The sequence below is a fragment of the Urocitellus parryii genome, chromosome 11 (assembly GCF_045843805.1).
Source record: "Urocitellus parryii isolate mUroPar1 chromosome 11, mUroPar1.hap1, whole genome shotgun sequence".
In the NCBI taxonomy this organism is placed as follows: domain Eukaryota; kingdom Metazoa; phylum Chordata; class Mammalia; order Rodentia; family Sciuridae; genus Urocitellus; species Urocitellus parryii.
In genome coordinates this window covers 44,596,109-44,740,287 of record NC_135541.1, presented here as the reverse complement: position 1 = coordinate 44,740,287, position 144,179 = coordinate 44,596,109, and the positions used below count along the sequence as shown (strand labels likewise).

The 144,179-nt window shown below is 42.9% G+C and overlaps 1 protein-coding gene across 1 annotated transcript; it reads left to right on the top strand.

Annotated features, from left to right (window-relative positions):
• The first annotated feature begins 51,824 nt into the window (after nucleotides 1–51,824).
• On the top strand, nucleotides 51,825–117,873 carry LOC144249260 (KN motif and ankyrin repeat domain-containing protein 4-like). Its single transcript, XM_077791549.1, has 4 exons — nucleotides 51,825–52,007; nucleotides 91,466–91,690; nucleotides 116,812–117,012; nucleotides 117,814–117,873. Exons 1-4 carry the CDS (start codon nucleotides 51,825–51,827, stop codon nucleotides 117,871–117,873), a joined length of 669 nt encoding a protein of 222 aa, XP_077647675.1.
• The last annotated feature ends 26,306 nt before the right edge of the window (nucleotides 117,874–144,179 follow it).

Below are 144,179 nucleotides of genomic sequence, written 5' to 3'. Positions count from 1 at the left end.
GCCGAGAACTAAAAAATAAATATTAAAATTATCTCTCTCTCTCTCTCTCTCTCTCTCTCTCTGTCTCTCTCTCTCTCTCTCCCCTCACTCTCTCTAGAAAAAAAAAAAGACACAGTACATTTGGATCTCTGTTGAGTTGGACAAATGTCCTCAGCCCCCTGTGGCAATCTCAAGGGTCTAATGTTATACCATAAGTGGACTTCAGCATAGAAAAGCTTAAGAAAGCCTTTTGAAGGGAGCATCACAGCAAAGCTAGGTACAGTGGATATCTCCTCCTGGTACCATCCCCTGTTCATGCTCACAGTGGAAGCACTCAGCCCAAAGACCTGCAAAAAGGGGTCACCCAGCAGATGCCTGAATACAACCTGGGTCCCCTAAGGCAGCCAGTCCTTAAACTAATCAGTGATTTTGAAATGACCTGGTGTGGAAATCTGTGCAAAGCCATTGAATTATCTGAGCATTTCAAATACAAAAACATGTAGAGTTTCAGGCAATAGTGGTGGATTATTGTCAGAGACTGCAACCACAGAGTGCAAGAGACATGAGGACAGAAGCTGAATTTGCATGAGTAGAAGTCAAGACAAATTGAAGGTAGGAGCAACAAGGAACTAGGAGTGGGGATCAGATCAAGAGCAAAGAATAAGCTTATGGAGTAGCTGCCTCCTGGACTACCTACCAAGTTCCCCTGGCCTGGAAACCTCCCTTCCTAGACCCATCCCTCATCCCAGGACTGCACCAGTAAGCTGCCATGTTCCTGCAAGAGAACTAACTTAGTCTCTGGCCCTCAGAAAACAGGTATGAGACACTACCTGTGCCAATCAGAAACTTAGGAGCTGGGATTTAGAAGAGGGCTTCAGCCCCCTTATGGTGTCCAGGTTGTAACAGGTGGATTTCTGAAAGAAAAGTGACCACAACACTCAGAGCAACCAAGAGATCTTTATTGCAGCAGTGCAACAGAGGAGAAAAGCGAGAAAGAGAAGAGACAGAGAGAGAGAGCAAGAGAGAGAGACAGAGAAAGCAAGAGAAATAGCAAGAGAGATAGAGAAAGTAAGAGAGAGAGGTGCCCAGCAGGGGGGAGTTTTTATAGCCCAAATCTAATGAGGTCTCTGGGTCTGCAAGCTGCCTTGTTGGCACAAGGTGGGTTATGTTTTCGGCCTTGAGCAGGGGGCTGAGTGTTCAGCCTTGAGCAGGGGGGCGAAGCGCTCAGCCTTGAGCGGGGGCTTGGGCATTTGGGCTTGAAGCAAACAGGTGATAAAGAGCCAGACAGAGGGTTTGAGTGACCAGGTCACCCTGCAGCTAACTTTGTTTGGCATGCCCTGCAGACAGCTTACTCAGCCTGTCCTGCACCTAACATTCCTCCCTTTTTGTTTTTCTATGTGACATGGGGGATGACATAAAGTCCTCTGGCTACTTCCTGATTAATGATGGGTGGTGTTGGGCCTAGAAGGGGAAGTGGAGGAATGTTCAGGGGACAGGTCTGAGAACATCAGGGCAGCCAAACATAACACTCAGTGGCTACAGACAACAACTTCGGTAGTCCATAAATGTTCCTTGAAGCCACAGTCGTCGATGGCATCAAAACAATCCTGGATGGAGGAGATTTTTGTTATCAGCCACTGGTCCTGTAGCAGGGACTCTAGGAAGTATTAGAGGTGACTTGGTTGAATCCAGTAATGTTAAAGGTGACAGCCCAATTGCAGCCAATGGAAGGGCAATCGCCTTGACCCATAAACTGAGAGTGGGTGGTATCATCCTGGTGCCATGTCACTAGGATGTTAAAGCGCCATCTGTTGTTGGGATAGAAACTTGAGAGAGATTAATGATTAGTAAAAGAAGAAGAGGATTGGTGAGAAATTTTGAGTTTGGTGGTCATGGTGGAAATCCAGGACTGGACATTTGGAACAGGTGCCTTTTTAAGGCAGGAGACATAGTTCCAGGGAGAGTGTCTAAAATCTTGGTCACCATTGGGGTAGTAAGTATGATTGTATGGGGTCCCGTCCATTGAGGTTCCAATGATTGAGAATGCAGTTCTTGAAATAAGACTGAGTCACCGAGTTGAAGAGAGTTCAATTCAGTTTGTGGTTGTGCTGGGATTGAGACAATAAATGGCACAGGAAGGCATCGGTCTGCATGTTCCCTTAGGAGTTTGTTAGAAGTGTGAGATAGGGCAGGTAGGGCACAGAAGAGGAGGAGTGACTGTAAAGCTTTGGGTGGTTAAGAAAGGGCATCCATAGAATTGCTCAAAGGGGCTAAGGCCTGAAGGAGCTCTGTGGGGCTGCCTGAAATCAGGTGAGGGCCAACTGCAGGAGATTGGGTCAGGAGAGCCTAAGTTCAATAGCAAGTTTAGTGAGATGATCTTTGAGAATGCCATTAGGCTTCTCAACTTTACCCAAGGATTGGGGTTGGTGGGAGATGTGGAGCCTCCAAGTGATGTTGAGGCCTTTGGAGACTAGTTGAACAACCTGAGAAGTGAGAGCTGGACCATTGTCTCACTGGATGGAGGTGGGAAGTTCGAACCTGGGAATGATCCCCTCAATGAGGATGGAGGCAATGGTGTCAGCAATTTCCCTGGATGTAGGGAAGGCATCTATCCAACCTGAAAAGTATCAACCAAAGTAAGTAGGTAGTGAAGCTTTTTGTGCCTAGGCATGTGAGTGAAGTTGATTTACTAGTCTTTGCCTGGCTAGTGGCTCCTCATCTGATGTGTGGGGAGTTTAGGTTTGATGCTTCCTTGTGGGGATACTGTAGAGCAGACTGAACAAGCAGAGTGGACCTGCTGGAGAGTAGTTCTCATTTCTAGGAAGTGAAAGAAAGGTTGTAAAACGTGGAAAAGGGGTTAGGAAGGGTTTTAGGTGGGAGCAGAGTCTCTGGAGCCAGAGGAGTTGGTCATGAGTCATAGGTCTCTGTCTTGGGCATCAGGGGCTGGTAGTCTTAAAGTAGTAGTTGATTGACCAGCTTGTTGGTGAATTTGTGTATCTGATCTTGCAGGAACTTCTGTAGGCAATTTAATAGACATGGTCCTATTAGGAGAAACATAAAGAGGACTAATAGGGGTCCTGCGAGGGGGAGAAGCCAAGGCCATACTTGAGTGAACATTCCCCATGGAGCCTGTTGGCCTAGTTGCTGTCTCCTCTTTTCTAGCTGTTCTTTGTCCTTCATTACCCCCAGGAATGACTGTGTTTTGGCTTAACTGGTTTTGGTAGGTGTTTAAGATCAAGCTGGTCAAAATTGACTTTGTTTCTATCTATTGTTAAGAGTCAGCTGAGTTCCCATAGGGGTCACTTGTGGGGAACTTGAGAGCAGCTTCTTAGTTCTGCTAGTGCCATTTGTGCTAGGATGGGTCCAGGTCTTGCTTGACCATGTGGCTTCCCTTGGAAGCATCAGGGATGTCTCCCTTCTCCAATGACCCTCCTATACACAGCAAGTACACTGATTGGCTTTTTATTCTCCAGTGGTCTCATTAATCTCCCTGATCAGGAGATTATGTGGCCCAGAGTTGCAAAGTGCTTTAGAGAAGTTCCCTGTTCCCTGGATTCAGACTGTCTCAGAGGGCCAGAGCCAAATATTGTTTTTTTGGCCATTTTAATTTAAGACTTGATCTTAAACATCCAGCAAAGTCAGTTTCACCTTAAATTAAGAGTACTGGGCTTTAGCCAAAGTCTGGCCTACTTTGGAGTCATTCTGACATGTAGTAAGATGGGAGGCACAGCCTTATCTCAGGTAAGGCAGGGGTCTTTTTAAATCTTAGGTAAAGTGTTCTAGTATTGAAGCTGATCTTTGTTTTTAAATATCATTTTATAAAATTTACATATATTGTTGTTCGAGGTCACATGAATACTAGCTAACACAATATGATATTACATTTAAATTGTACCTAGTGTATAAAACTTTATGTTAATCTTATTGATAACAGGTCCAGTTATAGAACATTAAATGATATAAATAAATCTCTAATATGTTATTTTTATAAGCCTAAAATTACCATACAACCTTTTGGAGAACATCAGCTTGATATAATTTTTTTTTAAAGCTTCTATCTTAAAGACTTATATACCTGGAAAATATGAACACATTTAATACACAAAGAAAAGTAATAGTACCACAATTACATTGATGTTTTTATATTAATCAAGTTTAGCTCTTAAAGAAATAACATATTACCAATATTGCAAAATAACAGTTGTTGTTTAACCATAGTTATATAATGCTTAATTCCTTCAAGATTACTTGTTCAAAAAAATTACATACATAACCAACGTACATAGACCTTCGTTATCACTTACTTAAACCTATATAGCCAACATACATAGACCTTCTTTATAGACTCTCTTATCCAGAAACACCTTTTCCTTCTATTAAATCCATACTTAGAACCTTCTAATTTCTCTTTCCTATCTGTTAACTCCTTCTTTATTTACACTTTGAAACAATCCTTGTAAATTTCTGAATTTAGGCAAGTTATTCCATTTTGATAAGAGATATTTTGTTATTTTAGTATACAATTAATCACATCTGTTTACCATTTCATGAAAACATAAACAATGTTTAAGTGTATAGAATTATGCTGTTGTAGGGACAGACAAGGCAAGGCACCTAAGATAGCACCAAAGACAGGGAAACAGTTTTATTTGGTTGCAGCCAGATTTGGAGGGCACATCTTCTGCTGTAATCAATTAATCCCCTGAACTCCAAGTTTAGGTAGTTTCATAATTTTGCACCCAGCATATAAGGGAAGGGGCTCAGAAGTTCACAGTCTGCAGAAGTTCATAAAAAGCAGTTTTTTTTTTCTATGTTCTGGGCAAGTTAACCCTTCAAGGACATCTGAGAAGGGGAGGGCTTTTTTTTCCTCCCCCTGCCAGCTGTTACCACGGAGCCCAGTTGGTAACTCCCTTATCTTAGAAATGTAGTCATCTCTGTGAAGCCCAGTTCAAGGACAGAGGCCTTGTTTACATATTTTGTGAAAAACTAGTAAAGGGGTGTCCAGCACCTGGAGTGCTGATTTTTCCCAGACAGTAGCCACATAAAATAGGGCAACATGAAAATAGGAAGTTTATCTACACTGAACTCTTTTGTAGAGATTCTTTTGCTGAAAGTCCTAAAATCAGCCATGGTGAATATTCTGGAGAAGGTCAGTTAAGACTTTTCTGTGGGCCTGGGTAGGGAGGGGGAAGACCGGAAGGCGGGGCTGAGAGCAGCTCCAGTGGATCTGAGAATAAAGAAGGAGATGTAAAAGAATAATGGGAAATGGTTTGGGATTTTCCTAGCAAGGAAACTTGAGCAGCAGAACAGGTAGAGCAGAGGGGAAGACGGGAATGAATATCCTAAAAAGCCTATGAGGGACTTTAATTCTTAGTAACTTGTTTTCAGTGATAACAAAGCAACTTTAAAGGCCATTTTCACCAGATCTTGGATAGGGGTCTGAGGGCTCTCCTCAGCTCTTTTGAGCTTTCTTTTTTTTTTTTTTAATTGGTCGTTCATAACATTACATAGTTCTTTTTTTTTTTTTTTTTAAAGCTGTGTCAAAACTCCTTTTTTTCTTATACACACCTTAATAAAGAATTCCTCTCTCACTTTTATAAGTTGGAGAGCAGACTAACTTTCCAAAGCAGCAGTTAATAACCTAGATGTGTTTTTTTTTTAAGAGAGAGTGAGAGAGGAGAGAGAGAGAGAGAGAATTTTTAATATTTATTTTTTAGTTCTCGGCAGACACAACATCTTTGTTGGTATGTGGTGCTGAGGATCGAACCCGGGCCGCACGCATGCCAGGCAAGCACGCTACCACTTGAGCCACATCCCCAGCCCCCATTACATAGTTCTTAATACATCATATTACACGGTTTGATTCAAGTGGGTTATGAACTCCCGCTTTTACCCCGTATACAGATTGCTGTTTGAGCTTTCGGTTAGCTGATAAAAGGATCTGGTGAGACCCCGTGTGGGTGCTAACAGTAGAAGAGAGGAATGAGTGGGTAGAGGGATTCCTTCAGTAACTGCTACCTCAGCAAGGGGGCAACAGTCTGAGGAAGGGTGGTGGTGTAGGTTTTTGATCTAGTAATTGGAGGGGAGAAAGCAAGTTACTGAGGTGGGAGTGACGGCTGGAGAGTCTGGGGCAGAAGGCTGAGGGTGAGGACCTATTCGAGCCAGGCGATGGGATGGAGGTTCATTAGCAGGTCAAAAGAAGTGGATGAGTCTGGAGGAGGAGAAGATCGGGGATCGGTGGTTAGGGGAGTTGGTTTGCAAACTAGAAGAATTTGTAGAGATTTGCAAGAGGTGCAGAGAGTAGGATTGGATTGGAGCAAGAAGAAAGTGATCTTTACCCATTTTTTCGAATGCTCACAGTACTTGTAGAGATCCCTCAGAATGGAGGGATCCAGGGACCCAAAAGGGGACCATCTGCTTTGGTTGTCTAAGGGATAAGTGGGCCAGGCCTGGGTGCTGTATTTGATCAATTTTGGGGGTTTGATGTCTGGTGTCAAGGAGAGGGTTTTGAGGTTATCCAAGAGGCATTGTAGGGGAGAGCCGACCAGCAGAGAGGACACATTACCCATGTCGCAAACGTAGTAAGTATAAGGAGGAGGGAAGAGGATGCAAACGTAGTATAGGGGAGAAGGAAGGAGACACAAAGATAGTATAAGGGAGAGGGAAGGAGACGCAAAAATAGTATGAGAGAAGGAGGAAACTGATATATTGGCAAAAGGGGTGTCCCCCCTAGAGCCAAAAATCAGGAGTGCCTTAGTGGCAGGTTCGAGCTGCAGAGATTGGTCATCACCAAATCCTGAGAGTCAAAGCTCTCGTCCTGCATGGAGCCGGAGCCATGGGAGACCTTGGCCAAGGATTTTTGGGACCCCTCCTGGAGAGGCTGGATACTCCCAGGGCCGGAAAGAGGGGAAAGAGAGAGACAGGGGAAGAGAGAGGAAGGGGAGCGTAAGCGTCTCTCTAGCGGCTGAGTCTTGGAGGTGAGGACTAGGACTATATGAGAGCCACCGAGACCATAAAGATTTGGGTGGGGTGTGATATTCAGTTTTCTGTTGTGTGTCCCAGAGGTTACACAGTCCTTTGAGGGAGGCCTAGAAAGCCTATGCTGGTAAACTATCAGCTGGGAAAGGAAGGGGAATAATTTTGAACCCAGGAGTCTATTCTGCCCTAGGAAGGAGTTCCTGAGGGCCACCTTAGCCTTAAAGGCTGTGGTAGGGTGTTTTCCTCCCCGCAGGTGGGCAAAGAGGTTTGCGGAACAATCAACTGTCAAATCCTCCTGACACCACCATTGGGTTTAGGAATCCAGGAAGGGGAAATGGAGTGGTGGATGGAGTTCTGGCAATCCAGAAAATGGGTTCAGGTCATCCGGTGAGTGGCACTTGCAAAGGAAGAGGGACCCCAAAGTGGGTTTTAACCCTCTCCTGGGTTTCGGCACCAAATGAAAGAAAAGTGACCACAACACTCAGAGCAACCAAGAGATCTTTATTGCAGCAGTGCAACAAAGGAGAAAAGAGAGAAAGAGAAGAGAAGAGAGAGAGAGAGAGAGAGAGAGAGAGCAAGAGAGAGAAAGCAAGAGAGATAGAGAAAGCAAGAGAGAGAGGGGCCCAGCAGGGGGGAGTTTTTATAGCCCAAATCTAATGAGGTCTCTGGGTCTGCAAGCTGCCTTGTTGGCACAAGGTGGGTTGCGTGTTCAGCCTTGAGCAGGGGGCTTGGGCATTTGGGCTTGAAACAAACAGGTGACAAAGAGCCAGACAGAGGGTTTGAGTGACCAGGTCACCCTGAAGCTAACTTTGTTTGGCATGCCCTGCAGACAGCTTAGTCAGCCTGTCCTGCACCTAACAATCTCAGAGTCTACTGGTGCCAGGGTCTGTCATGTGTGCTGAGGGCCACAGTAATTCTTCAGATGGAAAGACAGGGGCAGATGCTGAGAGCAGAGCAGCTGTGAGAGACTACTTCCTGATGTGACCTGGGCAACCCTTGCTCCATGAAGGCTCCAATGCATACCTCCCTTGCCTTCAGTAACTGCCCTAGGTGAGTGTCTTTCCCATGCCTCCTCTTGGTATGCAGCCTGTGGAAGCCAAAGAAGGCCTGGTGTCTACTCAGACTTCTCAGGGGTTGGATCCCAGGGGACAACTTGGCAATTCAGGCTCTTGATCTAAAAACTGGGATGGCAGTTCCTCCTCTGTTCATGCAATCATTTAATTGGCTAGAGCACTCAGCACAGTGCTTGGCTTAGAGCAGAGCTCCACAGAGCACTTTCCCTACCCCTAGACGTGGCCATCTGCTTAGCAGCTTGACTTCTCCGGGTCCACCCACCCTCCACATCTAAGGGCTTCACCATGTGGATTCAACTGTGAATTGAAAGATGTATTTTATGTGTACTAATCAAATAGGCTACTTTTCTTTTCATGAGTCCCTCTGTTATAGTTAAAGCTTTGTCCTGGGGTTTCATAAACTGACTTCCAGACCACTCATGTATAATCAAATCAAGCGTTTATTGAAGCACACCGATGGCGACTGACCAGAACATAAAGCTGTTCCCTGATCAGCCCCAAACAATTGCAAGGGTGTTCCTTATAAGCCTGAAAACTGCAAAAGTGATGTTGGGGAGGGGGTGGTCTAGCTAATGCAAGAAAGCCAGGTTACAGAAGCAGGAGAATCCAGTCAAGTGGTAGAAAGCCAACGAAATCACAGTTAGCCCAGTCACCCCACTTACAGAAACAGAGCCCCATTACCTTAGTTACAGAAACAATGTCCCATTAGGTAACGTGTTCTTAAAGGTTTCTAAAGCAAAAGAAAAAGCACATCTTGCCCCAGTCAAGAGCCTTCTACTTGTCATAGTTGTTTTACAGAATGGAGTCACAAAACAAAACGGAGTCACATTTGCTTTTACTGTCACATTTCACACTGGTGTTAATAGGTTTGATGTCAATCTTGCACATCATTAGGCCTCAGTTTCTTTTCCATCCTTCTTTGTCTAAGGGACCATACTGGGCTCACAAGACCATAAGTCGGACCTCACCTACATTCTTGTGTATATGGTTTAGGAGGCTTTTTTAAGAGGCAGGGTCCTGTAGTAATCTCAATGAGGAGAAGGACTAGGGGCCCAACTGTGGCTGAAATGATGATATTCAACAAAGGGGACCATGAGAATATGTTTTGGAACCAATTGATGTTGGTTTGGGACATGCTGCGTTTGACATTCCCATGGGAACCAATTGCCTGAAGTTTCTTGTGCTTTCTCTCCTTCCTTTAACCTGTTTCTCACTAGTGCCAAACTGTCCTTTATTATCCCAGAATTATTTTCATAGAAACAACAAGTTTCTCCTGGAGCCATACAAAGTCCTCCTTGTTTTAGAAAGAGACGATCTAGACTTCATCTGTTTTGTAAGACTGTTTCTGTCAGAGAGTCTAGTGAAACCTCTAGTTTGGAGATTGACCTTTCTAGTTTTCCTAAATCTGTATCTGTTTGACAGCTGAGGGACTTAAAATTTTTAGAGCCTGTGATAAGAGCTGCAGTTCCCAAAGTAGTAGATCCAGCTATTCCCATACCAGCCAAGAGGGGAACTAAATGGGGGCAGCCAATCCATGTTGATAAGTCAGTGGGCCCTGGCCTTTTAATAAGTCCAGATGTTCTTTTCCTTTTACTCCATCAAAATAGTAGGTTACATAGTTCATAGTTAATGACAGTGTGGAGATTTAGGCAAGGAGTTCGAAGTGGGATCCAGGAAGCACAATTTTTTGGTGAATGGGAGTTGTCTCACTTATAAGTTGGGTTGTGGAAGCAAGTGTCTCCTTATGGGAGATCACCCAGGGTGATCTTGGGAGTAGTTTCCCAGATACATATTCCTGAGCTAGACATATTGGTGAACACTAAGAAGGATGGAAAGTTTGAGGCCAGCCTCAAATACTTAGGGAGATACTGCCTCAAAATAAAAAGGACTGGAGATGTCAGTTCAGTGGTAGAGTACCCCTGAGGTTAATCCCCAAGAACAGATGTTTGAACCCCACATTTCCTCAATTGCCCCTAAGGAAGAAATTTCCTACACTGTAGTTTATATCAGTTTCTTTAATACCATCCCCAATCCTGGAAAGAGATAGACCTGAAGCCCCAGGGAGCCCAGCTGGTGTTCCAGGGGGTCCCTGACATCCTCTCTGTCTCTACCTTTGGCCTCCATCCCCATTCCACATTGGGGAAGGCTGGAAACAGGTCCTAGGCCTCTGCTCCAGGAAAGTTCACTGTCTTGTTGGGTAGAGGGGTGACTGGGAAGCACCACATACCCTGTGAGACCCACACCATCAGAATCCCTTCAGCCCTGGCCAGGGCTCAGTGATGCAGGAGACTGAGGCAAGAGGATAGTGATTCAAGTTTAGCCTCATCAATTTAGCAAGATCCTATCTCAAAATAAAGAATGGAAAAAAGGACTGAGAATGTAGCTCAGTGGTGTAGCACTTGATTCAATCCCCACTACCCCACCCCTTGAGTGCCTCCAGGCTGCCGAACGTAGGCCAGGGAGAAGGGAGGGAGGTCCATGGTGATGGCACCCACCTTCATAGGAAGTCCAGAAAAGTGTTAGTTGGCTCTCCAAAGCATGGGCCAGTTTTGTGCTAGGTCCTCAGATTGAGGGCTCTCACCAATTCCAAGGTATATGAAAAGCCCCACTCAATGCCATTCCCCCTGTATTAATTCTCCCCATAACCCTATAAGGCTCAAAGCTATATGGCCTATATGTGCTGGAACCAGGATTGACAGAGATTGACATTCACACCTGGATAAAAGGCCATGAATCTACCACACCACCCCTGTTCAGCCTCACTTCCATGTGGACCCTTCCCTCTGACTAGCCCACGGGAAAGTCATAGGCAGCATGTCCCAAACCAACATCAAGAGCTCAACACAGGGGACCCTTGAAACCAACCCCTCCTCCAGTATTTCCTCTCCCAAGAGTGAATTCAAAACCTGCACAGTCAAAGAGCACTCTGATGTGCAGAAGTCATTCACCTGCCCACCAAGCAATTCTCCAGGAGCTACAATTGGTGCACCATCTACCTGGAGTTGAGTCAGATCCCACAGGTTAAGGGCTCAGTTTCAAAGGCCTACAATCTGTGGACTTCTCTGATGTCTGATTTTCATTTTATTTTCCTATAAAATGGGTTGACAGTGGGTTGAATGGTGGTCTTTAAAAAGATGTGTCCACATCTTATTTCACATTCACTGTGAATGTGATCTCATTTGAAAAAGGGTCTTTGCAGATGAAATTAAGGATCCCGGAATGAATGACCCTTGATTATCCAGATGTAGTTAAGTCCAATGACAAATTCATATAAAAGACTTTCAGGGGAGAGACACTTGGAGACCATCTGAAGATAGAGGCAGAATTGGAACAAAGCAGCCACAATGCAGGGGAAACCTGGAGCCAGAAACTGCTGGAAACAAAGAACTAGAACTATGAAAGTAACTTTTGTGGAAACTCATGCCTCACACCCACAACACGGTGATGCCTTTGAATTCATGTTCCATCATGGGTTAGGAGAGTTACTAAAGATCTGAATAGACTTTTATCTGCTAGAATCCACCATGGTTTGGATGAGTGGTTTTTGGAGGACAAGTCACATTTGATGACACAATGACCTTTTCCACATGCCTCCTGGACTATGCGCAGTCCGGAAGAAAGAGGACTGTCCTGTAGCTTCCAAAGTGATTACCCAGTTGCAAACAGACAAAGTGAGCCAGGCACCCTGGAGCATGCCTGGAATCCTGAAAGCTGAGGCAGGAGGATCACAAGTTCAAAACCAGCCTCAGCAACTTAGGGAGGCCCTAAGCAACTCGGTGAGACCCTGTCTCTCAAAAAAATATAAAAAAGGGTTGGAAATATGGCTCAGTGAACAAGTGCCTGTGGGTTCAAACCCTAACCCTGATACCAAAAAAAAAAAAAAAAAAAGGATACAAAGAAGAGAGCAGGCTTATCAGAAGTAAATGCTGATCAAACCAGGGTGGTAAGCACATGGCCTGGAGGTGGAAGAGAAGCAGATATGTCTGGCTCCCAGGTGCATACTTGATCTCCTTTCTAATCAGGAATAACCTTCCTCCCTAGGGTGGAACACTGAGCCTGATTTACCTAGAAAGTACTTAGAGTGGAAGGTGGGGTACTACCATTTATTGAGAGCCCACAGGTATTTGTTAGACCTAAGTTGCATGGAAAACATGCCCACAATCTGTGTAAATCAAATATTCCCAATACCTTTCCAGAGAACTCTGTTTAGAGAAAATGTGAAGCAAATCTCTAACATGAAGGAAATACTCCTTGGTTTTGATTGTTTTAATCTAGTTGGCTTCTCTTTTACTGCAGTCTGGCTGGGCACACATCACGAGCCACTCAAGCAGGAACAAACTTTATTTTCCGAACTCCCGCAAACGCCACCCACGTGGCCCTCCTAGGCACACCACACACACTAACTGGAACTCTCTCCCCCAGAACTCCCCCCACCAATGCAAACTCTCCAGGAATCCCTGCAGAGCTCAACCGGAACTCAATGGGAACTCCCAGAGAACTCAAAAGTCATCTTAATGGCTCGCTAGTATCACCTCTCAACCACTACTTCTGGCAAAATGATCATTCCAACTTGGCTGTGGCCCTCAACACTCTTTGACAAAATTAATTATTTAAAAGAAAGCACCAGGGGATGCGGCCATAGCTCAGTTGGTACAGTGCTTGCTTAGCATGCACAAGACCCTGGGTTCAATCCCCAGCACAATTTAAAAAAAAAAAAAAAGAAAGCACTGGTCAATGTTTTCAACAAGTATGTGCTATCCAGCCAGACAATGATAATCTGACCTCCCCAAAACAGTAAAAACCCCTTCTTTCTAGAACCTTCTTCCCATCAATGCTTCCATTTTGCTCATTAACAGGTTTGGTGCCAGAAAGAGGGAGCCCTCTACTGGAAACAGTCTCTCCCATTCTCTCTTTCTCTGTTTTGTCACTCCTCTACCATGTGCAATGCTAAGCAGTGACTTCCTGAGGTTAGTGTTGCTCTGTCCTGGGCTTCTGCCATGCTGCTCTCCCTGGCTCTCCCCCCACCCCCAGGGCTCCATCTCAGATCCTCTCTCCTCCTACCCATTGAAAAGTTTTCATTCTCTTTTCTTCTCTTCCCTCCTTTCCCTTAGGGACCCAGAGCCTCTCCAAATACTTTCATCCCAGGGACATCTATACCTAGGACTCTTCCAAAGTGCTCCTGAGTTCTAGCACACCCTGACTTTGAGAACTGACCTGGCAGGAGTGCCCAACACCCAGCTGTCCACTGCATCTGCTGAACCCCTCTCAGCTCATGGCATCCTGCCCTCAATAGACCCATCAAAAGCTCCCGCTGCCTACAGAAGTTCTCTGAACTAAAGCCTTGGATTCACACTCCAGTGTGGTCTGGCCCAGCTGCCCCACTTCCAAACACCCACCAAGCCCAAGTAGGTCACTCCCTCCTGCTAGACTGTGAGGCTCCTTTTCCCCTCCTCTAAGAATTTCCTGTATGGTGTCTTCTGCCTCCTTGATGTCTCCATGCCCAGTATCTGCATGTTCCCATCTTGCTCAGGATTCTTTAGTCTTTTGAACATAGGTTCCAAAATACCTTGAAAAGTAGTCAAGTTTCAAAAGGTCATCTCCAGTGGGCATGCTGTCCCAGAAGGTCAACAGATGGTGCAGTAGAGCCCACAGCCACTACCCCAAAGAAAGTCACCAACTGCCACTAGAAAATAACAAAAGTGGAAAACAAATAAACAAACAAACAAACAAAAAAACCAAGAATCTCTACCCAAACCCTTACCCCCCAAGAGAAAAGAAAAGAAAAGGTAATTTACCTATTTGAAGAAGTTTAAAAAAAAAAGAAAGGAAACAGCTGGGGGAGGTAGTGCACATCTGTAATCCCATCAGATCAGGACTCTGAGGAGCAAGGATCATGAGTTCAAGGTGAGCCTCAGAAACTTAGGTCCTACGGGACCCTGGCTCTAAATAAAATATTAAAAAGGGCTGGAGATGTGGCTTGGTGGTCAAGAGCCCCTAAGTTCTATCCCCAGTACCACAACAGAAAAAGCAAAGAAAGAAACAAAGAAAAACACACAATAAATTATGAGCCATGCTTGTTGGTGAATGCCTGTAATGCCAGCAACTCCAGAGGCTTAGGCAGGAGGATCACCAGTGGAGGCCAGTCTCAGCAAGTGAGTGAGACCCTAAGCAATTTAGCAACATCCTGTCTCAAAATGTTTTTAAAAAGGGCTGGGGATATGTTTCAGGGGTTAAGTGCCTCTGGGTTCAATCAATCCCCAGTACCACAAAATAAATAAATAATTAAATCCCCCCAATAGCAGAAGAAAGAGTGCAATAGTGTTATAGGTCAGAAGTTAATGATTAAGAAAATATGAAAATTTAATTAGTAAATATAAAATCTGCATCACTGAACAAGATGGGGATTGATAACTAGCTTAAGAAAGAAAGGGGAAGAAGGAAAAGGACAGAGCAAAAACACAAAATTAGAAATAATAAAGGGAAAATTTCTTCATATGTAGAGAATATACAAATAGACTCGAGACTGTTATGTATTACTTTAATAAATTTGACAGCCCACGCATGCATGATCTTGTATAAATACGTGTATTAATAAAATTAGATTAGAAAAAAATGTAAAGCCTGAGGAATATGAAAGAAAATGTTAAATTCTCCTCAAAAAACCTAATCTGATATAATTTCACATGCAACTCTTTAAATAGTCAAAGAATAGATATTTTGCTGCATTTTAAACTATTCAAAACAATACAACAATAAAGGAACTATCTGAATGCATTTTACAAAATCAACATGTCACTCATCTGAGAAGCTAGTAAACACAACTACAGACCAATTTTACTTGTAATTAGATATGAAAACATTTTAAAGTAAAAATTTAAAAAAAGATGGGCGTGAAACACATCTGACCTGCACAGACACAGCTGCCTTCCCACCTCTGGCTCCCCTGGGCTCTCTTCAGTGTGTCCTCTCTTCCTCTTCTATCTAAGGACTCTAATCACATCATGAGGGTCCACACTCATGACCTGATCTAAACCTAATTACCTCCCAAACCCAGCCTCCAAATATGACCATGTTACAGCTTCAACACATGAATTTTGACGAAACACATTCTGTTCACAACAACATATTATTAAATAACAAAATATTTTAAATTGATAAATTGTCCTTATGAATTCCAATGTGATACCATTGAAGATCAACAGGTGGTGCAGGTTAGCCCACAGGAAATAATTCTCTAAATCCAAGGCAGGATGAGTTTAATGTTAAAGTGCAACATTTCTGATAATATCAGGTGTAAGATGATGCCTGACATTAGAAAAATTATTGAACCTTCTTCTAGAAATTTTTCCAAGTCACTCTTGGCAAGGACTGAATGAAAATTATAATTAGTAGGTGGCTGCAAAACTGTCATTACTAGCCAGGTGTGGCAGTGCAGGCCTGAATCACAGAGACTGGACACTCAGAATGATGGCAAGTTTGAGGCCAGCCTCAAATACTTAGTGAGATCCTGCCTCAAAATAAAAAGAACTGGAGATGTCAGTTCAGTGGTAGAGCCCCCCTGAGGTTAACCCCCAAGAACAGGAAACCAACCAAGCAAACCAAACCCTCTGTCATTACTTACAGAGTATATAATCTTAAAACAGAAATGCTGCAGGCTGCTAGGCCCCGGGTCGAGCGGGCTGGCTGAGCTCCGCTCCTGCCGCTGTGCTGCTGTCGCCGAGCACTGCCTGCCGCACTCCTGCTGGGCGCTTCCCTACTGGGCTGTCAGTGCACACCGGCTTGCAATCTTGCAACCCGGTTGGGCACAAAAACACAAGCCAGTCAAACTGAAACAAAGTTTTATTTTGTGAGAGGCCGTGTGCGTCCCCTAACAAGTGGGTCCATCCACGTGTGTGTCCTGAGGGGGGGGGGGGCTCCACTTCCCCCGGAACACCCTCCTACCATCCTTTCCCAACCAATGGGAACAATCCCATTACAAGAGTGACATGAGTAACCTGAGTCCCGAAACGGGCCCAGGTAAACAGCAGGAGTCCAATTAGCATATGAATGTAACTTAACATAATCATAATTTGAATGTCTGGCTGGCAGTCACTAAACCCAAAGGTGCCTGTATCAATATTTTTGCTGTGGCTCCTAGCACAGAAACAGCTTAATGCACTAGAAAAGAAGGAGATATTCTTTGGTTATTAATTAATTAATTAATTAATTTATTTATTTATTATTGTTCTCCTTTTTCTTCCTGCTTGGTATGGAGGATTGAACCCCCCTGGACTACATAAGTCACTTGAGAAACCTCTGCAGCAAGAATTACATCATACTTGAAGAAGTCCATCGCCTTTTGCCCACAATCTATGTACCAAATGAGAGAACCTATGCCTGGAAAAGAAATCTATTAGTGCAATCTGAAAAATATATTGAAATATATTTAAGATATTCAGATAAATGAAGGAAAACAGAAGGAAGAGGTGACTCTGCCAGCTTGTCCTGGGCCAATGAGGCACATAGCTTTAGCCACATATGGTGTTTGGGGTTCCCTCCATAGCCCCAACGCTCAACTACTCAATGAGACTTCCCCTTTGGGATCCTTGGGTGTCAAGGCACCATAGCCCATTCCTACAGCATTCCCTGAATATGGATTTCTAATAGGAGAGGTTGTGAGGCCTCAATCCATTTCTACTAAGAAGGTTCCATGTTCCTTTAGGCTGTTCTGCCACTTCATCCAGAACTCAGTATAGCAAGGAATGTGGGAAGGGGTAGTGACCTTGACAGAGACAGAAAACATCCTCTTCTTTTCTTCCTCAAGTGGCTCAGGGCCACTCCCATGGTATCCTGCTTCTCGCTTTCTTTTTTCTTTTAATTTTTTTTTTTGGTTGATGGACATGATATATTTGTCTACTTATTTATTTTTATGTAGTGCTGAGGATTGAACCCATTCTGACACTGAGCCACAATCACAGCCCACTTTTTTTTCCTTTTTAAAATTTTCATCATTTTGGTGGTACTGGGGATTGAACTCAGTGGGCCTATACCACTAATCTACACCCCCAACCCGTTTTTATTCTTTATTTTGACACAGCATCTCTCCAAGTTGCTTAAGGCCTCTCTAATTTGCTGAGGCTGGCCTCTAACTTGCTATCTTCCTACCTCAGCCTCCTGCATCTCTGGGATTACAAAGATGCACCACTGTGCCCAGCACTTGTCTATTTCTTGTTAAATCCAACTCAGGGACATCCCTTATATTTTGTACATGAATACAAACATCACTCAGTATGAATAATTTGCATACATGGTGAGCTGGGCTCTCTCCAAAACACCTTATACATTTAGTTTTTTTTTTTCCATGTGGAATGTAGAGAAATCAGATTGGGAATACAGGAAAGAGTTTGGATTTTCTAATTTCAAAGATCAACTTTTAAAATTGCTTTTCAAGAAAAATTGAAAAAGCTCCATCCAGTATTCTGCTGTCCCTAAGAGACTATCAATCTTCCAGCCTTATCAATGTGACTCTACAGTGTAGCTAATTTTTTTTTTTTGTGGGGGAGAGATGTACCAGGAATTGAACTCAGGGGTTCTCAACCACTGAGCCACATCCCTAGCCCTATTTTGTATTTATTTAAAGCGAGGATCTCACTGAGTTGCTTAGCACCTCACTTTTACTGAGGCTGGCTTTGACTCCTGATACTCCAGTCTCAGCCTCCAAGCCACTGGGATTACAGACATACACCACTATGCCTGGAAATGTAGCTGATTTTAAAGAGAATGAAAAAATAATAAATAAATAAAGAGAATGAAAGGACTATTTTATCTTAAACTTGGGGGGGGTGGCAGAGATAACCTCCTGGTGGAGGCAACAGCTGAGAAGTGGAAAGAATTCCCAGATGAGGATGGGAAGAAGGGCTTTGCAAATGTGGGACCCAAGGAGAATCAGGTAGAAGGAAGGACATAGTTCACTCAGAACAGCTAGTACAGAGTGGTTGGGGGGGGCATGGAATGAAAGATGGGAAAAATTGCTTAGTGTCTTTAGAAATATTTCTTGCCTTGTAGCACAAACCTGCAATGCCAACTGCTTGAGGGAAGTTGAGGCAGTAGGACTTCAAGTCAGAACCCAGCTTGGACAATTCAGGGAGACCTTGTCCCAAATAAAAAAGGGCTGGAGATGTAGCTCAGGGCTAGAGTGCCCCTGGCTTCACCCCTTGCCTGGACTTAATTTTGAAACTTGCTTTAACTGTCTTTTGAATATATACACCTTTTAAAATTCAAATTTCCTGAATTAGAACACAAATTCTAGAATAACAGAGTATGACATTTGCCTTTCTTTACAGCAGAGTCTATTCTTAGTCTGGAGAGACCTACTGTAGGGCAGCCATATCCAAATTTGGAATTAAATTACAAACAGATTACAATTGAAACTCATTAGTATTCTGCCCCTGGTGCACCTGGGCTGTACTCTAAACAAAGAGGCCTTCCTTTTTTTTTTTTTTTTCTTTACTGGGGGATTGAACCCAGAGAGGCTTAACCACTGAGCCATATCCCTAGTCATTTCTAAAATATTTCCTTTAGAAACAGGATCTCACCGAGTTACTTAGGGCCTCACTAAACTGTTCCCCAATGATTTACATGTATGAATTGCCAAGATCATTGTAATGTCATGTGTAGCTAATAAAAAAAAATAAATTGTAAAAAAGACAAAAAAAGAATTGAATAAGCAAAATAATAATAATAATAATAATAATAAAAACCCACGAAGTTGAAATTTCTGGCGAGTGGGAGGGAAGTTGTGTTTAACAGGCAGAGTTTCAAATTGGCAAAATGAAAACTCTGTGGCTCTGGACATCATGGTACATGCCTATAATCTACCAATTCAGGATGCTGAGGCAGGAGGATTGCAAGTTTGAGGCCAGCTTCTTTATCAAAGAGGCAATTTAATGAGACCCTATCTTAAAAAAAAAAAAAAGCTAAAGCTGTGCCAGCTCAGTGGTATAGCACTTACCTCGCATGCAGAATCTTATATTCCATACCCAGCACCACAAAAATGAATAAAATAATAAGTACTTGGAGAAATTATACAGAAATGCAAATAGCATATGTGTGGAAAGGATGGACCATTTGGAATTTTAGATAATTCATATTGCTATCTACTTCTGTAAATTTGGGCAAGTAATTTGCATGATTTTTTATTTCCTCACCTATAACATGGCAGATAATGGCACAGAAGACTTTAGTGAGGGTGAAATGATGTGTGTATAAAAAGCACCCCAGTGTTTACCATGAAGGGAAGGCTCAGCTGACACCACCTTCTCACTTCCTGGGTCCTCTCCAGGCTGTCTCCAATGAAGAAACAGCCCACGTGTCCAATAGTAGCAGATTGGCTTACAAATAATATACAATGGCATTTAAAATCATGCTTTTTAGTCTATTAGGCCAGTAAGCAAAAATTATGTATGGCTGGGCTCAGGGGTGCATACCTGTAATCCCAGCAGCTTGGAAGGCTGAGGCATGAGGATCACAGGCAGGCCTCAGTGACTTAGCAAGACCCTAAGCATCTTAGTGAGATTGTCTCAAAATAAAAAAGTAAAAAGCGCTGGGTGTCACTCAGTGGTAAAGCACCCCTAGGTTCAATTCCCAGTAACTTACCCCCCCAAATAAATTGTGGATGAGAAAAGGAAAGTTTGGCTTTTACCTAATGTCCCAGGGTGGAGCCATTTGCATGTGTGCAGGCTAAGCAGTTGTTCTAACACTGTAACTCCCCCAGCAACATTTTTTTAAAAGAAGGGCATTGTAATTAAACCCATAATTTGCTAAGCTCTGAAGGTAACAGTAAGCATGAGTCTCCACACACTTCACCCCACACCTTCACAGAGAGGTTGGGATACCCAGTTGCCTGACTGTTCAGCCTGGAGGGAGGTCAGGGTACTTGCTTATAGATCATGCTCACAGAGTAACACAAGAATCTTTCCTTGCCCTTTAGCTTTTGCTGGTTGCTGGGCATACAGGGTGTCCCTGGGCTAGTGGAGCTATCACTCCAAGCTACCCCATCTTGACATACTCTTGTGTATCTTTCAAGGACACCAGTGATTGGCTTAAGGACAATTAATCTAGTATGACCTCATCTCAATTAACTGAATCACACCACTTTTCAATGTCACATTGAAGTTCCAAGGGACTTAAACGTGGGAGGAGGGATGCTATTGAATCTTTAACCACCCACCCCTTGAGCTTTTACAGGATGATTACAGATATGTGAAGGGTGGCTTTGTCAACATTTTATCACCTCCCACAGCCTGTAGGGACCCAAGCCATACTCTTCTTCAAAACACCCATCAGGGAGACTGAGGCAGGAGGCTCACAAACTGAGGACTTAGAAGATAAACTCAGCAACTTAGAAGACCCTGTCTTAAAATAAAAAAGAGCTGGAGGTGTAGATCAGTGCAGAGATTCCTATAGTTCAATCCATAGTATTGGAGGGAGAGGAATCCAGCCCCCATTTTGAGACCCTGGACATCAAACCTATGTGGCAAAAGGGACTTTGCAAATTTGACCAAATGGCGTTTTGGACATGAGAAGATGTTCCTGGATCATCTGCATAGATCCTAAATGCAATTGCAAGTATCCTTATTAAAGGGACAAAGTTCCTGCCTCTGAGAAAGAATAACCTTGGATGACAAGGGCAAACAACAGTAACTTGGCACCTGACCAAAAGCCAAGGGATGCCAACAGCCACCAGAAGCTGGAAGAGTAAGAACACATTCTCCCTGAAGCCTGTAATACTGATTTCAGTCAAATGATAGTGATGCTGCATTTCTGGTCCCCAAATCTGAGATTCAAGTTCTATTTTCAATTTTATTAATTTCTTATAGTGGCCATAGGAACCTAAACATCTAGTTAGCAATGTCACACTCATTCCATGGGAAGCAGACTGAGTATTATGTGAGACAGTTGTTTTTTAAAACTTCCCATAAGAAGTCTTTTAAAAGTGTGGGAATTCTGTAAAGCTGTCCAGGCAAAGTTGCGAGAGTACAAAGATAATGGGGCAACTCTGACTAAGGGGCCCATCTTCCCAACTGTCTTCCCAGACCAAATGCTGTAACCCTCTGTGGTTTCTTATTTTTTAAGATCTGCATCAGGAGTAGGGTGCAACTCAATGGTAGAGGGCTTTTCTCGCATGGGCAAGATCCTGATTCAACCACCAATACTGCAAGAAATAAAAGCACAAGTATTGAAAACACAGAGAAGAGAGTTGATCTGTAGAGGTAGGCAGTAAAATTAAAAACTATTCAACTACATACAGTAATGACAAAGTACATTGGGAAAGGTAAAACTTTTAATAGCAAAATGAGTATATTCAAATGGAAAAGGCAGATTCACTGATACATGATAAAATTATGAAATATCCTTCCCCATACATTCAGCATTTGCATTTTCTCTTCTCTATTTTATCCTACCACCTTTACCCTGTACATTTCTATTACTTTCCCCATCTGTTCCTTCTTCCCCGCTCAGTAATAAAGAAACTTCCCTAAGCAAACTATGATGACTACCATTACATTTTTAAACAGTTGCATCCACCTAGGTTGTTTTCACCAATAATTCTTTCAAAGTGGGTACACAAGAAATAAACATCCTAAATTCTTCCATATCAAAAAATATCTTTGTTTTACCCTGGAAATCAAATGCCAGTTTGGCTGGATACAGGATTCTAGGGCGAAAGCCTGTCTAATGAAGCACTTTTATGATGTTGCTCCATTGAATTCTTGCATCCAGGGTGCCCAGTGATAAGTCGGCTGACAGTCAGATTCTTGTGCCTCTATAGGTGATTTCTTTTTTCTCTCTAGAAGCCTTTAAAATTTTCTCTTTATCACTACAATTCAAGAACTTCACCAACATGTGCCTAGGAATGAGTCTGTTTTTTTGTCAATCATGACGGGGATTCAATGCATACTCACTATAGCAAGACCAGAATTCCGAAGGTCTAGAAAATCTTCTTCAATTACTTCCTGCAGTATGTCCTCTGCTTCATTCACTTCACTGTCTTTTTCTGGGATTCCTATCAAATGGATGTTGGCCCTTCTAAATCTGTCCTCCCTCTCCCTTATAGTTTCTTTATTAATTATCTGTTTGGCCATCTGTATGGTATCCTTAGACAATTCTTCCATCTCATCATCTAGATTACAAAATCTTTCTTCAAGGATGTCTATTCTACTTCTCAGACCATCTATTGAATTCTTAGATATCTGGAAGGCATTTTTTCATTTTTCCAATCTCTTCTCCCATCTCTCTGAAGATACTGATCATAGTTCTATAGTTTGTTTTCTGGATTAGGTCTGCGACTCTGGATGTGTGTGTTTGAACAGTCTTCCACGTAAAAAAACCCTCCTTCCTTTCTCCTTAGTCAGAATTTCATTCCCAATTGAAAGTAATAATCTTTTCATAATCTCCCTCCATTTCCATTACAGTTGTTTCAGGAACATGTCCTTTCTCACATATTGGGAAATATCTGCTCTCCTCCCCATCCTCCCATCACTCACACTCCCACCACTCTTCTTCCCCAGAGGTATTAAATGTCACCTGCAAGGCCTCTTGTCCTTCCTCTTCTAGGGCACAGGTCCCTTCTTCCTCTTCTGCCCTCATGTAAAAGATGTTGTCCTCCTGGGTCTCTGAGTCTTCTCCTGTCACCTCAAAGGTAGGGATTCCTTTATCCTTCCCCTCCAATAACTCTTCCTCCAGAGTCTCTAAGCTCTTCACTTCTGGCCTAGAGACTTTCACCTCTTTGATGAATAAGGAATTGAAGCTATCACTTGCTGTTCCTCCAGCCTCCTGTTTTGAATTTACTATATCGTTACCCTGAAAGTCAAAAGAAGTTTTGTAAATTGTATGGCTCTTTCAGAATTAAAATTTTCACTTCACTCTCTAAATTTACTATGATTACCACTTTGACAATGAGCAAGTACTGGGAGAACTGCTTCAACCTTTCTTCCTTTATTGTGGTGCTGAGGATCAAACCCAGGGCCTTGTAAAAATGACATCTTTGTGAAGGCCTAATCCCCAAGCAAGGCAAGTTTGTCTATGATTATTCCAAAATTCATACCTGCTTTAGTAGTACTGGCAACAAATTTTCATGATGTCTTTATGCCTACCTTGGTCCTTCTATATCGCTATCCCTGATGCTTTGTACATAACAGATTTTAAATGACAACTTACTTTCATCACTTGTCTGTTTATTGCAATAAGACCTTGTAACCAAGCACAGTGGCACATGCCTATAATCCTAGTAGCTCAGGAGACTGAGGCAAGAGAATTTGAGTTCAATGCCAGCCTCAGCAAAAGCTGAGGCCTAAGCAACTCATCAAGACCCTACATACACTTTACACATAACTTTATACATTAATATGCTTACCCCCTTTATAGGGATCCCATATCCTCCTCCTAGATTTGGTTCTTCCTTCTGTTGGAGCACACGGTTCAGTAATTCTCCTAAGACAGGTTTTTGGCTGGTAAATTGTTGTAAACTCTGCAGGTCTGAAAATGTCTTCATCTCACCATCACATTTAAATGCTAATTTGACCTCACACAGAAACTCAGGTCCAAAGCCATTTTCTCTCAAAATGTTGAAGATGTCGCCCCACTGCTTACTGACTTCCAAGGTGGCTGATGCCAGAGGGTCTGCAGTCAGGGTGAGCACGGCTCCTTCATCCATCAGAGTTTCTTCTTTTGATGCTTTGATGGTCTTCTCTTTGTTACTGAGGCTCTGGTGGTTTTCTTTCTCCATTGCTTTTACTGCTCCACCCTCCCTGTGCTTTGGCTTCTCTTTGTCGGGCAGTCGTATGTGGTGACTGCCATTTCTACATGTGTCGTCCTTCATATCTGAGGCTTCTGCCATCCCCCCAATGGCTTGGTAACTTTGGGGCCTATTCTGGGATAATTCCTTCCCTTGATTGCTAGTGGACATCTTGGCTTTGTCCCATTTACATCTTGGCTCATCTATTTCCCCCTTTCTAAAAGTTAAGTTTTCAGTACACTCAGCGAATTTAGAATTTTTTTCTTCTTGTTCCCTCAACTCTGTTTTTTGTGAAGCTAAATCTTTCACTTCCTGCCACTCTTCCCTGCTACCATCATGCTCTGTGTCTTTTGTTTCAGATATCTTACTTTTTACTAGCATTTCCTTTAGTTCTTTTGTGATGGTTTTCCTCATCTCGCTAAACATCACATTCCGCATTTGCAACAAGCCCTTAAATTTCTCCACAATAGGTTTTGATAAGTGATCTTTGTACCTGAAATCTGACATCTGAGGTGTCTCCTCATCAGTACCTCTTAGCTGATTTGTTTTGACACCGGTGGTTTGTTCCTGTTCCTTTTCAAGTCTAGACATTTTTGACTGTACAGGCAACATTGTGTCTATGTTGTCCAGATCCTATTGTTTTCCCTTTTGAAGAGTAATTTTGGTTCTTGCACTCTGGCTAGGCTCCAGTAACATAGAATCCTCAAAAAACTCTCATCTGAAATATAAAGAAATGAAAACATTATTTACCAATGAATTTCACTAAGAAACTCAGTAATATGAACTTGATGAAGTATGTTTACTCTAAAAATTAATAGAGGACAACTAATGAGATGGGCATATGAGCACTAGAATGAGAAAAGTCAGTAATCACAATTTGTGCATGATCATTAAAACCCATTGACATGCTGTGTGTGGTGGATATACTATAAATTCAGTTACTCAGGAAGCTGGGGAACTTGAGGCTCCTCAGGAACTTGAAGATCATAAGTTTAAGGTCAGTTTTGCAAGATCCTGTCTCAAAAATAAAAATATAAAAAGTGTAGGGGATGTAGCTCAGTGGCACAGTACATGTGTAGCATACGTAAGGCCCTAGGTTCATTCCCCAGCACAGGAAGAAAACAGATGAGCCTGACAGCTGATAAAACAAACATTTTTTATAATGTACAATAGCAATTTATGAGAGTCTAAGGTAACCTGATTGGAATCCTACACAAAACCAAGGAAGAGAATTTTCTTTGATTACAGAGTTTGATAATGTAAATAAGGAATGGCGTATATATGCAGTGGAACATCACCTGGCCTTAAAGGAAATTCTGACATACAATACAACATAGAGAAACCTTGAATACAAGACCAGAACTAAGAAATAGTCCATTTGAGCTAGGCTCCCATAGTTCATAGACATCAAGTGATTGCTAGTGGCTGGGGGACAAAGGGAATGTGGAGTTTCTGGACAAACCTAAAAAAGACAAACTAGTTGAAAAAAAAATCACCTTCTTAATGAAATAAATAAGGACAACCCAGCACCAGGAGTGGTACACAAATAGAAGCAGCCACAACAACCCACAATTCAGAGCCTTGTACAGGACTTGAATCCTCAACACACAGGCCAGAGAGGGGCCTTCTCTAGCTTAGACTAACAGAACTCACTATATGCAACATGTGTGCCTTGTGTGGACACAAAATGGAATAGATTAATTTTTTTATGTGTGGCTCACTTTTTAAAAATTGTTTTTATTTTGATAAAGTCTCAGGCTTAAAAAAACTTATTTAAAAAATCAGTTGAAAAAGGACAATAGTTTTTAGGTGTGGCTTGTGACAGCAATACACTTCTGGACTTATCAGAATATTCCAGATGCATTGTAATATTGGTTTATTCTTCAGAATAGATTAATTATAAAGCAGCAGAGATTTTGCATGGACAGAGGATTAACTGATATCAAGGAATATTAATTTCACTAGCTGGAGAATAGAATTGTTTAGGAATATATAGCTGAATGGCAGAGTGCTTGCCCAGCACCTGTGAGGCACTGGGGTCAATCCTCAGCACCACATAAAAATAAAAAGCAATGTGTCCATCTACAACAACAACAACAAAAGAATGTCTTGTAGGGCCCAGGGACATGCACCTACTACTCCAGAGTCAGCAGGTTCCAAGTTCCAGGCAGGCTTCAGTAATTTAGTGTAAACACTCCTGGGTTCAATCCCCAGCACTCAAAAAAAAAAACAAAAAAAAAACCCCACAAACAAGGTTTTGAATACTGAGGTTGTTGTGACTAGAAAACAATGCCCTCTGATAAGACAATGGTTGATCCAATGACTGTTGGATAACATCATGTAATTCTATAATATCTTTCTATATAATATCTACGATACACCAAATGTATACATAAAACTTGCACATTATTTTCTATACATGTAGTTTGAGCACTCCATAAACAAATTCCTAAATCTTAGATGCTCCAAAATGCAGAGTTTATTGAGCATCAACTTTAACCAGTAAAAACCTTCACATTATTAAATTTTGTCATCTCATTTTATACATACATAGACACGCACGTTTTATTCCAAAATCTGAAAAAATTCTGACACTTCTGCTCCTCTCCAAATTTAAGATAAATAATATGAAATCTGTGTATATATTTATATACAAACAAATGACTATGCCAGTGGGGCATGCCTGTAATCCCAGTTGAAGCTGAGGCAGGAGGGCTGAAGGTTCAAGGACAGCCTCAGTACCTCAGTGAGACTTAATCTCAAAAAAAAAAAAAAAAAAAAAAAAGGGCTAGGGATGTAGCTTGGTCCTAAAAGGCACCTGGGTTCAATTCTCAGATAAAAAAAATAGTGGCAGACAAAATACAAAGGGGTAGGGATGTGGTTCAGTGGTTAAGCACCTCTGGGTTTGGGTTCAATTTCTGATACCAAAAAATAAGTTTCCTGGAGCCAGGTTTTTGTCCGAAAAACTTATTTTTTGGTACCAAGCCTCTAGGGTGCCTAAGGCCCTGAGTTTAATCCTCTAAACTCACTCCCCCAAATAACACCCAAAAACCCACATCCCTGTATTTGAAAGCCCCTACAGCCCTTACTGGGGCAAAAGCTCACCCTTGCTGCATTTAGAGGGACCCCAGGCATTGTTAGATCTTGGGGTCAATAACCTGGCAGAGGCCCTGTCACCCAAGACTCACTTTTTAGGGTCATGTGTCCTGCAAAAACCACAGGTACCACATGAAAAAAAAAAAAAAAAAAAACTGGAAATTACCCACATACCCACTGCTGACTTGGAACAAAGGCACCAAAATGTCCAAACTATGGAAGAGTGCACAGCAAGGAGAAGAGATCTGTAGAGACTAAAAGGTTCTCAAGGACCTGGCCTCAGAATCAGAACAAAAACCCAAGTAGTAAGAAAGTAAAAAATCATAAGAAAAATATGAAATCATAAAAAAAATGTCAAAGGTCCCTAACCCAAGGAAGGAGACTCATTAACTAGAACTGAAGTTGGCACCCTACCTTATTCTCTAACCCTGCACCCCATAAGTAATAGCCCACCAAACTGAGTGCCTACTGAGGCCAGAGCCTATACTAAATGAAGTTCATTTAATTATCAGGAAAAAAAAAAAGGCCTATTTTGAAGTCTTTTACTTTAATGACAATGCAAATAGCTGATAAACATATGAAAAGAGGGAGGCCCCAAGCCAAAGAAATGAAAATCAACATTTACTTTTACCTTCCTTAAAACTAGGGGGACAGGCTGGGCTTGTGGCTCTGTGCTAGAGCACTTGTGTGTGGCTTTGGTTCTTGGGTTCCATTCTCAGCACTGCATATATGAAAATAAAGGTCTATCAACATCTAAAAAAATCTAGGGAGAATTCACCTACCCACCCAGCCCTAAGGCCCCAGGCCTGTGAATTGCTAACTGTCTCAGTTCTTCCTAAGCATAATGCCTCCTATTGCATAGTACTAAGAAAATGAGCTTAAAAATAAAGTTCAATTTTCAGTCACTTAAGTCTGTAAAGCTATCTCTTTTAAAGGCTATCATCAGGACCTGACCAGAAATTTTGCTTCAGCCTGTTTTTCCTTGGTTTCTAGGGACTCTCCACCCAGAGTGCCTATGGGTAGAATTCAGAGTAGCTAGAATCTTGGGTGGGAAAATGATCACTGATCACGTTTACTTTCATTAATTCAACTGGAATTTATATTTAATAGTTGTAAATTTGGTATCTTGACTGAGTTTTTATAGGTGGTCAGAATATCTTTATGTGATGCTGAGGATGAAAGCCCAGTGCCTCCTGCTCTCCCTTGGAGTCACAATCCCAGACCCAAGGAAAACTCCTTTTACATATTATTTTGGCAAATACTTGGCATTGACGCCTAGGGGAGGGCTCCTTTACTGAGCACATCCTCAGCTCCCACCGCCAGCCTTTTTTTTTTTTTTTTTTTTTTTTTTTTTGCTGGGGGTGGGGGGAACCAAGGGATTGAACTCAGGGGCACTCAACCACTGAGCCACATCCCCAGCACTATTTTGTGTTTTATTTAGAGACAGGGTCTCACCCAGTTGCTTAGTGCCTCACCTTTGCTGAGGCTGCCTTTGAACTCAGGAGCCTCCTTTCTCAGCCTCTCCAGATGCTGGGATTATGCCCCTTTTCATGTTTTGAGACAGGATAAACTAAATGTCTGAGGCTGGCCTCAAACTTTTGATTCCCTTGCGTCAGCCTTCCAAATCACAGGGATCACAGTGTGTGCTGCTGAGCTGGGCACTGAAGTTCTAATCTAGAACTCCTGAGATTGTAAAGGGTCACTTCACCTGATTCACTCTAAGATACCCTTCTCCACAGCCACCTCCCCCAGCCTGCAGACCTGAACACCACTGTCCAGTCCCCAAACCCTTGGCCAACCCTCAGTAACTCACCCACTTGCGTGCCTCTGCCAGGAACAGACCAGTTTCACAGAGCACAATGTGGTCTACTGTGCAGCAGTCTCTACCTAGAAGTCAAGTTCATGATACTGAAGTCAAGATTTAAGTTTGACTGTGCAGGAAATCACCACCTTATCAACAAGAAAAGATCAGTTCCTTGTCTACTTATGTTTCCTTAAAAAGACAGGAGCCATTCGAAGTGGCACATGCCTGTAATCCCAGAGGCACAGAAGGCTGGGGCAGGAGGTTGGAGAGTTTAAAGCCAGCCTCAGCAATAGGGAGGTGCTAAGCAGCTCAGGGAAACCCCGTCTCTGAATAAAATATAAAACAGAGTTTGGGATAGTCGGGTGTTCCTCGGTTCAATTTCCAGTGCAAAAAAAAAAAAAGTTCCTGTGGGCAATGGAGAACATGGTAAACCAGGTGCCTGCTCCACAGCTCTGGCTACTATACTGCTCCTGAAAACGACACTATTAAGTTGTCACCCCCCACCGTGCCAACTTTTTACAGATAGGACTTGTATAGACCTATTTACATGCTTCACTTTCATCTCAAGGCCCTGCTAGTTTAGTAGCCCCACTTTGGAAATGGAGCAGATTTAACAAAAGCTGTTTCCTAAACCCCCAAACCCACAGGGAGCAAAGCTGGGCAAGAGGCCAGAGGGCCCCACTGCAGGACCTGCTTCCAGCCAGGCTTACCTGGGAGGAACCTGGGAGGAGATGGCTACCTCAGCGCTGCTCAGTGAACAAAGGTGGGAGACTGTCTCAGCCAAGGCTATTTCACTGCTCACCTCTTCCTTGGCTCCTCCCCTCCTGAGGATTTTGAGATTTTAGGTCCAACCCCCTCCTGACCTGCATTCCCCTCCCTGGAATCCCATCCCAGCCAAGGCCCCTCCCTAGAGTCTCTCCCTAAACCTGCCACTGAGCTCTCCACCCCACCTATCCTGCCTGCAGACACATGTCTCCACAAAGGTACCTGTTCACGTGGCTGAACACTGCAGTCCAAGGGACTCTGGAGGCCAAGACAGGAAGATGATGAGTTTTAGGCCAGCCTAGGGATTCAGTGAGACCCTGCCTCAAAATAAATTAATCAATAAATAAATGGGCCAGAGGATGGAGCTCCGTGGTAAAGCGCCCCTTGGGTCCATCTCCGGTACCAAATAAAATAAAAATATTTTTTAAAAGCATCTCCCAATGACTAACTGCTCAGTCCATTCAGGATTTCTATCTTCTTTAATCCCACAGTTCATCCATTCCTATATCCACTTCCATCCCTCTCCTATGCACCAACTCTGAGCAAGCCCATCTTCCCTCTGATCACTGAAATAACCCCCAACTGGTCTGGCTTCCCCTCAACCCCTCTACAGAGATTAAGGCAGCCTCTCAGGTTTAATCAGCCTGTTTATGGTGCACCTCCCATACAGCCAGCTGGCTGGGGGGTAGGTTGCCATTGGGGTGATGGCTCCTTAGAGCAGAAGTCTTCAAATTGCAGTGTGCTGTCTGTGGGGCACACTGACCCCTCCAGAAGGAAAGGACCTGAATAGCTTTGTAACAGGGGTTCACTTGCTGCTTGACTATATCCCTGGTGGCTTTGAAACAATTTTTCTTTTACCCAGTCTTCATCTCCCTGATCTTCTACTCCCTGATCTTCTTTTCCCTAAACTTCTTCCTGATGTTCTCACCCCTGATCTTCTTTTCCTTGAACTTCTCTGATCTACTCTTCCCTAATCCCCCACCTCCTTCCTGATCTCTCCTCCCTAATCTCCTTTTCTCTGAATCCCCTCTGTAAATTTCTCTTGTTCCTGCTGATGGGCAGAAGCACAGCCTTTGGGACAGCAGTCCCCTGTGTTTCTTCTTTGCTGGTAAAGCAATCAACCTTCTTTTTCCTTTTTCTCAAAAGTGTGTCTTTGTTATTGGATTGACATCAGTGGGGACAAAGTCTGAGCTTTTGGCAACAGATTTTTGAATAGTGTGTCCATTGAAATATTTTGTTTTGCCAGGCTCAGTGACACAGGCCTGTAATTTCAATAGCTCTGGAAGGTCAATAGTTCTAGGCCAGCTGGGCCTGGTGGCACATGCCTATAATTCCAGTGGCTAAAAAGGCTGACACAGGAGGCCCAAAATTTCCAAGCCAGCCTCAGCAATAGCAAGGCCCTAAGCAATTTAGTGAGACCCTATCTCTAAATAAAATACAAAAATGTCTAGAGATGGAGCTCAGTGTTTTAGTGCCTGTAGGTCCAATCCCCAGTATAAAAACAAAACAAAACAAAACAAAAAAAACAGGAAATGTTTTGGTTTGGTGTATATTGCATCCCTAGAAAGAGTCTAGGATTTTCCCCTCTTATGTTTCTCTTTTGCTTCTTCATGTTTCCCCTGAAATTATCAGTAAAGTGAAGCCAGCCTGACAGGATGGGAACACATTATTCTGTTTTTCTAGATCTTTGAGTTGTACATCAAGTCTGGAGCTGAGGACTCCTCAGCTGTTTATCCTGCTTGTGAATTAACAATTTTCCCAGCTCTGTGATCATCAGTGGTTTCAAATTCCTTGATGCTATACCTCATCATCACAGAAACCAGGCAACAACCTCTGATCAAGCCCCAAAAGAACCTGATATTGGGACCTGGAGGTGCAGCTCACTGCTAGAGCATATGCTTAGCATGTGTAAGGCCCTGAATTCACCCAAGCACCAAAATGGGTATAACTAACAAATTAAATAACTAACTAACTAAATAATTTTTTTAAAAAATTAAAAACAGGACACGGTTTGTAGGTCAGAGGGAGACTGCTTCCTATCACATGCAAAGCCCAGGGTTCGATCCTCAGCAACACATAAAAATAAATAAATAAAATAAAGGAATTGTGTCCAGGTACAACTAGGAGAGGAAAAAAAAAAGCCAAAAAACTGGTGTTTGCTTTTCACCTTAGCATCATTTTTTTTTTTTTTTTTTTGTACTAGGGATTCAACCCAAGGGTGCTTTACTACTGAGCTATATCCTTAGTCTTTTTTCTTTTTACTTTTTCTTTTGAGACAGGGTCTTCTCAAATTGCCCACGCTAACCTCAAACTTGGGGCTCTCTTGCCTCAGCCTTCTGAGATCCTGATGTGACTGAAAGTTTGGCCCATGTCCATGAAGAGGATACACTTTTGAGAATAAGGAAAAAGAAGTTTTGTTGCTTTGGGAGCAAGAGACAAGCACACAGGACTCCTATCCCAGAGGCTGTGATTCTGCCCATCAAGGGGAGCAGGGGCTTTTAAAGAGGTGATTCAGGGTGTGAGCTGAGGCTCAGTGGTGGAGTGCTCCCCTAGCGTGCCTGAGGCACTGTGTCCATCCTTAGCACCACATAAGAATAAGTGAATAAAATAAACATGTTGTGCCTGTCAGGTTGATGGCCATGACTTAGAACAAAGCAACAGGCATGGGAAAGAAACCATCAGGCGCCCAAGGCAAACACCTGTCAATCACCGGGATCCTCTGGCCAGTCCTGGAGTTCAGCCAACTCCCCCAACCAACTCCAGCAGGACAAAGGAGACTAAAAACACCTTTTCCTGTTCCAAGCCCTTCCCTCCTGCTGTAAGCCTCATAAAAGTCCAGTCCTGTCAAGCTCCCATGTGGTTTTTCCTCAGACCCTTCTCCTGTCCACTGTGTGGGTCTAATGGGTCCCGCCTAGTGTGATATCTTGAATAAAGCATCGTTCAGCGGCCTTTTTAAATCTGCCAACTTTGGTCACTGTCTGCCTTGCCTCATGTCACAGTGTCCATCTACAACTGAAAAAAATATTAAAAGAAGAAAAGAGGTGATTCAAAGTCTACATTCCACGTCTTCTGTCTGGAATTGTAATCCACTAAAATCTGGGAGACAGTAATTTCTGAGATCTTCTGGTGCCATCCCCAAAGTCTGGATTACTTTGTTCCTGTGCTGGGTGTGTGAATAGGGTCACAAAACTGTGGAAAACTGTCTAGGAATCCTGTTTCCCCTGAGATTATGGAGGGGGGATGAGATTAGGGAGGAGCAGGGAGAGAAAGAAAACATGTATGTCCATTTAAAAATAAATCAATCAATAAAAATCAGTCATAGTGGCAGAGCAGCAAGGCTGTATCCAAACCATCAATGGACCACTGTTACACTAGGATTACAGTTGTGAGTTACACACTGGCTCATTGATAATCTTATAACCATCAGCCTGAGCAGGGCGTGGAGGTGCACACCTATCATCCCAATAAGGCTTGGGAAGCTGAGGCAGGAGGAATGCAAGTTCAAGGCCAGTCTCAGCAATTTAGCAAGGCTCTAAGCCATTTAATGAAAACCTATCTCAAAAGAAAAAGGACTGGGGATGTGGCCCAGTGGTTAAGCACCCCTAGGTATGGACCTCAGTGGTAAATCACCTTGAATTCCATCCCCAGTACCACCAAAATATTAATAATAATAATAATAATAATAATAATAATAAAGAAAAGGAAAGACCATGAGCTGGGACATTCATGAGAACCATTATGGAGGCTTTGAAGATGAAGAGTTGTTACATTTTTTTGTTTTTTACTTTTAGTTGGTTATGAACCTTTATTTTATTTATTTATATGTGGGGCTGAGAATCGATCCCAGTGTCCCACACATGCTAGGCAAGCACTCTACAATTGAGCCACAACACCAACCCCAAGTTGTTACTTTTTAATGGTAAGACAATATTTTAAAATTAACTACATTGGAGAACATTTCAATATTCATGAAACTTAATCAGAGCAATTCCATTTATAGTTTTGTTTTACATCTCAGTAGGAAAGAATCAAAACTATTCAGGTCAAAATTAAAATATCAAAAATATAAGACTGGTCTGGTCTTGGGGCTGCATGCCTGTAATCCCAGCAGCTAGGAGGCTGACGAAGAAGGATCTCGAGTTCAAAGGCAGCAAATGAGAGGCGCTAAGCAACTCAGTGAGAACTTGTGTCTAAATAAAATACAAAATAGGGCTGGGGATGTGGATTAGTGGTCGAGCTCTGAATTTAATGCCCAGTAGCCCCTGCCTTCAGCAAAAAATCCCCATAAGACTCTCAGGTGAGGTAGTGGAGGATGCCTGTGATCTCAGCAACTGGGGAGACTGAGGCAGGAAGATCATGAGTTCAAAGTCAGCCTCAGCAACTTTCCTAGGCCTTAAGCAACTTATTCAGACACTGTCTTTAAGACAAATCAAAACTACCCCCTAGAATTGGTGCTCAGTGGTAAAAACCTCATTTAGCATGGGCGAAGATGCCCTTGTTTTTATCCCTAGCACCCAAACAGGCAGACAAGCCAACCTCAATTGTCTGTCAACATACAAACTCCAATTATTACTCTGTTCTTTTTTTTTCTGTTTTTGTTTGTTTGTTTTATTATTGTTTTTGTGCTGAGCATTGAATCCAGGACCTCATGGCATGGTAAACAAATGCTCTGCCACTGAGCCTAACCTTTTTAAAATTTAATTTAAAAATTTTGCAGGACTAGAAACTTAACCCTGGACCTCACATATGCTAGATAAATAAGTGCTCTACTGCTGAGTGACATCCCCAGCCCACAACCGAATGTTTGCATAAAGATCTTTGGCTGCAAGAAATAACATTTGATTTGCTTCACATGTGGAAATGTCTGTTTGTGCTGGCATGGTTCTTGCATTTCTTTTGCTGTTGTTTGTAGCAGAGTTGCCTGTGATTTTATAACTGGAGTTGCATGGAGAGGTGCCTCTCACTTCAATTTCAAGGAAAGCACATAACTGATTACTGTAGTAATAAACACACACACAGGAGGGAACTGGGAGTTGGAGAACTGAGCCATAAACCAGATGTGGTGGCTGGTTCTGGCTTACATAGTATCTTCACCAAAGAACAGTACATTTTATTTATTTATTTGTAATATTTATTTATCTTTTAGTTGTAGTTGCACACAATACCTTTATTTATATGTGGAGCTGAGGATGGAATCCAGGCCCTCGCACATGCTAGGCAAGCTCTCTACCATTGAGCCACAACTCCAGCCCTAAGAACAGTACATTTTATTTTATTGCAATTTTTGATGCATACTTTTTGTTTATATGATTGCAATGATGTGTTAACATGAAAAAAATAAGTTGGAAATTTTTGCACATCATCCACTACAGAAGCCCCAATCCACTGATCCCTGCCATTTCTATCAGGTACACAGGCAAACAGGCCTCCATCCCCAGAGTGAAGCAGGTGGCATCACTATAACAGACCTTAAATGATAGTACAGAACAATAGTAACAAGAACAGCATGGTATTGGCACCAAAACAGACTGGTAGATCAATGGTACGTACAGAAGAGAGGACACAAAAACTACCCCACAAAACTATAATTATCTTATAGTTGACAAGGGTGCCAAGAACATGCATTGGAGAAAAAGATAGGATCTTCTACAAATGGCTCTGAAAAACTGGAAATTCATATGCAACAAAATGAAATTAAAGCCCTGTGTCTCACCATGCAACAAAACTCAACTCATAATAGATTGAGGACTTAGGAATACAACCAGAGACCCTAATGCAGGTCATGCTGCTGCCCAGCTTAAATGCCCTTCACAGTCCCTCTCTGTGCCCAAACCTGGAGGAACTAGATCATAGTTCAGCCTTCTAGTCCACCCCAGCTCCTGCCTCGCCTCCCTCCAACATGCTGAGCTCAGGCCCATCTCAAAGCCCTAGCATTTGCTTCCTCTGCTTAGACTGAGCCCCTCCTGGGGTTCGGGAGCATAAATAATCCTGATCTCCATCCTGAAGACTCAGGTTTAATTAGTCTGGGAGACAGTCCACCTACTGGGAATGCTACCCACCTCAAAGAGTTCTAATGTGCAGCTGAGGTTAAGAACCCATGTCCTAATTGAAGCATCTCTTCCTCCCAACACTAGCCCATGGCCCTTTTTAACTGACTTGGAAAAGAAAGTGGTCAGAGGCCATGCCTTTGGAGCTGACCACACCTTGATTCACGAACTGCCTCTGCCATGGTATTCTTTGGCAAGGTCCTTAAGCTGGGGTCACCTCCCTTTCCTTATCTGAAAAAATGTAGATAATAGTGACCTCTTAGATTTGATCTGAGAATTGTGTGAGAAAAAGCACTTACATGCCTCACACAGTTCCTGCCATGGAATGGGCTCCCGATGAGAGTAGCAATAGCTGAGTCAGGACCACCACCATCATCATCATCACCACCTGTAGTCTGCTGCTGGGGGAATGCTGAGCAGCAACAGAGGCTGGTTAGTGAGCAGGTGCACAGGGTGCTCTGTCTGGTAGCCCGATGAGACTGCTGAGCAAGCAGGCGTGGTGGCACACACCTGCAATCCCAGCTGTTTGGTAGGCTGAGGCAGGAGGATCTCAAGTTCCAGGTCAACCTGGGCAACTTAGCGAGACTCTGTCTTTCAAAAAATAAAAAGGTCTGAGATGGCAATTTGATGGTAGAGCGCCCCTGGGTTCTATTCCCAGTACTGCAAAAAATTAAAAATAAATAAAAGTGAGTGGGCTCTCAGGGACCAGTGCCATTAGAACCCACTGAGGCCTGTGTGCGTGTCGCTGTGGCACCCAGTGTCAGTGATTCTCATTTTATGAACTCTTAGCCCTTGTGGTTCCTTTGTGGAAGAAGGACCTGAAGAGATTTGCTGATATGTGTTGGGTTCGTTGGATTTTTTTTTTTTCTAGTCCACCCAGGAAGAAAAATTTCATCCAGAGTCAGAACAGCAGCCCTCCAGTCCCCAGTGAGTCAGGCATTGTGTTGAGCCCACAGCCTCTGAAACTTGGTTTATCTCTTCCAACAAGAGCAGGATGCAAAGGCTCTTCAGAGCCACATCAGCAGGGTGCTCAGATCACCCCACACTTCTGAGGAATGTTCCCTATCCTGGGGGAGTTACCAGGTTTGGGTGTTTGAGTTGCTGAGAAGTGAAAGAGGAAAATGAGAGTCGTTTTTTATCAATGTGGAGAATGATTACATAAATGTGCTTCTCTGTGTGTGTTTTTGTTTTCTCTTGATATAAACCCTCAGAAGAATTTCTTAACGCATGCCGAGCATTGAGCCAGTATCTGCTGGAGTCTGTGACCACCACCGACCAGCTCTTGTTACTCTGATTTTCCGTTGTTGTGTAAAGATTTCCCACCAGGGTGACTTTGGCCCCTTGCCTTATGCTGGGGTGTGAGTGAGCACACAGGAGTCCCTGTCCTCAGGGAATTCTGTCATTTACCCAAATGCTGCCACCCAAAATGATGCATTATGCTGAGTATGTGGAAGGATCAATCTGCATGAGGAAGTAGGTCAGGGGCTCAGAGGCATTTACCAAGGGAGATTCGGCATGGCCACCCGAGTGTCTGTCACCAAAGTGTTTGTGGCTGAGGCTCAAACCTCTGCCCTGAGGTTGGGGAAACGTATGGGTGGAGTGGGAAGAGCTCGTGGAATGGGAACTGTGGGTTCTGGTCCCAGAACCTCACCTGTGAGGCAGGAAGTGGGTGAGGGCAAGGCTCAGAGCCTGCCTCCTCATCAATAGAACAGTGGTAGTGACTTGGAAATAAGTAACACAGCCCATTTTTCCATTCCCACTTTGTAATAGGGACAAGTAGTATTCAAAAACGTTATTTACTTCCAAGGTCGCAAGCTGAAACAGGACTCAAACCTAATCACATTGATTTAGTGACTCCAAACCCAGTGCTCTTTCCAGAATGAGCATGAAATCATTCATAACAACCATACCCCAATAGCTTCCCCTCCCCTTTAGGTAAATAATCTAAACTTATGTCATCTGAAGCCCTTAGGTCATGTTACATACAGAGTTGATGTCATTGACTTTGACACTCCTATGGTCCAGGGGAGCCAGATGGTACAGAGAGCAGGGGACCTGTCATGGGTCGTTAAAGTTTTCACTTTGGAGAGCCCAACAAAACTCATAGCCAAGAACAGGGCTGGAGAGGTAGCTCAGTGGTAGAGTGCTTGTCTAGAATGCACAAGGCCCTGGGTTCAAGTCCTTGCACCACAAAAAAAGGAAAAGAAAGTCAAGAATAATTCAAGCCCACCTGTTTGGGTTTTATTTCCAGCATAAATTGCATATGATTGTCTGTATAATGTTGTGACTTTCCAGCTATGCCTAGTATAAAAAGGCAAGAGTCCTCGTGCCATACAGGGTAAGTCAATGTAGACTGACCATGTGGGCATGAAAGAGAGTTTTAGTAATCCGGTGCACACAGGATGTGACCTCAACTTACACTAGTTTCAGGCCATCACCTAGGAAAGGGAGTTGTTCCTGGTTATTGCAGTGTCATCCCAGAACTCCTTGCTACCACCCATGGAGGGTTGATCACAGGTCCCATGTGTTCCTGCATTCCTAACCTTGCTGTCTGTCAGTCCCCTACATAAATCCCCTGCAGGGATACAGGGAGATAAGGGATGGAGGCAGAAACATTCAAAGCTGACACGTCCTGGTGTCAAGTGGGACATCCGAGACCAGGGAACCTCTCAGAATTGGAATCTTTTGGGGTTTCAGAGGCAAAGCTTGAACACCATCAGTCAAGAGTGGTTCCGTGTTTCCAGCCAGAAGTCATCTAGCCCTGCCATGGTGGCCGCCTACCTCTCTGGAGTCCAGCCTCACTCCCCACATCTCCTGAAGCTCCTTGTCAACTTGGCTGATCATAACGGGAACACAGCCCTCCACTACAGTGTGTCCCACTCCAACTTCTCCATCGTGAAGCTGCTGCTGTACACAAGTCAGAAATGGCTGCACCTGCAGTCTGGATCCCAGACCTTTTTTTTTTTTTTTTTAAGAGGCTCTCACTTTGTTACCTGGCTGGCCTCCAACACCTAGGCTCAAGCAATCCTCCTCTCTCAGCCTCCTCTGTAGCTGAGGGCCATTCTTGTACCATACCTCTTTCCAGCAAGAAAATTATTCACTTCTCATGGTTCCTTCTTTACTCCAGAAACTGGACTAGACCATATTGCCTATATTATGTCATTCATTCTCCATAATAGACTTATGATATTATTCTCAATTTGTAGGCTCAGAGAGTTCTAAAACTTACTCAGGTCACAGTGGTGATAAATGGTAGAGCAGACTCTAGATATGGTCTTTTCAACTTCAGAGCTCTACCACACTGCCTTAGGAAAGGTCACTATTTCTTGTCTTTCTAAGATACTTTTTAACAAATCTTGGCTCCATTTGACCAATTGGACTCTGTTATTATTTGCAAAATAATCATTGATTACTTATGAGGTCCATCCTGGCTACAACCTGACATGCAAAAGAGCAAGGCAAGATGGCCCTGAAGAGAGGTGCAGAATGTGATTTAGGGATGCAGAAGAAGTGAGATAATATTCAATGCAGGAGCAGGAAAGGTGCCCTGAAGCAGATGGGGTTCCACAGGCAGAGAATGTCCAGGTGAGGAGAGCACCATAGAGGGTAAGAAAAGAAAAGACACCTGGAGGTGAGAATGGCTCCTGGTTTGGACAAGATGAGAACAAAAGTTGGGAAGGTAAGTTGGAGCCATTTTCATGGAGGACCTTGTGTCCTTGTGTGCTAGACTGACACCTGTTTGAAAGGTGCTGGGAAGTAGTACAGATTTTTGTGTAGGGAGCTCTATCACCAGGGCAATTCGCCAAGAAGCATAATTTGGTGGTAGGAGCAGATTAGTGGAAGAAGAGAGGAGGAGGTGGCAGGCTAGTTGGGAGTGCACTGCAAGGGTCCACAGAGAGGTAGTGAGGACTAGATGATCACAGCAGGAGTAGAAGAGCAAAAAGTCACTGGAGAGTTAGTGACCACCTGGCTGTCATGGACCTGGGGAGTCAGAGCTCTATGTCAAGCTTCGATGGCTGAGAAAATGATGGTGTTGTAAAAAGGAAAGGATCAAGTGTGGGGAGGCAGATTTTCAGTTTCTAGTGGTCATCCAAGCGGAAATGTCCAGAAAGCTATTGAGAATTCCAAATCTAAAATCTAAAGTAGTAGAGTATCGGGAAGGGCTGGCTAGAGCAAAAGCACTGGAGTCCTGGGAGAGTCGGGCTCCAGGAATTGAAACAGAGGTTGATCTGCTCCCTTATTAAGGAAGCGTGGGGCCGGCGTGGGGGGTGGGGTGGGGGGGTGTTGGGGGGCTGGGGCGGTGGTGGCGGTGTCTGATATCAGAAACCAACAGCTTTCCCACTTTTCATGTCTTGTTCATCTAACTTAACTTCCTCTGCCTGCTTCCATGGTCTGCCCTGCAGGATCCCACCTGGCATAGCTGTCCCTGTGTCACCACACTCTCCTCCTGTGTTCCACCCAGCCATGCTGGCCTCAGACTCACCTAGGTCATTGCTCCTGGGATCTTTGTATTTTATTTCTATCTAGACTCTTTCCCCTGAAACTCTTTGTAGGACTGGCTCCTTATTACCCAGGTCACAGCCCAAATGTCACCTCCTTGAAGTCATTCTGGTGACTCTATTTAAAGGGGTTACACCCCATCTGTTGCTCTAGAGGAACACCTGGTTTATTTTTTCTTTAGGTGATCTTTTTAATGTATTTCTACCCAACAGAATACTAATTCTGTAAAAAGGGGCTCTTGTCTGTCCCTTTCTGTCCAAGTTCCTAATCCAGTTCCTGAATGATGCTCTCTGTTAAAGGAATGAATAATGGATGACTATTGGAGTTCAGTTAATCTCCAGTGTACTTCCAGTTGTCCACTGTTCTTTTAAGCAGCCTTGAGGCTCTTCCAAACCAGAAAGGTGACATATGTAAAAATAGCCTAAACTTCTATCTAATTCTCACATCATCAAGAAATTAAATTCCATTGGGGCTGGGGATATAGCTCAGTTGGTAGAGTGCTTGCCTCGGATGCACAAGATCCTGGGTTCAATCCCAGCAATTAAATTCCAGTTCTAAGATTGAGTCAATATTATTGATTTCAGTTACTCATGGATTCCTGGGTACCATCAACATGGTAGCTCAGTTGAGGGAGGCACATGGTTCAGTGGAGCATGCCTCTGTATTCCCCTTACCATTCCCAGTATTCTGTGCTTTCAATTGAGAACATGAAGAACAGTAGCTAGAGTCTTTTGAGTGTCTTCCCCATCCCAGAAACTGGTTTAGGTATGACATGCATGTTCACATATACAATCCTTGTGGAGATTGTGAAACAGATATTAATTGATTTTCCATGTGAGAAAACTGAGGCCCAGAGATGTCAGTAAATTTGGTTGAGATCCCAGAATCTGTCACAAGGCCAGAATTCAAACCAAGATCTGTCACTCTCCCAATCTAGACTTTTTCTACTACCCTCAAGTGGTTTACAGGGACAGTCTGAGGCTTTGAGAGCACCTAATATGTGTGTGAAGAATCCAAAGACCAGTACCATGGAGCCCTGTCTTAAGTAGCTCCCAGACTTGTAGCCTATTAGGAGTTCTAGGTAGGCTAGGCCAGGACAGTGAGCAGACACCCTAAGATTTGGGTGCTGTAAATTTCTGCTACCATTGATTAGACAAACAGCTGATACTCATCAACTTTAAGGTGGTTTGGAAGCTTCCCCTTTGATGTACTAGCATAGAGGGTGAAAAGGGTTGTGGAGAACAGGCCCAAAATGCCATTACTTTCTCTCATCAGTAGAAAGGGTGTTGAGAGTGACAGATCGGTCACACTCCCAAACCTGGGCTCCCTTCAAAGGCCATTGTGAAGCATATGAAAAGCACATTACAGGGGACCCAACATGGTGGCCGGCGAGGAGGCAGCACTTTCAATGCCTCCGTAGTAACGGGATCAGAGAGACCCATTAATACACATACATGAGACCTGCTGAGAAACTTCTAGCAAAATTCCGTTGAAAGGAGACCTGCCGGGAATTAGTAAGGTTATTGGAGGTGTCAGTTTTTCCCAGACGAGTGAATCTCGGCAGCTTGTGGGGCAGGGGCACAGTCCCGCTGGCCGTTGCCGAACGGCCGCTGCCCACACGTTGCAGCGAACATAGGAACGGCCACTGCCTGCCTCTGGCGCTTCAACGAGCACACCACAGCCCCCACCCCCACCCCCTCGTGTGAACAGCTCCCCCCCGCCCGGCTGGGCAAAAGGCCCTGCCCCCACGGCGAATGGCCCTGCCGGCTTGACTCTGTGAACAGCCCCGCCCGAGCGGCGAACGGGCCCCGCCAGCCCGGCTCTGCGAACAGCCCTGCCCGCATGGGGAAATCAGGAGTGGCACGGGACCCGCGGTGCGGAACTCCCGGCTACCTCTCAAACCAGTGCTGACAACTGAGGTCTCTTGCACCAGCTTCCGGGGGCGTGGCTACCAGAGGGCAATCAAATTCGGTGGGGGTTCTCAGCCCCAAGCTCTACAAACTTAGGGTCTGAGGGAATGGCAAACAGGCAGAGTGTGCCCAGGCGTTCATGAAAACAGGGCTCACAGGAGCAGCAGACCTGGCATGTAGCCAGTATTGTGGTGAGCGTCACCAGTGAGCGGGGCCTGGCTCCAGGAAAAGTAGGGAAGTGACTAGACACAAAAGAAGGCCCTAGGCACTCAGGATTGGAGACCTGCCCAGTCCGGGAGGAAGAGCTGCTGCACAGTGATTGGCTCCCACCTACTGAGAGGAGAAGCTTGGCCCGGTGGGCACAGCTCCACCTACTGGAAGAATAGTTAATCGAACTCTAAGACTGCATTTATAAATTTTTTCTTGTTGTTTTTTTAAATTTTTTAAAATTCATTCTACCCTTTTTATTTTATTTTTTAATTTTAATTTTCATTATTATTATTATTTTAAATACTTTTTAATTTTCTTTTTTTTTCTTCTTTTCTTCTGTCTTTACATTTCTTTTCAATTTTCTTATTCCTCCTTCCTTGAATTCTACCTGCTTACTCTCATTCTCTTTAGTGACTTCCTCCCTTCCCTTCTAATACCTTTCCTCCCAAGCATCAAATAAATTTATAGGAGTAAACAGTAACTCAGCAGTCAAACAGAACAAGAAGCAACATGAGCAGCATGAAAAAGCAAGGAAGAAAAGGAGTACAAACAATGCAGGACAGCTTAAATATTCAGGAGGATATAGAGTCATCAGAAAAATGGTCATATAAAGAACTCAAGGAATACCTTAGACAGATGGAATGGAACCTTAAAGAGGATACGAGACAGCAAATTGAAGCAGCGAAAGAACACATTGAGAATGAATTACATAAACAGATAAAAGAAGAAGTTAAGCATCTTTATCAGGAGATAGAGATTATAAAAAAGAATCAAACAATAATCTTAGAAATGAAGGAAATTATAAACCAAATTAAAAATCCAAATGAGAGTATCACTAACAGAGTGGAGCAAGTAGAAGCCAGAACGTCAGATAATGAAGACAAAATATATCATCTTGAAAAGAGTCTAGCCAACTCAGATAGGCTGGTTAAAAATCACGAGAGAAACATCCAAGAGATATGTGATAACATTAAAAAACCAAATTTAAAGTCATTGGGATAGAGAAAGGGATAGAGACTCAATCCAAGGGAATGAGTAACCTCCTAAATGAAATAATTACAGAAAACTTTCCAGAATAAAAAAGGAAACAGATATACAAATTGTAGATGCATACAGGACACTGAGCATACAAAATCACAGTAGACCAACACCAAGACACATTGTTATGAAGATATCCAACATACAGAACAAAGAGAAAATATTAAACGCTAAAAGAGAAAGGCGGCAGATTACATTCAGTGGTAAACCAATAAGGTTAACAAAGGATTTTTCATCACAGACGCTGAAAGAGAGAAGATCCTGGAACAACCTATTTCAAACACTGAAAGACAATGGATGCCAACCAAGAATTCTATATCCAGCAAAATTAAGTTTCAAGTACGACAACGAAATAAAAATCTTTCATGATAAACAAAAGCTAAAAGAATTTGCAGCCAGAAAACCAGCATTGCAAAGCGTCTTGAGCAAAACACTACACGAGGAAGAAATGAAAAACAATAACCAAAGCCAACAGTGGGAAGTACCTCAGTAAAGACAGACAGTGGGGGAAAGCTAATCATGGAGAAACAAACTAAATTAAAAAAAAGAGATAAATAATCAAACATGGCTGGAAGTACAAACCATATATCAATAGTAACTCCAAACGTTAATGGTTTAAACTCTCCAATAAGGTGACATAGGCTGGTAACATGGATTAAAAAAACAAATCCAACAATAAGCTGCCTCCAGGAGACACATCTGACTGGAAAAGATGTACACAGGCTGAAGGTGAAAGGTTGGGAAAAAATATACCACGCACACGGTCCTCGCAAACAAGCAGGGGTGGCCATCCTCATATCGAATAAAATCGACTTCAAGACTAAGTTAATCCAAAGGGATAAGGAAGGACATTATATACTGTTAAAAGGAACCATTCACCAACAGATATAACAATTATCAATATTTATGCACCAAATAATGGTGCTGTGACATTCATAAAACAAATTCTCCTCAAGTTCAAGAATCAAATAGACCACAACACAATAATTATGGGTGACTGCAACACACCTCTCTCAACATTGGACAGATCCTCCAAACAAAAGTTGAATAAAGAAACTATAGAACTCAATATCACAATCAATAACCTAGACTTAACTGACATATATAGAATATATCAACCATCATCAAGTGTATATACTTTTTTCTCAGCAGCACATGGATCCTTCTCAAAAATAGACCATATACTATGCCATAGGGCAACCCTCAGTAAATATAAAGGGGTGGAGATAATACCATGCATTTTGTCTGATCTTAATGGAATGAAACTGGAAATCAATGATAAAAGAAGGAAGGGAAAATCCTATATCACATGGAAAATGAACAATATGTTACTGAATGATCAATGGGTTACAGAAGACATAAAGGAGGAAATAAAAAATTCTTAGAGATAAATGAAAATACAGACACAACATATCGGAATCTATGGGACACAATGAAAGCAGTTTTAAGAGGGAAATTCATCGCCTGGAGGTCATTCCTCAAAAAAAGGAAAAACCAACAAATAAATGAGCTCACACTTCATCTCAAAGCCCTAGAAAAGGAAGAGCAAAACAACAGCAAATGCAGCAGAAGGCAAGAAGTAATTAAAATCAGAGCGGAAATCAACGAAATTGAAACAAAAGAAACTATTGAAAAAATTAACAAAACTAAAAGTTAGTTCTTCGAAAAAATAAATAAGATTGACAGACCCTTAGCCATGCTAACGAAGAGAAGAAGAGAGAGAATTCAAATTATTAACATATGGGATGAAAAAGGCAATATCACAACAGATGCTACAGAAATACAGAAGACAAATAGAAATTATTTTGAAAACCTATATTCCAATAAAATAGAAGATAGTGAAGACATCGATAAATTTCTTAAGACATATGATTTGCCCAGACTGAGTCAGGAGGATACACACAATTTGAACAGACCAATATCAATGGATGAAATAGAAGAAGCAATCAAAAGACTACCAACCAAGAAAAGCCCAGGACCGGATGGGTATACAGCGGAGTTTTACAAAACCTTTAAAGAAGAATTAATACCAATACTTTTCAAGTTATTTCAGGAAATAGAAAAAGAGGGAGCTCTTCCAAATTCATTCTATGAGGCCAACATCACCCTGATTCCAAAACCAGACAAAGACACCTCAAAGAAAGAAAACTACAGACCAATATCTCTGATGAACCTAGATGCAAAAATCCTCAATAAAATTCTGGCGAATCGGATACAAAGGCACATCAAAAAAATTGTGCACCATGATCAAGTAGGATTCATCCCTGGGATGCAAGGATGGTTCAATATACGGAAATCAGTAAATGTTATCACCACATCAATAGACTTAAAGATAAGAACCATATGATCATCTCGATAGACGCAGAAAAAGCATTTGACAAAGTACAGCATCACTTTATGTTCAAAACATTAGAAAAACTAGGGATAACAGGAACTTACCTTGACATTGTAAAAGCTATCTATGCTAAGCCTCAGGCTAGCATCATTCTGAATGGAGAAAAATTGAAGGCATTCCCTCTAAAATCTGGAACAAGACAGGGATGCCCTCTATCACCACTTCTATTCAATATAGTTCTCGAAACACTGGCCAGAGCAATTAGACAAACGAACAAAATTAAAGGCATAAAAATTGGAAAAGAAGAACTTAAATTATCACTATTTGTGGGTGACATGATTCTATACCTAGAAGACCTCAAAGGGTCTACAAAAAAACAACTAGAACTAATAAATGAATTCAGCAAAGTGGCAGGATATAAAATCAACACGCGTAAATCAAAGGCATTTCTGTATATCAGCGACAAAACTTCTGAAATGGAAATGAGGAAAAACACTCCATTCACAATATCCTCAAAAAAAATAAAATACTTGGGAATCAACCTAACAAAAGAGGTGAAAGATTTATACAATGAAAATACAGAACCCTGAAGAGAGAAGTAGAAGAAGATCTTAGAAGATGGAAAAATATACCCTGTTCATGGATAGGCAGAACTAACATCATCAAAATGGCGATATTACCAAAAGTTCTCTATAGGTTTAATGCAATGCCAATCAAAATCCCAATGGCATTACTTGTAGAAATAGATAAAGCAATCATGAAATTCATATGGAAAAATAAAAGACCCAGAATAGCAAAAGCAATTCTAAGCAGGAAGTGTGAATCAGGCGGTATAGCGATACCAGATTTCAAACTATATTACAGAGCAATAGTGACAAAAACAGCATAGTACTGGTACCAAAACAGGCGGGTGGACCAATGGTATAGAATAGAGGACACAGAGACTAATCCACAAAGTTACAACTATCTTATATTTGATAAAGGGGCTAAAAGCATGCAATGGAGGAAGGATAGCATCTTCAACAAATGGTGTTGGGAAAACTGGAAATCCATATGCAACAAAATGAAACTGAATCCCTTTCTCTTGCCATGCACAAAAGTTAACTCAAAATGGATCAAGGAGCTTGATATCAAATCAGAGACTCTGCGTCTGATAGAAGAAAAAGTTGGCTCCGATCTACATATTGTGAGGTTGGGCTCCAAATTCCTTAATGGACACCCATAGCACAAGAGTTAATAGCAAGAATCAACAAATGGGACTTACTTAAACTAAAAAGTTTTTTTTTTTTTTCACAGCAAGAGAAACAATAAGAGAGGTAAATAGGGAGCCTACATCATGGGAACAAATTTTTACTCCTCACACTTCAGATAGAGCCCTAATATACAGAGTATATAAAGAACTCAAAAAATTAGACAATAAGATAACAAATAACCCAATCAACAAATGGGCCAAGGACCTAAACACACACTTCTCAGAGGAGGACATACAATCAATCAATAAGTACATGAAAAAATGCTCACCATCTCTAGCAGTCAGAGAAATGCAAATCAAAACCACCCTAAGATACCATCTCACTCCAGTAAGATTGGCAGCCATTATGAAGTCAAACAACAACAAGTGCTGGAGAGGATATGGGGAAAAGGGTACTCTTGTACATTGCTGGTGGGACTGCAAATTGGTTCGGCCAATTTGGAAAGCAGTATAGAGATTCCTGGGAAATCTGGGAATGGAACCACCATTTGACCCTGCTATTGCCCTTCTCGGACTATTCCCTGAAGACCTTAAAAGAGCGAAATACAGGGATACTGCCACATCGATGTTCATAGCAGCACAATTCACAATAGCTAGACTGTGGAATCAACCCAGATGCCTTTCAATGGATGAATGGATTAAAAAATGTGACATCTATACACCATGGAGTATTACGCAGCACTAAAAAAATGACAAAATCATGGAATTCGCAGGGAAATGGATGGCATTAGAGCAGATTATGCTTAGTGAAGCTAGCCAATCCCTAAAAAACAAATACCAAATGTCTTCTTTGATATAATGAGAGTAACTAAGAATAAAGCAGGGAGGAAGAGCAGGAAGAAAAGATTAACATTAAACAGAGACATGAGGTGGGAGGGAAAGGGAGAGAAAAGGGGAATTGCATGGAAATGGAGGGAGACCCTCATTGTTATACAAAACTACATATAAGAGGTTGTGAGAGGAATGGGAAAATAAACAAGGAGAGAAATGAATTACAGTAGATGGGGTAGAGAGCGAAGATGGGAGGGGAGGGGAGGGGGGATAGTAGAGGATAGGAAAGGTAGCAGAATACAATAGTTACTAGTATGGCATTATGTAAAAATGTGGATGTGTAACCAATGTGATTCTGCAATCTGTATTTGGGGTAAAAATGGGAGTTCATAACTCACTTGAAGTTAATGTATGAAATATGATATGTCAAGAGCTTTGTAAGGTTTTGAACAACCAATTAAAAAAACAACAAAAAAGCACATTACAAACTGTAAAGTGCTGTACAGAAAGTGACTTCTTCTTCTTCTCCTTCTCCTCCTCCTTATTATTATTATTATTATTATTATTATTATTTCCTGGGATTGAACTGAGGGACCCTCAACCACTGAGCCACATCCCCAGCCCTATTTTGTATTTTATATAAAATACAGGGTTTCACTGAGTTGCTTAGCACCTCATTTTTGCTGAAACTGGCTTTGAACTCCTGGGCTCCTGCCTCAACCTCCAGAGCTGCTGGGATTACAGGTGTGCGCCACCAGCCAGGCTGTGACTCATTGACATTGAGAATAGAACCACAGAGTACACCTCCATAAGCTGGGTCCCTAGTGGTGCAAGCTTGTTGAGTTGGAGCATGCTCAATGGAGAGACTTTCAGAAGCATGTGGCATGAATGTGGATCCTCAGCCCTTTTCTGGGCCCCTGGTGAGGACCTCACTGCAGTGTGGGGCACATCATGTTCTGAAGAGATAAGAGCGCTGGTAACCTGAGGCCTATTCACACATCTTAAAGCAAATTAAAAGTAGGGGTCAAACCAAAAATTGTTAACACAGCAGTGTCCACCTTCACTCCTAATCAGGACAGGCTTCTGAGGTGGTGCACTGGGTTATCATTCAAGGTTCGTAACCCACTCAATCACAGCCATGGTCAGAGGGGCTCGAGAGGAAAACTGCTAATGAGTCAGCCAGACCAAGGTTTGCAGATCCATTGGCACTCAGGTATAACAATGGCACACTTCCTAAAAATGCTTGGGGTGGAGCAGAGGGAATATCAAACAAATTCTGGGTTCTCTCCTTGCACAGAACCTGTAAATAGCCCTAATTGACATTGTTCCATAAATTAGATTTCTTGTAATGAATTCCTAATCTACAAGAATACTATTCTGAATGATCATTGTTAACACTAAGCTTTTACTACGTGTTAGGCATGCTCTAAGAGATTTAAATACATTAACTATAAATTAATAGTTAATAGAGAGGGGGAGATGTTGAGAGCCACAGCCAAAGGGGCCCCAGCAAACTTCCAGCTGCCAGCAAACTTCCAGCTGCCGGCTGATGATTGGCTCACAGTGGCCCCAGCAACATCTAGCTGATTGGCTCCTCTGCGGTGATGTTCATTGGGCTATTTTCCTGCCCTTCAGACTGCCAGCTGATGATTGGCTCACAGCGGCCCCTGCAACATCTAGCTGATTGGCTCCTCCACGGAGCTGCTCATTGGGCTGTTTCCCTGCCCTTTCAGACCACAGAGCTGCTCATTGGGGGACTTATTTGGCTCCGCCCACGCAACCCAGCCAATCGGCCTGTGTATAAACCATGGAATGGGATATCTGGGTCAAATGGTGGTTCCATTCCAAGTTTTCTTAGGAATCTCCATACTGCTTTCCACAGAGGTTGCACCAATTTGCAGTTCTACCAGCAATGTATGAGTGTACATTATCTCCCAGATCCTTGCCAACATTTATTGTGACTTGTATTCTTGATAATTGCCATTCTGACTGGAGTGAGATGGAATCCCAGTGTAGTTTTTATTTGCATTTCTCTAATTGCTAGAGGTGGGATATTTGGTTTCTTTAAAGAGACCCAGACAGCCAGGGAATGAGTCAGTGAGCTACTAACTCATGTCTCATTCTAAAGCTGAGCATATTCCAAACATTTTTACCATTAGCATTTTGAGAAAGAAAGAAAGAAAGAAAGAAAGAAAGAAAGAAAGAAAGAAAGAAAGAAAGAAAGAAAGAAAGAGAGAAAAAAGCCCCATTGGCAGTCTACCTTGATCAGGACCCACAGGCATCTAGCCAGTGAGGATGCTCTATGGAGGCCTAGTTCTTTAAGGAAGTTACCACCTCTGTCATTCCTCCTCTCTCCAAAGTCATCAGTTTCCAGCCTGGTGGACAGAATTGGCAGATAGCCAGGACATACAGTAACTGTTGTTGATCAGTCCCAGGAATGATAAGGATGCTCATTTCCCAGGCTTCAGCTTGGATCAGAGCAACATTATAGAATTCTGCTCGTGAGTGAGCACTCTGCCTGGCACACTTCCACAGTCCTTGAAATAACCAGATCTCAAATACCCATCGCTGAGTACAATGTCACACACTTGTAATTCCAGCAACTTGGACAGCTGAGGCAAGAGGCTCTCAAGTTCAAGGCCAGCTTCAGCAATTTCATGAGGTTCTAAGGACTTAGCAAGACCCTGTCTCAAAATAAAACATAAAAAAAGACTGGGGATGTGGCTCAGTGGTTAAGTGACCTTGAGTTCAATTCCTGGTAAAAAAAAAAAAAAAAAAAGGAAAAAAGACAATGAAAACATCCTTAGGGCCAGGTGCAGTGGTGCACACCTATAATCCCACCAGCTTGGGAAACTGAGGCATGAATATTGTGAGTTCAAAGCCAGCCTCAGCAAAAGCTGAGGCCTAAGCAACTCAAGGAGACTCTGTTTATAAATAAAATACAAAAAAAGGGCTGGGGATGCGGACCAGTGGTTGAGTGCCCCTGAGTTCAATCCCTGGTACCCAAAAAAGAAAAATAAAGAAAATGTCCCTGTCTTTCTTCCCACTCCACCAACCTGTGTGACTTACATTGTTTTGGGCACATAAATCATGTTGTGGTTCCCAGAAACAGTCCTGTGGGTCAAGATGATAAGAGTAATTTCTGCCAAGAGCCAAAAGGGCCCTACAACAAAGATAGTAGCCAGGGAGTCAGGACATTTGGGTCTACTAGGACACATGGGCCCACTAACTCACTGGGTACCTTTGCCTCTGGTAAGAACAACACTTGAAAGTCACCTCGGTGTTTTCCTCCCCCCCCTTTTTTTTTAATTTGTAAAATACCAGATGATCTCCAGCTTCATATTATTATTATCATCATCATTATTATTATTACCAGGGATTGAACTGAGGGGCACTCACCCCTGAGCCACATCCCCAGCCCTTTTTTGTATTTTTTTTAGAGAGAGGGTCTCACCCAGTTGCTTAGGGCTTAGCTAAATTGCTGAAACTGGCTTTGAACTCATATCCTCCTGTCTCAGCCTCCTGAGCTGCTGGGATTACAGGCGTATGCCAGGGCATCCAGCCTCCAACTTCATTATAATGCTCTCTGAGCCCATGGCCTCCAATGTCAGGAACCCTATGCTCTTCTCAAGCATAGGGTTACCCCAAACAACTCTGTTACCCCAAACAACTCTGTTAACTGTGTAAAGTGACCCAAAATCAGTGTTCTGAACTTTTCATAGAGTGATTAGGTAGAAGTTGTTTGAGGTTCACAGCAAGAGAGATCTTGTGAACAGCAAAGGTATTCAAGGCAATCAGAGCCTTGGGGCCTGGAATCCTCTTCTTGAGAACACAGGGCAAGGGAGTGGTCTTACCTATCAGGGCTTTGAATTGGACAAGGTTCTGCATAGAACACTGGGGAGCCCTTCAAAGGTCACTTGCCCTTTTGACCACACAGGAATGAATAGGATACATTCAACTCCCCTGTCTCCCTTTTTAAAAAAAAAAAGATATTTATTTTTTAGTTATAGTTGGACACAATACCTTTGTTTTATTTATTTATTTTTATGTGGTGCTAAGGATCAAATCCAGGGACTCACACATGCTAGGCCAGCACTCTACCACTGAGTCACAACCCCAGCCCTTTCCTGTCCCTTTGGAGTGAACATAGATGATGGTATAACTGTCAAGAACTGTGAAGTGTCTGAGATTTTATCCTTTTTTTTTTTTTGTACCAGAGATTGAACACAGCACCAGCTGCAGCCTCACCATATCCCCATTGACATGTGTGCAGGGAGGCCAGAACGCCCTGATGCTGGAGGTCACCCACGACCGGGAGGACATGGTCCAAGCGCTACTGAGCTGCCAGGCAGATGTCAACCTGCAGGACCACGATGGATTGTGGGCTCTCAGGCTGGCTTGTCACCATGGCAATGGTGGCCTGGTACGCCTGCTCCTGGCCCACCCGGCCTGTGACAGCAGCCTGACTGATAAGGTGAGACTTATGGGAAGTTAACAAGTAGGTTAGTGTTTAACTTCTGGTCCTGAAAAGTGCCTCGAAGGCCAGCAGAATCCAGGGAACCATATGGTGATAGCAAAAAAAAAAAAAAAAAATCAACCTTACAAAGCTGTTGTAGATTTAATGAGGCAATACAGTGCTTGGAGCCTGACGGCTGGGAAACCCACGGCTCTGGACAACTGGATGAAGGAGCAAACTTTACAGAGTCATCTCTAGTTTTTAAACTGGAAATACCTCTCTGATATTGATCCACTCTGCAAACTGGCCCATTCCACCGAGCCAGCCTGTGAAGTAGCCCTGTTAGACCCAGGCTTCTTAAATAAATGTCTCGGTAAGGTGAGGACATTGATGATGATGATGATGATGATGATAACCTGTGCTAAAATCATTTAAACCCCACGATGACCTTCTGAGGTTCATATAGCTGCCACCATTTTGCTAGAGGAAACTGCGGTTCCAAATGATAAGGTACTTGGGATAAGGTACCCAAGATCACACAGCTGGTGGAACCCACCTCCCTTGAACTCCTGAGCCCAACATCCAGCTCTCCCATCATCCTCGTTGTTGTCCCAAGGAAGCAGCATATCTCTAGGCCTCAGGTGAATCTTTGCATCTTTCAGAGAGTCTACCACATATCAGCAAATGAATCATCAGTTGAATAAGTGAACCCCAAACTTTAGAGACCACTCATCAGAAGTTACAGGAGGCACAGTTTCGGGATGCTCATGGGAACTAAACCTTTCCCATGCATCATTGCTCATCCTCTTCATGGTCCAGCGAGGCAGGCACAGTGGTCCTCACATTTGCTGATAGGGAATCAGGCCTAGAAATGTTCCCTCACATTCTTAAGCTACAGGGAGCCCATCCTTAGAGCAGAGATCCCAGCTCCAGCCTGACTCCGGCATCCATTACCCTGGCATTCCAATCCCAGGGCTCACGCAGACATCTTAGGCTTTCTTAACATCCTCAATTCTAGGGGAACAAATGCCTGGAGAGGGGAGCCCTGCCCAGGGATAGCACCTTTCCCTGGTCACATCTGAACTACCCAAGATTGATCCTTCAGCTTTCAAGCCGAGTCCCCTGCATCACACCAGACAGCAGGCTCCCTGTCCAGTGTCCCCATGTCCTGCAAACCCCAGCTGTCCCCTAAAGTCATTTCTGAAATAATTAGCAAACACAGACCCTCTTGGAATTCACACAGGAACAGGGTGGGCTGCTGAAGATACAAGCCCCTTTCCCAAATATCATGAGGTCAGAAGGTCTGGGTTCCCAAGCTCCCTACCAGGGTGCCCTGCGGATGAAGGAGGCAGCCTTAACCTAAAACAGGGCTGTACATCAAAGGCCCAGAGCCCTCTCAGAAGTGACCACCACTACTGCCCAGAAGAGGGCTGAGAGGGGAGGGCTGTGGGACCGGCAGGGTGTGAGTTTGGGGAGTTCCTGGTTAGCCCAGATAATCAAGGAGGGAATGTGAGAGTTCTCCTGGGCCCCTTAACCTCTGTCACAGGTAAGAGAGCTAAGTGGCCACTTTCTAGCGGTAGAAGAGCCATGGGGTGGGGATGGGGGTGGGTATCTTTTGCTCTTTGGACACCTCAAGAGTGATTTTTTAAAGCACTGACTTTAGAATTCAAACCACAGGAGTTTGAATCTGGGTCCAGTGACTGTGCCTTGGGAAGGTCACCTACCCCCTCTGAGCCTCTGTGATGCTCATCTGTAAAATGGGTATCACAGTATACTATGCCTAAGGCTGTAATGACCACAACACCATACTGGACTTCTGTGACATATATTGTTGATGGTCATTGTGATGATTATGACTAATTGAAGAGTGACACGAAAACCAAACAGCTGGCACATCAGTGAGTGAGAACCTCAGCATTGACAGGCAGTATGCAGAGGGAATAGGGAGGGTGAAGGTTTGGAGTGGGGCAGGGGTGTCACTCAGTGGAGGGAGACAGGCCTCTGAAGGAGAAGCCAGCTGGCTGCCATACTTTGTTTAATACAGTGGTTCTCAGGTGGGGGTCATCTTGCCCCTCTGGGGATATTTGACAATGTCTGAATCCATCTGTATGTGTCACCAGGGGTGCAGGAGTGTTCCTGGCATCTGGTGGGCAGAGGCCCGGGGTGCTCTAAACATTGATGGTGCCCAGGGACAGCAGTGAAGTAAGAGTTATCTGGCCCCAAATGTCAATAGAGCCGCTGGTGAGAACCTGGGTTGGGCGCATACTGAAATCCAAGTGAGTTTAGACAGCCAACCCCCTCCAAGTGCCGGGTGGGGAGGTGCCAGGGCAGCTCTGAGGGCCAGGTCTGCTGCAGGGCAGGGCAGGGCAAGGCTCTAACCTGGAAGGTGGGACATTAATGTTAGATAGATCATGGAGGCAGGTATCTGCTTTAGCAGAGGTGGGTCAGGGTAGGAAAGCCAGACAGTGTGAGCAGCATGAAGATGGGTTCTAGACCCCACCCGGGGCCAGTCACATGGCTCAGACTTCCCTCAGGATTCACACCAGAATTCACACCCAGGTGACTTGGGTGAGCACAGTGTCTCCATCCACAGAGTGAGACATTCCAGCGGAAGGCGCCTGGTGGGTACTGAGGCTTGTGCCTGCTGCTCTGCATTTACAGGAGAGGGCAGCCCTTCTGCTCCTGGAGTCTTTTCTGTGGGGGCTCCGAGGCCCAGCATCTCTCATCAACAGTAAACGTTTGCTCTCAACACAGAACTCCTGGCAGAGGCACAGGGCACATTCCCTGGGCTACTTGACATAGACCCCTCCACCCCAGGTGTACCCCCTATCCCGCTCTCTTGCTGGATCTGGAGGCAGATTGGGTACAATTTATTTCTCCTTTCTTCCTCCTCTGTAGGCTGGCCACACCGCTCTGTCCATCGTTCTGCAATCACCGTCCCATGTGGAAATTGCAGGCCTTCTGCAGGCCCACGCAGAGCGGGGCAGGTCCCTGGGGCTATAGATGCTGCAGAGGAACCAACAGCCAGGAAGAAAAGCCTCCTTCTCTGCACTCCTCCTTCGCCCTTGGAGAGGACAGGGTCACAACCAGAGGGTCGCCCCTCAAGAGAAGAAACTATGTCAGATATACAAATACATTCCTGTTGCGTAATTCTGCTCATTAGGATGCTTTGTAGTTTACGCCTAAGCCCAAGCCCCAGAACAACACGGGTTTCAGAGTGGGGTGCAAGGTGCAGAGTACAGGTGCATTAGCTTAGACCCAAATCCCAAACATCTTCAGCCTTGAATTCCTTGTGACTCTGCCTTGGCAAAACTGTGTGGCAGGCAGGCAGGAGCACATTAGCACATTAGAAAAGCAATACTTTTTACAAGTTGTTGTAAAATGCACTGTCATTTTGTTTTTAATCAAATATATACATATATGTCTAGAGAGGATGGCAAGGAATTGAATCATTCTCAAGAGGACCTTCGGGAAATCACCATGAAGTCAGGTGAAAACTAGCAAGTCCCATTTTGGGCTTGACAGAGGAATCTTGAATTCAGACAAGGTGGGAAGAAGCATATTGGCATCATTGCCAACTATAACACTCTTGACCGTTTCTGAGTCATCAAGTGGCTCCAATCTGCCCCTAGAAATGGAATTAGTCAGGAAGTCCAAGTCAATGATGTGCATCACAGAGTGGCAGGGTCCAGTTCTATCAGATATTCCCAGCCCTCGGAGGCAACAAATCCAAGTGAGATCCTGGAGATGGATTATTGTCATTCAGAAGCCACCACATTCATCCATAGCCTCACAGTAATCCCCAGTGCTGTTCCTGTGAGCAAGCATCTGCTGTGAGGTGTCAGAGCTCCTAGGTGAAGAGCCCTTGAGCCATAGCTGCAGCAGGAGTGGGTGCACACGGCAGGGCTCTCCCCGCACTGACCTCTCTACACTGGACACTTCCTTCTTGAGAATTCCCTGTTCTCTAGCCCCACACATGCATGGTACATATTCAGTAGCTCACATAGATTATCTATGAATTGTTCTTTCTGGACATGTCTTATGCCAAAAAACCCACATAACTCCCCTTTATATAAAAAGAAAAGAGACATCCAGGTTGGTGAGCCTCCTGCTGAAAACGTGAAAGCATGAGTTTTTCTTGTGGCTGGAATGCTAACTTGCATGGCACTCACTGGGTGAGTCACAAAGCTTCCTGAGACCCCAGTTTCATCATCTCTAAAAGCAGAAATCATCCTACAACCTACCTCCTGGTGGTGCTGCACAACAAACTGCTGATGGAAGTTTTGGAATCCAGTTTATAACCCATAAAGGCTGTCCTCAGAAATGGTGTGGAAAACTTCTTTATGCTATTGTGATTCAAGAGATGCCAAGTCTCAGAGCAAGAGCATTCATGAGTGTTGATGCTGCTCAGAGGCGAAGAGGTTGGGGCAAATAATGAGGGGAAAAAGTGCTTTAAATGGATTTATTTTGACCACAAAACACGTTGTTAGAACAAAAATCTACAATTATACATTCTCTGTCCTCATGCTTTGCAAATTTTAATGTGCATGTAAATCCTCTGGGACCTTGTTAGAAAGAAGTTACTCTGGGGTGGGAACTGAGAGTCTGCATTTCTGACCAGTTTCCAGAGGATGCTGAGGCTACTGGGCTACATCCACAGTTCAGGTAGCAGGGCTCTGGCCTGTCCTTACTGTTTGTATATTAAAAGTGCTGCCTCTCAGTCTTCTGTCTCAAAATTTCTGTGCATTTCTCTGCTATTGATTCTTGGGAACTCACAGTGCAGGTCTATATTAGTTCATTTTTTTTTATTTCTATAACAACATACCTGAGACAGCCCACTTATGAAGAAAAAGAGGTTTATTTTGCTTACAGTTTTGAAGGCTGTAAGTCTAATCCTCATGGCCCAGGCTTTGGCAAGGGACCTATGACAGATGATAGGAGCTCATGGAAGAGGAAGAATCACATCTTGAAACAGCAGGTTGGATAACTGGATGGTCTGAGCTCCAGCTTTCCTGACAGACCCTCATAAAAGAACTAACCAGGGTTCCCCTAGATATACCTCAATTCCTTTCTATGGCACATCCCCAATTGACCTAAAGACCACCCACTAGACCCCTTTTCTTCAAAGTTCCACACCTCCTCCCAGTTCACAGGGGAGTAAGGACTGCACAGTGCTGTGGGAACTGACTGCCAGAGGGAGTCAGGAAAGCTCCCAGAGGAGGTGGCTTTGGACAAAGCCATAAGGGTGGGTGGGAGCTAGCTAGAGCACTGGGGACAGAGCTGCAGACACTGGACTGGGTACGTGAAAAGGCGTGGCCTGGTGAGCAATGAGAACTTCAGGATGACTCTAGTTGTGTGGGAGAAGTTCACAGAGATGAGATTTGGGGGTGAAATGGGGAGATGTGTCACGTGTTAATCTTAAGAATTAGGACATGAGCCTGGAACTCTAGAAGTTTGCTTCACAGACCACTTGGAGAATGGAAGCTCTCAGAAAAATGCACATCTGTGCAAAATTTACTAACTTCAAAGATTCATAAATCCCATGCACCCCCCTGCCAGTCACAGTGGTTCATAGCTATATCCCAGAAACTCTGGAGGTTGAGGCAGGAGGTTAACAAGTTTGACACCCATCTCAGCAAGTTAGTGAGATCCTGTCTCAAAACAAAAATTGGAAAAGGCCAGGCATGGTGGTGTGTGCCTGTAATGCCAGTGACTCAAGTTCAAAGCCAGCCTCAGCAACTTAGCAAGGCCCTAGGCAACTTAGTGAGATCCTGTCTCAAAAAGTAAAAAAGGCTGGGAACAGGGCTCAGTGGTGAAACCTCTATGGGTACAATTCCTGGAATGAAAAAAAAAAAAAAGAAAAAGGGTTGGAGGTGTAGATTTGTGGTAGGGTAGCCTTGAGCTCAAGTCCAGTACAGGAAAAAAAATGCAAATTGCGATGGGCAGTGGGAGCCAATGAAAAATTTCTGAATAGTGGGGCCATTTGATCAGATTTGCTTCTTCTGATGATCACAGGGGGAGACTGGAAGCAAAGGGATCAGTTGAAAGGTTCTTAAGAGAAACTGGGTATAGAGCAATTTGGGTGGGGATGAAGACAGTGCCCAGCAGGAAAGGAATCAGGAACTGGGGCATGCCGAGATGGGGTGACATACTGAATGGTGGAGAGGCATCAGAAATGGGTGATATGGCCCATTTGTTGATTGGGTTATTTGTTGTCTTTTTTCTAATTTTTTGAGTTCTTTGTATACTCTGGATATTAGGGCTCTATCTGAAGTGTGAGGAGTAAAGATTTGTTCCCAGGATGTAGGCTCCCTATTTACCTCTCTTATTGTTTCTTTTGCTGAGAAAAAACTTTCAAGGACCTGAACAGACACTTCTCAGAGGAGGACATACAATCAATCAATAAGTACATGAAAAAATGCTCAACATCGCTAGCAGTCAGAGAAATGCAAATCAAAACCACCCTAAGATACCATCTCACTCCAGTAAGATTGGTAGCCATTCTGAAGTCAAACAACAACAAGTGCTGGCGAGGATGTGGAGAAAAGGGTACACTGGTTCATTGTTGGTGGGACTGCAAATTGGTGCAGCCAATGTGGAAAGCAGTATGGAGATTTCTTGGAAAGCTGGGAATGGAACCACCATTTGACCCAGCTATTCCCCTTCTTGGTCTATTCCCCAAAGACCTAATAAGAGCATGCTACAGGGACACTGCTACATCAATGTTCATAGCAGCACAATTCACGATAGCAAGATTGTGGAACCAACCTAGATGCCCTTCAATAGATGAATGGATAAAAAAATGTGGCATTTATACACAATGGAGTATTACTCTGCATTAAGAAATGACAAAATCATAGAATTTGGAGGGAAATGGATGGCATTAGAGCAGATTATGCTAAGTGAAACTAGTCAATCTTTAAAAAACAAATGCCAAATGACTTCTTTGATATAAGGGGAGTAACTAAGGACAGAGTAGGGACGAAGAGCAGGAGAAGAAGATTTACATTAAACAGGGATGAGAGGGGGAGGGAAAGGGAGAGAGAAGGGAAATTGCATGGAAAGGGAAGGTGATCCTCAGGGTTATACAAAATTACATACAAGAGGAAGTGAGGGGTAAGGGAAGAATAATACAAGTGGAAGAAATGTTTTACAGTAGAGGGGGTTGAGAGAGAAGAGGGGAGGGGAAGGAAGGGGAGGGGGGATAGTAGAGGTTAGGATAGAGAGCAGAATTCATCAGACACTAGAATGGCAATATGTAAATCAATGGAAATGTAATTGATATAACTGATGTGATTCAGCAATCTGTATACGGGGTAAAAATGGGAGTTCATAACCCTTTTGAATCAAACTGTGAAATATGATATATCAAGTTAGATGTAATGTTTTGAACGACCAACAATAAAAAAAAAAAGAAATGGGTGATATGAAAATGGTGGTACCATTGTCCATCATATCTAGGTTCTCTTCCTCCTTAGTAACACAACTCCCAAATTTTAGCTGGGCACATAACCACCCAGGGTCATACTCCATTTCCTAGCCCCTCTTGCAGTGTGGTATGGCCAAGCAACTGAGTTCTGGCTAATGAGCTATTAGCAAGGCAAAGGGTGCAAACTCTGGCTCCTGCATTGAAAGTGAAGGGGATGCATTTCCCCCCTCTCACTGGCTGGAATGTGGTAACCAAAGAGTTTGATCCATGATGATGAGGCCCACACCTGAGGGATGATGGAACATTGCGTCAGAAGCAGCCTCGTCCCCATCCAATCTGCTCTGGACTACTCATTCCCTGTTTGATATTTGAGCAAGAAATAGTATTCTAACTTGTTTAAGACAGTGTACATTTGGAACTCTGTAGAGTTGGACAAATGTCCTCAGCACCCTGTGGCAATCTCAAGGGTCTAATGTTATACCATAAGTGGACTTCAGCATAGAAAAGCTTAGGAAGCCTTTTGGAAGGAGCATCATGGCAAAGCTAGGTACAGTGGATGTCTCCTCCTGGTACCAGCCCCTGTTCATGCTCAATGTGGAAGCACTCAGCCCAAAGACCTGTAGAAGGGGGTCACCTGGAAGATGCCTGAATACAAATTGGGTCCCCTAAAGTAGCCAGTCCTAAACCAATCAGTGAGTTTGAAATGACGTGGTGTGGAAATTGATGCAAAGCCATTGAATTATCTGAGCATTTCGAATACAAAAACATGTAGAGTTTCAGGCAGTAGCGGTGGATTATTGTCAGAGAGTGCAACCACAGAGTGCAAGATACATGAGGACAGAAGCTGAATTTGCATGAGTAAAGGTCAAGACAAATTGAAGGTAGGAGCAACAAGGAACTAGGAGTGGGCATCAGATCAAGAGCAAAGAATAAGCTTATGGAGTAGCTGCCTCCTGAACTACCTACCAAGTTCCCCTGGCCTGGAAACCTCCCTTCCCAGATGCATTCCTCATCCCAGGAGTATACCAGTAAGCTGCCATGTTCCTGCAAGAGAACTAACTTGGATCTGGCCCCCAAAAGACAGGTACCACACACTACCTGTGCTAATCAGGAACTAGAAGCTGGGATTTAGAAGAGGGCTTCAGCCCCCTTCTGGTGTCCAGGTTATAACATGTGGATCTCAGAAGCTACTGGTGCCAAGGTCAGCCATGTGGGCAGAGGGTCACAAGGAACTCTTCAGATGGAAAGAGTGGGGCAGATGCCCAGATCAGAGCAGTGATGAGAGACTACTTCCTGATGTGCCCAGGGCAAACCTTGCTCCATGAAGGCTCCAATGCATACCTCCCTTGCCTTCAGTAACTGCCCTAAGTGAGTGTCTTTCCCATGCTCCCCCTGGGTATGCAGCCAGCGGAAGCCAACCAAGGCCTTGTGTCTACTCAGACTTCTCAGGGGTTGGATCCCAGTGGGCCACTTGACCATCCAGGTTCTTGATCTAAAAACTGGGATGGCAGTTCCTCCTCTGTTCTTGCAAGCATTTAATTAGCTAGAGCACTCAGCACAGTGCTTGGCTCTGGGCAGAGTTCTGCAGAGAGCTTTCCCTTCCCCTGTTCCACCAGAACAGGATATTGATAAGACACAGGTCAATTCATTTTTGTCTCAATGAGATAGCTAGTAGCTTCTCACTGGGGGAAAGTTGTGATATACAAAAGGCTTTGGAACCTGATCTCATGAGGATTGGGCATGATTAAAGATAAGAAAGTTTAATAGTGAGACATGGAGCATGTCGGTGACCCCGACTACTTGGGAAGCTCAGGTCTCTTAAAGAGACCCTGTCTCTAAATAAAATATTAAAAGGTCTGGGGTGTCATTGTGGGCATGCCCAAAGACCCAAGTTCAATTTCCAGGTACAGTGAAGAAGACAAAAAGAAAAAATAATGATATAATAGTTCAAAACTGGTGAATACAGCAAGGATAATGTTTTTGAGGTGAGAGATTCAAAGAGTCTAGAGAAGTAAACTGTTTTTAGATGCATTCTGTTGAAGAATCAAACAAATTGACATTTGCTTACTTTTTGGGGGAAAATTCCTAAAATAAATTATAGTTATTTGCAATTTTTATCTTCCATGGGAAAGGTTTCCTGAAATAATGCAAATTGAGCATCCTGAATCTAAAAATCTAAAGCCCGAAATGCTCCAAAGTCAGAAACATTTTGAGTTCTGACATGATGCTACAAGTAGAAAATTCCATACCATGAAACTTGGATTCATGCATAAAATCATTAAAAATATTGCATAAAATTCCCTTGGATGTATGGGTATGAGGTGTTTAGGAAACATTAATGAATTTTAACAGGCAACCTGGCACACTTCTGTAATCCCAGCTACTCAGAAGGTTGAAGAAGGAGGATCACAAGGTCAAGGCAAACTTGGCAGTTTAATAAGACCGTATCTCAAAATAAAAATAGCTGGGAATTGAGCTCACTGTTAAAGCATCCCTGGGTTCAATTTTCAGACAACCCCCATACGTACACTCATATACACAAATTAAAATTTCATGTTTAGGTTTGGTTCCCATCCCAAACACATCAGGTATATGTTATTATTCCAAAATCTGAAACAATCCCCAATATTTTTACTTCTAAGAATTTCAGATAAGCATCAGAGTAGCCAAGCATGTCTATTCAGGGTACTTGACCTGGACACCTTTCAGTCACTCATCAAGACACTAAAAATAATCCTGAAAACCAGAAACTGATCCCTCACACCACACAACACGGTGATACCCTTTGAATTCATGTTCCATCATGGACTAGGAAAGTTGTTCAAGATCTGGACAGACTTTTATCTACTAGAATCCAGCATGGTTTGTATGAGTGTTTGTTGGAGGACAAATCGCATTTGACGACACAGTGACCTTTTCCACATGCCTCCTGATCCACGCACAGTCTGGAAGCAAGAGGACTGTCCTGTAGCTTCCAAAGTGATTACCCAGTTGCAGACAGACAAAGTGAGCCAGGCACCCTGGAGCATGCCTAGAATCCTGGAAGCTGAGGCAGGAGGATCACAAGTTCAAAACCAGCCTCAGCAACTTAGCGAGGCCCTAAGCAACTTGGTGAGACCCTGTCTCTCAATAAAATATTAAAAAGGAATGGAAATATGGCTCAGTGAACAAGTGCCCGTGGGTTCAATCCCTGATACCAAAGAGAGAGAGAGAGAGAGAGAGAGAGAGAGAGAGAGAGAGAGAGAGAGAGACAAAGAAGAGAACAGGCTTAGCAGAGGTAAATGCTGATGTGCCTGGAAAGGTCAAGCCAGGCTGGAAGAACACAGCCTGGACCTGGAAGCAGACATGTGTGGCCCCAGGAGCAGACTTGATCTCCTTTCTAATCAGGAATAAGTGACCTCCCTAGAGTGGAACACTGAGCCTGATTTACCTAAAAAGTACCTGGAGTGGTAGGTTGGGGGACAAACATTTATTGAGAACCCACAGGCATTTGTTAGACATCATTTGCATGGAAAAGTTCAACATATTCACAATCCACAATCAAATATTCCCAATATTTAGAGAGACCTCTATTTATAGGAAACTTGAAGCAAGTCTCTAATATGAAGGAAATACTACTTAGTTTAGGTTTCTTCATCTAGTGGACTTCTCTTTGACAAATTTTTTTTTAAAAAGCACCAGAGGTGGGGGCTATAGCTCAGTTGGTACAGTGGAAGGCCCTGGGTTCAAGCCCCAGCACCACCAAAAACAAACAAACAAACAAATAAACAAAAATCTCTAGTCAATATCTTCAACAAGAATGTGCTACCCAGCCAGACAAGGAAAAGTCTGATCCCCCAACAACAGTAAGAACCCCTTTTTTCTAGAACCTACTTCCTATCAGTGCTTCCAATTTGCTCCTTAACACTCTTTTGCAGGTTTGGTGCCAGAAAGAAGAAGCCCTCTACTAGGAACAGTCTCTACCATTCTCTCTTCCTCTTTTTGTCACTCCTCCACCATGTGCAGTGCTAATGCAGTGATTTCCTGAGCTTAGTGCTGCTCTGTCCTGGGCTTCTGCCATGCTGCTCTCCCTGGCTCTCCTCCCCAGAGCTCCATCTCAGATCCTCTCTCCTCCTACCCATTGAAAAGTTTTCATTCTCTTTTCTTCTCTTCCCTCCTTTCCCTTAGGGACCCAGAGCCTCTCCAAATACTTTCATCCCAACGACATCTGTACCTAGGACTCTTCCAAAGTGCTCCTGAGTTCCAGAGCACCCTGACTTTGAGGACTGACCTGGCAGGAGTGCACACTGCCCAGCTGTCCACTGCATCTGCTGAACCCCTTTCAGCTCATGGCATCCTGCCCTCAATAGACCCATCAAAAGCTCCCCGCTGCCTACAGAAGTTCTCTGAACTAAAGCCTTGGATTCACACTCCACTGTGGTCTGGCCCAGCTTCCTCACTTCCAAACACCCTCCAAGCCCAAGTGGGTTACTCCCTCCTGCTAGACTGTGAGGCTCCTTTTCCCCTCCTCTAAGAATTTCCTGTATGGTGCCTTCTGCCTCCTTGATGTCTCCAAGCCCAGTATCTGCATGTTCCCATCTTGCTCAAGATTCTCTAGTCTTTTGAACATAGGTTCCAAAATACCTTGAAAAGTAGTCAAGTTTCAAAAGGTCATCTCTAGTGGGCATGCTGTCCCAGAAGGTCAACAGATGATGCAGTTGTGCCCATAGCTGCTACCCCAAAGAAAGTCACTAACTGCCACTAGAAAATAACAGAAGTTAAAAACAACAACAACAACAACAACAACAACAAAACAACAATCCCCACCCAAACCCACACCTCACAAAAGAAAAGAAAATTCACCTATATGAAGAAGTTTAAAAAAAAAAAAAAGTCAGGTAGTGCACATCTGGTATCCCATCGAATCAGGACTCTGAGGACCAAGGATCATGAGTTCAAGGTTAGCCTCAAAAATTTAGGGAGGCCCTAAGGGACCCTGTCTCTAAATGAAATATTAAAAAGGGTGGAGATATGGCTCAGTGGTGAAGCACCCTGAAGTTTTATCCCCAATACCAAAACAGAAGAAACAAACAAACAAAAAAACACAATACATTATGAGCCATGCTTCTTGGTGAATACCTGTAATCCCAGTAACTCCAGAGGCTTACGCACCAGGATCGCAACTGAGTGAGACCCTAAGCAATTTAGCAACACACTGTCCCAAATTCTTTTTTAAAAGGGCTGGGGAAATGCTTCAGTGTTGAGAGCTACAGCCTAAGTGGCCCCAGCAAACTTCCGGCTGATTGGCTCACTGTGGCAGCAGCAAACTTCCAGCTGCCAGCTGATTGGCTCCTCTGTGGTGATGCTCATTGGGCTGTTTCCCTGCCCTTTCAGACAACGAAGGAGCTGCTCATTGGGGGACTCTTTTGGCTCTGCCCATGCGACCCAACCAATGGCCTCAAGAGCAGGACGAGTGGGGGGTTGAGAGGCTCACTAGAACCCAGTGGTGGCAGTTGGGCTCTGAGGGAATTACTAAAGAGCTCCTGTGGTAGGGCATGTGTTCTAAAAATAAAGTTTCTGCTTGACAATGGCTTGTGAATTGTGCGCAGTCAGACTGAGGCATTCATTAGCCCAATGTCTCCCTCTATGGCATCATGGGCAAATACCCAGTAATCTACTCCTTTGATACCTAGTTTTGTTAAACCATCCTCCTATGGGGCAATTTCTTTTAAAATGTCCTGTTTGTTGACAATTGTAGCATGTTTTTGACCTGGCACCTAAAGCCTGCTGTACTGCAGCTGCCAAGACTTGCCCTTGTTCATTAATGTCCAAAGGCTGTAACCCTCTGTGGTTTCTCATTCTAAGATCTGCATCAGGAGTGGGGGTGCAACTCAATGCTAGAGGGGTTTCCCCCATGGGCAAGATCCTGGCTTCAACCACCAGTACTGCAAAAAATAAAAGCACAAGTATTGAAAACAGGGAAGAGAGTTCATCTGTATGGAGTTAGGCAGTAAAATTCAAAAACTATTCAACCACATACAGTAAGGACAAAGTACATTGGAAAAGGTAAAACTTTTAATAGCAAAATGAATATATTCAAATGGAAAAAGCAGATTCACTGATACATGATAAAATTATGAAATATCCTTCCCTATACATTCAGCGGCTTCATTTTTTTCTTTCTACCCTGCCACCTTACCCCTGTAAATTCCTATTACTTTACCCATCTGGTCCATGGACAGATTCCTTCCTCCCGGCTCAGTAATACAGAATCTTCACACTAGGCAAACTACAATGACTATCATCAAATTTTTAAAATATGCTCTCTAACCTTCCTAACATCTGGGTAAGGCTACTCCTTTCCCCTCATCCCCAGTTAGCTCTTACTCTTCTGGACAGACGTGATGTTTTCTAGATCTATGTTGGGGTGAGGAGAGTGTAAGTTGCAGCCACAGATGTTGTTTTCTCCAATAATTATTTCAAAGTGGGTACATGAGAAATAGACTTCCTAGATTCTCTCTATCACTACAATTCAAAAACTTCACCAAGATGTGTCTCAGAGTCAGTCTGTGTTTATCAATCACACTGGGGATTCGGTGAGCCCTTGCTATCCCAAGACTAGAATCCCTAAGCTCTGGAAAATCTTCAATTACTTCCTGCAGTATGTCCTCTGCTTCATTCTCTTCACTCTCTTTTTCTGGGATTCCTATCAAACGGAGGTTGGCCCTTCTGAATCTATCCTCCCTCTCCTTTAGCATTAATTTATTATCTTATTGGACACAACGTGTATGATATCCCTAGAGAATTGTGCCGTTTCCTCATCTAGATTGCAAAGTCTTTCTTCAAGGCCATCTATTCTACTCCTCAGATCATCTATTGAATTCTTAGTTTCCAGGACATCTGTAAGGCATTTTTTAATTTTTCCAATCTCTTCTCCCATCTCTCTGAGGACACCGATTACAGTTGTTCTGTAGTTTGTTTCTGTTTCCTGGATTAGGTCTGCCTCTTTGGATGTTTGTGTTTGAAGAGTCTTCAGCATAGAAAACCCTCCTACTTCCTCATCCTCCTCCTTCTCAGAATTCCTTACCTTACTGAACACCATAATCTCTTCATCAGCTCCCATCTTTCCCATCACACTTGTCACAGGAACAAGGTGACAGGTTGAGTCCCTTTTCTCACATAATATTGACTCATCTTCGCCCTCCTCCTCCTCCTCCTCCCACCACTCCTCCTCCTCCCACCACTCCTCCTCCTCTTCCATTTCCTCTTGTCCCTCCTCTTCCACATCACAGGCCCCTTCTTCCTCTTCTGCCCTCACATAAAAGATGTCTTCCTTATGGGTCTCTTCCTCCCAAGTCTCTAAGTTCTTCACTTCTAGCCTAGAGACTTTTACATCTTTGGTGAATACGAAATGCAAGCCATCATTTGCTATTCCTCCAGCTTCATGTTTTGAATTTACTACATCATTACCCTGAAAGTCAAAAGAAAAGTTTGGTAAATTCTATTTCTCGTACAAAATTAAAAATTGTCACTTCACTCTCTAAATTTAATGACTACCACTTTGACAATGAGCAAGTATTGGAAGAACTGCTTCAATATTTCTTCTACTTCTTCGTTTTTTTTTTTTTTCTTTTTGGTGCTGAGGATCAAACTCAGGGCCTTGTAGTAATTACATGTTTGGGAAGGCCTAGGCCCCAAGCAAGGCAAGTGTCTCTATGATTATTCCAACACACTCATAGCTATTTTAGTAGTACTCGCAACAAATTTTCATGATGTCTTTATGCCTACCTTGGTCCTTCTACATTCCTATCCCTTGATGCTTTGTACATAACAGACTCTAAATGACTATTTTCATCATTTGTCTGTTTATTGCAATAAGTCCTTGTAACCAGGCACAGTGGTGCTTGCCTATAATCCTAGCAGCTCATGAGACTGAGGCAGGAGGATCAAAACCAGCCTCAGCAAAAGCAGAGGCCTAAGCAACTCATGGAGAAGCTGCCTCTAAATATCTACAAAAAAGGGCTGGGGATGGGGCTCAGTTGTGGAGCACTCACCTGGCAGGTGTGAGACACTGAGTTTGATCCTCAGCACCACACACACAAAAAGAATTTAAGAACTTAAAGACAAAAACAGGGGTGGGATGTAATTTGGTAGTAAGGTACCCCTGGGCTAAGTTCTCATCACCCCAAATAAGTAAATGTAAATAAAAATTGTAAAGAAATGTCAAAGTAATTATTTTTAATGTCATGCTTTTTCTTTAATGAGATTGTTTCATAAATACTGATTTTCTGGGCTGGGGATACAGCTCAGATGGAAGAGTGCTAACCTGGCCTGTGCAAGGCCCTGGATTCAGAGCCCAGCACCAAAAAAACAAAAACACAAAACCCTCACAAAACTAATTATCTCCAGAATAACTGCACCAACAACTACTTCCGCTTTGCATATAACTTGACATATTAATATACTTACCCCTTTTACGGGGATCCCAAATTCTCTTCCTAGATTTGGTTCTTCCTTCTGTGGGGACACATGGTTCAGTAATTCTTCTAAGACAGGTTTTTGGCTGATAAATTGTCGTAAACTCTGCAGGTCTGAAAATAACTTCATCTCAAAATCATATTTAAATGCTAATTGGACCTCACATTGAAACTCAGGGCAAAAGCCATTTTCTCTCAAAATGTTGAAGATGTCGCCCCACTGCTTATTGACTTCCAAGGTGGCTGATGCCAGAGGGTCTGCAGTCAGGGTGAGCACGGCTCCTTCATCCATCAGAGTTTCTTCTTTTGATGCTTTGATGGTCTTCTCTTTGTTACTGAGGCTCTGGTGGTTTTCTTTCTCCATTGCTTTTACTGCTCCACCCTCCCTATGCTTTCTCTTCTCTTTGTCGGGCAGTCGTATGTGGTGACTGCCATTTCTACATGTGTCGTCCTTCATATCTGAGGCTTCTGCCATCCCTCCAATGGCTTGGTAACTTTGGGGCTCATTCTGGGGTAATTCCTTCCCTTGATTGCTAGTGGACATCTTGGCTTTGTCCCATTTACAACTCAGCTCATCTATTTCCTCTTTTCTAAAAGATAAGTTTTCAGTACACTCAGTGAATTTAGAATTTTTTTCTTCTTGTTCCCTCAACTCTGTTTTTTGTGAAGCTAAATCTTTCACTTCCTGCCACTCTTCCCTGCTACCACAGTGCTCTTTATCTTGTGTTTCAGAAATCTTACTTTTTACCAGCATTTCCTTCAGGTCATTTTTCAGGGTTTCTCTCATCTCAAAAAACATCAGGTCCTGAATTTCCATGAAGACCTTAAATTTCTCCACAATAGTTGTTGATATATAATCTTTGTACTTGAAATCTAACATCCGAGGTATCTCCTCATCAGTTCCTCTTAGCTGAGTTCTTTTCACACAGGTGGTTTGCTCCTGTTCCCTTGCAAATCTAGACATTTTGGACTGTACAGTTGACAGGGTGTCTATATTGTCCAGATTGTATTGTTTTCTATTTTGAAGAGTAATTTTAGTTCTTGCACACTGGCTAGGCCCCACAAATCTAAAATCCTTAAAAATAAAATCCTGAAATATAAAGAAATTAAAAAATTATTTACCAATGAATTTCACAGTAATATGAACTTCATTAACAATATGTACTCCATAAAAATAAGTAGAGGACAACTAATGAGATGGGCATATGAACACTAGAATGAGAAAAGTCAGTATTCACAATTTGCATGATCATTAAAACACATTGACACGCTGTGTGGTGGCATATACTGTAATTTCAGTTACTCAGGAAGCTGGGGAACTTGAGGCTCCTCAGGAACTTGAAGATCACAAGTTTAAGGTCAGCCTGATCCATTTCACAAGATCCTGTCTCACAAAAATATATATAAAAAGTGTAGGGGATGTAGCTCAGTGGCACAGTACATGTGTAGCATAAGCAAGGCCCTGGGTTCATTCCCCAGTACAGGAAGAAAAACAGATGAGCCTGACAGCTGATAACTAAAAATAATGGAACTAGTTGATTTCCCATAATAATAATTTTTCAGTTTACATTCTGCATAACGAGCAAACAAATTAACCAAAACAAACATATTTTTTTAACAAAGTACCATACCAACCTGGATGGAATCCTGCACAAAACCAAGGAAGAGAAGTCTTTTTAATTACAGAGATTGGTAACATTAGGACCATTCCTCAAAATCAGCTGACAAACTGTATGTGGTGGTATCAACCTCAAATCTCAGTTACTTAGCAAGCTGAGGTAGGACACTCATAAGTTCAAGGCCATTATAAAGGGATAGGGGGTTGGGGTTGTGGCTCAGTTATAGAATACTAGATTAGCATGTGTGAGGCACTGAATTTGATCCTCAGCACCACGAAAAAAAAATAAAGATATTGTGTCCACCTACCAGTAAAATTTACATGTCAAAAAGAAAAGGATAGTGATATGGCTTAGTCGTTCTATGCCCTTGAGTTCAACCCAGAGCACCAAAAAAACAAAAAAAATTAAGAAATAAAATAAAAATTAAAATTAAAATTAGCTGTCAAGTCAATGAATAATATTATTTTTCCAGAGTACAAATATTATTGCAGAAGTAAACCATTCCCTCTTCCCACCTCCTGCAAGAGCCTCAGTTAAATTGAATATACATATATATTTTTAGTTGTTGATAGAACTTTATTTATTTATATGTGATGCTCAGAATCAAACCAAGTACCTCACACATGCTAGGCAAGTGCTCTACCACTGAACCACAGCCTCAGCCCCTCCTCTTTGGTTTCAATAATTGTATGCACTGTATCGTGCAAGTGCCTGACCTCAGCAACAGGCCACTCTGTTTCTGAATTGGCAGCTAACAGGCACAAGGGAGGAAAAGCACAGAACAACTGGCTTGATTGACAGCAGAGATCGTCCCACCCTCTTCCTCTCTGTGGCCTGGTGGGTACTCAGGTCTTATCAGTCCAGTTCACCACTGCCAACAATTCCCAAGCTGTTCAAAAATCATATCCTTGGGCTGGGGAAATAGCTAAGATGGCAGAGTGCTTGCCTAGCATGCACACAGCCCTGGTTCAAGCCCACACAACCAAAACAAAACAAAAAACAAAAAACACACCACCTTGCAGGGGTTCAGTGGTTCTTGGAATGGAGATCAGGGTAAATTATCAAAAGGAGTAGGAATTAACTAGGTATGTAGCCCTTTGTGCCTTGATCCCAGATGCTAGGGAGGTTGAGGTGGGATGAATATTTGATCCCACAGGTTCCAGAAAAACCTGGGCAACAGAGACCCCCATCTTAAAACAAATAGCTGGGTGCCATGACACACCCCTATAATCCCAGCTATGTGGGAGGCTGAGGCAAGAGGACCACAAGTCTGAGGCCAGTCTGGGAAATTTAGCAAGACCCTGCCTCACAATAAAACCAAAAGGCCAGGGAAATTGGGCATGGTGCACATGCCTGTATGTTTTCCGTCAGGTGGAAGCTAGAGAGAAAGAAAGAATTATTAAAACATCTCACTAAAATAGAAGGGAGACCACCAATAGAGGAATGGAAACAGGAGGGGAAAGGGGAGACATGGGTAAGTATCAGGGAGCAAAACTGACCAAATTATGCAATGCCCATGTGCATATATGTCACAATAAACCCCACTTTTCTATGTAATCATCATATACCCCTCACCTCCTTATCATATGATAATTAGTATAATTATTATATAATTATAATTATTATTATATTACATATAATTATATAATTATCATCTTATAATAATTAGTAATAATGGAAGGTAGCTCAGTGGAACAAGCAAGAGCATGGAGAAGGGAGGAAAGGGAAGGTACTGGGGGATGACATTAATCAAAATATTATGTGCATATACAAATATGGAATGATGTACCACACTACTACATATAATTATCATGTGCAGGTAAATATAGATACTGTAAAAAAATAGTTACTGTAAGAGCCATCTGCTTCTGTGTATATGCCCAGAAGAAGAAAAGGAGGGACTCAGATATTTGTACATTGTTCATTTTTACATGTTCATTGTAGTACAATTTTTTTTTGGGGGGGGGGGAATATACACACTGAAGATTGAACCCAGCATTTCTCTATCATTAAACTATATCCTAAGTCCTTTTAATATTTCATTTCATTTTATTTTTTTGCAGGGCAATGGTGGGAGCTGGATACAAGGGTCCCATTAGATTGCTTATGGCCTAAGTTGGTAAGGCAGGCCTCAAACTTGGAATCCTATGCCTCAGCCTCCTGAGTTGCTGGTATTACAAGTAGGCTCCACTGTTCCTGGATCCCAGTCCACAGCATAACATCATTATTTACAGCAGCCAGAGGTAAATAACCTAAATACCTAACCATGCGTGAATAGGTGAATAAGGCTCGGCATATACATGCTGTGGAACATCACACAACCTTAAAGGAAATTCTGACACAGAATACAACATAGAGAAACCTGAATAGAAACTAAGTAAAGTAGGCCCAAACTACGAAATACTCCATTTGAGCTCCCACAGTAGTCAAATTCACAGACACACAGGTGATTGCTGGGAGCTGGGGTCAAAGGGAATTTGGAGTTGTTGGGCAAATCTAAAACAGACAAACTCGTTGCAAAAAAAAGTCACCTTCTTAATGAAATAAACTAAGCACAACACAGCACCAGGTGTGGTGCGCAAATCAGGAAGCAGCCACAACAACCCACAACACAGAGCCTTGAACAGGACTTGAATAATCATACCCAGGCCAGAGAGGGGCCTTCTCTAGCTCACAATAACAGAACTGGCTATATGCAACGTGTGTGCCTTATTTGGATTCTAATTGGAATAGACCAATTTTTTTGTGTGTGTATGGTTTACTTTTTCAAATTGTCTTCAGTTTGAAAAACTCAGGCTTAAAAAACTTATCAAAAAATCTGTTCAAAAAGAACAACAGTTTTTACATGTGGCTTGTGACAGCCATATAATTGTAGACTTACCAGAATGTTTCAAATGCATTGTAATATTTGTTTATTCTTCAGAATAGATTAATTATAAAGCAGCAGAGATTTTGGATGGACAGAGTAAGAGAGGAATATTAATTTCACTAGCTGGGTAAAATTATAATTGCTTAAGAATGTACAGCTCAATGGCAGAGCGCCTGCCTAGCACATGTAAGGAACTAGGTTTAATCCTCAGCACTACATAAAAATAATAAGCATTGGGTCCATCTACAACAATAACAAAAGAATGTCTTGTAGGGTGCAGTTGCATGCACCTACTATCCCAGAATCAGCAGTGTGTAGCAGGCTTCCAAGTTCAAGGCCAGCCTTAGTAACTTAGTGATTAAGCACTTCTAGGTTCAATCCCCAGTACTCAAAAAAACCCAGAAACAAGGTTTTGAATACTGAGGTTGTTGTGACTAGAAAACAATGCCCTCTGATAAGACAAAGGTTAATCCAATGACAGTTTGTACACATCATGTAATTCTATATAATATCTATGACATGCCAATTATGAAACTAAAACTTGCACATTATATTGTATATATGTAGTTTGAGCATTCCAAAATCAAAATCCTAAATCTGAGATGCTCCAAAATGCAGAGTTTATAGAGCACCAAACTGAAACCAATAAAATACTTCACATGAATCAACTTTGTCATCTCATTTCACACACAGACACACAGGCTTTATTCCAAAATCTGAAACAAAAAAAATCTGAAAAAACAAAAATCTGAAACACTTCTGCTCCTCTCCAAGTTTAAAATAAACAATATAAAATCTGTATGTGTATATATACATAGATTTACATACAAACAAATGACTATGCCAGAGGGGCATGCCTGTAATCCCAGCTAAAGCTGAGGCACAAGTGCTGAAGGTTGAAAGCCAGCCTCAGCAACTCAGTGAGACCTGTTCTCAAAAGAAAAAAAGGACTGGTGGTAAAAGGCACCTGGATTGGTGGTAAAAGGCACCTGGGTTCAATCTCCAGCTTAAAAAAAAAAGTGGCAGAAAAAATATATGTTAGGTCAGTGGTGGCGACTTGGTGGCAACTTAGTGGCAACAAAGCAGCCTGCTCTGGAAAAGAACATCAATCAGATGCTGGCAGAAACGCCTGTCAATCAACAGGACCCCCCTGGCCAATCCTGGAGTTCAGCCAACTCCCCTGACCAACTTCAAGGGGGCAAGGGGCCCTAGAAACACCTTTTCCTGTCCCAAGCCCTTCCCTTTCTGCTGTAAGCCCCATAAAAGTCCAGTCCAGTCAAGCTTCCACACAGTTTCTCCTCAGACCCTTCTCCTGTCCCCTCTGTGGGTCTGATCAAGTGATATATCAATAAAGCCTGTTCAGCAGTCCTTTTAAATCTGCCTCCTTTGGCCATTGCCTGCCCTGACTGATCCGACAATATATACTGCAATTGTATTCTTTGTAAGCATATACACAAAAGCCAGAGAGCATAAATATGAAAAGATTCTCAATTTTATTAATTTGAGGAAGGCAAATCAAAAGTTTCATGGAGCTGGGTGCAGGGCACCTGGCTGTCATTCTGGGGATTCAGGAATTGAAAGCCAGCCTCAGAACTTACCCAGGCTGTCTCAGAGTAAAAAATAAAAAGGGGTAGGGATGTGGTTCAGTGCTTAAGCACCTCTGAGTTTGGGTTCAATCTCTGGTACCAAAAAATAAGTTCCCTGGAGTCAGGGTTCAGTGGTAGAGTACTTGCCTAGCTTGCCCAAGGCTCTGGATCCAATCCCCTAAACTCCCCCAAATAACACACAAAAACCCACATCCCTATATTTGAAAGCCCCTATGGCCAGTACTAGGGCAAAAACTGGCCCTTGCTGCAATTAAAGGGACCCCAGGAATTGTTAGATCTTGGGGTCAATAACCTGGCAGAGGCCTGTCACCCAACACTCACTTTTTAGGGTAATGTGTCCTGCAAAAGCCACAGGTACCATGAGAGAAAAACTGGAAATTACACACATTCCCACTGTTGACTTGGAACAAAGATACCAAAATGTACAAACTATGGAAGAGTACACAACAAGGAAAAGAGATCTGTAGAGACTAAAAGGTTCTCAACCACCTGGCCTCAGAATCAGAACCAAACTCCAATAGTATCAAAGGAGAAAATTATAACAAAAATATGAAGTCATTAAAATATGAGAAAGGCCCCTGACCCAAGGAAGCATACTCATTAACTAGAAGTGAACTTGGCACTCTACCTTATTCTCTTACCCTGTACCCCATAAGTAATAGCCCACCAAACTGAGTGGCTAAGGAGGCCAGAGCCTATACTAAATAAAGTGGAATTTTTGTGAGACACTGGGGATGCAATGGAGGGCCTCAAATACAGAGCCTGACCCTCTAGGCTCCTACCCCGAACCTGGAGTGGGAAATTCATTAATACTGTCAGGAAAAAAAAAGGCCTCTTTTTAAGTCATTTACCTTAATGATTTATTGCAGATAGCTAATAAACCTATGAAAAGAGGGAGGCCATAAGCCAAGAAAACACAAATCAATGTTTTCTTTTCCCATTCCTAAAACTAGAGGGCTTCCATTCTCAACACTGCATATAAATAAATAAATGAAAATAAGGTCCATCAACATCTAAAAAAAAGTGTAGGGAGAATTCACCTACCCACCCAGCCCTAAGGCCCCAGGCCTGTGAATTGCTCAACAGTCTCACTTTTTCCTAAGGATACTGCCTACTATTGCATAGATACTAAGAAAATGAACTTAAAAATAAAGCTCAGTTTTTCAGTTCCTTGGGTCTATAATGCTAACCCATGCCTCCTGCCTCAGCTTCACTTAGGTTATAATGCTAACCAGAAAAATTGTTCAGCCTGTTTTACCTTGCTTTCCTAGGGACTCTCCACCCAGAGTAGCTAGGATCTTGAGTGGGAAATTGATCACTCCTCATGTTTCTTTTCTTTAATTACACTGGAATGTATATTTAATCATTATAAACTTGGTATCTAAACTGAGGTTTTTAGTGGACAGAATATCTTTGCGTGGTGCTAAGGTCTAAGGATTGAACCCAGTGCCTTAAGAAAACCAGGCAAGCTTGGGGCTCTCTCCCTCTGAGCCACAATCGCAGCCCCAAGCTAAACTCCTTTTATTTATTTATTTATTTATTTAGGAAAGGAGGTTGGCATTGATCCTTGGGGGGGGGGAGCTCCATAACTGAGACACACCCTCAGTGCCCCCCTCCCAACCTTTTTTTTTTTTTTTTGGTATCAAGGGAAAGGGGCACTAGACAGCTGAGCCACATCCCCAGCACTATTTTGTATTTGATTTAGAGACAGGGTCTCAACAGTTGCTTAGTGCCTCACCTTTGCTGAGGCTGGCTTTGAACTTGCCATTCTCCTGTCTTAGCTTCCCCAGATGATGGAATTACAGGCTTGTGCTACCGCAAATGGCCCCTTTTCATTTTTTGAGACAGGATCAAACTAAATGTCTGAGGCAGGCCTCAAACTTTTGATTCCCTGGCTTCAGCCTTCCAAATTGCAGGGATTACAGTGTGTGCCATGGAGCTAGGCACTAAAGTTCTAATCTAGAACTCCTGAGATTGTAAAGGGTCACTTCACCTGATTCACTCTAAGATACCCTTTCCCCACCGTGGACTCCCCCACCCTGCAGACCTGCCCGTCACTGTCCAGTCCCCAAACCCTTGGCCAAGCCTCAGCTACTCACCCACTTGGGTGCCTCTGCCAGGAACAGACCAGTTTCACAGAGCACGATGTGGTCTACACGATGTGTGCAGCAGTCTCTACCTAGAAGTCAAGTCCATGATATTGAAGATTTAAGTTTGACTGTGCAGGGGGGTGGTATCACAGGCCTTTAATCCCAGAGGTACAAAAGGCTGAGGCAGAGGATGGAGAGTTCAAAGCCAGCCTCAGCAATAGGGAGGTGCTAAGCAGCTTGGGGAAATCCTGTCTCTAAATAAAATATAAAAAAGTTTTGGGGATAGTCAGGTGTTTCTTGGTTCAATTCTCAGTGAAAAAAAAAAAAAAGAGTTCAAGTTTCCCCATGGGCAATGGAGAAGATGGAAAACCAGGCTCTTACTCCACAGCTCTGGCTATTACACTGCTCCTGAAAAAGACACTATTAAGTTCTCACCCCCCACGGTGTCAATTTTTTACAAATAGGACCTCTATAAACCTCTTCACATGCTTCATTTTCTTCTCATGGCCCTGCTAGTTTACTACCCCCACTTTGAAAATAGGGATTTAAAAAATGCTGTGTCCTAGCCACCCACAACCCACAGGGAAGGAAGCAGGGCAAGACATGAAACAGCCCAACTGCGGGGGCTGCTCCCTGGCCTTGCTTACCTGGGAGGAACCTGGGAGGAGATCTCTACCTCAGCACTGCTCAGTGAACAAAGGTGGGAGACTGTCTCAGCCAAGGCTATTTCACTGCTCACCTCTTCCTTGGCCCCTCCCCTCCTGAGGATTTTGAGATTTTAGGTCCAACCCCCTCCTGACCTGCACTCCCCTCCCTGGAATCCCATCCCAGCCATGGCCCCTCCCTAGAGTCTCTCCCTAAGCCTGCCACTGAGCACTCCACCCCACCTATCCTGCCTGCAGACAGGTGTCTAGGAAAGGCACTTGTTCACTTGGCCACACACCTGTATTCCTAGGGAATCCAGAGGCTGAGGCAGGAAGATGATGAGTTTTAGGCCAGCCTAGGGATTTAGTGAGACCCTGTCTCAAAATAAATAAATAGATAGATAAATAAGTAAATAAAAAAGAAATGGGCCAGGGGATGCAGCTCAGTGGTAAAGTGCCCCTTTGGTCAATCTCTGGAACCAATAAAATAAAAATAATAATTTTAAAAAGCACCTCCTTGTGCCTAACTGCTCAGCCCACAAAAGATTTCTATATTCTTTAATCCCACAGTTCATCCATTCCTAAATCCACTTCCATCCCTCTTTGATGCACCAACTCTGTGCAAGCCCATCTTCCCTCTGATCACTGAAATAACCCCCAACCAGTCTGGCTTCCCCTCAGCCCCTCTACAAAGACTAAGGCAGCTCTCAGCTTTAATCAGCCTGTTTATGGTGCAACTCCCATACAGCCAGCTGGCTGGGGGTAGGCTGCCATTGGGGTGATGGCTCCTTAGAGCAGAGGTCTTCAAATTGCAGTGTGCTGTCTGTGGGGCACACTGACCCCTCCAGAAGGAAAGGACCTGAATAGCTTTGTAACAGGGGTTCACTTGCTGCTTGACTATATCCCTTGTGGCTTTGAAACTTAATTTTTTCTTTTCCCCAGTCTTCATCTCCCTGATCTCTTTTCCCTAAACTTCTTCCTGATGTTCTCACCCCTGATCTTCTTTTCCTTGAGCTTCCCTAACCCCTCACCTCCTTCCTGATCTCTCCTCCCTAATCTCATTTTCTCTGAATCCCCTCTGTAAAAGCCTCCTGTTCCTGCTGATGGGCAGAAGCACAGCTTTTAGGACAGCAGCCCCCCTGTGTTTCTCCTTTGCTGGTAAAGCAATCAACCTTCTTTTTCCTTTTTCTCAAAACTGTGTCTTTGTTATTGGATTGGCATCAACAGGGACAAGGACTGAGCTTTTGGCAACAGTTTTTTGAATGATTTGTTCATTGAAAACTTTGTTTTGCCAGGCACAGTGACAGAGGCTTATAATTCCAATGGCTCAGGAGGATCAAGAGTTCTAGGCCAGCTGGGCCTGGTCTCCCACATGCCTGTAATCCTGGAGGCTAAGAAGGCTGATACAGGAGGACCAAGATAAATAAATAAGTAAATAGATAGATAAATAAGTAAATTAAAAAAAAGAGTTCAAAGCCGGTCTCAGCAATAGCGAGGCCCTAAACAATTTAGCGAGACCCTATCTGTAAATAAAATTTAAAAAAGGTCTGGAGATGGGGCTCAGTGGTTGAGTGCCCCTAAGTTCAATCCCCAGTACCAAAAAAACAAACAAAAAAAAAAAAAAACAAAAAACAAACAACAACAACAAAACAGAGGAAATATTTTGGTTTGGTATATATTGCATCCCTAGAAAGAGTCCAGGGTTTTCCCCTCTTATGTTTTCCTTTTGCTTCTTCATGTTTCCCCTGAAATTATCAGTACAGTGAAGCCAACCTGACAGGATAGGAACACATTATTCTGGTTTTCTAGATCTTTGAGTTGCACATCAAGTCTGGAGCTGAGGACTCCCCAACCGTTTAACCTGCTTGTGAATCCACAATTTTCCAAGCTCTGTGATCATCAGTGATTTCAAATTCCTTGATGCTATACCTCATCATCACAGAAACCAGGCAACAACCTCTGATCAAGCCCAAAAAAGAACCTGATGTTTGGACCTGGATGTGTAGCTCATAGCTAGAGCACATGCTTAGCATGTGCAATGCCCTGAATTGACCCAAGACCCAAAATGGGAATAACTAACTAACTAATAAATAAAATTTAAAAATAACAACAGAGTGGGGGTTGTGGCTCAGAGGGATAGTGTTTGCCAATCACATGCAAGGCCCTGGGTTGGATCCTCAGCAACACATAAAAATAAATAAATAAATAAAATAAATGTATTGTGTAAAACTACAACTAACAAAGAAAAAAAACACGTGGTGTTTGCTTTTCATCTTAGCATCATTGATTTTTTTTTTTTTTTTTGTACTAGGGGTTGAACCCAAAGTTACTTTACTAGTGAGCTACATCCTCAGTCTTTTTTATTTTTACTTTTTCTTTTGGTACAGGGTCTTCCCCAATTGCCCAGTCTGACCTCAAACTTGGGGCTCTCTTGCTTCAGCCTTCTGAGATCCTGATGTGACCGAACATTCGGCCCATGTCCTCAAAGACGATACACTCTTGAGAAAAAAAAAAAAAAAAGAACTTAGGTTGCTTTGGTAGCAAAAGACAAGCACAGGGGACTCCTGTCCCAGAGGATTCTGCCCATCAAGGGGAACAGGGGGTTTTTAAAGAGGTTATTCAGGTGGTGAGGCCAGGGCTCAGTGTTAGAATGCTCACTTAGCATGCCTGAGGCACTGGGTTCCATCCTCAGCACTGCAAAAGAATGAATAAATAAAATAAAGAACTTGCGTCTGTCAGGTTGGTGGCCATGACTTAGAACAAAGCAGCAGGCTCAGGAAATAAACAATCAGGGGACCAGGGAAACTCCTGTCAATCAGCGGGATGCCCTGGCCAATCCTGGAGCTCAGCCAGCTCCCCCAACCAACTCCGGTGGGACAAGGGACAGTAAAAACACCTTTTCCTGTCCCAAGCCCTTCCCTTCCTGCTGTAAGCCTCATAAAAGTCCAGTCTGGTCAAGCTCCCAAGTGGTTTCTCCTCAGACCCTTCTCCTGTCCACTCTGTGGGTCTGATGAGTTCCACCTGGGAGTGATATCTTGAATAAAGCCTCATTCAGCGGCTTTTTTAAATCTGCCAACTTTAGTCACTGCCCGCCTTGCCTGATGTCACAGTGCCCATCTACAACTGAAAAAAAGATTAAAAAAAGAAAAGAGGTGATTCAAAGTCTACATTCCAAGTCTTGTGTCTCGAATTGTAATCCACTAAAATCTGGGACACAGTAGTTTCTGAGATCTTCTGGTGCCATCCCCAAAGTCAGGATTACTTTGTTCCTGTGTTGGGTGTGTGTTCAGGGACAGAAAACTGTCCAGGAATCCTGTTTTCCCTGAGAATAGGGAGGATGATGTGATTAGTGAGAAGCAGGAAGAGAAAGAAAATATGTATATCCATTTAAAAATAAATCAATCAATAAAAATCAGTTGCAATGGCAGAGCAGCAAGGCTGTAACCAAACCATCAATGGACCACTGTTACACTGGGATTACAAGTGTATGTTACACACTGGCTTATTGATAATCTTAAAACCATCAGCCTGAGCAGGGCATGGAGGTGCACACCTATCATCCCAGTAAGGTTTAGGAAGCTGAGGCAGGAGGATTGCAAGTTCAAGGCCAGTCTCAGCAATTTAGCAAGGCTCCAAGCCATTTAATGACACCCTATCTCAAAATAAAAAGGACTGGGGATGTTGCTCAGTGTTTAAGCACCTTTGGGTATGGAACTCAGTGGTAAAGCACCTTGAGTTCCATCCCCAGTACCACCAAAAAAAAAAAAAAAAAAAAAGAAGAAGAAAAGAAACAAAAGACCATCAGCTGGGACATTCATGGAAACCATTATGGAGTCTTGGAAGATGAAGAGTTGTTACTTCTTTTATTTTTAGTTGGTATGGATCTTTATTTTATTTATTTATATGTGGTGTTGAGAATGGATCCCAGTGCCCCACACATGCTAGGCAAGTACTCTACAATTGAAGCACAATGCCAGCCCCAACTTGTTACTTTTTAATGGTAAGACAATATTTTAAAATTAACTGCATTTGAGAACATTTACAATACTCATGAAATTTAATCAGTGCAATTGCATTCACAGTTTTGTTTTACATCTCAATAGGAAAGAATCAAAATTATTCAGGTCAAAATTAAAGTATCAAAAATATAAGACTGGACTGGTCTTGGGGCTGCATGCCTTTAATCCTAGCAGCTGGGAGGCTGAGGCAGTAGGATCCCAAGTTAAAAGGCAGCCCAGCAAAAGTGAGGCCCTAAGCAACTCAGTGAGACCCAGTGTCTAAATAAAATACAAAATAGGGCTAGGGATGTGGCTTAGAGGTCGAGTGCCGCTGAGTTCAATCCCTGGTATCCCCAGCCTCCTACAAAAAAAACCCCATAAAACTCTCTGATGAGGTGGCAGAGGCTGCCTGTGGTCTCAGCAACTGGGGAGGCTGAGGCAAGAAGATCATGAGTTCAAAGCCACCCTCAGCAATTTAGCTAGGCCTTAACCAACTTATTCGGATCCATTCTCTAAAACAAAACAAATCTACCCACTATGACTGGTGCTCAGTGGTAAAAACCTCATGTAGCATAGGTGAAGATGCTCCTGGTTCCATCACTAGCACCCAAACAAGCACACAAAACAACCTCAATTGTCTGTCGACATACAAACTCCAATTATTTATCTGTTCTTTTTTGTTTTGTTTTGTTTTTCTTTTGTTATACTGCTGAGCATTGAATCCAGGACCTCATGGCCTGATAGACAAACACTCTGCCACTGCACCATACACTAACCCTTTTAAACTTTAATGTAAAATTTTTGCAGGACTGGAAATTTAACCCTGGGCCTCACGTAAGCTAGACAAGTAAGTGCTCTAGTGCTGAGTTACATCCCCAGCCCACAACTGAATTTTTGGCATAAAGATCTTTGGCTGCAGGAAATGACATTTGATTTGCTTCTCACATGGAAATGTCTGTTTGTGCTGGCATGGTTCTTGTGCTGTTGTCTGTAGCAGAGTTGCCTGGGATTTTATGCCTAGCATTTCACGGAGCAGTGCCTCTCACTTTAATTTCAAGGAAAGCACATAACTGATTATTGTAGTAATAAACACACACACACACACACACACACACACAGAGGTAAACCACTGCTCAGGATTTTTGAGGCCAACAGGTTAAACCTGAAGAGTTTAGCCAAGATTTAGGATTAAAATCCCTCAAAAGATTTATAGCATGAAGTGAACTGTGAGTTCGAGAACTGAGTCATAAACTGGATGTTGTGGCCACTTCTAGCTTACATAGTGTCTTCACCAAAGAACAGTACATTTTATTTATTTTTAATACTAATTTATTTTTAGTTGTAATTACACACAATACCTTTATTTATATGTGGAGCTGAGGTTGAACCTAGGCCCTCACACATGCTAGGTAAGCTCTCTACCATTGAGCCACAACTCTAGCCCCAAGAACAGGACGTTTTATTTTATTTTGGATGTATGATTTTTGTTTATATGATTTCAATCATGTGTTAACAGAAAAAAATAAGTTGGAAATTTCTGCACATCATCCACTACATAAGCCCCAATCCACTGATTTCTGCCATTTTCATCAAGTACACAGGCAAAGAGGCCTCCATCCCCAGAGTGAAGCAGGTGGCATCACTCTCCAAGACCTTAAATGATAGTGCAGAGCAATATAACAAGAACAGCATGGTATTGGCACCAAAATAGACTCATAGACCAATGCCCCTGGCTTCAATCCCCAGTACCAAATAAATAAACAAAACAAAAAGGGCTGGGGATATATATCTCAATGGTACAGAATAGAGGACACAGAAACTACCCCACAAAACTACACTTACATTAGACAAACGTACCAAGAACATGTATTGGGGGAAAGATAGGATCTTCTACAAATGGTGCTGAGAAAACTGAAAATCCATATGCAACAAAATGAAATTAAACCCCTATCTCTCACCATGCACAAAATTCAACTCATAAAAGATCGAGAATATAAGAATACTACCAGAGACACTATGTCTAATAGAAGAAAAAGTAAGCCCTAATCTCCATCATGTGGTATTAGGCCTAAACTTCATTAATAAGAGTCCTATGGCACAAGAATTAAAATCAAGAGTCAATAAATGGGATTCACTCAAACTAAAAGGTTTCTTCTCAGCAAAAAAAAAAAAAAGAATCTGTGACATGAATACAGAGCCTACATCTTCGAATCAAATCATGTCCCCTCACACATAAGATAGAGCACTAATCACAAAGGCATATAAAGAACTCAAAAAGCTAGACAGCAAAAATCAATCAATAAATGGGCCAAGGACCTGAAGAGACACTTCTTAGAAGATATGTGCAATCAACAATCACCTGAAAAAATGTTCATCATCACTAACAATTAGAGAAATGCAAATCAAATCCACTCTAAGATTTCATCTCATCCAGTCAAAATGATAGCTATTATGCATACAAACAACAATAAGGATGTGGGGGAAAAGGTACACTCATACACTCCTGGTGGGACTGCAAATTGTTGCAGCCAATATGGAAAGCACTATGGAGATTCCTTGGAAAACATGGAATAAAACCACCATATGACTCAACAATCCCTCTCCTTGGTCTATACTCAAAAGACCTGAAAACAGCATACTACAGGGACACAGCCACATCAATGTTTACAGCAGCACAATTTACAATAGTTGAATTGTGGAACCAACCTAGATGACCTTTAATAGATGAATGGATAAAAATACATGTGGCATATATACACAATGGAATATTACTCAGCAATAAAAGAGAATAAAATCATGGCATTTGCATGTAAATGGATAAGAGTTAGAGAAGATAGTGCTAAGTGAAGTTAGCCAATCCCAAGAAACCAAATGTGGAATGTTTTCTTTGATATAAGGAGGCTGATTCTTAGTGGGATAGGGAGAGGGAACATGGGAGGGAAATCTGGATAAGACTTTTTGGAATTCATCAGTGGGCTCTGAGCCAGGTGCAGTGGTCCATACCTGTAATCCCAGCAGTTCAGAAGCCTAAAGTATGAGGATTATGAGTTGAAGGCCAATCTCAGGAATTTAGCAATTTATCTAGGCCCTGTCTCAAAATAAAATATAAAGAAAAGGGCTGTGATGTAGCTCATTGCTTAAGTGCCCTGGCTTCAATCCCCAGTACCAAATAAACAAACCAACAAAACAAAAAGGGCTGGGGATATAGCTCAGCTGGTCAGTGCTTGCCTCACATGAACAAGGCCATGGGTTTGATCCCTAGCTCCACACACACAAAAAAACAAACAAATAACAACAATAACAAAAAAAGAGGGTGCTGAGTGTAGAGGAACAAGCATTTTGCACAGATACGGCTGCTGCACACCCACAACTACTTACCTCTTCCTCAGCATTGGTGCCAAGGTGGTGGCTCTGCTTGCAGCCCTATGGATGCCAGGACTCAAATAGGAACTAGGAAAAACTGGTGGGGTGGATCACTGGGGACCCTGTGGAGCCATCTGCACTTGTCTTGGGTCTAGAAGCCTCTTCTTTTTCCAGGGCTGGAGGCCAGAAATTCTATGGAGACCCACCTCTTCTCACCCAGACTCTGCAGCCCAAATAGAACAAGATCAGAGATTTCCTTTGGGGGCTTGGTACTATTCCAGCCTAGAGGACAGGTTCTTATGAGGTAATTTTTCTCTAAACAAGAGCCTTCTTATGGGGCTGGAGATGTGGCTCAGCGGTAGCGTGCTCGCCTGGCATGCGTGCAGCCCGGGTTCGATCCTCAGCACCACATACCAACAAAGATGTTGTGTCCGCCGAGAACTAAAAAATAAATATTAAAAAAAAAAGTTCTCTCTCTCTCTCTCTCTCTCTCTCTCTCTCTCTCTCTCTCTCTCTCTCTCCCCTCTCTCACTCTCTCTTAAAAAAAAAAAAAAAAAAAAGCTACAAACAGTGGGCTGGAGGTGTGGCTTAAGCGGTAGCGCCCTTGCCTGGTATGCACAGGGTTCGATCCTCAGCACCATGTAAAAATAAACATAAAAATAAAAAGATGTTGGGTCCACTGAAAACTAAAAAATAAAAAAAAAATAAAAAAAAAAAAGAGCCTTCTGTGGAGATGAATGGCTGTTCCCACCTGTTATGAAAGAGTCTTTCTGGGGCTGGGGTGCAGCTCAGGGGCAGGATATGTGTTTAGCACTCAGGTAGACCTGAGTTGAATCCCCAGCACACCCCACCCAGACCCCCACAGTCTTTCCAGTTTCTTCTCTGTCATCACAATTTCTGGGGGATCCTCTTCTGGATTTAGGCAGGGAGATCAGGCAATGTCTTTTGAACAAGATTTCCATCTTTATAGCTACACATGAAATCAGGTAAATGTTAAATCTGTGCCATCTTCTGGTCAGGATGATGTGACATTTTCTGTAGACTTCAGGTTCTTCAATTATTAGAGGCAGGGTTTCCTCTGCTTTTCCAGTTGCTAAATCTGAGGTTCTTTGTAATTTGGTGTTTGTGTGTGTCAATGAAGAATCTCCTGAGGAAGTAGGTTAAAATGCAGATTCTACTCTTTGGTACTGGGGATTAAACTAGGGAACTCTACCACTGAGTTGCAGCCCCCTTTTAGTTTATTTAGTTTGAGACAAGGTCCCTATAAATTTCTGATCCTGGCCTTGAACTGGCAATCCTCCTGCCTCAGCTTCCTGAGTTGCTGGAATTACAGGTGTGTGCCATCACACTGGGGGAGATTCTGATATCTTAAATATGCACCTGCCCCTATCCAGGATTCGAATGGGAACTGCTTTTGGATCACGCTCTGAGAAAAAAAAAAATGATACCACAAGAGCTGAGGGTGTAGATCAGTGGTAGAGTGGTAGAAGGCTTGTCTATCATGCCCAAGACCCTGGGTTTAATTCCCAGCACCAAAATCAATCAGTAAACAAATAATCATCCGAAAACAACAACCACAAAACAATGCTATGGAGGCCAAACCTTCATTGCTTTAAAGGGCAAATCTGACTAAAACTCCCCACATGAAGACACCTCAGTGACCCCGTCATGCTGCCAGGATGAACTGCAGGCTCCTCATGAGGACCCACTTCTCACATCTCATGCTGGAGGCACATATGACTTTGGGTGGTTTGTGGAAACTGCTCTTCTCCGATGCTGCTGTTTTCCAGGGACACCATGTGGAAGTACATTCCCATCACTTCTCTGGCCACCTGGTTAACTCCTACTGCTCTGCAGCCTCTGCAGGTGACTTCCCTGACCCTTGCTCCATAGGCATGCTCCCTAGCCCTACTTCTTTGTAGGACTAGCATTGTCTTCCTCTCCTGCAATCCCTGTTTCCCATCTGCCTCCCCAGATGATTCAGCAAGCTGAGCCCAGGAAATGGGTCTTATTCCGTTTTGTATCTCTTGAAATTGACACATAGTCAACCTGTAATACATTACTTAAGGCATGAAAAAATTGTGTTGTACCTCCTATGTCTTTTTAGTTTTTTAGAGGGGAGCACTGGGAATTGAACCCAGGGAAACTTTACCACTGAGCTACATCCCCAGGCCTTTTTATTCTGAGACAGGGTCTTTTGCTAAGTTATTCATGGCCACACTAAGTTGCTGAGGCTGGCCTAGAAGTTGTGGGCCTACCTCCTCAGCCTCCCAAGATGTGAAGGTTATAGGCCTGGGCTACCAAACCCGGAATTGAGTCTCTATTTTGGGGTTTTCTATTGGGGTGGTGATGGTGGTACTGGGGATTGAACTCAGGGGCACTGGGCCTCTGAGCTAAGTCCCCAGCCCTATTTTGCATTTTAGAGACAGGGTCTTACAGAGCTGCTTTGTGCCTGGCTGTTACTGAGACTAGCTTTGAACTTGTGATTCTCCTGTCTCAACCTCCAGAGTCTCAGGGACTACAGCCATGCCCTACTGTGCCCCAAAGGAGTCTCTGGATTTTAAAGATCAGTTTTAATTATTGTTCAATTGTTAATATTGGGGATCTAACCCTGGGGCACTTTATCAATGAGCTGCATCCCCAGTCTACTTCTCTTTCTCCCTCTCCTCCTCTGCTCCTCCTCATCCTTCGCTCCCTCCTCCTCCTTCTCAGTGCACCTATCTTTGCACTCAGTGCTTTAAATACATAATAAAATAAAAAAGTTCTTTCAATTCTTGAAAGGGGACAAGAGAAGAGAAGGGATGGGGACACCTGAGGGCTGAAATCCATGCCCAAGCCCTGAAGCCTCACATTTGTATCCAGGTGCTCCATGTCAAGGGCCAGACAAATGGATCCGAATGGCTAAAGGAAAAATGGAGACTGGAAGGCAATGGAACCCCACAAGTATGAAGATCATATCCACCTTCCTGTATGGTCCGTTAATGACCTGGCTGTGGGTGCGGGGGTGGGAGGAGTGCGAGGGTCACCAACATCGGGATGCCAAGCAGCAGGGGCGGTCGAGAAGCCCCTCATTACTCCGGGCTCCGGGGCCATTCCTTTCTCCTCTCCGTGTACATTTATTGCAGGGGTGTGCTGCCCTCCCTCTCCCCTCCTTTCCAGTTCCCATTGAGGACTCAGCTAAAAGCACTTTTGTTCTCCAGCTGGAAGGTTAGATTCCAGGGACCCAGAATCGCAGGGCCTCTCCTGCGCCCCCGCGTGGCCATATGAAGCGTCTATGGCTGCAGCTGGCGATGACAGCTGGAGGTCCTTGGAGAAGTTTGTGGGGATTTGTGGCCCCTGTCTGGACTCGACTCTACCCTGTGAAGATGCTTGAACTGGCACCCTCAGTTCTGCTTGTCTTCTCCCAAAGGCCCCCCTCCCAGTACCTGATTGGATAGAAAATATTATTGTAATTGCCTGGGACTGAAGCCTTTAAGCCAAATGTTTATGGGAGCATCTAAAACAGTTATTTCCAACTCTGGCTGCACTTGAGATCCTCTGAGGAGCTTCAGAGAAAACAAAACAAAAATTCTTCATCTCTTCCTCTCTAGTTCCCATTTGAGTAGTCTGGGTTGCAGCCTGGGCATGGGAATTTAAAATATCCCCAGGTAATTTTAATGCATAGCAGAGGCTATGAATCACTGTCCTGCCAGGTGTGGTGGCACAGGCTCCAGCTACTTGGAAGCTGAATCAAGAGGATCACAAGTTCAAGGTCAACCTAAACAACTTAGTGACACCCCATCTCAAAAAAAAAGGCTTGGGGTGTAGTTTAGTGGTAGAGATATTGCTTAGCATATAGAACCCCTAGGTTCAATGCCCAGTACTCGAAATCAAAAATCAAAAACCACCTGCCTCAAACAAACAGAGTGATTAGCTTGCTGGGATTTCTGGAAAGGTGGGGGCTGTATGTTGTTTCTCCTTCTAATAAATGTTGATATCGTTGCCGACTCAATGTGATACTTGCTCTTCAGTGTGACATAGCTCATCTAGGAAGACCATGACTAGGGTTTACCTGTGTTCCTATCTGCTTCTAAAATTGATGTCCACTTGTATTAATCAAAAAAGAACCTGGCAATTGTGAATGGCCACAGCATGGAAGCAGAAAGGGCAATGGGGGCTTAATGTACTCAAACTTAAGTGATCATCAGAACACAGATTTCTGGGTTCCACTCTAGAGGTCCTGTTCCAGTTGTTCCAAAGTAGAACATACATGTACATGTCTCCCAATGACACTGATGATGGTGGTCCATGCTATGCCAGGAGAACTGCCCTCAGTGCTCAGAGATAGTGCTCACAAAGGCTAATGGTGAGAGAGCTCAGCTTGTCCTGGGTTGTGTTTTTTGAGACAAGAGTTAACCTACTGCTAGAGACTTCCATGGAAATGAAATCATGGAGGGCCCCTCAACTATGCTGTGTTTGGACATTGCCCCAAGTGCCTGACAAACCACCTGATTAGTATCTAAGTGTATACAGGATCCCTGGGTGGAGGGATGGCAGAGGCCAGGTCTCCAGCTATCTGCTCTGGGCTTCTGGGGAGGTAGAAGCAGTGATCAGGGCTGCCTTACAGCTGTGCATACTAGAGGGGCAGGGATTGAATGGGGTTGAATATAAGAATATAGAAGACGTCCATGTTTACCTAAGCAAAGGCCATTCCTAAGGGGGTCCATTCAAGGTTCCATGATGTTGTGAGAGAGTTAATTTATGTGTCAACTTAGAGGGTGTTTTTGGTTGAGATTATCCTTTAAAGCAGTGGACTTCTATTGCCTTCCATAAAGTGGATGAGCCTTCTCCAACCACTTTAAGGCCTGAATAGAACAAAAAGAGTAGTTTGGCCAGTTGCGGTGGCCCACATCTGTAATTCTAGTGATTTGGGAGGCAGAGGCATGAGGATTGCAACTTCAAGTGTGGCCTCAGCAACGCAGTGAGGACCTAAGCAACTTAGTCCACTGAGTAAGACCCTGGATCAAAATCGCTCTACTCCCTCTACACATAGTCTCACTATTCTGGTTCACTTTAATAGATAAGTATAAATAAACCCTAAAATTGGAGGGGAAATCTGGTGCAAAAATTTTCATTTGCTTAGAAAGTTTGAAAAACAATAGTATAAGAAAAGGAGATGTTTGGAAAACTGCAATGCGGCCTCCCAGTGTCTCCTTGTGTCCCAGCTGAGGGGGCAGCTGGATCCTGCTGAGGGATGCTCTGTTTTCTCTGGGTCTTGTGGACACAGGAGCTTCCAGACATGGTGATCCAGGGGGACCTGGAAGCAGTTTTATCCTCTCATCAGCCTCACAGGAGTATCCCATGTCTACTCTCCAGCACCTCCAATCTTTCCACACCTTTGCTTATGCAACTAAGGGTTCTGACCTACACCAGGCAGGGACTGAGGATGACTTTCTTATTAGAATCCAGCAACCCACAGCAGGAGGGGCATTGCAGGTGAGTAGGGCAAATAGAAACCAAATCTGCTAGGTTATTCAGCTTTAAGGTGAGGTGACCAAAGGAACAACATTTGCCAGTGTCTCTGGGAGGTTGGTGTTGTCAAGAAAGCAGCTTAAGGCTCATGGATTCTCAAGTGAAAATAAACACCTAAATATGTGGAGAATTACCTTGAGGCTAAGTAAAACACACCAAAAATGAATACAGGCTTCTCTGGAAAGATGTGACTGGGTTTCAGAGAAGTAGGGGACCAGGACATGTAGTAACGCACACCACAAACAGGGCAATTACCATACACCATCTCCAACCCACATGAAGACCCTGACAGGTAACACCTGCCCCGGGCTTGCTGAGGACCCCATTCTCACCATAAGTCGTCCAGACCAAGAATGCTCATCATTCCTGTCTTCCCTGATCAGGGAGAGGTATGGAGGATAGCTTGCACACCTTCATGTGGGTCCTAAGTGGCAGAGCCTGGATTTTTCTGATTCCAAGCCCCCTTTCTTTCTTCAAAGCCCCAGGGCACTGAACAGGGCAGCAGAATGCACAGGCACTGCAGGTTGTAGTTGTAATCAGCCAGCACAGCAGCAAACTCATCCTCAGCATGTTTTAGACATGGCGTTCAGAGCCACAAGAAATCTGAAAGGAAGGAAAACACAGTCTTTGCCATCTTACAAAGCCCAGTATCCCATCTAAGAGAAAGCACTGACCTGCCTGGAACTCAGGAGAACCACAGGGACAAAATATAATCTATTCAGGCTGGGATTGTGGCTCAGTAGTAGAGCGCTCACCTAGCATGTGTGAGGCACTGAGTTCAACCCTCAGCACCCCATAGAAATAAAATAAAGATATTGTGTCCACCAATATCTAAAAAATAAAATATTAAAATACATATATATAATAAATTCTTGTAAGAGGACTATAGGAAAATATCGACATGTAAATAGTGTATACAAGGAAGATGGGAATGGGAAAGAGTAAAATGAATCCGACATAACTTTCCTTCCTTCACATATGAATACACAACCAGTGTAACTCCCCGTCATGTACAACCACAAGAATGGAAAGGCACACTCCTTATATGTATAATATGTCAAAATATGCTCTAGTGTCATGAGAAACTAAAAAGAACAAATACAAAATTTTTAAATAGTATGTACAAGGAAATCTAAGGGAAATAAGTTATTGTTCATTTTTAATCAGAAAAATTACCAGCACACATTACTCTATTTACATTCTTTATCTTATGTGATTCCCACAAAAGTCCTGTGAGATACACACAGAAAGGCCATTCATTTGTAAACAAAGTTAGGATTCAGGGAAGGCATCGAGGCAGCCAGGGTCCCATGTTGGTGGCTGGCAGAGCTGGAGATGGGACTCTCATTCTGATTCTCTTGCTGTGTCCACCCGTGATCACAGGGATGTCAACAGCTACAGATTAGAAATAGCCACAGGGACATGAGATCTTCTTGAAACAAAGGCTTCTGGGTATCATTAATCTAAAAAGACCAGAGGCATGGAGCAGACCAAGGCTTCCTGGGGAAGGCTGGGCCAGGGAGGTGATAGGAAGGCAGGCCTCTGAAGCACTCAACCTTCATCTCCCCCATGGCTCCACATATATCATTGCTGGGTCCTAGGTCCTGTGGAGACAGAGACAAAGATGAGAGTCCCTGCCAACATCCTTGAGAACAGGAGAGACTGACAAGCTGTGATGCCCAGTGTGATGTACCCCACCTGTGTGGTGGTGGCAGGTTGGAAAGCCTTTAGAGCAGATGGAGTACCTTACCAGCACCCTGGGGAAGGAGAATTCTGCCAGACAGAGAAGGAAAGCCACGTTGGAAGGAATGGTCACTTTCTTGAGGAGTCCCTGCTGAGCACCCCAGCACCTGCAGCAGTCTCACCATATCCCCATTGTCCCGTGTGTAGGGAGGCCAGACCGCCCAGATGCTGGGGGTCACCCATGACCAGGAGGACATGGTCCAAGCACTACTGAGCTGCCAGGCAGACTTCAAACTGCAGGACCACGAAGGATTGTGGGCTCTCATGCTGGCCTGTCACCATGGCAATGCCAACCTGGTGTGCCTGCTCCTGACCCACCCAGCTTGGTACAGCAGTCTGACTGATAAGACGAGACTTATGGACAGTTCACAAGTGGGTTGGTGTTGAACTTCTGGTCCTGAAAAGTACTTCGATGGCCAGCAGAATCCAATGAACCACTGTGATAGTAAAAGCAAATGTGACTCCATTTTGCTTTGTGACTCCATTCTGTAAAACAACCATGCCAAGTAGAAGGGTCATAACTGGGACCTTTGTGAATCTCTCCTTCTCAAGGATTATACAGTTGTTGGCAGGGACTGTCATCTTAGTCTCTATCTCCACAGTACCTTGCACCCAGCACTGATACATGTTGAGCCATGGGGGAGATCGCTGTAAGGTGAGGACATTGATGATGACAATGATGATGATGATGATGATAAATAACATGCGCCAAAATCATTTAGACCCCACAATGACCCTCTGAGGTTGATATAGCTGCTGCCATTTTGATACAGATGTTCTTTTCCTTTTGCTATAGAAAACTTTAAGAACACAGAACTACCTAATGAGGAACTACCTAGGTTAACCGGGCTCTGTTTCTGTAACTGGAGTGATTGGGTTAATTGTGATGGGTTAGGCTTCCTGCCACTTGACTGCACTCTCCCCCTTCTTTAACATGGATTGCTTGCATAGGCTGGACCTTGAACATCCCTTTTGTGGTTTTCAGGCTTATAAGGAGTGCTCTTGTAATTGTTCGGGCTGAACAGGGAAACAGCTTTATGTTCTGGTCAGTCGTCACCAGTATGCTTCAATAAAGGCTTGATTCAATTATATGTGAGTGGTTTAGAAGTCAGTTTATGAAACTCTAGGATGAAGCTTTAACTATAACACCATATGGTGATAGCAAGAAAAAAATCAACCTCACAAGGCTGTTGTAGATTTAATGAGGCAATACAGTGCTTGGAGCCAGATGGCTGGGAAACCCACAGCTCTGGGCAACTGGATGAAGGAGCAAACTTTACAGAATAATCTCTATTTGTGAAACTGTAAATATCTCTCTGATATTGATCAACTCTGCAAACTGGCCCATTCTACCAAGCCAGCCTATGAAGCAGCCTGGCTAGACCCAGGCTTCTTAAATAAAGATCGCTGTAAGGTGAAGACATTGATGATGACGACGATGATGATGATGATGATGATGATAAATAACCTGTGCCAAAATCATTTAAACCCCCTATGACCCTCTGAGGTTGATATAGCTGCTGGCATTTTGGTACAGAAAACTGAGGTCCCAAAGGGAAAGGTGCATGGCGTAAGGTAACCAAGATCACATGGCTGGTGGAACCCACCACCCTTGAATTCCTGAGCCCAACATGGAGCTCTTCCATCATCCTGGATGTTGTCCTATGGAAGCAGCTTGTCTCTAGCTTCCAGGTGAATATTCTGCACCTTTCAGAGAGACTACTGGATATCAGCAAATGAATCAACAATTAAATAAGTGAACCCCAAGGTTTGGAGATGAATCATCTGAAACTACAGGAAGTGTAGCTTAGAGGTAGAGTAGCCTTGAGCTCAAGCCCAGTACAGGGGAGAAAAAAAAAAGCAAATTGCTTTGGGCAGTGGGAGCAATGAAAAATTTCTGAATAATGGGGCCATTTGATCAGATTTACTTCTTCCGATGATCACAGAGGAAGACTGGAAGCAAAGGGGTCAGTTGGAAGGTTCTTATGAGACACTGGGTATAGAGCAATTTGGGTGGGGATGAAGACAAAGCCCTGCAGGAAAGGAATCAGGAACTGGGGCATGCCAAGATGGGGTGACATACTAAATGGTGGAGAGGCATCAGAAATGGGTGACAGGAGAATGGTGGGTTCAATCCCTGGTACCAAAAAAACAAAGGAGAAAAGATGTGAGCAGGCTTAGCAGAGGTAAATCCTAACGTGCCTGGAAAGGTCAAGCCAGGTTGGCAAGCACATAGTCTGGTTCTGCAAGAGAAGCAGACATGTCTGGCCCCCAGGAGCAGACTTGATCTCCTTCTAATCAGGAATAACCTACCTCCCTAGGGTGGAACACTGAGCCTGATTTACCTAGAAAGTACTTGGAGTAAAAGGTGGGGTGGATAACATTTATTGAGAGCCCACAAGGCATTTGTTAGAGCTCACTTGCATGGAAAAGTTCAACATATCCACAATCTTTATAAATCAAATTCCCAATACCTTTAGAGAGACTTCTATTTATAGGAAACTTGAAACAAATCTCTAACATGAAGGAAATACTCCTTGACTTTGATTTTTTTCATCTACTTGACTTCTCTTTGACAAAATTAATTATCAAAAAGAAAGCCCCAGGGGCTGGGGCTATAGCTCAGTTGGTACAGTGCTTGCTTAGCACTGGGTTCAATCCCCAGCACCACCTGGGTTCAATCCCCAGCACCACCAAAAAAAAAAAAAAAAAAAAAAAAAAAGAAAGAAAGAAAGCACTGGTCAATATTTTCAACAAGTTTGTGCTATCCAGCCAGATAAGGAAAAGTCTGACCACCCAACAATAATAAGGACCCCTTCTTTCTACTTTCCATCATTGCTTCCATTTTGCTCCTTAACACACCTTCGCAGGTTTAGTGTCAGGAATGAGGGAGCTCTCTACTGGGAACAGTCTCTCCCATTCTCTCTTCCTCTGTTTTGTCACTCCTCCACCATGTGCAGTGCTAATGCAGTGACTTCCTGAGCTTAGTGCTACTCTGTCCTGGGCTTCTGCCATGCTGCTCTCCCTGGCTCTCCTCCCCCAGGGCTCCATCTCAGATCCTCTCTCCTCCTACCCATTGAAAAGTTTTCATTCTCTTTTCTTCTCTTCCCTCCTTTCCCTTAGGGACCCAGAGCCTCTCTAAATACTTTCATCCCAAGGACATCTGTACCTAGGACTCTTCCAAAGTGCTCCTGAGTTCCAGCGCACCCTGACTTTGAGAACTGACCTGGCAGGAGTGCCCTCTGCCCAGTTATCCGATGTGTCTGCTGAACCTCTCTCAGCTCATGGCATCCTGCCCTCAATAGACCCATCAATAGCTCCCCGCTGCCTACAGAAGTTCTCTGAACTCCAGCCTTGGATTCACACTCCATTGTGTTCTGGCCCAGCTTCCCCACTTCCTAACACCCACCACGCAAAACTGGTCACTCCCTCCTGCTAGACTGTGAGGCTCCTTTTCCCCTCCTCTAAGAATTTCCCATATGGTGTCTTCTGCCTCCTTGATGTCTCCATGCCCAGTATCTGCATGTTCCCATCTTGCTCAGGATTCTCTAGTCTTTTGAACATAGGTTCCAAAATACCTTGAAAAGTAGTCAGGTTTCAAAAGGTCATCTCCAGTGGGCATGCTGTCCGAGAAGGTCAACAGATGATGCAGTTGAGCCCATAGCTGCTACCCAAAAGAAAGTCACTAACTGCCACTAGAAAATAACAAAAGTGGGAAAAAAAACAACAATCCCCACCCAAACCCCCAACCCCCAAAAGAAAAGAAAATTCACCTATTTGAAGAAGTTAAAAAAAGAAAAGCTGGAGGAAGTGGTGCATATCTGTAATCCCATCGAATAAGAACTCTGAGGACCAAGGGTTATGATTCCAAGGTCAGCCTCAGCAACTTAGGAAGGCCCTAAGGAAGCCTGTCTCTAAATAAAATATTTAAAAAGGCTATAAATGTAGTGATCTAGCACCCCAAATTCTATCCCCAGTACCAAAACAAACAAACAAAAAAACACACAATAAATTATGAGCCATGCTTGGTGGTGAATGCCTGTAATTCCAGTTACTCCAGAGGCTAAGGCAAGAGGATCGACAGTGGAGGCCAGTCTCAGTAACTGAGTGAGACCCTAAGCAATTTAGCAACACCCTGTCTCAATTTTTTTTAAAAAAAGGGCTGGGGATATTCTTCAGGGCTTAAGTGCCTCTGGGTTCAATCAATCCCCCGTAGTAAAAATTAAATAAGGAAATAAATCTCCCCAAGAGTATATGAAAGAAGGCAATAGTGTTATAGGTCAGAAGTTAATGATTAAGAAAATATGAAAATTTAATTTGTAAATATAAAATCTGCATCACTGAACAAGATAAGGATTGGTAATAGCCTAAGAAATAAGGGGGAGAACAAGAAAAAGGAGAGAGCAAAAACACAAGATTAGAAATAATAAAGGGAAAATTTCTTCATATGTAGAGGAAATATAAATAAATAGACTTGAGACTGTTATGTATTACTTTAATAAATTTGAAGGCCCATGCATGCAGGATCTTCTATAAACATGTGTATTAATAAAATTAGATTAGAAAAAATATAAAGCCTAAAGAATATGAAAGAAAATGTTAAAATTCTTCTCAAAAACTCTAGTCTGATGTCATTTCACATGCAACTCTTTAAATAGCCAAAGAATCGATATTTTGCTGCATTTAAACTATTCAAAACAATGCAGCAATAAAGGAACTATCTGAATGCATTTTACAAAATCAACATGTCACTCCTCTGGGAACCTAATAAACACAACTACAGACCAATTTTACTTGTAATTAGATATGAAAACATTTTAAAGTAAAACAAGCAACAAAAAAAGTTGGGCGTGGGGCACTCACATCTGCCCTGCACATACACAAATGCCTTCCCACCTCGGGCTCCCCTGGGCTTTCTTCAGTGTGTCTTCTCTTCCTCTTCTAAGGACTCTAATCACATCATGAGGGTCCACACTCATGACCTGATCTAAACCTAATTACCTCCCAAACCCAGCCTCCAAATATGACCATATTAGACCTTCAACACATGAATTTTGAGTAAACACATTCTGTTCACAACAACATATTATTAAATAACAAAATATTTTAAATGACAAATTATCCTTATGAATTCCAAAAGGCCATCTCTGGTGAGTGTGATACCCTTGAAGATCAACAGGTGGCACTGGCTAGCCCACAGGAAATAATTCTCTAAATCCAAGGCAGGATGAGTTTAATGCTAAAGTGCAGCATTTCTGATAATATCAGGTGTAAGATAATGCCTGACATTACAAATATTATTGAACATTGTTCTAGAAATTCTTCTAAGGCACTCTCAGACAGGACTGAATGAAAATTATAATTAGTAGGTGGCTGCAAAACTGTCATTACTAGCCAGGTATGGCAGTGTAGTCCTGCATCGCAGAGACTGAACACTCAGAAGGATGGCAAGTTTGAGGCCAGCCTCAAATACTTAGTGAGATCCTGCCTCAAAATAAAAAGGACTGGAGATGTCAGTTCAGTGGTAGAGCACCCCTGAGGTTAACCCCCAAGAACAGGAAACCAACCAAGCAAACCAAACCCTCTGTCATGTCAGCTTAATGCACTAGAAAAGAAGGAGGGTTTTTATTTATTTTTTTTATTGTTCTCCATTTTCTTCTTGCTTGGTATGGAGGATTAAACCCCCCTGTACTACACAAGTCACTTGAGAAACCTCTGCAGGACATAGTTCACTCAGAACTGCTAGTCCAGAGTGGTGGTGGTGCTGGGGGTGGTGGTGGGGGTGGTGGGGGGGTGGTGAGGGGGAGTGGTGGTGGGGGGGTGGTTGGGGTGGTGGTGGGGGGACATGGAATGAATGATGGGAGAAATTGTTTAGTGTCTTTAGAAATCTCTCTTGCCTTGTAGCACAAACCTGCAATGCCAACTACTCAGGGGAAGTTGAGGCTCGAGGACTGCAAGTTAGAACCCAGCCTGAACAATTCAGGGAGACCTTGTCCACAAATACAAAGGGCTGGAGATGTAGCTCAGGGATAGAGTGCCCATGGCTTCACCCCTAGCCTGAACTTAATTTTGAAACTTGCTTTAACTGTCTTTTAAATATATACACCTTTTAAAATTCAAATTTCATGAATTAGAACACAAATTCTAGAATAACAGAATATAACATTTGCCTTTCTTTCCAGCAGAGTCTATTCTTAGTCTGGAGAGACCTACTGAAGGGCAGCCAGATCCAAATTTGGATTTAGATTACAAACAGATTACAATTGAAACTCATTAGTATTCTGCCCCTGGTGCACCTGCCTTCCCCCCCCCCCTTTTTTTTTTTTTTTTTACTGCAGTGTTGAACCCAGAGAGGCTTAACCACTGAGCAACACACCCAGTCCTTTTTTAAATATTTCCTTCAGAAACAGGGTCTCACTAAGTTATAAGGGCCTCATGAAACCACTGAGGCTGGCTTAGAACTCGAAATCCTCCTGCCTCAGCCTCTTAGCTGCTCAAACTACAGGCATGCACCACTGCACCCAGCCCAGAGGTCTCCACTTGTTCCTGGAGATAGAGTGTAGGAATAAAGAAGAGGATTTGTTGAGGCAGATCCCAACCCCCTTCATCTTAAGGGACCTAGTACATTTTGCTGGAAGACTTAGGAGTTTTGCATCAGGTAATTGCATGTTAATTTCTCAACAATTTGCTAGCAAAGCCCAAAATATTTCAATAGATTCAGTCCACGTGTTCATGGAGAGGTGGAGAAAAGAACTTGCTGTCAGCCCCATCTAGGTCACTGTCTCCCCACTGCCAATACCTGTAGCTCTGTTGACACTGGGGGAAGGAAGGTTTCTATTGACTTTAACTCAAAAAGGTGTGCAAAATTCAAAAGTGCCTGTTCTGCAGTGGTTAGGAATAATCACCCTGTGAGCAGTTACTAAATTCCATCGTGGATAAGATTATATTAATGCTTTTGATTTCATTCCCTCATAGCTTCCTTTGTGGTTCAGTGTTGAGTCTGTCTGTTTTACACTTGTTTTATAAGAGTTTTAAGTCCAAGGAGTCTAAATTTGCATCAAGCTTTGTAAACACTGGAGGATCCCATTAGCAGCTAGTAATTCAATCAGCAGGTCTGGGAGTGTATCTCAGAGGTAGAGTATCTGCCTGCATGTATGAGGCCCAGATCTAATCCCAGCACTAAGAGAGAGAGAGAGAGAGAGAGAAGGGAGGAAGGAAGGAAGGAAGTAAAAATGTTGTGGAGAGAAAATGTGATCAGCAGTGAGATTCCCCTCTTATAATGCTCTATCCAAAGAAGATGCATGCAGATTACTTGGAGGCAGATATTCAGGTCTTTTTATTTGGTAGAGCAGTGGGCTTTCCAACCAGAACCTGCTTTCATATGAAACTTGCTTGCTTTGATGGAGGTGACTGTTGGAGGCCCACTAAGTTAGCCTCCTTAGGAAAGGATGAAAGAGAAGGAGGTTGAAGCAGCTTTCTCCAGGCACAGGAATGCACAGGCCCTGTACCCCAGTCCTGCTGGCCCCAACTTGTGGGGCGCATGTGAAGTCAAGGTGTGTGCACGGGTGCAGCAGTGGTGCTGGTTGCAAATGACATGAGCAGGCCAGGTGGCCAGGCCTGGTTGCAGACTGAGCCAGAAGCTAGAGCCTCAGGGGGCTCCAGCAGCAGCATGTGAACCTCCACGAAGGAGAAGGAAAAAATTATGCCTCAAAATCTTCTTTAAGCCAGGCATAGTTGTGCATGCCTGCAGTTCCAGTGAGTCTGGAGGCTCTCAAGTTGGAGGCCAGCCTGGGAAATTTAGGAAGTCCTTCAGCAACTTATCAAGACCCTGTGTCAAAATAAAAACCCAGATGCAGTCAACAATATAAAATGATACAGCTACTATGGAAAACAAGGAAATTCATCAAAAAACAAAATAAACAAACAAACAGAAAAGTAAAACTAAAATCTGAATAATCATATGACCCAACAACTCTACTTCTAGGTATATATCCAGAGCAGGACCCCAAAGGGATTTTTACACACTCATAATGATGGCCACATTATTCACCATAGCCAAGATGTGGAAACAGAAAAGCCCATCTATGGATGGATGAATGAAGATGCAGTACATCTGTACAATGGAATATTCCACAGCCTATTTCAAGGAGATGCTAACACCAGCTACAACACGGATGAGTCTCAGGGATATTATGGAAGTGAAATGTCAGTCACAAGAAAACTAATATTCTATGATCCCACTCACATGGGGTATCTAGAATAGTCCAAATAATAAAAACACAAAGTTCCTCAATGATTTACATGTATGAATTGCCAAGATCATTGTAATGTCATGTGTATCTAATAAAAAAATTTAAAAAAAGAATTGAATAAGCAAATAATAATAATAATATAAAAGAAACACGAAGTTGAAAATTCTGGTGAGTAGGAGGGAAGTTATGTTGAACAGGCAGAGTTTCAAATTGGCAAAATGAAAACTCTGTGGCTCTGGACATCATGGTACATGCCTGTAATCCCACCAACTCAGGATGCTGAGGCAGGAGGATTACAAGTTTGAGGCCAGCCTCTTTAGCAAAGAGGAAATTTAATGAGACACTATCTTAGAAAAAAAAAGAAAAGAAAAGAAAACTATGACTGTGCTAGATCAGAGGTATAGTGCTTACCTGAATGCAGAATCTTATATTCCATACCTAGCACAACAAAAATAAATAAAATAATAAGTACTTAGAGGAATTGTAGAGAAATGCAAATATAATAAGTGTGGAAAGGATGAACCATTTGAAATTTTAGATAATTCATATTGCTATCTACTTCTGTAAATTTGGGCAAGTTATTTGCATGATTTTTTATTTCCTCACCTATAACATGGCAGATAATGGCACAGAAGACTTTAGTGAGGGTGAAATGATGTGTGTCTAAAAAGAACCCCAGTGTTTACCATGAAGGGAAGGCTCAGCTGACAGCACCTTCTCACTTCCTGGGTCCTCCCCAGGCTGTCTCCAATGGAGAAACAGCCCACGGGTTCAATAGTAGCAGATTGGCTTACAAATAATATGCAATGGCATTCAAGGTCATGCTTTTTAGTCTACAAGGCCAGTAAGCAAAAATTATGTGTGGCTGGGCTCAGGGGTGCACACCTGTAATCCCAGCAGCTTGGAAGGCTGAGGCAGGAGGAGCACAGGCAGGCCTCAGTGACTTAGCAAGACCCTAAGCATTTAGTGAGTGAGACTGTCCAAAATAAAAAGTAAAAAGTGCTGGGTGTCGCTCAGTGGTAAAGCAACCCTAGGTTCAATTCCCAGTAACTCACCCCCCCCAAATAAATTATGGATGAGAAAAGGAAAGTTTGGCTTTTACCTTATGTCCCAGGGTGGAGCCATTTACATGTGTGCAGGATAAGCAGATGTTCTACCATCAAGTTACTCCCCCAGCCACAAAATGTGTATACATTTTTTTTAAAGAGGTGCTTGGTAATTAAACCCATAGTTTGCTAAGTTCTGAAGGTAACATGAAGCATGAGTCTCCACACAATTCACCCCACACCTTCACAGAGAAGTTGCCTGACTCTTCAGCCTGAAGGGAGGTCAGGGTACTTGCTTATAGATCATGCTCACAGAGTAACACAAGAATCCTTCCTCGCCCTTTAGCTTTTGCTGGTTGCTGGGCATACAGGGTGTCCCTGGGCTAGTGGAGCTATCACTCCAAGCTACCTCACCTAAACATACTCTTGTGGATCTTTCAAGGACACCAGTGATTGGCTTAAGGACAATTAATCTAGTATGACCTCATCTCAATTAACTGAATCACACCACTTTTCAATGTCACATTGAAGTTCCAAGGGACTTAAAGGTGGGAGGAGGGATGCTATTTAATCTACAACCACCCACCCCTTGAGCTTTCACAGGATGATTAGAGATATGTGAAGGGTGGCTTTGTCAATATTTTATCACCTCCCACAGCCTGTAGGGCTCCAATCCATACTCTTCTTCCAAACACCCACTGGGGAGACTGAGGCAGGAGGCTCAAAAACTGAGGACAGTTTCAGCAACTTAGAAGACCCTCTTTTAAAACAAAAAAAGAGCTACAGATGTAGCTCAGGGCAGAGAATCCTATAGTTCAATCCATAGTATTGGAGGGAGAGTAATCCAGCCCCCATTTTGAGACCCTGGACATCCAACCTATGTGGCAAAAGGGACTTTGCAAATTTGACCAAGTGGTCTTTTGGACATTAGAGGATGATCCTGGATCATCTGCATAGGTCCTAAATGCAGTTGCAAGTATCCTTATCTGGACATCCAACCTATGTGGCAAAAGGGACTTTGCAAATTTGACCAAGTGGTCTTTTGGACATTAGAGGATGATCCTGGATCATCTGCATAGGTCCTAAATGCAGTTGCAAGTATCCTTATGAGAGGGACAGAGTTCCTGCCTCTGGGAAAGAATAGCCTTGGGTTGTAAGGGCAAACATCAGTAACTTGGCACCTGACCAAAAACCAAGGGATGCCAGCAGCCACCAAAAGTTGGAAGAGTAAGAACACATTCTCCCTGAAGCCTGTAATAGTGATTTCAGTCAAATGATAGTGATGCTGCATTTCTGGTCCCCAAACCTGAGATTCAAGTTCTACTTTCAATTTTATTAATTTCTTATAGTGGCCATAGGAACATAAACATCTAGTTACAATGTCACACTCATTCCATGAGAAGCAGACTGAGTATTATGTGGGAAAGTTGTTTTAAAAACTTCCCATAAGAAGTCTTTAAAAGTGTGGGAATTCTGTAAAGCTGTCAAGGCAAAGTTGTGAGAGTGGAAAAATAATGGAGCAACTCTGACTAAGGGGCCCATCTTCCCAACTGTCTTCCCAGACCAAAGGCTGTAACCCTCTGTGGTTTCTCATTTTCTAAGATCTGCATCAGGAGTGGGGTGCAACTCAATGGTAGAAGGCTTTTCTTGCTTGGGCAAGATCCTGATTCAACCACCAGTATTGCAAAAAATAAAAGCACAAGTATTGAAAACACAGGGAAGAGAGTTCATCTGTATGGAGTTAGGCAGTAAAATTCAAAAACTATTCAACCACATAGAGTAAGGACAAAGTATGTTGGAAAGGGTAAAACTTTTAATAGCAAAATGAGTATATTCAAATGGAAAAAGCAGATTCACTGATACATGATAAGATTATGAAATATCCTTCCCCATACATTCAGCATTTGCATTTTTTCTTCTCTACTTTACCCTACCACCTTTACCCTGTACATTTCCCATCTGTTCCTTCCTCCCCCCCTCAGTAATACAGAAACTTCCCTAGGCAAATTATGATGACTACCATTACATTTTTAAAATATGCCCTTTAACCTACATAACATCTAGGTAACACCACTCCTTTCCCCTCATCCCCAAATAAAGAGTTAGCTCCCACTCTTCTGGACAGAGATGTTGTATTTGTCAATTTTCTAATATATGTTGGGGTGATGAAAGCGACAGTTGCAGCCACCTAGGTTGTTTTCTCCAATAATTCTTTCAAAGTGGGTACACAAGAAATGAACTTCCTAAATTCTTCCATATCCAAAAAATATCTTTGTTTTACCATGGAAATCAAATGCCAGTTTGGCTGGATACAGGATTCTAGGGCGAAAGCCTGTCTCCTGAAGGCTTGATGTTGCTCCATTGACTTCTTGCATCCAGGGTGCCCAGTGAGAAGTCGGCTGTCAGTCAGATTCTTGTGCCTCTGTAGGAGATTTCTTTTTTTTTCTCTAAAAACCTTTAGAATTTTCTCTTTATCACTACAATTCAAAATCTTCACCAACATGTGCCTAGGAGTGAGTCTGTTTTTGTCAGTCACGCTGGGGATTCGGTGAATACTCACTATCCCAAGACTAGAATCCCGAAGGTCTAGAAAATTTTCTTCAATTATTTCCTGAAGTATGTCCTCTGCTTACTTCTCTTCACTGTCTTTTTCTGGGATTCCTATCAAACAGATGTTGGCACTTTTGAATCTATCCTCCCTCTCCCTTAGCATTTCTTTATTATCTGCTTGGCCATCTGTATGGTATCATTAGAGATTTCTTCCATTTCATCATCTAGATTGCAAAGTCTTTCTTCAAGGATGTCTATTCTACTTCTCAGACCATCTATTGAATTGTTAGTTTCCAAGATAACTGGAAGGCATTTTTAAAAATTTTTCCAATCTCTTCTTCCATCTCTCTGAAGATACTGATCATAGTTTTATAGTTTCTTTGTTTCCTGGATTAGGTCTGCGACTCTGGATGTGTGTGTTTGAACAGTCTTCCATGTAAAAAAACCCTCCTTCTTCCTTTCTCCTCAGATTTCATTCCCAATTGAAAGTAATAATCTTTTCATAATCTCCCTCCATTACCCTTACAGTTGTCTTAGGAGCATGGCATTTCTCACATAATATTGGGAAATATCCGCCCTCCTCCTCATCCTCCCATCACTCACACTCCCACCACTCTTCTTCCCCAGAGGTATCAAATTTCATCTGCAAAGCCTCTTGTCCCTCCTCTTCTATGTCACAGGCCCCTTCTTCCTCTTCAGCCCTTATGCAAAAGATGTCATCCTTGTGGGTCTCTGAGTCTTTTCCTGTCATCTCAAAGGTAGGGATTCCTTTATCCTTCCACTCTGAAAACTCTTCCTCTGGGGTCTCTAAGCTCCTCACTTCTGGCCTAGAGACTTTCACCTCTTTGATGAATAAGGAATGGAAGCCATCACTTGCTGTTCCTCTAGCTTCCTGTTTTGAATCTACTAGAGCGTTACCCTGAAAGTCAAAAGAAAAGTTTTGTAAGTTGTATGGCTCTTACAGAACTAAAATTTTCACTTCACTCTCTAAATTTACTATGACTAACATTTTGACAATGAACAAGGACTGGGATAACCGCTTCAACATTTCTTCCTTTTTTGTGGTGCTGAGGATCAAACCCAGGGCCTTGTAGTAATGACATCTTTGTGAAGGCCTAATCCCCAAGCAAGGCAAGTTTGTCTATGATTATTCCAAAATTCATACCTGCTTTACTAGTACTGGCAACAAATTTTCATGATGTCTTTATGCCTACCTTGGTCCTTCTATATCCCTATCCCTGAACATATTTTAAATAACCACTTACATGTCTGTTTATTGCATTGTAACCAAGCACAGTGGCACATGCCTAAAATCCTAGTAGCTCAGGAGACTGAGGCAAGAGGATGTGAGTTCAGTGCCAGCCTCAGCAAAAGCCGAGGGCTAAGCAACTCATCGAGACCCTACATACGCTTTAGACATAACCTTATACATTAATATGCTTACCCCATATCCTCCTCCTAGATTTGGTTTTTCCTTCTGTCGGAGCACAGGGTTCAGTAATTCTCCTAAGACAGGTTTTTGGCTGGTAAATTGTCGTAAACTATGCAGGTCTGAAAATCTCTTCATCTCACCATCACATTTAAATGCTAATTGGACCCCACACAGAAACTCAGGTCCAAAGCCATTTTCTCTCAAAATGTTGAAGATGTCGCCCCACTGCTTACTGACTTCCAAGGTGGCTGATGCCAGAGGGTCTGCAGCCAGGGTGAGCACGGCTCCTTCCTCCATCAGAGTTTCTTCTTTTGATGCTTTGACGGTCTTCTCTTTGTTACTGAGGCTCTGGTGGTTTTCTTTCTCCATTGCTTTTACTGCTCCACCCTCCCTATGCTTTCTCTTCTCTTTGTCGGGCAGTCGTATGTGGTGACTGCCATTTCTACATGTGTCGTCCTTCATATCTGAGGCTTCTGCCATCCCCCCAATGGCTTGGTAACTTTGAGGCTCATTCTGGGGTAATTCCTTCCCTTGACTGCTAGTGGACATCTTGACTTTGTCCCATTTACAACTCGGCTCGTCTATTTCCTCTTTTCTAAAAGTTAAGTTTTCAGTACACTCAGCGAATTTAGAATTTTTTTCTTCTTGTTCACTCAACTCTGTTTTTTGTGAAGCTAAATCTTTCACTTCCTGCCACTCTTCCCTGCTACTACAGTGTTCTGTATCTTTTGTTTCAGATATCTCACTTTTTACTAGCATTTCCTTTAGGTCCTTTTTCATTGTTTCCCTCATGTCAAAAAACATCAGGACCTGCATTTGCAACAAGTCCTTATATTTCTCCATAATAGTAATTGATATATAATCTTCGAACTTGTAATCTAACATCCGAGGTATCTCCTCATCAGTACATCTTAGCTGATTTCTTTTGACCCAGGTGGTTTTTTTCTGTTCCTTTGCAAACCTAGACATTTTTGACTGTACAGGCGACATTGTATCTATATTGTCCAGATTGTATTGTTTTCCCTTTTGAAGAGTAATTTTAGTTCTTGCACAATGGCTAGGCTCCAGGAATCTAGAATCCTCAAATAACTCTCATCTGAAATATAAAGAAATGAAAAATTATTTACCAATGAATTTCACTGAGAAACTCAGTAGTATGAACTTCATTAACTATGTGGACTCCATAAAAATTAGAAGATGAAGACTCATGAAATGGGCATATGAACTCTAAAATGAGGAAAATCAGTACTCACAATTTGTGCATGATCATTAAAACCCATTGACAACGCTGTGTGTGGTGGCATATACTATAATTTCAGTTACTCAGGAAGCTGGGGAACTTGAGGCTCCTCAGGAACGTGAAGATCACAAGTTTAAGGTCAGCCTGAGAAGTTTCACAAGATCCTGTCTCAAAAAAAAATTATATATATATGATGTAGTTCAGTGGCACAATACATGTGTAGCATACTCAAGACCCTGGGTTCATTCCCCAGCACAGATGAGCCTGACAGCTGATAACTAAAAATAATGGAACTAGATGATTTCCCATAGTATTAATTTTTCAGTTTAAATTCAAACATCAAACAAGCATCAAACAAATTAACCAAAACAAACATTTTTAACAATGTACCATACCAACCTGAGTGGAATCTTGCACAAAACCAAGGAAGAAAAGTCTCTTTCTAATTACAGAGATTAATAACATTAGGACTATTCCTCAAAAATCATCTGACAATCAATATAAGGTGGTGTCAGCCTGAAATCTAAGCTATTTAGGAAGCTGAGGCAGGAGGCTCATAAGTTCATGGCCATTATAAAGGGATAGGGGGTTGGGGTTGTGGCTCAGAGGTAGAACACTAGATTAGCATGCCTCAGGCACTGAGTTCCATCCTCAGCACCTCGTTAAGATAAAGGTATTGTGTCCACCTACCACTTAAAGTAAATGTCAAAAAGAAAAAAGGATAGGGATATGGCTTTGTGGTTCAATGACCCTGGGTTCAACGCCCAACATCAATGAAGAATTTATTATTTTTTTCAAGTACAAATATTAAAATATTAATGCACACGTAAACCAGACCCCTCTTCCTACCTCCTGCAGGACATATGTTTGCTTAAGGAGCCTCAGTTAGGTTGTGTTGTGTGTGTGTGTGTGTATGTGAATAGAACTTTATTTATATATGGTGCTCAGAATCAAGCCCAGTGCCTCATATATGCTAGGCAACCACTCCACCACTGAGCTATACCCCAGCCCAACTTTTTGGTTTTAACCATTGTATATACCATATTGTACAAGTGCCTGACTGAGCAAGAAGCCACTCCATTCCTGAATCAGGAGCTAACAGACACAAGGGAGGAAAAGCACAGTACAACAGCTGGCTCCACTGACAGCAGACATGTGTCCCACCCTCTTCCTCTCTGTGGCCTGGTGGGTACTCAGGTCTTATCAGTCCAGTTCACCACTGCCAACAATCCCCAAGCTGTTTAAGAATCATGTCCTTGGGGTGGGGAAATAGCTCAATTGGTAGAGTGCTTGCCTAGCATGCACATTGCCCTGGTTCAATCCACTGCCTTGCAGGGATTCAGTGGTTTATGGAATGGAGAACAGAGTTAATTATCAAAAGTGGTAGGAATTAACTGGGTATGTGGCCCTTCATGCCTGTGACCCCAGCTGCTAGGGAGGCTGAGGTGGGATGAATATTTTTGAGCCCACAGGTTCCAGACAAACCTGGGCAACAGAGACCTGTCATCTCAAAACAAATAGTTGGGTGCCATGACACACCCCTATAATCCTAGCTATGTGGGAGGCTGAGGCAAGAGGATCTCAAGTCTGAGGCCAGTCTGGGAAATTTAGCAAGACCCTGCCTCACAATAAAACAAAGGCTGGGGAAATTGGGCATGGTACACATGCCTGTATGTTTTCCCTCAGGTGGAAGCTAGAGAGAAAGAAAGAAGAATTAAAAAATCTCACTAAAATAGAAAGCAGACCATCAATAGAGGAAGGGAATCATGAGGGGAAGAGGGAGGCATGGGTTAAGTACCAGGGAGCAAAACTGACCAAATTATGCAATGCCCATGTGCATATACGTCACAATAAATCCCACTTTTCTATATAATCATCATATCCTAATTAGTAATAGTAGAAGGGAGATCAGTAGAACAAGCAAGAGGATGGGAAGGGAGAACAGGGAAGGTACTGGGGGATGAGATTATTCACAATGTTATGTGCATATACAAATATGGAATTATGCATAATTATGCATAATTATGTATAATCATCAGGTCCCAGTAAATAGTTACTGTAAGAGCCATCAATTCTACTTCTGTGTATATGCTCCAAAGAAAAGCAGGGACTCGGGCTGGGGATATGGCTCTAGAGGTAGTGTGCTCACCTGGCATGAGTGTGGCCCGGGTTCAATCCTCAGCACCGCATACAAACAAAAGATGTTGTGTCCACCGAAATCTAAAATAAATATTAAAAATAAATTCTCTCTCTCCGCTCTCTTTTTTTAAAAAAAAAAGAAAGAAAAAAGGGACTCATATGTGTATTTGTACAGTCATGTTTGTTGGACCATATTTTTTTTTTTTTTTTTGCGGGGAGGCAGGGAAGATTGAACCCAGGAGTGTTCTACCACTGAGCTACATCCCAAGCCCTTTTAAATTTTCATTTCATTTTATTTTTTTGCAGGGCAATGGATGGGAGGTGGATACAAGGGTTTCATTAGATTTCTTACAACCCAAGTTGGTAAGGCTAGCCTCAAACTTGGAATCCTACTGCCTTAACCTCCTGATTTGCTGATATTACAAGTAGGTTCCACTGTTCCTGGCTCCCAATCCACAGCATAACATCATTATTTACAGCAGCCAGAGGTAAATAACCTACATACCTAACCACCATGGGTGAATAGGTGAATAAGGCTCGGCATATACATGCTGTGGAACATCACCCAGCCTTAAAGGAAATTCAGACACAGAATACAACATAGAGAAACCTTGAATAGAAGCTAAGTAAAGTAGGCTGAAACTAAGAAATAGTCCATTCAAGCTAGGCTCCCAAAGTAGTCAAATTCATAGACACACAAGTGATTGCTAGGAGCTGGGGGACAAAGAGAATGTGGAGTTGCTGGACAAACCTAAAACAGACAAAATAGTTGCAAAACAAATCACCTTCTTAATGAAATACACTAAGGACAACCAAGCACCAGGAGTGGTGCATGAATGAGGAAGCAGCCACAACAACCCACAACACAGAGCCTTGTACAGGACTTGAAAATTCATACCCAGGCCAGAGAGGGGCCTTCTCTAGCTCACAATAACAGAACTCCCTATATGCAACATGTGTGCCTTATTTGGATATTAATTGAAATAGACCAATTTTTGTGTGTGTGTGACTCACTTTTTACAAATTGTCTTCAGTTTGATAAACTCTTAGGCTTAAAAAAATTATCAAAAAATCTGTTGAGGGGCTGGGGATGTGGCTCAAGCGGTAGCGTGCTTGCCTGGCATGCGTGCAGCCCGGGTTCGATCCTCAGCACCACATACCAACAAAGATGTTGTGTCCACCGAGAACTAAAAAATAAATATTAAAAAATTCTCTCTCTCTCTCTCTCTCTCTCTCTCTCTCTCTCTCTCTCCCCTCTCTCACTCTCTCTTTAAAAAAAAAAAAAAAAAAAAATCTGTTGAAAAAGAACAGTTTTTACATGTTTCTGGTGACAGCCATACACTTGTGTACTTATCAGAATGTTCCAAATGTATTGTAATATTTGTTTATTCTTCAGAATACAAAAATTATAAAGCAGCAGAGATTTTGGATGGACAGAGTATTAACTGATATCAAGGAATATTAATTTCACTAGCTAGATAATATAATTGTTTAGGAATATATAGCTGAATGGCAGAGTGCTTGCCTAGTACTTGTGAGGCCCTGGGTTCAATCCTCAGCACTACATAAAAATAAAAAGCATTGTGTCCAATTACAACAACAAAAGATGTCTTGTAGTACCCAATGGTATGCACCTACTACTCCAGAGTCAGCATGTTCCAAATTCCAGGCAGGCTTCAGTAATTTAGTGATTAAGCACTTCTGGGTTCAATCTCCAGCACTCAACAAAACACAAAGTTTTGAATACTGAGGTTGTTGTGACCAGAAAACAATGCCCTCTGATAAGACAATGGTTGATCCAATTACTGTTTGTATACATCATGTAATTCTATAGAATATCTTTGTATATAATATCTATGACACACCAAATATATACATAAAACTTGCACATTATTTTCTATACATGTAGTTTGAGCACTCCATAAACAAAATCCTAAATCTGAGATACTCCAAAATGCAGAGTTTATTGAGCATCAACTTAAAACCAGTAAAACCTTCACATTATTAAAATTTTTCATCATACATGGACACACACGTTTTATTCCAAAATCTGAAAAAATTCTGACACTTCTGCTCCTCTCCAAGTTGAAGATAAATAATATGAAATCTGTGTATATATATTTATATACAAACAAATGACTATGCCAGTGGGGCATGCCTGTAATCCCAGTTGAAGCTCAGGCAGGAGGGCTGAAGGTTCAAGGCCAGCCTCAGTACCTCAATGAGACCTGTTCTCAAAAAAAAAAAAAAAAAAAAAAAAAAAAAGGCTGGGGATGTAGCTTGGTGCTAAAAGACACCTGGGTTCAATTCTCAGCTAAAAAAAAAGTGGCACACAAAATATAAAGGGGCAGGGATGTGGTTCAGTGGTTAAGCATCTCTGGGTTTGGGTTTAATTTCTGGTTCCAAAAAATAAGTTTCCTGGAGCCAGGTTTTTGTCCAAAAAACTTTTTTTTTGGTACCAAGCCTCTAGGGTGCCCAAGGCCCTGAGATCACTCCTCTAAACTCACTCCCCCAAATAACACACAAAACCCCACATCCCTGTATTTGAAAGCCCCTACAGCCAGTACTGGGGCAAAAGCCCCCCTTGCTGCATTTAAATGGACCCCAGGCATTGTTAGATCTTGGGGTCAATAACTTGGCAGAGGCCCTGTCACCCAACACTCACTTTTTAGGGTAACGTGTCCTGCAAAAGCCACAGGTACCATGAGAAAAAAACTGGAAATCACCCACATACCCACTGCTGACTTGGAACAAAGGCACCAAAATGTCCAAACTATGGAAGAGTGCACAGCAAGGAGAAGAGATCTGTAGAGACTAAAAGGTTCTCAAGGACCTGGCCTCAGAAACAGAACAAAAACCCAAGTAGCAAGAAAGGAGAAAATCATAAGAAAAATATGAAGTCATCAAAAAATGTCAAAGGCCCCTGACCCAAGGAAGGAGACTCATTAACTAGAACTGAAGTTGGCACCCTACCTTATTCTCTAACCCTGCACCCCATAAGTAGTAGCCCACCAAACTGAGTGACTACTGAGGCCAGAGCTTATACTAAATGAAGTTCATTAAATTGTCAGGAAAAAAAGGCCTATTTTGAAGTCTTTTACTTTAATGACAATGCAAATAGCTAATAAACACATGAAAAGAGGGATTCCCCAAGCCAAGGAAATGAAAAATTAACATTTACTTTTCCCTTCCTTAAAACTAGGGGGACAGGCGGGGCATGTGACTCTGTGCTAGAGCACGTGTGTGTGGCTTTGGGCCTTGGGTTCCATTCTCAGCACTGCATATATGAAAATAAAGGTCCATCAACATCTAAAAAAAAATCTAGGGAGAATTCACCTACCCACCCAGCTCTAAGGCTCCAGGCCTGTGAATTGCTAACTGTCTCAGTTATTCCTAAGCATACTGCCTCTTATTGTATAGTACTAAGAAAATGAGCTTAAAAATAAAGCTCAATTTTTCAGTCACTTAGTGTTAGGGTCAGTAAACAAGTCAAGATGGCTCCTGGCATTTTGCCAGAGGGAATGGTTTTTGAAGTAAGGCCAGTGAGCCATTAAGATGATAGAGATTCCTTACTGACTGACTGTTGTGTCTCCATTATGTCAATTAAGTGTATAATTAAGATGAGGATTCCTTATTGGTTGACTGCTAGTTTATGTTAATTAAGATAAGCTGTGTGTAATTATTTATGTATATATACCCCTCCTGTCCTACAGCTCCCACTCCTGCTGTATCAATCTTCACAAGTTCCTCCCCCCGTTAGTTTGCCCAGCCAGCTGGGTTGTGGCAACTTAGTCTGTAAAGCTAACTCTTTTAAAGGCTATCATCCAGGACCTGACCAGCAATTTTGCTTCATCTTGTTTTACCTTGCTTTCTAGGGACTCTCCACCCCAAGTGCTGTGGGTAGAATTCAGAGTAGCTAGGATCTTGGGTGGGAAAATGATCACTGATCACATTTATTTTCATTAATTCAACTGGAATTTATATTTAATAGTTGTAAATTTAGTATCTAGACTGAGTTTTTATAGGTGGTCAGAATATCTTTATGTGGTGCTGCGGATCAAAGCCCAGTGCTTCCTGCTCTCCCTTGGAGTCACAATCCCAGACCCAAGGAAAACTCCTTTTACATATTATTTTGGCAAACAGCTTGTCATTGACCCCTAGGGGAGGGCTCCTTTACTGAGTCACATCCTCAGCTCCCACAGCCCACCTTTTTTTAAGGGGTGAGGGGGAACCAAGGGATTGAACTCAGGGGCAGTCAACCACTGAGCCACATCCCCAGCACTATTTTGTGTTTTAGAGACCGGGTCTCACCCAGTTGCTTAGTGCTTCACCTTTGCTGAGGCTGGCTTTGAACTCAGGAGCCTCCTCTCTCAGCCTCCCCAGATGCTGGGATTACTGGTGTGCTCCACTGTGCCCCGCCCCTTTTCATTTTTTGAGACAGGATCAAACTAAATGTCTGAGGGTGGCCTCAAACTTTAGATTCCCTTGTATCAGCCTTCCAAATCCCAGGGATTATAGTTCTGTGCTGCTGAGCTGGGCACTGAAGTTCTAATCTAGAACTCCTGAGATTGTAAAAGGTCACTTCACCTTATTCACTCTAAGATACCCTTCTCCACAGCCACCTCCCCCAGCCTGCAGACCTGAACACCACTGTCCAGTCCCCAAACCCTTGGCCAACCCTCAGCAATTCACCCACTTGCGTGCCTCTGCCAGGAACAGACCAGTTTCACAGAGCATGATGTGGTCTACTGTGCAGCAGTCTCTACCTAGAAGTCAAGGCCATGATATTGAAGTCAAGATTCAAGGTTGACTATGCAGGAAATCACCATCTTATCAACAAGAAAAGAGCAGTTCCTTGTCTACTTCTGTTTCCTTAAAAAAAGACAAGAGGGGCTGGGGATGTGGCTCAAGCAGTAGCATGCTCACCTGGCATGCGTGCAGTCCGGGTTCAATCCTCAGCACCACATACAAAGATGTCATGTCCACCGAAAACTAAAAAAAATAAATAAATATAAAAAAAGACAGGAGCCTGGCTCCATGGAGCATGCCTGTAATCCCAGTGGTGCAAAAGGCTGGGACAGGAGGATTGAGAGTTTAAAGCCAGCCTTAGAAATAGCAAGGTGCTAAGCAGCTCAGGGAAACCCTGTCTCAAAATATAAAATTGGGTTGGGGATAATCGGGTGCCCTCGGTTCAATCCTCAGTGCAAAAAAAAAAAAAAAAGTTCAAATTTCCCTGTGGGCAATGGAGAGCATGGTAAACCAGGCGCCTGCTCCACAGCTCTGGCTATTACACTGCTCCTGAAAAAGACACTATTAAGTTCTCACCCCCCACCGCACCAACTCTTTACAGATAGGACCTGTATGAAGCTCTTCACATGCTTCATTTTCTTCCCAGGGTCCTGCTGGCTTACTACCCCCACTTTGAAAATAGAGATTTTAAAAATGCTGTTTCCTAGCACCCCACAACCCATAGGGAAAGAAGCAAGGCAAGAGGAGAGAGGGCCCAACTGCTGCGGGGCCTGCTCCAGGGCCAGGCTTACCTGGGAGGAGATCATTATAGCAGCACTGTGTAGTGAACAAAGGTGGGAGACTGTCTCAGCCAAGGCTATTTCACTGCTCACCTCTTCCTTGGCTCCTCCCCTCCTGAGGATTTTGAGATTTTTAGGTCCAACCCCCTCTTGACCTGCATTCCTCCCCTCCCTGGAATCCCATCCTAGCCAAGGCCCCTCCCTAGAGTCTCTCCCTAAACTTGCCACTGAGATCTCCACCCCACCTATCCTGCCTGCAGACATGTGTCTAGGCAAAGGCACCTGTTCACCTGGCCATACACCTGTAGTCCCAGCGGCTCTGGAGGCCAAGACAGGAAGATGATGACTTTTAGGGCAGCCTAGGGATTTAGTGAGAAACTGTCAATCAATCAATCAATTGGCCAGGGGATGGAGCTCAGTGGTAAAGTGCCCCTTGGGTCAATCTCTGGTACCAATAAAATGAAAATAATTTTTAAAAAGCACCTCCCAGTGCCTAATACTCAGCCCACTCAGGATTTCTGTCTTTTTTAATACCACAGCTCATCCATTCCTAAATCCACTTCCATCCCTCCCCTATGCACCAACTCTGAGCAAGCCCATCTTCCCTCTGATCACTGAAATAACCCCCAACTGGTCTGGCTTCCCCTCAGCCCCTCTACAGACATTATGGCAGCCTCTCAGCTTTAATCAGCCTGTTTATGGTGCACCTCCCATACAGCCAGCTGGCTGCGGGGGAGGCTGCCATTGGGGTGATGGCTCCTTAGAGTAGAGGTCTTCAAATTGCAGTGTGCTGTCTGTGGGGCACACTGACCCCTCCAGAAGGAAAGGACCTGAATAGCTTTGTAACAGGGGTTCACTTGGTGCTTTGACTATATCCCTTTTGCCTTTGAAACTTATTTTTTTTTCTTTTTCCCAGTCTCCAACTCCCTGATCTTCTCCTCCCTGATCTTCTTTTCCCTAAACTTCTTCCTGATGTTCTCACCCCTGATCTTCTTTTCTTTGAGCTTCTCTGTTCTTCTCTACCCTATTCTCTCACCTTCTTCCTGATCTCTCCTCCCTAATCACCTTTTCTCTGAATCCCCCTCTGTAAAAGCCTCCTGTTCCTGCTGATGGGCAGAAGCATAGTCTTTGGGACAGCAGCCCTCTGTGTTTCTCCTTTGCTGGTAAAGCAATCAACCTTCTTTTTCCTTTTTCTCAAAACTGTGTCTTTGTTATTGGATTGGCATCAACGGGGACAAGGACTGAGCTTTTGGCAACAGTTTTTTGAATGATTTGTTCATTGAAAACTTTGTTTTGCCAGGCACAGTGACAGAGGCTTGTAATTCCAATGGCTCAGGAGGATCAAGAGTTCTAGGCCAGCTGGGCCTGGTCTCCCACATGCCTGTAATCCTGGAGGCTAAGAAGGCTGACACAGGAGGATCAAGATTTCCAAGCCCCAGCCTCAGCGATAGCGAGGCCCTAAATAATTTATTGAGACCCTATTTCTAAATAAAATACAAAAAAGGTCTGGAGATGGGGCTCCATGGTTGAGTGCCCCTAGGTCCAATTCCCAGTTGCAAAAACAAAACAAAACAAAAAACAGGAAAAGTTTTGATTTGGTATATATTGCATCCCTAGAAAGAGTCCAGGGTTTTCCTCCTCTTATGTTTTCCTTTTGCTTCTTCATGTTTCTCCTGAAATTATCAGTACAGTGAAGCCAACCTGACAGGATGGGAACACATTATTCTGTTTTTCTAGATATTTGAGTTGCGCATCAAGTCTTGAGCTGAGGACTCACCAACTGTTTAACCTGATTGTGAATCCACAATTTTCCCAGCTCTGTGATTATCAGTGGTTTCAAATTCCTTGATGCTATACCTCATCATCACAGAAACCAGGCAACAACCTCTGATCAAGCCCAAAAAAAACCTGATGCTGGGACCTGGAGGTACAGCTCACTACTACAGCACATGCTTAGCATGTGTAAGACCCTGAATTTAAAGGAAGGATTGAATCTAAAAGGAAGGAAAACACATTCTTTGCCTGATTCTCTCCATCTTACAAAGCCCAGTATCCCATCAGAGAGAAAGTGCTGACCTGTCTGGAACTCAGGAGAACCACAGGGGCAAAATATAATGAATTCGGGCTAGGATTGTGGCTCAGTAGTAGAGCACTCACCTAGCATGCCTGAGGCACTGACTTCAATCCTCAGCACCCCATAAAAATAAAATAAAGATATTGTGTCCACCAATATCTAAAAAATAAAATATTAAAATACACATATATATATATATATATAATAAATTCTTGTAGGAGGACTATAGGAAAATATCAACATGTAAATAGTGTATACATGGAAGATGGGAATGGGAAAGAGTAAAATAAATCCGACATAACTTTCCTTCCTTCACATATGAATACACAACCAGTGTAACTCCCCGTCATGTACAACCACAAGAATGGAAAGTTATACTCCTTATATGTATAATATGTCAAAATATGCTCTACTGTCATGAGAAACTAAAAAGAACAAATAAAAAACTTTTAAATAGTATGTACAAGAAAATATAAGGGAAATAAGATATTGTTCATTTTTAATCAGAAAAATTACCACCACACGTTACTCTATTTACATCCTTTATCTTATGTGATTCCCACAAAAGTACTGTGAGACACACACAGAAAGGCCATTCATTTGTAAACAAAGTTAGGATTCAGGGAAGGCATCGAGGCAGCCAGGGTCCCACGTTGGTGGCTGGCAGAGCTGGAGATGGGACTCTCATTCTGATTCTCTTGCTGTGTCCACCCATGATCACAGGGATGTCAACAGCTACAGATTAGAAATAGCCACAGGGACATGAGATCTCCTTGAAACAAAGGCTTCTGGGTATCATTAATCTAAAAAGGCCAGAGGCATGGAGCAGACCAAGGCTTCCTGGGGAAGGCTGGGCCAGGGCTGTGATAGGAAGGCAGGCCACTGAAGCACTCAACCTTCATCTCCCCCATGGCTCCACATGTATCAGTGCTGGGTGCTAGGTACTGTGGAGATAGAGACAAAGATGACAGTCCCTGCCAACAGTCCTTGAGAACAGGAGAGATTCATAAGCTGTGATGCCCAGTGTGATGTATACCACCTGTGTTGGTGGTGGCTGGTTGGAAAGCCTTTAGAGCAGTTGGAGTACCTGACTAGCACCCTGGGGAAGGAGAAGTCTGCCAGACAGAGAAGGAAAGCCACATTGGAAGGAATGGTCATTTTCTTGAGGAGTTCCTGCTGAGCACCCCAGCACCTGCAGCAGTTTCACCATATCCCCATTGCCCTGTGTGCAGGGAGGCCATACTGCCCTGATGCTGGGAATCAACCAAGACCAGGAGGACATGGTCCATGTTCTACTGAGCTGCCAGGCAGAGGTCAACCTGCAGGACCACAATGGATTGTGGGCTCTCATGCTGGCCTGTCACCTTGGCAATGCCGACTTGGTTCGCCTGCTCCTGGCCCACCAGGCCTGCGACAGCAGCCTGACTGATAAGGTGAGACTTATGGACAGTTAACAAGTAGGTTAGTGTTTAACTACTGATCCTGAAAAGTACCTCGATGGCCAGCAGAATCCAAGGAACCACTGTGATAGTAAAAGCAAAAGTGACTCCAATTCATTTTGTGACTCCATTCTGTAAAACAACCATGCCAAGTGCAAGGGTCATGACTGGGACAAGATGCTCTTTTCCTTTTGCTATAGAAACCTTTAAGAACACAGAACTACCTAATGGGGCATTGTTTCTGTAACTAGGGTAACGGGGCTCTTTCTCTAACTGGAGTGATTGGGCTAACTATGATTGGTTAGGCTTCCCACTTGACTGCACTCTCTCACTACTGTTACCTGGATTGCTTGCATTGGATAGACCTCCAAACATCCCTTTTGTGGTTTTCAGGCTTACTTGGAGTGCCTTGCAATTGTTCAGGGCTTATCAGGGAAACAACTTTACGTTCTGGTCAGTCATCAGATTCGATTATATGTGAATGGTCTGGAAGTCAGTTTATGAAACCCCGGGACGAAACTTTAACTATAATACCATATGGTGGTAGCAAGAAAAAATCAGCCTCACAAGGCTGTTGTAGATTTAAATGAGGCAATACAGTGCTAGGAGCCAGATGGCTGGAAATCCCACAGCTCTGAGCAACTGGATGAAGGAACAAACTTTAAAGAGTCATCTCTTGTAGTTAAACTGGAAATACCTCTCTGACATTGATCCACTCTGCAAACTGGCCCATTCTACCGAGCCAGCCTTCGAAGTAGCCCCTTTAGACCCAGGTTTCTTAAATAAAGGTCTCAGTATGGTGAGCACATCGACAACGACAACGATGACGATGACAACGATGACAAGGAAAACTAACCTGTGCCAAAATCATTAAAAGTCACACCTCCACATGGACAGGCTCTCGCACCTGGAGAGGGTGGGGATTAGCTCTGACACAGTTTGGCCAGAATGTCTCACACCCAATCAGGGAGGTGCCCAATCATGTGTAAAAATGGCTTCTCACATATCCCCCCTTTTATCTCTTAAAAATCAAGTGGTGGTTCACTCTCTAATCTTGTTCTACTTGGGCTGCAGAGTCAGGGTGAGAACAGGTGGGTCTCTGTAGAATTCCTGGCCTCCAGCCCTGGAAAAAGAAGAGGCTTCTAGACCCAGCACAAGTGCAGATGGCTCCACAGGGTCCCCAGTGATCCACCCCACCAGTTTTTCCTAGTTCCTATTTGAGTCCTGGCATCCATAGGGCTAGAAGCAGAGCCACCACCTTGGCACCAATGCTGAGGAAGAGGTTAGTAGTTGTGGGTGTGCAGCAGCCATATCTGTGCAAAATGCCTTTTTCCTCTAGACTCAGCACCCTTTTTTTTTTTTTTTTGTGTGTGTGTGTGTGTGTGGAGCTAGGGATCAAACCCATGCCCTTGTTCATGTGAGGCAAGCACTCGACCAGCTGAGCTATATCCCCAGCCCTTTTTGTTTTGTTGGTTTGTTTGTTTGGTACTGGGGATTGAAGCCAGGGGCACTTAACCAATGAGCTATGTCTCCAGCCCTTTTCTTTATTTTATTTTGAGACAGGGCCTAGCTAAATTGCTAAATTGCTGAGACTGGCCTTGAACTCATAATACTCATACTTTAGGCTTCTGAACTGCTGGGTTTACAGGTATGGACCACTGCACCTGGCTCAGAGCCCTCTGATGAATTCCAAAAACTCTTATCCAGATTTCCCTCCCATGTTCCCTCTCCCTATCCCACTATGAATCAGACTCCTTATAGCAAAGGAAACATTTGGCATTTGTTTTTTTGGGGGGATTGGCTAACTTCACGTAGCACTATCTTCTCTAACTTTATCCGTTTACCTGCGAATGCCATGATTTTATTGTCTTTTATTGCTGAGTAATATTCCATTGTATATATATGCCATATGTATTTTTATCCATTCATCTATTAAAGGTCATCTAGGTTGGTTCCACAATTTAGCTATTGTGAATTGTGCTGCTATAAACATTGATGTGGCTATGTCCCTGTAGTATACTGTTTTCAAGTCTTTTGGGTGTATACCAAGGAGAGGGATATTTGAGTCATATGGTGGTTCCATTTCAAGTTTTCCAAGGAATCTCCATACTGCTTTCCATATTGGCTGCAGCATTGCAGACCCACCAGCATGTATGAATGTAACTTTTTCTCCACATCCTCATCAAACTTATTGTTGTTTGTTTGCATAATAGCTATCATTCTGACTAGATGAGATGAAATCTTAGAATGGTTTTGATTTGTATTTCTCTAATTGTTAGTGATGATGAACATTTTTTCAGGTGATTGTTGATTGCACATATCTTCTAAGAAATGTCTCTTCAGGTCCTTGGCCCATTTATTGATTGGTTTTTTTGGTGTCTAGCTTTTTGAGTTTTTTATATACCTTTGTGATTAATGCTCTATCTGATGTGTGAGGGGACATGATTTGGTCCCAAGATGTAGGCTCTGTATTCATCTCACAGATTCTTTTTTTTCTTTCTTTTTTTTTTTTTTGCTGAGAAGAAACCTTTTAGTTTGAGTCCATCCCATTTATTAATTCTTGATTTTAATTCTTGTTCCTTAGGAGTCTTATTAAGGATGTTGGGGCCTAATCCTACATGATGGAGATTAGGGCCTACTTTTTCTTCTATTAGACATAGGGTCTCTGGTTGTATTCCTATATTCTCGATCTATTATGAGTTGAATTTTGTGCATTATGAGACATAGGTGTTTGATTTCATTTTGTTGCAATGGATTTCCAATTTTCCCAGTACCTTTTGTAGAAGAGCCCATCTTTTCCCCAATTCATGTTCTTGGCACTTTTGTCTAATGTAAGATAACTGTAGTTTTGTGGGGTAGTTTCTGTGTCCTCTATTCTGTACCATTGGTCTACCAGTCTGTTTTGGTGCCAATACCATGCTGTTCTTGTTATATTGCTCTGTAGTATCATTTAAGTCTGGGATAGTGTTGCCACCTGCTTCACTCTGGGGATGGAGGCCTGTTTGCCTGTATACCTGATAGAAACGGTAGGGATCAGTGGATTGGGGCTTCTGTAGTGGATGATGTGCAGAAATTTTCAACTTATTTTTTTCCTATTAACACATGATTGCAATCATATAAACACAAATCATACATCCAAAATAAAATAAAATGTACTGTTCTTGGGGCTGGAGTTGTGGCTCAATGGTAGACAGCTTGCCTAGCATGTGCGAGGGCCTAGGTTCAACCTCAGCTCCACATATAAATAAAGGTATTGTGTGCAACTACAACTAAAAATAAATAAAATGTACTATCTTTGATGAAAAAACTATGTAAGCTAGAAGTGGCCACCACATCCGATTTATGCCTCAGTTTTCAAACTCCCAGTTTGCTTCATGCTATAAATCTCTTGAGGGTTTTTAATCCTAAATCTTGGCTAAACTCTTCAGGTTTAACCTGTTGGCCTCAAAAGTCCTGAGCAGTAGTTTACCTGTGTGTGTGTGTTTTCACTACATTAATCAGTTATGTGCTTTCCTTGAAATTAAAGTGAGAGGCACTGCTCCGTGAAATGCTAGGCATAAAATCCCAGGCAACTCTGCTACAAACAACAGCAAAAGAAATGCAAGAACCATGCCAGCACAAACAGACATTTCTACATGAGAAGCAAATCAAATGTTATTTCTTTCAGCCCAAGATCTTTATGCCAAAAATTCAGCTGTGGGCTGGGGATGTAACTCAGCAGTAGAGCACTTACTTCTCTAGCTTATGTGAGGCCCAGGGTTAAATTTCCAGTCCTGCAAAAATTTTACATTAAATTCTAAAAGGGTTAGGCTCAGTGTCAGAGCTTTTGTCTACCATGCCATGAGGTCCTGGATTCAATGCTCAGCACATCAACAACAATAAAACAAACAAACAAACAGAAAAAAAAAAAGAACAGATAAATAATTGGAGTTTGTATGTCGACAGACAATTGAGGTTGTTTTGTCTACTTGTTTGTGTGTTAGTGATGTAACCAAGGGGGTCTTCACCTATGCTACATGAGGTTTTTACTACTGAGCACCAGTCCTAGGGGGTAGTTTTGTTTTGTTTTAGAGAACGGATCTGAACAAGTTGCTTAAGGCCTAGCTAAGTTGCTGAGGTTGGCATTGAACTCATGATCTTCCTGCCTCAGCCTCCCCAGTTGCTGAGACCACAGGCAGCCTCTGCCAACTCACCTGAGAGTCTTATGCGTTTTTTGTTGGAGGCCAGGGATACTGGGGATTGAACTCAGGGGCACTCAACCACTTAGCCACATCCCTAGCCCTATTTTGTATTTTATTTAGACACTGGGTCTCACTGAGTTGCTTAGGGCCTCACTTTTGCTGGGCTGCCTTTTAACTTGGGATCCTACTGCCTCAGCCTCCCAGCTGCTAGGATTAAAGGCATGCAGCCCCAAGACCAGTCCAGTCTTATATTTTTGATACTTTAATTTTGACCTGAATAATATTGATTCTTTCCTATTGAGATGTAAAACAAAATTGTAAATGTAATTGCTCTGATTAAATTTCATGAATATTGTAAATGTTCTCAAATGTAATTAATTTTAAAATATTGTCTTACCATTAAAAAGTAACAAGTTGGGGCTGGTGTTGTGGCTCAATTGTGGAGTACTTGCCTAGCATGTGTGGGGCACTCAGATTGATTCTCAGCACCACATATAAATAAATAAATAAATAAAGGTCCATTAATAACTAATCATTTTTTTAAAAAAAAGTAACAACTCTTCATCTTCCAAGCCTCTATAATGGTTCACATGAATGTCCCAGCTGATGGTCTTTTCTTTTCTTTCTTTCTTTTTCTTTTTGTGGTACTGGGGATGGAATTCGAGGTGCTTTACCAGTGAGTTCCATATCCAGGGATGCTTAAGCACAGAGCCCCATCCCCAGTCCTTTTTATTTTGAGATAGGGTCTCATTGCAAGTTGAAAGCCAGTCTCAGCAATTTAGCTTGGAGCATTGCTAAATTGGTGAGGCTGGCCTTGAACTTGCAATCCTCCTGACTCAGCTTCCTAAACCTTACTGGGATGGTAGGTGTGCACCTCCACACCCTGCTCAGGCTGATGGTTTTAAGAATATCAATGAGCCATTGTGTAACTCACACCTTTAATCCCAGTGTCCAGTGATGGTTTGGATATAGCCTTGCTGCTCTGCCACTATGACTGATTTTTATTGATCGATTTATTTTTAAATGGACATACATGTTTTCTTTCTCTTCCTGCTCCTCACTAATCTCATCTTCCTCCCTAATCTCAGGGGAAACAGGATTCCTGCACAGTTTTCCACAGTTTTCTGTCCCTGAGCACATACCCACCATAGGAACAAAGTAATCCAGACTTTGGGGATGGCACCAGAAGATCTCAGAAATTACTGTCTCCCAAATTTTAGTGGATTACAATTTGAAACAATGAATTGAAATGTAGACTTTGAATAGCCTCTTTTCTTTTTTTAATCTTTTTTTCAGTTATAGGTGGACACTGTGTCATCAGGCATGCTAGGTGAGCACTCCACCACTGAGCCCTGGCCCCACCACCTGAATAACCTCATTAAAAGCCCCCTGCTCCCCTTGATGGGCAGAATCCTTGGGACAGCAGTTCCCTATGCTTGTCTTTTGCTACCAAGGGAACAAAACTTCTTTTTCCTTTTTTCAAAAGTATATCATCTTTGGGAACATGGGCCTAACATTCAGTCACATCAGGATCTCAGAAGGCTGAAGCAAGAGTGCCCCAAGTTTGAGGTCAGCCTAGGCAATTTGGGAAGACCCTGTCCCAAAAGAAAAAGTAAAAATAAAAAAGACTGAGGATATAGTTCAGTAGTAACTGTATATAAGAGGTAAGGAGGGGTAAGTCAAGAGAATACAAATGGAAGACATGATTTACAGTAGAAGGGGTAGAGAGAGAAAAGGGGAGGGGAGGGGAGGGGAGGGGAGGGGGGATAGTAGACAATAGGACAGACAGCAGAATTCATCAGACACTAGAAAGGCAATATGTCAATCAATGGAAGGGTAACTGATGTGATACAGCAATTTGTATACGGGGTAAAAGCGGGAGTTCATAATCCACTTGAATCAAACCGTGTAATATGATGTATTAAGAACTATGTAATGTTATGAACGACCAATAAAAAAAAAAAAAAAAAGACTGAGGATATAGTTCAATAGTAAAATACCTTTGGGTAAAACCCCTAATACAAAAAAATAAATAAATAAAATAAAAAAATCAATGATGCTAAGATGAAAAGCAAACACCAGTTTTTTTTTCTTTCTTAGTTATGGTTGGACACAATATATTTATTTTATTTATTTATTTTTATGTGTTGCTGAGGATCCAACCTAGAGCCTTGCATGTGATTGACAAGCACTCTCGCTCTGAGCCACAACTCCCACCCTTTTTAAAATTATTTTTAAACTGTATTTATTTATTTACTTTGTTATTTAATTTTGGTGCTTGGATCAATTTAGGGCCTTACACATGCTATGCATGTGCTCTAGCAGTGAGCTTCACCCCCAGGTGCAAACATCAGGTTCTTTTTGGGCTTGATCAGAGGTTGTTGCCTGGTTTCTGTGATGATGAGGTATAATCAAGGAATTTGAAATCACTGATGATCACAGAGCTGGGAAAATTGTGAATTCACAAGCAGGTTAAACAATTGGGGAGTCCTCAGCTCCAGACTTGATGTACAACTCAAAGATCTAGAAAAACAGAATAATGTGTTCCATCCTGTCAGGTTGGCTTCACTGTACTGATAATTTCAGGGGAAACATGAAGAAGCAAAAAGAAAACATAAGAGGGGAAAACCCTGGACACTTTCTAGGGCTGAAATATACACCAAACCAAAATATTTCTTCTGGTTTTTTTGTTTGTTTGTGGTTTTTTTTTTTTTTTTTTTTTGGTACTGGGGATTGAACCTAGGGGTACTCAGCCATTGAGCCCCATCTCCAGACATTTTTTTTGTATTTTATTTTGAGATAGGGTCTCGTTAAATTGTTTAGGGCCTCGCTATTGCTGACACTGGCTTGGAACTCTTGATGCTCCTGTGTCAGCCTTCTTAGCCTCCAGGATGACAGGCATGTGGGAGACCAGGCCCAGCTGGCCTAGAACTCTTGATTCTCCTGAGCCATTGGAATTACAAGCCTCTGTCACTGTGCCTGGAAAAACAAAGGTTTCAATAGATAAACTATTCAAAAAAACTGTTGCCAAAAGCTCAGTCCTTGTCCCCGTTGATGCCAATCCAATAACAAAGACACAGTTTTGAGAAAAAGGAAAAAGAAGGTTGATTGCTTTACCAGCAAAGGAGAAACATGGGGGGCTGCTGTCCCAAAGGCTGTGCTTCTGCCCATCAGCAGGAACAGGAGGCTTTTACAGAGGGGATTCAGAGAAAAGGAGATTAGGGAGGAGAGATCAGGAAGAAGGTGAGGGGTTAGGGAAGAGAAGCTCAAGGAGAAGAATATCAGGGTGAGAACATCAGGAAGAAGTTTAGGGAAAAGAAGATCAGGGAGGAGAAGATCAGGGAGATAAAGCCTGGGGAAACAAAAAAAATAAATAAATTTCAAAGCCACCAGGGATATAGTCAAGCACCAAGTGAACCCCTGTTACAAAGCTATTCAGGTCCTTTCCTTCTGGAGGGGTCAGTGTGCCCCACAGACAGCACACTGCAATTTGAAGGCCTCTACTCTAAGGAGCCATCACCCCAATGGCAGCCTACCCCCCAGCCAGCTGGCTATATGGGAGGTGCACCATAAACAGGCTGATTAAAGCTGAGAGCCTGCCTTAGTCTTTGTAGAGGGGCTGAGGGGAAGACAGACCAGTTGGGGTTATTTCAGTGATCAGAGGGAAGATAGGCTTGCACAGAGTTGGTGCCTCAAAGAGGGATGGAAGTGGATTTAGGAATGGATGAACTGTGAGATTAAAGAAGACAGAAATCCAGAGTGGGCTGAGCATTAGGCACTGGAGGTGCTTTTTTAAATAATTATTTTTATTTCATTGGTTCCAGAGATTGACCAAAGGGGTGCTTTACCACTGAGCTACATCCCCTGGCCCATTTTTTTATATTTACTTATCTATCTATATATCTATTTATTTTGAGACAGGGTCTCTTTAAATCATCTTCCTGCCTAGCCTCTGGATTTCCTGGGAAAACAGGTGTGTGGCCAAGTGAACAAGTGTCTTGCCTAGACACCTGTCTGCAGGTAGGATAGGTGGGGTGGCCATCTCAGTGGCAGGCTTAGGGAGAGACTCTAGGGAGGGGCCATGGCTGGGATGGGATTCCAGGGAGGGGAGGAATGCAGGTCAAGAGGGGGTTGGACATAAAAATCTCAAAATCCTCAGGAGGGGAGGGGCCAAGGAAGAGGTGAGCAGTGAAATAGCCTTGGCTGAGACAGTCTCCCACCTTTGTTCACTACACAGTACTGCTATAATGATCTCCTCCCAGGTAAGCCTGGCCCTGGAGCAGGCCCTGCAGCAGCCGGGCCCTCTCCCTGCTTGCCCTGTTTCTTTCCCTATGGGTTGTGGGGTGCTAGGAAACAGCATTTTTAAAATCTCTATTTTCAAAGTGGGGGTAGTAAACTAGCAGGATCCTGAGAAGAAAATGCAGCATGTGAAGAGCTCTATACAGGTCGTATCTGTAAAATATTGGTGCATTGGTGGGTGAGAAGTTAATAGTATCTTTTTCAGGAGCAGTGTAATAGCTAGAGCTATGTAGCAAGAGCCTGGTTTTCCATCTTCTCCATTGCCCACGGGGGAACTTGAACTCTTTTTTTTTTTTGCACTGAGAATTGAACCAAGGAACACCCGACTATCCCCAAACCTTTTTTATATTTAGAGACAGGATTTCCCCAAGCTGCTTAGCACCTCGCTATTGCTGAGGCTGGCTTTGAACTCTCTATCCTCCTGCCCCAGCCTTCTGTACTTCTGGGATTAAAGGCATGTGACACCCTGCCTGGCTCCTGTCTTCTTAAGGAAACATAAGTAGACAAGTAACTGCTATTTTCCCTGTTGATAAGTTGTTGATTTCCTGCACAGTCAAACTTAAATCTTCAATATCATGGACTTGACTTCTAGGTAGAGACTGCTGCACACATTGTGTAGACCACATCTGCTCTGTTAAACTGGTCTGTTCCTGGCAGAAGCACCCAAGTGGGTGAGTAGCTGAGGGTTGGCCAATGGTTTGGGGACTGGACAGTGGTGGGCAGGTCTGCAGGGTGGGGGAGTCCACGGTGGGGGAAGGGTATCTTAGAGTGAATCAGGTGAAGTGACCCTTTACAGTCTCAGGAGTTCTAGATTAGAACTTTAGTGCCTAGCTCCATGGCACACACTGTAATCCCTGCGATTTGGAAGGCTGAAGCCAGGGAATCAAAAGTTAGAGGCCAGCCTCAGACATTTAGTTTGATCCTGTCTCAAAAACTGAGAAGGAGCCAGTCGAAATGGCGCATGCCTGTAATTCCATCATCTGGGGAAGCTAAGACAGGAGAATGGCAGGTTCAAAGCCAGCCTCAGCAATGGTGAGGCACTAAGCAACTGGGTGAGATCCTAAGCAACTGGGTGAGACCCTGTCTCTAAATAAAATACAAAATAGTGCTGAGGATGTGGCTCAGCTGTCTAGTGCCCCTGACCCTTGGTACCAAAAAAAAAAAAAAAAGGTTGGGAGGGGGGCACTGAGGATGTGTCTCAGTTATGGAGCTCTCCCCCCAAGGATCAATGCCAACCTCCTTGCCAAAATAAATAAATAAATAAAAGGAGTTTAGCTTGGGGCTAGGATTGTGGCTCAGAGGGAGAGAGCTCACCTGGCTTTCTTGAGGCACTGGGTTCAATCCTTAGACCTTAGCACCACATAAAGATATTCTGTCCACCTCTAAAACCTCAGTTTAGATACCAAGTTTATAACGATTAAATATAAATTCCAGTGTAATTAATGAAAAGAAACATGAGCAGTGATGAATTTCCCACTCAAGATCCTAGCTTCTCTGAGTGGAGAGTCCCTAGGAAAGCAAGGTAAAACAGGCTGAGCAATTTTTCTGGTTAGCATTATAACCTAAGTGAAGCTGGGGCAGGAGGCATGGGTTAGCATTATAGATCCAAGGAACTGAAAAACTGAGCTTTATTTTTAAGTTCATTTTCTTAGTGTCTATGCAATAGTAGGCAGTATCCTTAGGAAAAAGTGAGACTGTTGAGCAATTCACAGGCCTGGGGCCTTAGGGCTGGGTGGGTAGGTGAATTCTCCCTACACTTTTTTTTAGATGTTGATGGACCTTATTTTCATTTATTTATTTATATGCAGTGTTGAGAATGGAAGCCCTCTAGTTTTAGGAATGAGAAAAGAAAACATTGATTTGTGTTTTCTTGGCTTATGGCCTCCTTCTTTTCATAGGTTTATTAGCTATCTGCAATAAATCATTAAGGTAAATGACTTAAAAAGAGGCCTTTTTTTTTTTCTGACAGTATTAATGAACTTCCCACTCCAGGTTGGGGGTAGGAGCCTAGAGGGTCAGGCTCTGTATTTGAGGCCCTCCATTGCATCCCCAGTGTCTCACAAAAATTCCACTTCATTTAGTATAGGCTCTGGCCTCCTTAGCCACTCAGTTTGGTGGGCTATTACTTATGGGGTACAGGGTAAGAGAATAAGGTAGAGTGCCAAGTTCACTTCTAGTTAATGAGTATGCTTCCTTGGGTCAGGGGCCTTTCTCATTTTTTAATGACTTCATATTTTTGTTATGATTTTCTCCTTTGATACTATTGGAGTTTGGTTCTGATTCTGAGGCCAGGTGGTTGAAAACCTTTCAGTCTCTACAGATCTCTTTTCCTTGTTGTGTACTCTTCCATAGTTTGGACATTTTGGTATCTTTGTTCCAAGTCAGAAGTGGGAATGTGGGTAATTTCCATTTTTCTCTCATGGTACCTGTGGCTTTTGCAGGACACATTACCCTAAAAAGTGAGTGTTGGGTGACAGGCCTCTGCCAGGTTATTGACCCCAAGATCTAACAATTCCTGGGGCCCCTTTAATTGCAGCAAGGGCCAGTTTTTGCCCTAGTACTGGCCATAGGGACTTTCAAATATAGGGATATGGGTTTTTGTGTGTTATTAGGGGAGTTTAGGGGATTGGACCCAGGGCCTTGGGCAAGCTAGGCAAGTACTCTACCACTGAGCCCAGGCTCCAGGGAACTTATTTTTTGGTACCAGAGATTGAACCCAAACTCAGAGGTGCTTAAGCACTGAACCACATCCCTACCCCTTTTTATTTTTTACTCTGAAACAGCCTGGGTAAGTTCTGAGGCTGGCTTTCAATTCCTGAATCCCCAGAATGACAGCCAGGTGCCCTGCACCCAACTCTAGGAAACTTTTGATTTGCCTTCCTCAAATTAATAAAATTGAGAATCTTTTCATATTTATGCTCTCTGGCTTTTGTGTATATGCTTACAAAGAATACAATTGCAGTATATATTGTCGGATCAGTCAGGGCAGGCAATGGCCAAAGGAGGCAGATTTAAAAGGACTGCTGAACAGGCTTTATTGATATATCACTTGATCAGACCCACAGAGGGGACAGGAGAAGGGTCTGAGGAGAAACCGTGTGGAAGCTCGACCGGACTGGACTTTTATGGGGCTTACAGCAGGAAGGGAAGGGCTTGGGACAGGAAAAGGTGTTTCTAGGGTCCCTTGCCCCCTTGAAGTTGGTCAGGGGATTTGGCTGAACTCCAGGATTGGCCAGGGGGTCCTGTTGATTGACAGGCGTTTCTGCCAGCATCTGATTGATGTTCTTTTCCAGAGCAGGCTGCTTTGTTCTAAATTGCCACTAAGTCACAGCCACCGACCTAACATATATTTTTTCTGCCAATTTTTTTTTTTTTTTAAGCTGGCGATTGAACCGAGGTGCCTTTTACCACCAATCTACATCCCCAGTCCTTTTTTTCTTTTGAGAACAGGTCTCACTGAGTTGCTGAGGGTCTCCCTGAGTTACTGAGGCTGGCCTTCAACCTTCAGCACTCCTGCCTCAGCTTTAGCTGGGATTACAGGCATGCCCCTCTGGCATAGTCATTTGTTTGTATGTAAATCTATGTATATATTGGACTGGGGATGTGGCTCAAGCGGTAGCATGCTTGCCTGGCATGCGTGCGGCCCTGGTTCGATCCTCAGCACCACATACAAAGATGTTGTGTCTGCCGAGAACTAAAAAATAAATATTAAAAATTCTCTCTCTCTAAAAATAATAAAATAAAATAAAAAAGTAAATCTATGTATATATACACATACAGATTTTATATTGTTTATTTTAAATTTGGAGAGGAGCAGAAGTGTTTCAGATTTTTGTTTTTTCAGATTTTTTTTGTTTCAGATTTTGAAATAAAGCGTGTGTGTCTGTGTATGAAATGAGATGACAAAGTCTATTGATGTGAAGTATTTTATTGGTTTCAGTTTGCTCTATAAACTCTGCATTTTGGAGCATCTCAGATTTAGGATTTTGATTTTGGAGTGCTCAAACTACATATATACAATATAATGTGCAAGTTTTAGTTTCATAATTGGTGTGTCATAGATACTATATAGAATTATATGATGTGTACAAACTGTCATTGGATTAACCTTTGTCTTATCAGAGGGCATTGTTTTCTAGTCACAACCACCTCAGTATTCAAAACCTTGTTTCTGGGTTTTTTTGAGTACTGGGGATTGAACCTAGAAGTGCTTAATCACTAAGTTACTAAGGCTGGCCTTGAACTTGGAAGCCTGCTACACACTGCTGATTCTGGGATAGTAGGTGCATGCAACTGCACCCTACAAGACATTCTTTTGTTATTGTTGTAGATGGACCCAATGCTTTTTATTTTTATGTAGTGCTGAGGATTAAACCTAGTTCCTTACATGTGCTGGGCAGGCGCTCTGCCATTGAGCTGCACATTCTTAAACAATTATAATTTTACCCAGCTAGTGAAATTAATATTCCTCTCTTACTCTGTCCATCCAAAATCTCTGCTGCTTTATAATTAATCTATTCTGAAGAATAAACAAATATTACAATGCATTTGAAACATTCTGGAAGTCTACAATTATATGGCTGTCACAAGCCACATGTAAAAACTGTTGTTCTTTTTGAACAGATTTTTTGATAAGTTTTTTAAGCCTGAGTTTCTCAAACTGAAGACAATTTGAAAAAGTAAACCATACACACACAAAAAAATTGGTCTATTCCAATTAGAATCCAAATAAGGCACACACGTTGCATATAGCCAGTTCTGTTATTGTGAGCTAGAGAAGGCCCCTCTCTGGCCTGGGTATGATTATTCAAGTCCTGTTCAAGGCTCTGTGTTGTGGGTTGTTGTGGCTGCTTCCTGATTTGCGCACCACACCTGGTGCTGTGTTGTGCTTAGTTTATTTCATTAAGAAGGTGACTTTTTTTTTTTGCAACGAGTTTGTCTGTTTTAGATTTGCCCAACAACTCCAAATTCCCTTTGACCCCAGCTCCTAGCAATCACCTGTGTGTCTATGAATTTGACTACTGTGGGAGCTCAAATCGAGTATTTCTTAGTTCGGGCCTACTTTACTTAGTTTCTATTGAAGGTTTCTCTATGTTGTATTCTGTGTCAGAATTTCCTTTAAGTTTGTGTGATGTTCCACAGCATGTATATGCCAAGCCTTATTCACCTATTCACGCATGGTTAGGTATTTAGGTTATTTACCTCTGGCTGCTGTAAATAATGATGTTATGCTGTGGACTGGGATCCAGGAACAGTGGAGCCTACTTGTAATACCAGCAACTCAGGAGGCTGAGGCACTAGGATTCCAAATTTGAGGCCTGCCTTACCAACTTAGGCCATAAGCAATCCAATGGGACCCTTGTATCCAGCTCCCACCATTCCCCTGCAAAAAAATAAAATGAAATGAAATTTTAAAAGGACTTAGGATATAGTTTAATGATAGAGCAATCCTGGGTTCAATTTTCAGTGTGTATATTCCTCCCTCCCAAAAAAATTATACTACAATGAACGTGTACAAGTGAACAATGTACAAATATCTAAGTCCCTGCTTTTCTTCTTCTGGGCATATACACAGAAGCAGATGGCTCTTACAGTAACTATTTTTTTACAGTATCTATATTTACCTGCACATGATAATTATATGTAGTAGTGTGATGCATCATTCCATATTTGTATATGCACATAACATTTTGATTAATGTCATCCCCCAGTACCATCTCTGTCCTCCCTTCTCCATGCTCTTGCTTGTTCCACTGAGCTACCTTCCATTATTACTAATTATTATAGGATGATAATTATATAATTATATGTAATATAATTATATGATAATTATACTAATTATTTTATGATAAGGAGGTGAGGGGTATATGATGATTACATAGAAAAGTGGGGTTTATTGTGACATATATGCACATGGGCATTGCATAATTTGGTCAGTTTTGCTCCCTGATACTTACCCATGTCTCCCCCTTCCCCTCCTGTTTCCTTCCCTCTATGGTGGTCTCCCTTCTATTTTAGTGAGATCTTTTAATAATTCTTTCTTTCTCTCTAGCTTCCACCTGAGGGAAAACATACAGGCATGTGCACCATGCCCAATTTCCCTGACCTTTTGGTTTTATTGTGAGGCAGAGTCTTGCTGAATTTCCCAGACTGGCCTCAGACTTGTGGTCCTCTTGCCTCAGCCTCCCACATAGCTGGGATTATAGGGGTGTGTCATGGCACCCAGCTATTTGTTTTAAGATGGGGGTCTCTGTTGCCCAGGTTTTTCTGGAACCTGTGGGATCAAATATTCATCCCACCTCAACCTCCCTAGCAGCTGGGATTATAGGCACGAAGGGCTACATACCTAGTTAATTCCTACTCCTTTTGATAATTTACCCTGATCTCCATTCCAAGAACCACTGAACCCCTGCAAGGTGGTGTGTTTTTTGTTTTTTGTTTTGTTTTGGTTGTGTGGGCTTGAACCAGGGCTGTGTGCATGCTAGGCAAGCACTCTGCCATCTTAGCTATTTCCCCAGCCCAAGGATATGATTTTGGAACAGCTTGGGAATTGTTGGCAGTGGTGAACTGGACTGATAAGACCTGAGTACTCACCAGGCCACAGAGAGGAAGAGGGTGGGACGATCTCTGCTGTCAATCAAGCCAGTTGTTCTGTGCTTTTCCTCCCTTGTGCCTGTTAGCTGCCAATTCAGGAATGGAGTGGCCTGTTGCTGAGGTCAGGCACTTGCACGATACAGTGCATACAATTATTGAAACCAAAGAGGAGGGGCTGAGGCTGTGATTCAGTGGTAGAGCACTTGCCTAGCATGTGTGAGGTATTTGGTTTGATTCTGAGCATCACATAAATAAAGTTCTATCAACAACTAAGAACATATATGTATATTCAATTTAACTGAGGCTCTTTAAGCAAAGATGGGTCCTGCAGGAGGTGGGAAGAGGGGTGTGGTTTACTTCTGCATTGATATTTTAATATTCGTACTCTGAAAAATAATATTCTTCATTGACTTCAGCTAATTTTAATTTGTTTATTTTTATTTCATTTTTTAAATTTATTTTTGGTATTCTGGGTTGAACTCAAGGGCATAGAATCACTAAGTCATATCACTATCCTTTTTTCTTTTTGACATTTAATTTTTAGTGGTAGGTGGACACAATATCTTTATTTTTTTTTCGTGGTGCTGAGGATCAAATTCAGTGCCTCACACATGCTAATCTAGCACTCTATAACTGAGACACAACCCCAATCCTCTATCCCTTTATAATGGCCTTGAACTTATGTGCGTCCTGCCTCAGCTTCCTAAGTAGCTGAGATTTGAGGTTGACACCACCACATACAGTTTGTCAGCTGATTTTTGAGGAATAGTCCAAATGTTACCAATCTCTGTAATTAGAAAGACTTCTCTTCCTTGTTTTGTGCAGGATCCCATCCAGGTTTGTATGGAACCTTGTTAAAAAAAATGTTTGTTTTAGTTAATTTGTTTGCTCATTATGCAGAATGTGAACTGAAAAACTAATACTATGGGAAATCAACTAGTTCCATTAGTTTTAGTTATCAGCTGTCAGGCTCATCTGTTTTTCTTCTGTGCTGGGGAATGAACCCAGGGCCTTGCATATGCTACACATGTACTGTGCCACTGAGCTACATCCCCCCCACTTTTTATATATATATTTTTTGAGACAGGATCTTGTGAAATGGCTCAGGCTGACCTTAAACTTGTAATCTTCAAGTTCCTGAGGAGCCTCAAGTTCCCCAGCTTCCTAATTAACTGAAATTATAGTATATGCCACCACACACAGCATGTCAATGGGTTTTAATGATCATGAACAAATTGTGAATACTGACTTTTCTCATTCTAGTGTTCATATGCCCATCTCATTAGTTGTCCTCTAGTAATTTTTATGGAGTACACATAGTTAATTATTATTAACTCATATTACGGAGTTTCTCAGTGAAATTCATTGGTAAATAATTTTTCATTTCTCTTTATCTCAGATGAGAGTTTTTTAAGGATTTTACGTTTCTGGAGCCTAACCCGTGTGCAAGAATTAAAATTACTCTTCAAAAGGGAAATCAATATAATCTGGACAATATAGACACCCTGTCAACTGTACAGTAAAAAATGTCTAGATTTGCCAAGGAAGAGGAACAAACCACCTGTGTCAAAAGAAATCAACTAAGAGGTACTAATGAGGAGCTACCTCGGATGTTAGATTTCAAGTACAAAGATTATATATCAACAACTATTGTGGAGAAATTTAAGGTCTTCATGGAAATGCAGGACCTGATGTTCTTTGAGATGAGGGAAACGCTGAAAAATGACCTGAAGGAAATGCTGGTAAAAAGTAAGATTTCTGAAACAAAAGACGAAGAGCACTGTGGTAGCAGGGAAGAGTGGCAGGAAGCGAGAGATTTCGCTTCACAAAAAATAGAGTTGAGGGAAGAAGAAGAAAAAAAATCTAAAATAGCTGAGTGTACTGAAAACTTAACTTTTAGAAAAGAGGAAATAGAGGAGCCGAGTTGTAAATGGGACAAAGCCAAGATGTCCACTAGCAATCCAGGGAAGGAATTACCCCAGAATGAGCCCCAAAGTTACCAAGCCATTGGAGGGATGGCAGAAGCCTCAGATATGTACGACGACACATGTAGAAATGGCAGTCACCACATACGACTGCCCAACAAAGAGAAGAGAAAGCACAGGGAGGGTGGAGCAGTAAAAGCAATGGAGAAAGAAAACCACCAGAGCCTCAGTAACAAAGGGAAGACCCTCAAAGCATCAAAAGAAGAAACTCTGATGGAGGAAGGAGCCGTGCTCACCCTGGCTGCAGACCCTCTGGCATCAGCCACCTTGGAAGTCAGTAAGCAGTGGGGCGACATCTTCAACATTTTGAGAGAAAATGGCTTTTGCCCTGAGTTTCAATGTGAGGTCCAATTAGCATTTAAATATGATTTTGAGATGAAGTTATTTTCAGACCTGCAGAGTTTACGACAATTTACCAGCCAAAAACCTGTCTTAGAAGAATTACTGAACCATGTGCCCCCACAGAAGGAAGAACCAAATCTAGGAAGAGAATATGGGCTCCCCGTAAAAGGGGTAAGTATATTAATATGTCAAGTTATGTGCAAAGTGGAAGTAGTAGTTGGTGCAGTTATTCTGGAGAAAATTAGTTTTGTGGGGTTTTTGTGTTTTTGTTTTTTTGGTGCTGGGCTCTGAATCCAGGGCCTTGCACAGGCCAGGTTAGCACTCTTCCATCTGAGCTGTATCCCCAGCCCAGAAAATCAGTATTTATGAAACAATCTCATAAAGAAAAAGCAAGACATTAAAAATAATTACTTTGACATTTCTTTACAATTTTTTATTTACATTTACTTATTTGGGGTGATGAGAACTGAGCCCAGGGGTACCTTACTACCGAATTACATCCCACTCCTGTTTTTTGTCTTTAAGTTCTTAAATTCTTTTTTTGTGTGTGTGGTGCTGAGGATCAAACTCAGTGTCTCACACCTTCCAGGTGAGTGCTCCACAACTGAGCCACATCCCCAGCCCCTTTTTGTAGATATTTAGAGGCAGCTTCTCCATGAGTTGCTTTGGCCTCTGCTTTTGCTGAGGCTGGTTTTGATCCTCCTGCCTCAGTCTCATGAGTTGCTAGGATTATAGGCAAGCACCACTGTGCCTGGTTAAAAGGACTTATTGCAAGAAACAGACAAATGATGAAAATAGTCATTTAGAGTCTGTTATGTACAAAGCATCAAGGGATAGGAATGTAGAAGGACCAAGGTAGGCATAAAGACATCATGAAAATTTGTTGCGAGTACTACTAAAATAGCTATGAGTGTGTTGGAATAATCATACAGACACTTGCCTTGCTTGGGGCCTAGGCCTTCATAAACATGTAATTACTACAAGGCCCTGAGTTTGATACTCAGCACCAAAAAAAAAAAAAAAAAAAACGAAGAAGAAGAAGAAATATTGAAGCAATTCTTCCAGTACATGCTCATTGTCAAAAGTGGTAGTCATATTAAATTTAGAGAGTGAAGTGACAATTTTTAATTTTGTATGAGACATAGAATTTACCAAACTTTTCTTTTGACTTTCAGGGTAATGATGTAGTAAATTCAAAACATGAAGCTGGAGGAATAGCAAATGATGGCTTGCATTTCGTATTCACCAAAGAGGTAAAAGTCTCTAGGCTAGAAATGAAGAACTTAGAGACTCGGGAGGAAGAGTTTTCAGAGTGGAAGGATAAAGGAATCCCTACCTTTGAGGTGACAGGAGAAGACTCGGAGACCCACAAGGAAGACATCTTTTATGTGAGGGCAGAAGAGGAAGAAGGGGCCTGTGATGTGGAAGAGGAGGGACAAGAGGAAATGGAAGAGGAGGTGGAGTGGTGGGAGGAGGAGGAGGAGGAGTGGTGGGAGGAGGAGGAGTGGGAAGATGACTCAATATTTTGTGAGAAGAGGGACTCAACCTGTTGCCTTGTTCCTGTGACAAGTGTGATGGATAAGATGGGAACAACTATAATCGGTGTCCTCAGAGAGATGGGAGAAGAGATTGGAAAAATTAAAAAATGCCGTACAGAAACCCTGGAAACTAAGAATTCAATAGATGATCTTTGGAGTAGAATAGATAGCCTTGAAGAAAGTCTTTCCAATCTAGATGATGAAACGCTACAATTCTCTACAGATATCATACACGTTGTGTTTAATAAGATAATAAATTAATGCTAAAGGAGAGGGAGGATAGATTCAGAAGGGCCAACCTCCGTTTGATAGGAATCCCAGAAAAAGAGAGTGAAGAGAATGAAGCAGAGGACATACTGCAGGAAGTAATTGAAGAAGATTTTCCAGAGCTTAGGGATTCTAGTCTTGGGATAGCAAGGGCTCACCGAATCTCCAGTGTGATTGATAAAAACAGACTGACTCTGAGACACATCTTGGTGAAGTTTTTGAATTGTAGTGATAAAGAGAGAATCCTAAAACCTTCTAGAGAGAAAAAAGTTAACATATAAGAAAGGCTTTCGCCCTAGAATCCTATATCCAGCTAAATTGGCATTTGATTTCCAGGGTCAAACAAAGATATTTTTTGATATGGAAGAATTTAGGAAGTTTACTTCTCATGTACCCACTTTGAAAGAATTATTGGAGAAAACAACATCGGTGGCTGCAACTTACACTCTCCTCACCCCAACATAGATCTAGAAAACTGACGAACACAACATCACGTCTGTCCAGAAGAGTAAGAGCTAACTGGGGATAAGGGGAAAGGAGTAGCCTTACCCAGATGTTAGGAAGGTTAGAGAGCATATTTTAAAAATTTGATAGTCATTGTAGTTTGCCTAGTGTGAAAATTCTGTATTACTGAGCCGGGAGGAAGGAATCTGTCCATGGACCAGATGGGTAAAGTAATAGGAATTTACAGGGGTAAGGTGGCAGGGTAAAGTAGAGAAGAAAAAAATGAAGCCGCTGAATGTGTAGGGAAGGATATTTCATAATCTTATCATGTATCAGTGAATCTGCTTTTTCCATTTGAATATATTCATTTTGCAATTAAAAGTTTTACCTTTTCCAATGTACTTTGTCATTACTGTATGTAGTTGAATAGTTTTTAATTTTACTGCCTAACTCCATACAGATGAACTCTCTTCCGTGTTTTCAATACTTGTGCTTTTATTTTTTGCAGTACTGGTGGTTGAAGCCAGGATCTTGCCCATGGGGGAAACCCCTCTAGCATTGAGTTGCACCCCCACTCCTGATGCAGATCTTAGAAAATGAGAAACCACAGAGGGTTACAGCCTTTGGACATTAATGAACAAGGGCAAGTCTTGGCAGCTGCAGTAAAACAGGCTTTAGGTGCCAGGCCAAAAACATGCTACAATTGTGAACAAACATTTAAAACATTTTAAAAGGAATTGCCCCATAGGAGGAGGGTTTAACAAAACTAGGTATCAAAGGAGTAGAATATCGGGTATTTGCCCATGATGCCATAGAGGGAGACATTGGGCTAATGAATGCCTCAGTCTGGCTGCACAATTCACTAGCCATTGTCAAGCAGAAACTTTATTTTTAGAACACACAACGCCCTACCACAGTAATTCCCTCAGAGCCCAACTGCCACCACTGGGTTCTGGTGAGCCTCTCAATCCCCCACTCGTCCTGCTCTTGAGGCCATTGGCTGGGTCGCATGGGTGGAGCCAAAAGAGTCCCCCAATGAGCAGCTCCTTCGTTGTCTGAAAGGGCAGGGAAACAGCCCTATGAGCATCACCGCAGAGGAGCCAATCAGCTGGCAGCTGGAAGTTTGCTGGTGCCACAGTGAGCCAATCAACCGGATGTTTGCTGGGGCAGCAGTGAGCCAATCAGCTGGAAGTTTGCTGGGGCCCCTTAGGCTGTTGCTTTCAACACTGAAGCATTTCTCTAGCCCTTTGAAAAAAGAATTTGGGACAGTGTGTTTCTAAATTGCTTAGGGTCTCACTCAGTTGCTGAGACTGGCCTCACTAGCGATTCTGGTGCCTAAGCCTCTGGAGTTACTGTTATTACAGGTATTCACCAAGAAGTATGGCTCATAATGTACTGTGGTTTTTTTGTTTGTTTCATTCTATATTTGTATTGGGGATAAAACTTCAGGGCGCTTCACCACGAGGCCATATCTCAAACCTTTTTAATATTTTATTTAGAGACAGGGTCCCTTAGGGCCTCCCCAAATTGCTGAGGCTGACCTTGAACTCATGATCCTTGGTCCTCAGAATCCTGATCTGATGGGATATCAGATGTGCACTACCTTCCTCGAAGGTTTTTTTTTTTTTTTTAACTTCTTCATATAGGTGAATTTTCTTTTCTTTTGTGAGGTGTGGGTTTGGGTGGGGATTGTTTTTGTTGTTTTTCACTTCTGTTATTTAGTGGCTTTCTTTGGGGTAGCAGCTATGGGCACAACTGCATCATCTGTTGACCTTCTGGGACAGCATGCCCACTGGAGATGACCTTTTGAAACTTGACTACTTTTCAAGGTATTTTGGAACCTATGTTCAAAAGACTAGAGAATCCTGGGCAAGTTGGGAACATGCAGATACTGGGCTTGGAGACATCAAGGAGGCAGAAGGCACCATACAGAAAATTCTTAGAGGAGGGGAAAAGGAGCCTCACAGTCTAGCAGGAGGGAGTGACCCACTTGGGCTTGGTGGGTGTTAGGAAGTGGGGAAGCTGGGCCAGACCACACTGGAGTGTGAATCCAAGGCTTTAGTTCAGAGAACTTCTGTAGGCAGCGGGGAGCTTTTGATGGGTCTATTGAGGGCAGGATGCCATGAGCTGAGAGGGGTTCACCAGATGCAGTGGACAGCTGGGTGGTGGGCACTCCTGCCAGGTCAGTTCTCAAAGTCAGGGTGTGCTGGAACTCATGAGCATTTTGAAAGAGTCCTAGGTACAGATGTTGTTGGGATGAAAGTATTTGGAGAGGCTCTGGGTCCCTAAGGGAAAGGAGAGAAGAGAAGAAAAGAGAATGAAAACTTTTCAATGGGTAGGAGGAGAGAGGATCTGAGATGGAGCCCTGGGGAGGAGAGCCAGGGAGAGCAGCATGGCAGAAGCCCAGGACAGAGCAGCACTAAGCTCAGGAAGTCACTGCATTAGCACTACACATAGTGGAGGAATGACAAAAAGAGGAAGAGAGAATGGTAGAGACTGTTCCTAGTAGAGGGCTTCTTCATTCTGGCACCAAACCTGCAAAAGAGTGTAAAGGAGCAAATTGGAAGCACTGATAGGAAGTAGGTTCTAGAAAGAAGGGGTTCTTACTGTTTTTGGGGGGTCAGACTTTTCCTTGTCTGGCTGGGTAGGACATTCTTGTTGAAGATATTGACTAGAGCTTTTTTTTTTTTTTTTTTTTTTTTTTTTTAGTGGTGCTGGGGCTTGAACCCAGGGCCTTCCACTGTACCAACTGAGCTATAGCTCCCACCTCTGGTGCTTTTTTAAAAAAATTTTGTCAAAGAGAAGTCCACTAGATGAAGAAACCTAAACTAAGTAGTATTTCCTTCATATTTGAGACTTGCTTCAAGTTTCTTATAAATAGAGGTCTCTCTAAATATTGGGAATATTTGATTGTGGATTGTGAATATGTTGAACTTTTCCATGCAAATGATGTCTAACAAATGCCTGTGGGTTCTCAATAAATGTTTGTCCCCCAACCTACCACTCCAGGTACTTTTTAGGTAAATCAGGCTCAGTGTTCCACTCTAGGGAGGTCGCTTATTCCTGATTAGAAAGGAGATCAAGTCTGCTCCTGGGGCCACACATGTCTGCTTCCAGGTCCAGGCTGTGTTCTTCCAGCCTGGCTTGACCTTTCCAGGCACATCAGCATTTACCTCTGCTAAGCCTGCTCTCTTCTTTCTCTCTAGCTCTCTCTTTCTCTTTTTTGGTATCAGGGATTGAACCCACGGGCACTTGTTCACTGAGCCATATTTCCATTCCTTTTTAATATTTTATTGAGAGACAGGGTCTCACCAAGTTGCTTAGGGCCTCACTAAGTTGCTGAGGCTGGGTTAGAACTTGTGATCCTCCTGCCTCAGCTTCCAGGATTCTAGGCATGCTCCAGGGTGCCTGCCTCACTTTGTCTGTCTGCAACTGGGTAATCACTTTGGAAGCTACAGGACAGTCCTCTTGCTTCCAGACTGTGCATGGATCAGGAGGCATGTGGAAAAGGTCACTGTGTCGTCAAATGCGACTTGTCCTCCAACAAACACTCATCCAAACCATGCTGGATTCTAGTAGATAAAAGTCTGTCCAGATCTTGAACAAGTTTCCTAGTCCATGATGGAACATGAATTCAAAGGGCATCACCGTGTGTGTGGTGTGAGGGATCAGTTTCTGGTTTTCAGGATTATTTTTACTGTCTTGATGAGTGACTGAAAGGTGTCCAGGTCAAGTACCCTGAATAGAGATGCTTGGCTATTCTGATGCTTATCTGAAATTCTTAGAATTAAAAATATTGGGGATTGTTTCAGATTTTGGAATAATAACATATACCTGATGTGTTTGGGATGGGAACCAAACCTAAACATGAAATTTTAATATGTGTATATGAGTATATGTATGGGAGCCATCTGAAGATTGAACCCAGGGATGCTTTAACAGTGAGCTCAATTCCCAGCTATTTTTATTTTGAGATACGATCTCATTAAACTGCCAAGTTTGCCTTGACCTTGTGATCTTCCTTCTTCAACCTTCTGAGTAGCTGGAATTACAGAAGTGTGCCACGTTGCCTGTTAAAATTCATTAATGTTTCCTAAACACCTTATACCCATACATCCAAGGGAATTTTACCCAATATTTTTAATGATTTTATGCATGAATCCAAGTTTCATGGTATGGAATTTTCTACTTGTAGCATCATGTCAGAACTCAAAATGTTTCTGACTTTGGAGCATTTCGGGCTTTAGATATTTAGATTCAGGATGCTCAATTTGCATTATTTCAGGAAACCTTTCCCATGGAAGATAAAAATTGCAAATAACTATAATTTATTTTAGGAATTTTCCCCCAAAAAGTAAGCAAATGTCAATTTGTTTGATTCTTCAACAGAATGCATCTAACAACAGTTTACTTCTCTAGACTCTTTGAATCTCTCACCTCAAAAACATTATCCTTGCTGTATTCACCAGTTTTGAACTATTATATCATTATTTTTTCTTTTTGTCTTCTTCACTGTACCTGGAAATTGAACTTGGGTCTTTGGGCATGCCCACAATGACACCCCAGACCTTTTAATATTTTATTTAGAGACAGGGTCTCTTTAAGTTGCCCAGCCTGGCCTCAACCTGTGATCCTCCTGCCTGAGCTTCCCAAGTAGTCGGGGTCACCGGCATGCTCCATGTCTCAGTATTAGACTTTCTTAATCCTAATCATGCCCAATCCTCATGAGATCAGGTTTCAAAGCCTTTTGTATATCACAAGTTCCCCCAGTGAGAAGCTACTAGCTATCTCATTGAGACAAAAATGAATTGACCTGTGTCTTATCAATATCCTGTTCTGGTGGAACAGGGGAAGGGAAAGCTCTCTGCAGAGCTCTGCCCAGAGCCAATCACTGTCCTGAGTGCTCTAGCTAATTAAATGCTTGCCAGAACAGAGGAGGAACTGCCATCCCAGTTTTAGATCAAGAACCTGAATGGCCAAGAGGCCCACTGGGATCCAACCCCTGAGAAGTCTGTGTAGACACCAGGCTTTGGTTGGCTTCCGCAGGCTGCATACCCAGGGGGAACATGGGAAAGACACTCACCTAGGGCAGTTACTGAAGGCAAAGGAGGTATGCATTGGAGCCTTCATGGAGCAAGGGTTGCCCTGGGCACATCAGGAAGTAGTTTCTCACCACTGCTCTGATCTGGGCATCTGCCCCACTCTTTCCATCTGAAGAGTTCCTTGTGACCCTCTGCCCACATGGCTGACCTTGGCACCAGTAGCTTCTGAGATCCACATGTTATAATCTGGACACCAGAAGGGGGCTGAAGCCCTCTTCTAAATCCCAGCTTCTAGTTCCTGATTGGCACAGGTAGTGTGTGGTACCTGTCTTTTGGGGGGGCCAGATCCAAGTTAGTTCTCTTGCAGGAACATGGCAGCTTACTGGTATACTCCTGGGATGAGTGATGGGTCTAGGAAGGGAGGTTTCCAGGCCAGGGGAACTTGGTAGGAAGTCCAGGAGGCAGCTCCTCCATAAGCTTATTCTTTGCTCTTGATCTGATGCCCACTCCTAGTTCCTTCTTGCTCCTACCTTCAATTTGACCTTCACTCATGCAAATTCAGCTTCTGTCCTCATGTATCTTGCACTCTGTGGTTGCACTCTCTGACAATAATCCACCGCTACTGCCTGAAACTCTACATGTTTTTGTATTCGAAATGCTCAGATAATTCAATGGCTTTGCATCAATTTCCACACCACGTCATTTCAAACTCACTGATTCGTTTAGGACTGGCTACTTTAGGGGACCCAGTTTGTATTCAGGCATCATCCAGGTGACCCCCTTCTACAGGTCTTTGGGCTGAGTGCTTCCACATTGAGCAGGAACAGGGGCTGGTACCAGGAGGAGACATCCACTGTACCTAGCTTTGCCATGATGCTCCTTCCAAAAGGCTTCCTAAGCTTTTCTATGCTGAAGTCCACTTATGGTGTAAAATTAGATCCTTGAGATTGCCACAGGGTGCTGAGGACATTTGTCCAACTCTACAGAGTTCCAAATGTACACTGTCTTAAACAAGTTAGAATACTATTACTTGCTCAAATATCAAATAGGGAATGAGTAGTCCAGAGCAGATTGGATGGGGACGAGGCTGCTTCTGACTCACTGTTCCATCATCCCTCAGGTGTGGGCCTCATCTTCATGGATCAAACTCTTTGGTTACCGCTTTCCAGCCAGTGGGAGTGGGAAAATGCATCCCCTTTACTTTCAATGCAGGAGACAGAGTTTGCACCCTATCCCTTGCTAATAGCTCATTAGCCCAGAACTTAGTTGCTTGGCCATACCAGACTGCAAGGGGGGCTAGGAAATGGAGTCTGACCCTGGGTGGTTATGTGCCCAGCTAAAATTCAGGAGTTGTGTTACTAAGGAGGAAGAGAACCTAAATATGATGGACAATGGTACCACCATTTTTCTATCACCCGTTTCTGATGCCTCTCCACCATTCAGTATGTCAAACCATCTCGGCTTGCCCCAGTTCCTGATTCCTTTCCTGCTGGGCACTGTCTTCATCCCCACCCAAATTACTCTATACCCAGTTTCTCTTAAGAACCTTTCAACTGATCCCTTTGCTTCCAGTCTCCCCCTCTGATCATCAGAAGAAGCAAATCTGATCAAATGGCCCCATTATTCAGAAATTTTTCTTTGGCTCCCACTGCCCATAGCAATTTGCATTTTTTTTTCCTGTACTGGACTTGAGCTCAAGGCTACCCTACCACAAATCTACACCTCCAACCCTTTTTCTTTTTTTTTTTTCATTCCAGGAATTGTACCCATAGAGGTTTCACCACTGAGCCCTGTTCCCAGCCCTTTTTACTTTTTAAGATAGGATCTTACTAAGTTGCCTAGGGCCTTGCTAAGTTGCTGAGGCTGGCTTTGAACTTGAGTCACTGGCATTACAGGCACACACCACCATGCCTGGCCTTTTCCAATTTTTGTTTTGAGACAGGATCTCACTAACTTGCTGAGATGGGTGTCAAACTTGTTAACCTCCTGCCTCAACCTCCAGAGTTTCTGGGATATAGCTATGAACCACTGTGACTGGCATGGGATTTCTGAATCTTTGAAGTTAGCAAATTTTGCACAGATGTGCATTTTTCTGAGAGCTTCCATTCTCCAAGTGGTCTGTGAAGCAGACTTCTAGAGTTCCAGGCTCATGTACTAATTCTTAAGATTAACACGTGACGGATCTCCCCACTTCACCCCCAAATCTCTTCTCTGTGCACTTCTCCCACACAACTAGAGTCATCCTGAAGTTCTCATTGCTCACCAGTTCACGCCTTTTCACGTACCCAGTCCAGTGTCTGCAACTCTGTCCCCAGTGCTCTAGCTAGCTCCCACCCACCCTTATGGCTTTGTCCAAAGCCACCTCCTCTGGGAGCTTTCCTGACTCCCTCTGGCAGTCAGTTCCCACAGCACTGTGCAGTCCTTACTCCCCTGTGAACCGGGAGGAGGTGTGGAACTTTGAAGAAGAGG

Coding starts and splice junctions, on each gene's coding strand:
- LOC144249260 (XM_077791549.1), top strand. CDS start 51,825: ATGCTGGAGGTCACCCACGACCGGGAGGACATGGTCCAAGCGCTACTG. Junction 52,008..91,465: donor ACAGCAGCCTGACTGATAAG/GTGAGACTTATG, acceptor TCCCGTGTGTAG/GGAGGCCAGACCGCCCAGAT. Junction 91,691..116,811: donor GACTTATGGACAGTTCACAA/GTGGGTTGGTGT, acceptor CCCTGTGTGCAG/GGAGGCCATACTGCCCTGAT.